This window comes from Phyllostomus discolor, chromosome 3 (assembly GCF_004126475.2).
Source record: "Phyllostomus discolor isolate MPI-MPIP mPhyDis1 chromosome 3, mPhyDis1.pri.v3, whole genome shotgun sequence".
NCBI classification, from domain to species: domain Eukaryota; kingdom Metazoa; phylum Chordata; class Mammalia; order Chiroptera; family Phyllostomidae; genus Phyllostomus; species Phyllostomus discolor.
In genome coordinates, this window is record NC_040905.2 from 139,679,228 (window position 1) to 139,823,406 (window position 144,179).

The window sequence follows — 144,179 nt, forward strand, 5'->3', positions numbered from 1 at the left end:
TTAAAGAGATTCTGTAATCACCAAGAATAAAAATGTGAGTGTATGAGAGGGAACTCAAAAAGAAAAAAATATATTTATAAAAAAATGAATATTTATTCTTAAATGTTTAAACTTCAATCAACTTCAAAGCACTCTTCATTTGATGAAATACACCTATCAAAATGTTTCTTCCACTACTCAAAACAGTTTTTGAACTTGTCGACTTTGATGCCTTTTAATGATTCTGTTGTTTTTTGTTTCACCTGTTTTACCGTTTCCTTTTGAGGACATTTCTTCATCCAGGGAAACAAACAAACACAAAAAGTCACTCAGGATGAGATCGGGTGAATAGGGAGGGTAGGGCACAGAGGTCATGCCATTTATGGTCAAAAACTGCTGAACACTCAGCACAGTGCAAGCAGGTGTGCTCGTAAATCAACGATCATGAAATGGGCAAACACATTGAAAGGGTAAAAAAATGTACTGAAGCTGAATGCAGACACTCACAACGCCAGGTGATACACTGATGCAGATGGGTTCCTAGAGCACTCACCTCGCAGGGGAAGCCTGGACCTGAAGAGGCCCACCCTCCAGAAGATTATTCTGGGGTATCTTTTTTGGATTCCCCTTTATATTTGCCAATGGGGGGAAAAACTGCTTCTGAAAGTAATGAAATGTATCTATAAATTTGTCAGTCTAAAGAATGGTAATATTTTTCAGTTGTCACTAAAAACTGAGAGTTCTAATTAAATTGGAAAACTATGTTTTTTATAATAAAAGGTGCAAAGTATTGCAATATATTTTGAAGGAAGTAAAACTGAAACTGGGTTATTCTAAATTTGGTTATGTCCAGGTGAGTTAAAAGGGCCAATTAAGAGGGACTAGGAAAGTTTCAAAGGGTTGTGTAAATTGAAGAAAGATCATGTAAATTGTAGAGGGTCTGTAAAAGTTGAGGGATTATGTAGAGAGTGGAAGCAAAAAGAGAAGAACTGAGGAAGTCAAAAAAGGTGAGAAAGTATTAAAGAACCTTATTTACCTACAGGAAGGAAGGACGTTTTGGAGAAGGTGTTTTCAACAAGGGAAATGGAAATGGGAAAAAAGAATAAGAAGAAAAGAAAGGGATACAAATAGATGGTAAAGCAAACTACTACTTCAGGTACAAGTAAAAAAGCCAAAACTCCCTTTGATTTTACAAAACCAATTGTTATTTCCCAACAGAAGCCCTAGGTACAACTGACAGTGTAGAACAGATTATTGATTTCTTAGTATGATGTATTTTCATTTTTAATTTTGATCATTTTCTTAATATGGTATTTAAAAAAGAAATTTCTTTGTCAATTACAGTTACCAGGTCTATATCTATCTCCATATATATGCATATATACATATATAAATTCGGTCATTTACTTAGAGACAGTCATTGTGACTCAAGGGGACTCAAGACTTGGAAAATTTTAGCTTAAGGTAAAATGTTATAAGTCTAGCAAGTAATATGTATGTTAAAGTTTTTGTTTCAGAAACTACAGATAACACCCATCTTGGCTCCTGAAAAAATAGCTGACTTCCTGGGACACTGCTAAAGATTACCACCTGGAGACAACTGGAGGCATTTGGGCCTTTGTGTTCCAGGGAAAGACAGATAACCACCCTCCCCTGGGAACAGCTAACTGCCCAGGACAGGAATGTTGCAGCTTCTAAATCTCAAAGACCTCACCGAAACTTGTTTATTCCCCCAGTTATAAAAAGTCTGGCATGAAAGAGAAGACAAGATGGTCTGTTAGGGAGGGTATGAACCCTCCATCTTCTCAGATCACTGGCCATCTGAATAAAGCATCCATAAAGATTTAATCACTGTCATTGCTTATTGGGTTTGGGCTTATTGTCTGTCAGGTGACAGGCAGCCCGAATGCCAGTGTCTTTTCCAGTTTCAGTTGTTTTACTCTAAGTCACTTGCAAAAATGTTACACTTTCTGACTTATTTTAAAATATGACTTTCTGAGAAGAAATTTTCAAATCTTACTTGGAAATAGGTGGGAATTTGTGGGGTTCTAGGGAATGATTGGGGCTGGCAGATAATCAGGATAAACAATAATTTATTGTGGAGCTAATGACCTGAAGATAATTATTGTTCTTGTGACTTTGTTTAAAATATTGCTGATTTTTTTAAAAAAAAACTTGTTTGTATTTATAGAGCAGTTTGGTGAATTGAAGCAATATTGAAGCATTTATATTTTTCTCCCTACCTGATCCATCCAGAATTTGAAAACTCTTAGAGTATTATTATTTTCATGGCAATGTATTTATTTGCATGAATCCAGTAGAAATCTGATTTCTTCCAGGTTCTAATTGTAGATTTATTAGCCAAGATTTGACTGGAATGCCATATCTGAAAGAGACATATGTAAACTCTGGATGTCAGCAAAAAGCTTTAAGGAATAAACTAGATAAAATAAAGCCATCTATGTATATTTTTTTCATATATTTATATATTTGTTTCTCATTGTCTGTCTCCCCTACTGGACTGTATAATCCTTGAAGATAAGACCTTGTCTGTCTTATTTATTGCCATAAACATAAAATCTACAAGTGTTCCTGGAACAAAAAACAATATAGAAGTAATGGACACCTCTCCACCTCTTGGTTTCATATAGCCTGGTTTTTTGACTCTCATTTCTGGAAACAGCCCTATTATTGGCTTAGCTGATAGAAAGGGCTTGGTTTTAGACCCACACATATCTCTGTCAATTCTGAACAGGCCACAGTCTACTGTATGTTCTTGGGCAAACACATGTGCTGGGCTTTCAGTCGCTACTGCTTAAATTAAGGAAAATAACACTGAAGAAATTTGTTGCCAACATTAACGTAACTCACCTTTAAACCCAGTCCTGAGCTTATGGTTTTTATTCAGTAAAATTGCATGGCCTTCCCTATCACCCTTCACCTCTACACCAAAATGCCTCTGCCCTGATCTCCTAGCTGTGCTCTGATGTTCCTGCCTCCAGAGATGTTCTCACTATCTGAAGACACCTACTTCCTACTCCATGTTCACAGTACATACAGCTCCATGTTTCATTCCTGATTCTTCTGACTGGAACCCATGGATAAACTATATGTATATACTTTTTAACTTTGCTTTTCCCTGAAGTTGTGTATTTCTACCTCTGTTTGATGACATGGAGAACACCATATACATTAAACTTGATGGAATGCTTTGGTTTATTATAATACTGATGGTTTCTTATTTCCTCAGTTGTTAACTTCTTCAAATAAAAACTATAAGATAATCAATTTATTAACCTCAGCAGCTTGTATTGTCATTTGTAACAGTTAAACACATCTAAAAGTAAACCCAATATTAAATTTGAAATTAGAATCTAAACAAATTATTCTTCTAAATTTAATATGCCCACTACTTTAGTTTCATGAGTAATTCAGGGTACTGGATATAATTTTTATACTTTGAAACTAACAAAATGGCTAGACCTGTAAAGGAAATTAAAATATATTACTTTTTTCATTTCTATTTCTACCCAATTTTTAAAAAATGCAATTTCATCATAAATTCAGAATCTCCAGACACATTGTGTCTTTTTCCTATAACATTCTTCCAGAAGGGTGGAGTGGCAGTTAATTTCTGGAGTTTGGAGAGGTTAGCTAACAAATGTGTTGAGTTGATCAGTGTGGGCCACTGGGTTTGGGGGGATAGCAGATACAGGGTTGGGAGGATACTTTGCCACATTACTCAGTTCCTAAGCCTACAGTTAGTATCAACAAGACATGACAAACATTATTTAATCAAACTATATGTGTACATTTATGCATTAAGAATATATACTGCTTAGTAATATATATATATATATTTATTGTGTGGTTTGCTCTGTGTGAATGGTATAGTCTCTAGAAATTGTGAAGAAAGAGGTGCAAAATATGATTTTTAAACACTTCTCTTAAGAGCAGTAATGTTGCAACTAGTTGCAGTAGTGTCAATATAAAAGAATATATAATATTCATATTTAAAATGAGGTACTCAAATGATAATTGAGGGTATAATAATATAAACTAATAAAGAGTGATTAGCCCTGGCTGGTGTGGCTCAGTGAATTGAGTGCCTACCTGTCATGCAAGGGATTGCTCGTTCGATTCCCAGTCAGGCACATGCCTGGGTTTCTGACCAGGTCCCCAGTAGGGGGCACATGAGAGGCAACCACACATTGATGTTTCTCTCCCTTTCTTTCTCCCTTTCTTCCCCTCTTAAAATGAATAAATAAAATCTTTCAAAAAAGAATGATTAGACAACTCACCGTGTTTTGGGAAAGGTCTTTAAAGTTCAACCTGAGATCCATAGGATAAAGATTATTTCAGACAAACAAAACTATCAGTCATGATACTGAGGTAAGAAAGAAATTTACAAAGAGAATAAAGTGAAAGAAGGCCAAAGTGATCAGAACATATGTGGAAGAACTAGTAGAATGAAATTCATAGGCCGGATTATATACTACTGGATAGACCATGATAGGGAATTTGCATTTGTAATTGGGTGGCATTATGCAATTATAAGGTATTGAAGGGTTTTTCCCTTGTTAAGGAGAATAACACTGTTCAATTCATAATCTAAAAGGATTACTCTGATTGCTATGTTTTAAAAGAGATTCAAATGATGGTAAGACTGAGGATAAGACAGGTTAGGATAAAAAAATATTAGATATAATTTAAGTAGTTTCAACTTAAATAGCCATAGAATAGATAGAGAAAAATGAATGAGCATGAGGCATATTTGGAAGGAAGAAACAGAAGGGATTGCAGATTGACTCACCTGATAGATTGAGAAATACACTAAAGTTTCCAGCTTGGGTTTCTTGGTGGTGGTGTTAATAATTACTGAAATGAGGAAATCCCAGGATACATTCAGGTTTGTTGAATAAAATCCAGAGTTTCTTCTGGGAAATAGTGTTTGATATATCTATGAAGTATCTATTTGGAAATGTCAAGTAGTCCAGTAACTATGTGAGTCTAAAGGTCAAGGGAGAACTGTACAGAAACAAAGATATTATGAGTTACTACTATAAACAGAAAGTGCATTCTCAGTTCTGACCATTCCTTACAGATAACCTTCATAAGCCAAGTCTAAAATGTATAAATTATTCATGTGTTCAGTGAAGAAAAGTCAAAAGGAAGTATGCATATCACTCCTCCTAAAAATCACAATGGATTTTCCTCTGGTATTATGCTGCAAGTTCTCAAGTTAGAAATGTGCTCCTAATATCTCAACACTCTCTGAAGTAACACTTGAATCCTTGGAATGAAATAACAGCAAATTCAAATAAGAAAAAACAACTCTGGTAGACATCTTTGTTTATTAGCTACATTAACTTTAAAATAATTTGAAGGCACATATAAGCCTAATCCTTAGGTTAATGCTTAACTACTGGGTTTAGTGACCTGCTTGAATATGTAAATATTATAGTGCATATTTATAGAAAGTACACCCCTTTCCTTTCAGCTGTCTTGCCACATGACTAAAAGTGAGATCCTGCTTCATAAGAAATTATTATAATATGTTTGAATCATCCAAATTTGTAGTATTGTTCTGATAGTTCTCTTATCAGTCATCATTCCACTTCCAGCAAGTCATCAGTATCAGACACGTCATTGTCAAATGAATGAATAAATAAGGAGTAGCAAAATTTCCAAGCCCTAAAACTAATAAGTTAAATCTACCAACTTTGTATTTTGAAAATTTGCTTTTTGTGTTTTTTTTCTTTTTTCTCTTTTAAACTGAATGAAAACTATTCTTATAAAGTTTTGCTTTTGTTTGCTTTTGCCAACAAAAATAATAGAAACATTACTATATATCAGACGTTGTTCTAATTACTTTAACTGTTGTTTTAACTCATAACTTCTTCTGCACTTCTCCAAGACAGTAATCTTATTATCTGCACCTTATGTCACACAAGTCATATATGTAATAAATCTAAAGCCAGAATAACAAGATTTCCAGTTTCTTCTTTCCTATAGTATTCTGCAGAGTTTTTAAATTTTTAACCGTAAGTCTCGTTTCTTAAGACTAATCCCTGTGTCTCCATAGTTTAATGTTTAACCAATGATTTTGGGATTTATTATGCTAAAAAATCTTTAACTTCTCCTTTCTGGTGATCAGTCTATGTGTTGGTTGGTGAGGGCATTAAAAAATCAGCCAATTCCCAAATATCCTTTTGTATTCACTTTTCACTTGATTCTATTGTGCAGTTTCCTCTGCAGTTGGGGATGCATCGAGTTTATTTAACCATTCTATGTCTCTCTTATTTCTGAAATATGATAAAGTTCTAGCTCAGCCACCAGTCACTGCAACCAGGAGGACAGTCTCGAGGCTATAAAAGATGATGTTTTCTTCCATTTGTTTCTTACTACATTGTGAGTATGTAATGCTCATACTGTGGTGGATACCGGCCAGCAGTATCCATCTCTGCTGTGGATGCTCATTGAAACATGAGAAAAACATACACAGAGACAACCAGGTCCTGTGGGGAAATAGGAATGGAATGGCCACTCTCTCTAGTGGAGAGTGCCTTGTCTCCATTCCCAAGCAGATTTTTATTGAGAAAACAAACTTAGTTTGTGGATTCACAGTCTGGCAGAAAAGATCAAAAGAAGTAGGTGACTTACAAAGGTGCAGACAGAACCCCCGCTGTGATTCTGGGCAGAGCTTGGAATTTTATCATTTGAAAGTTCTAACAGGGCTCAAAGGGCTAATTTTGGTTTTCTGTCTGTGCCTTCAAATTATAATCTAATAATACCCTCCAGCAAACAGATCTCATAGGATCTCGCATATTCAATGTCCCAGCCCTGATTACCCCGGGGGTCCGCCGTTTCTGGTCTGGGTTGCACGGCTCCTGTTATTTCCCCAGGCCTGAGTTAACAGCGAAGACAAAAGCAGCCAGGAGACTTGGATTTCTCACATCTAAGAACAAGGACTCAGGCTTTGACAAAGCCAAGGGGGCAAGGGTGATGTCCATCATCCCTTCATTTCCACAGCCCCGAATCTCCTCCCAGAAGCCTCTACATGATCATGCCTGTCTTAGGCAATTTCCTCCATGGGAAATCTTACCCGTCATTGGCTAACTGATCAAGCTTAGAAGGTCAGGCACAGAATAGTCAGTGTTCATGCCAGGGAAATAAGTTTTGTCTCCTTAGTGGCTCCTCGTCTGGAGGTCTCTCATTCAGCCTAAGTCATGGGGGGGTTACAGCTTCCTGAGGCCAGGCAGGGTGGTCCCCAACAATTCACCACTTCTACCTGCAAAGTTTTGTGTCATCATTCTACACAAATAGAGTCCACACCTGCTGGCAACAGAGTTCACTAAATTTATGCAGCAGGCCCTGAGCTGCTAAATTAACAATCCTCCACTCAGGGCTGGAGGAGGTAAGGAATAGAAAAGCATTAAGCAAAAAAGCTAAGGGCTCCCATTTTTTCTTCCCTGAAGCTACAGCAGTTTTTCAAGAATTAGTGATTGTCAGCTTCTCTTCTGCCTTTGATCAGTTTCCCAGAGCCTGGACTATTTTTTCGGAATTCTGTCTAGTATTATACTTGTCTGTGTGTGTGTAGAGGATCACCAACCTATTTATTCACTCTGCATATCTGCATAGATGGAAGTCCTACTGCAGTGTTTATTATTTTTAAAATGTACCTGAAACATCTAAATGGTATCTGTATATAAAGCATTCAGTGCATCTCCTCTCATAGTGCAAAGGCCTGCATTAGTATTTGTTTTCAAATCTCATTTCAAATGAGTAATAATTCTCTCAAGTGGAAAACACTGTATGCTTTGATCAATTTAGCAAAAACAAAACAGATTTGTCGTGTTTAAACTGTGTTTTTAGTTGCTCTTTTTAGTCAGTGCTGTTAAATATAGCTACTAAGTTATCTATATTGAGTTTCTTTTAGTTGTGAAATATTTGTCTGTCTCTCAGGTGGTAGGATTTAAAATAGCTAATTGTTCTTATGGAAAAAAATTATGTCATCATTTCAAATTATGTTCAAACATTATTAATGCCAATTCCACAAATTCTGTATTTATGACCAATTTAAGGCTAGCTGGCAATTAAAATGGATACTCAACTTAGCAAAGAATATTTTTAATTAGAAAGAAAATATTTTACTCCATAAAAGAATAGATTATTTCAGTCTCATGAATAACTTACCAACATCTAGTTACATATGCTTCACATGTCAATAGTAAATCATCTCCAATGATTCATTAAAGCTGATCTTCAGGCATTTTAATGGGTCACAATTTTTGCCCAAACTGATCACAAGAAGATATTTTATTATAGACTATACCTGCAAAAAAGATTTAGAAGATTCATTGTGAACACTTACAAAATATCTATAATAACTCAATCCCTGAGTTATCAAAACACTATATAAACTTGTAGCCAATTGGTGTTCAAAATTATCTTTATCTTAGCCTTTGGGGCTAAGTTTAGTACATATTCACCACATTCCCAAGATATCTACACATGCATCTCATGTGTAACTGTGCTAAACATGTAGAAAGCATTAGTAATTATTGAACAAATGAGTAAAATTATCTAAATTGTTTTTATCCAGACTATGGTATGCCACCCTAAACATGTCCAATCTTGTCTAAATTATTTTCTTCATTTTTAAAATAGACATAGCATCAGTCCGACTATTCAATACACTTACTTTGAGTAACTTGGTGTTGAAAGTAAGAAATTGAATGTGTTGTATATACACTGTGGGTTAGCCCTGGATTAGATGCTTTATATAAAATCTCATTAAATTTTAATACTGACCTTGTGAAATGTCTATTAATACCCCTTTTATATACTGAAAGATTACACATTTACCTTGGACACAGAGCTAATGCATACTAAAGCCAGATGTTTTAATCCATTTGCTAGACTCAATGTCTATGAACTTTATACAGTGTTTCCATTCTGTAAAACTGTAAGACAAATCACTTGGAAAAGTGAAGTTCTATATAAATATAATTTACTATTACTTGAAAATAATCACAGAATCCTATGAAACCTAATTTACCCAAAATGAGCCTACTGTATAATCATGATACCTTCCTTTAATAATTTTACTAGCTTGACACTTAGACACATGAATAAAGTGTTTACAAATGTTAATAAGATGTTGATGAAATGTGAGTTGAGAAATATTGTTAGGCAAATTAACAAGAGCCTTAGTAATCATATGTAATGTTGAATAAAACTTTAATGTCAACCGTGGGATAAATCTCCATTGGAACACCATAAAGTCACGGCCATGTCATTACCTTTCTATTATTTTTACCCTATGTATTTGATATGAACATGCAAGTATACTTATCATGTTTTCAGAAGAGAAATTATGTGGATAACTAATAATATACTGACAAAATCAAGATTTAATTTGATAGCAAGGAACTAAATTCCTAGACTAATATGAAGATAACAAAATATACACAAATTTTAAGCTCAATAATAAGTAACATAAGTTTATAGAGGAAGAAAAAATGCTTGATATGAGTTAATGTGAAAGTTATCTATGACCACAGGTCTCCCACTGAGCTAGAGGTGGGTGAGCTTCACTTATAATAGCGAGCCAATCTCAGGAGTTTAAATAAAGGGATAAATTCCCTTCAGTGAAACAGACCAAGTGTAACTCTGTACTACACAAACCAAAGATAAGGTATTATGTACAATTTATCATCATTTAAATATACTGACAAGCCATAGTAAATTAAGAGAAGAAGTGAGAAATTCAGTGAATGACCTGGAAACATCTCAAATAGGACCTAAGTGTAGAAACTTACATGTAGCTTAGAAAAAATTTAATGAAAGAAGAAACATGCAAGTTATTTTTTCAAACATCTGAAGAATTTTCTCATGAAAAGTAGCATAGCCTTATTCTGTGCAGCTTCTAAGAGAACTAGAACCAGAAGTGGAAACAAGAGAAACAGATTTTGAATGAACATAAAAAGAAGAGGCAAGTTAGAGCTGCATAAGAACACAGTGTACTGTCTTTAGAGGCAGAGACCTCTCTATTAAGATACCTCAGCAAAAGGAATGTGTATGGTAGGTGACAGATTGAGTTACCAAATGTAATTTCTTGGAATTTATAGCAATTACCACAATGGTAATGGGTTACCCTCTATTATTTTTAGAACTACTCTGATTTTCCAATATTTGAAATACATGCAAAATATTTCTGTAAATATATAATCAGAGGTGTATGAATAGCATGCTCAAGTCTCTTCCATGTAGTAGAAATCCCACTTTTGGGTCTTCTATCACCCTGTCATTTTTCTTCTATTCTGGGTCAATCTTCAAAAGCAGTTTAACCTCACTGACCTAGACACTTTCCATTTACTCCTATTGGGGTTAAGACCACCATAATTTCTATATGAATGCATTTCAGCTTTAATCATTCACTGTCTAGAATTCCCTATGTGCTTGGACTCTCTGAGACTAAGGCTATCCCTTGCCATTCAAATTCCTACTGGCCGAACTTAGCAACCAAATAGATTTAGATGGTGAAGGACAATTTTCCATGATTTTATCTGTAATCCTCTGACTCTTCATTACTTAATTTTTAAGCATTTACCCACCTCTATCTTTCTCTTTCCCTTTCCCCATTTTCCAGTCTTTTCCCTCATTTCCTTTATTTTCAAGACTTATTTTCATGGATTCAAGTACCACCTATGTAATAATAAGTGCCCAAACTATATTTTTAGTATTGGCCTTTCCACTGAGCTTCTGTCTTATATGTACATATCACTGCTTGCCTGACCCCTGGCATACCCCTGGAACTTCAAATTCAATTTATCCAACATTGAACATATCTACCTCTCTCCTTCAAATCTACTCTTGTGTTTTTTACCTTAGTCATGGGTCTCATTATTAACTTCACTATCCAGACTATAAAACTGCTTGTTATCCTAGCCTCCTCTCTTTCCCTCACATATAACTACTGACTGAGATTTGCTCAACATGAGCAGGTTCTAGTTTAAGCCTCATATTGATGATCACAAGCCTATAAATGTTTATGCCTGTTTCTTCCTCATTCCAACCTTTCTGAAAACCCCACCTTTATCTTCCCCCAGTTAAGCATGTCATGCCACAGATTAAAATATGTTAATATTCCTGTCTCATGTAGACAACCAACATCAAGAGTAGAGCTAACAAAGTCAAATGACTACTTGGATCAGATAAAAATAAAGCCAGATGGATGTAAGTGCATGTGAAGATCTGTGTGAAGGAAAGCCACAATGGCACAATAGAGAATGCATGCCCTGAGAAGCCTTGTCATCACCAGGGGATTATTGTCATGAAGAAATGAAGAATTGGTGCTACCCTAAAAGCATTGAGAAGTCAAAGATCTGATTTTAATATGAAGTCTTTAATTTTTAATATTGGTTCAATGTATACTACAAAGAAAAAGAGATTCTTTGTTGTAATTGGATTTTTTTTTTTCACATTTGATCTACAAAATCTCCTTGTCCAGTCTCCTTATCTCTGAATACAGGGTCTTTTATATCCTAATGTCAGTCAATGTCAATCCCTAACTCTCAAATCAGACTCTAGCAATAACCAACTTCTTTACTTTCTTTACACAAACTCCGCTGGTTCATGATTTTACAACTTTGCTCATGGTTCCACTATGGCATAGAAACACCAACCTTCTTCTACACTTGGTTAACTCCATAAAATCCTATCAAAACAAAGTGTTTGTTATATCCCCAGGAAATTTTCCTAAAGTCTTCAAATTGAAATAAATTCTATCCTCCATTTTCTATATCACATTGTTCTTACTTCTAATACAGACCTTATAGTGTGATTTTCAAAGTGTGTTTACCTGAGAGTCTACCTCACCGGAGGGTAATCTCCTTGAACACAGAATCAGTTTTTAGTCATATGGCACTCCCACCACCTGAAATATTGCAATTATAATAAATAAGGCATTATAAATATTATAATTATAACACATTATAAATATTATACTTATAATAAATAATATAAAGGGTAGGGACACCATAAATATTGTTCAAACGAGCCCACTATCATATCTTTTGATCTGCCCAAATTTCAACTGCTTTTCATAGTTTTTATTGAAAGAAGGTTCTGATATCCCATACTTGCTTTTTCTTTCCTCAGTAAAACTCCATAAGAATTAGAAGGTTGTATGTTCTAAGGTAATTTCAAAAATTCAAGGCAAATTTATTTCTCTTGTCAGCTCTGCACACACTGTATAATCAGTTCACCATTTGGCCTCTTAGTATGTTTTTTCTCTCATCTCTTCCTTCCCTCTCCCTCACTTTATTTTTAGGTATTTTATTGCTGGCTATGGTTAAACATGTCAAAAATTTTCCCTTGCTTCTCCATCTTCAAATAACTCCCCAAGTTTCAGCTTTTCAATTGAACTTTCTTTGAATCATCCCTGCATCCCTCCAAAGGTAAATGTGTATGATTCTCTGTTTAGACTTCCTCAGAGCTTTTGCCCTATATGTGTTCAAGTTCAATATCAATTGTAGCTTGATAGTGAAAAGACTAGGCCTAACTCATTTAGCAATAGCACATAGCATGTCACTAGCCCACAGTAAATGCTAAAAGTGATATTATTTACTTGCATCTTCCAGAAAGGAGAACCACACATATTATGTGAAGCCCAATCATTCTTCAATTATTATTGTATGTTTTAATGTCCATACATATTGAAAAGCTATTAGAATTGCTTTCTCATCTTCTTCTAGCTAGCTGTATTTTAACTGTATTATTAAAATTATTATTCCTAAAGCAGTTTAACTGAATTTTAGGAAAAGCATTGAATATTTCATTTATAGGGGGGCACCCCAAGAAGCCCAGAATTATCTTCTGGAAGGCAGGTCCCTTGTAGTATAGGCTTCCCTCTTTAGGTGGAACCCATCTGTATCAGTATACCAGCTGGTATTGTTGTGAGAGGCTGTGTTCAGTGTTAGTGAATGTTTTGGAAGACTCTTCCAACACATAGGCCCATTTCATGATGGGTGATTTACAAGCACTAAGTGATGAGCAGTTTTTGACAAAAAACAGCATTGCCCCCATGTCTCACCCTTCCTATTCACTGGATCTTGCCCAAGTGACTTTTCTTGTTTCCCTGGATGAAAAAAAGTTATCAAGGGAAACATTTTGCCAATGTGGAAGAGGCAAAACAAAAAATGGCAGAAGCTCTAAAAGGCATTAGAATTGACAAGTTCAAAAAGTGTTTTGAGCAGTGGGGGGAAAAACATCTCAGTAGGTGTATTGCATCAAATGGAGAGTACTTTGAAGGTAACTGAAGTTTTAACATTAAGAATAAATACACATTTCTTTATAAATAGTTTCTGTTTTGGGGGGTCTCCCTTCATAACTGTCCAAATGTACATTTCAAAGTTGTTTTGGTAGGTCAGTTAAGTAGGAGAAAAAGGAGATCAAGGTGACAGTTTCTACGGGTTTCCAGGTACTATGCTCTGCATCCTTACTTAATTGTGTACTAATGCTGAAAATTTGACAGTAACTTCTTTTATACCAAAATATAAAAGATGCTAAGAATGACTGACTAATTCACCCAAGGTTGTACTAGCAAATGGTCAAATCAGGATTCTAAATCAATGCTGTAATCACTACACTTGTATACTAAGCACATCTAAGGTACAAATGCTAGGGTACGGGGTACAGTAGTGAAGAAGAAGAATAACCACAAAGAAAAGAAGAGAAATCTGCACTGGAAGCAAATTCATAAGACATGACATTAAGTAGAACTGATCATACCTATGTGAACATACCAGTTGGACTACTTCAGATAGTTGTGCAACAGCAGATCAATTTAATTAAAGAAGCAGTGTGATTCTTTTCATCACTAAAAACTTACTTATAAATCAATCTATCAAAAAGATTGCATTTTTGTATGTAGAGACTAAAGATGTCATTAAATATACTATTAAAATTCTTTAATATTTTAAAGTATTCATTAAATTAAGGTATTAAAATATAAATATAAAAATAAATACTAATATAATCTTTTCATTTTAAATAAACACCATTTGTTTACAAAAATTGTATTTGGTGATAGACTGCCATCTTTGTAGAGACCTGAAAATATTAGTGGAATTTACGATGACTTATTTTTTAGAAGAATTCTGTTCCCCAAAGAATATGGTTCATTGTCTTACAAAATCACAGAAGATAACAAAATCACAAATAAGAAGATTGTACTTTGATGATTTCACCTACTTCTGGTAGTTTTATAGCAAATGCTGAGCCATCCTAATAATTTGCATACTGAAACATACATACAGAAGAAAATAGTTTATTTTTTAAAGAGAGATGAGACTGATAATATCTTAAGTAATACAGATATTTGCTACCAGGTAATGATTTTCTGAAATTACTACTGGGATGTATTTAAATGAACATTAATGATATCAAACTTGGTTTTAATTTCTAAATGGCAACAGTCTTAACTGTTGAAACAAATAAATGCCATGAAAAAGAATATTAGGAATGATACCTTTCTCTTGATTTGAAAAATATTTTCCTAACTTTTTCTATATATAATTAAAAAAGCAAACAAAACAAAAATATATGATGTTTACTCTTTATACATGTGAGTAGTTCAAATAACATATTTGTTTCATCTGCTAAAATTGTTAAATATATTTTAAATTATTAAAGTAATACCTTCTCATGGTGACTAGTGAACCAATGCAAAAAACAAAATATAATAATAATCTCTCCCCCATTTCCTTCCATATTCTAGGAGTAAGCAGTCATGAGCATATTGTGTGTCCTTCCACATAGAAATCTATCCAAGTTTGTTTAAAATAGAGACTGAGGGGAGGGCTGATGTGTTTGCTTTTACAAAAATCAGTTCATACTATCTGTGGTAATCTTCATTTGTTTTTTCTGTTGAATACCTCACAATATTATTAATGTATTGTAGAGTTCTTCCTTCCTAACCTTGCTTTATTTTAGAACTGTCAATATTAACGGTAAACAAAAACCAAAATTCATCAACTTTTCTGAAAATCTACTAAAATAAAATGTATCCCCCAAAATGTAGCCTCTTCACTGCTTCCACAAGGAGACACAAAGAAAAAATCACTTTAGAAAAATAATTTAGCATCCATACACTATCTAAATGAGTAACCTTTGTTATTACTATTATTTTCATCAACATTATTAGTATTAATTACTGAGTGCTTTGAATAAACCTCTCACAACACTTAGCCATTTACAGGTATAATCTAATTTAATTGTTCTTACAATAATTCTAACATTTAAAACCATTTTAATGTCCATTTTAAGGAGAGGTTAGTATTTTGTCTACATGGTCTCAAACTAGAATGCAACAAAGACCTATATCAAATTCATAATAATGTATCCCCACCTGCAAATATTCAAGTTAGAAATGACAAGAACTTAAAACTGTGGAAATAGGAAAAGTGAAAGAAGAAGAGAAAAAATCAAGGCTCATGATTTTTTATCATTCTCTATGTTATTGGGTTGGCCGAAAAGTCTGTATAGTTTGTTCAGTAAAATAAAAAACATATTTTTTATTTTCACCAATAGCTTTATTGATTTGGATATATTGAGTATGTCAGCTATCTCCCATGTGCTATAACATTGATTATTTTCAATTAATATCTTGATATGATTATTATCCACATTAACTTGTCTACCTGACCATGGAGCATCATCCAGTGAGAAATCTCTAGCAGGAAACTTTGCAAACCCCTTTGACATATTCACAACACAAATCTCCATACACTACACAAATTTTTTTAAAATTTTGGTTGGATTTTTACCTTTTTTGAAATAATAAAGGATAATATACCATCTTTAGTATTAAAATGGCTACACAAAAATTCACCAGTTTTTATGATTTTTTTAAATGCATGCTGATATGAGCCCTTCCACAATAGAATCTAACAAAATTGTTTTGAACACACTTAAAGACAATTAAGAACTACTACAGCTATCTTAGGGAATAAAAAAAAAACATTTTGGCCAATTCAATATTATATGCATTTGCTGATAAAAAATTATTTACAGCATTTACACATCTTGGTGTATTTAGAAACTCTGTCCCTCATTTTCTAGGTTATTATACCATAATTTTACTAGATATTTCTTTTTAGGGGTCTATGAAATTCATCTGTAAAACAATGTATCTCTTCACTGACTTCTACAATATTTAAACAACTGTCCAGTTAAACTGATAGTACTAACCCACAGTATGTTGAATGTGCATGAAGCAGGTAGGCTACCTTCAGATAGTAGCATCTTACTTTGTTAAGTTGAAGGCTGTGTGAACTGATAAAATATGAATAGAACCATCCTCTAAAAATTGGTCCTGGTCCCCAAAATATATTAATATTTGAGAGAATATTCACATATATTTAAGTGAAAATATGTAAGAAATGCTTGTGTTTAGTTTTACTGATTTCCTGCTTTAACAGATTTTTACTGATTAGTTGATCATATTGGTCAACTGTGTATTGATTACACTAGAGAAGGTGTCTAATATATATATATATATATATATATATATATATATATATATATATCTACCACAAAAGATAGTTGGCATCAAAGTAGATGGTTTTCTACATGGTGCTTCAAAGTACCTGATTTTTCATGTTTTAAAAATAATTTCATTTCTTTAACAGAAATCAGAAAAAATGAATGTAAGAACAGCAAGGACAACAACAATTGACCTAGAGATTCCATCAGCTAATGCTTGCCATCAACTTCTAGTTTTGATTTTTTTTTCTTGACCACAGGAGATAAGAATCTCTTTTAATGGTGCCAAAATACTCCTGGCTTTCTCACCACATCCTGGTTTTGGAATTGGATGTCATAAGCCATACATTCTTCTTTTGGCTCATTGATGACACCATAAAACCACTCAATTTCACAGGTATTCTAATTAATATTGTTTCAATAACACTCAAATGCTAGAAATAAGGCATAAACTAGTGTATCATTTTATACCTGCATCCTTTTTTCAATTTACTCCAGTGGAAATTTGTAGTAATTGTGCTGCAAAAAAAAAAAAAAACATGCCAGATGCCATCACCCAGAACCTGCAAGGAAACTCTTGAAGTCATTGGGCAAAAAGTTGCCCAATTATAGAAAACCATCCTGAGGACTTGCTTCTTAAGAAAATTTCTGCCTTTGTGGGGTTTCCAAATAAGCTGACCCTGAAAACTGCATTCAAGTACAATTAATTTATTTGGAATATAACTCCAGAGAATGCAGACAGGAGATAGGAGATTAAGATAGGAAGAAGACAGCCAGGAAGGCATGAGTATAATCAAGTTACCAGTCAGATAATAGGTCAACCCCCTGGTGTTGGTGTGCAAACTGGCTCCCATACACAGAGGGCAAGGAGACACCAATGAAAGGGGCAGGCCCGTCCAGCTTGGTAGGTAGCAGGTTTAATAAGCAAGGAAACTTATATATAAGGTTTATCACAGTTGCTGCAAAATAGTAGATCACACCTGCCTCCCAGAATCTTAAAGTTTATATAGAGGTGTTACCTGAGTTCAGTAGTCAAGAATACCATCCATGGCTTCAAGATCCACCATTATGTTCCTGAGGCTCTATGCTTGAAAACAGCTGCCACCATGGGAATTACTGTGGACAGGATGTACATTCCAAGAAGGAGGGGAGTTAGAAGTGTCCAATTACACAGGTCCAGCTCTCTGGTTAACCAGTGGCCACATCCTCTGAATTACATCCACCAACAACTGGGGAATTCCGGGAACCTCTAATCTGACACCTCCAGTTTGCCAGGTAGGCTAAAGGCTCCGATGCCCAAAGCCTTAAGGGGGGAAAAAAGGGTGCTAGCAGTTGAAAATCAGACCTCTGTGCATGGACATAGGAGGGGAATCGGGAAAACCTGCTCTAGTGTCCTCCATCCTCCAAGCTATTGACATTAAGTAGGAAGTTTTTCCCTATAACTAGCCATTTTAATTTATACATTTCCCCCTCAAAGTTACATATTCTAACCTATCTAATCATTTTCTTAAACATTGGAGTTTTTTAATATTATAAACCTTACTTTCAGCAGCAGGAAAATGAGCATCATGCTCATTAGTTTTACATATATTTTGTAAGAAATATGTTTTTATTTTTAATTATGCTCTTATATGAAGTGTTTTGTGTAATCTCATATGAATTTTGATTACATGATGTCTCATGAGACAGGCTAAAGGAAATATATCTGGAGAGGCATGCAGTACAATCAGATTACTTCATTAGCAAGGTAAATATGAAGGAATATGAAACACAGGAACTTCATTACCAAGAAAAAATAAGAACACTGGTAGTATCTACATGACTCAAATATTGTCTCTGGACTCCAGCTCACACGGAAAACAAATATACGTACCATATACTAGAACTAATAGTTAAGTTGAATGTTTGAATGTTTTAACCACTAAAACAATTGAAAAAAGTAATGAAAATCTTTTTATAAACAGAATGCTAAAACCCGTTTTTATCTATCTGTTTTATCTATGTGTTCTAAGAACAGATTAATCCAAGGTTATAGCAAATTTTCTAGAATACAGAAAAGAATCAAAATTATTCTAACGTATTTTATGGTGCTGCTATCCTAACCTTAAAAAAAAAACACAAAAGCAGATGGAGAAAGACAAAAGGGAAAATTCAACATATCTGCAAAATATACACTTATGACTGCAGATGAGAAAACACTAAACAAGATATTAGTAAACAAGATGTATCATTAAATCATCTCAATAGACACCAGAAAATATTTATCTCAAATACAGCACTGAAGCATCCTTCTTAGCAGCATAGCAATGGAAAGGAATACTTTAAACTGAGTAAGGGGATTTATGTAAAACCCACAGCAATCATTGCACTTAATGAGAAAAAGTTCATATTTCCTTTAAGAATAGAAGTAAAACAAAGATACCTGTTTTTGCTGCTATTTTTAAACATTATCCTGAAAGTCCTGGCAGGAAAAGAAAGACAAGGAAAGAAAATGGAAGGTGTTAGTGCTGGAAATAGAGGGAGAGAAATGAGTATTTGCAGAGAAAATAACCACTTGCATAGAAAATTGAAAATGGTCTATAAATAACAGTTAGGACTCATGATATTTTATAGTTTTCATTTTCTAAAATTATTTTAGTTACATTTCTATACACAAGCAATTAATATGTACTACATGTAATTAGGAAAAAACACATAATTACAGCAAAATTATAAGTATCCAGAAATAAATATAACTAGATATGCATAGAGGATGTGAAAAAATTAAAATTATTATATGAAAGACATTTTAAAATGAATAAATGGGAAATATACTATGTTCATGGAAATGTTAATACTGTTTAGATAGTAATACTATCTTCATTGTTCAATAACGAAATTAAATTCTAATCAAAATGCGAGCAGAGTTACATTCATTTTAGACTTGTTTGTTTGTTTTGTTTCAATCTTCATAAGAAAGAACAATACTTCGGTAGAGCCAGAATATGTCTGAAGAATAAAAACAAAATTGGGGCATTTTCCTATGAGTTAAATAAATTTTATTTTGAAGCTATTGTTAATAAGAATAATGAGATATGGTAACAGTGGAAATAGATTAAAAAAAACCCTGAATATGGAAACTTGACACTTTAGCCAAAATCAACTTCAGAATTTTACTTTTTTGCATATGAAAATTTATTACTACAGTGTTTTCATTAATAAAACTAATAATCTTGGTCTTTCCTTATTGCCTTTATATAATGCTAAAGGAGAGACATTGGCTACTTTGAGAACTTTACGGAGGACACCAGGAATGTCACCACCAGCATGACTTTGCAACCAACTTCATCAACCAAAACCTTATAATGTTCTTCAATAAAATCCACAACCATTATTGGATACATAAAGGCTGTTTTTATTTGTTTGTTTTTGCCATTTTTGATCAGCCAGACCCTGGCACACTTCCTGATGGCAGAATTTGACTGGATTCAATTCCTACTTTTCCCAGAACAATTCCTTTTGCATGGAAAGTACTTCTAAAGGGGTTGGCCTTCAAGGCTCTTTATCAGGTCACCAGTGATCTTATCTGTAGCCTTGTGCCCCACCCTTCCTATTCACGTGATCTTGTCCAAGCAACTTTTTTTGTTTCCCAGGATGAAAAATATCTGCAAAGGGAAAGGGTTTGCTGATGTGGAAGAGATGAAACAAAAAACAGCAGAAGCACTAAAAGACATCAAAATCGATGATTTCAAAAACAGTTTTGAGCAAAGGAAAAAATGTTTTGATAGGTATATTGCATCAAAGGGAGAGTATTTGAAGTTGACTGAAATTTAAGCATGTAAGAATAAAAACATAATTTTTTATAAATAAATTCCAGGTTTTGGGGGTTCTGTCTTGTATATGTGTAAAACATAACAACTACCTTTTAAAGCATAACTAAAATTATCTTCATCACACCCTCCCTAAAAATAAAAAAAAAAATTGGGGATGTCATCAAAATGAAGATAATACACATATTTTATTGATCATCCTATACAGCATATTTGATCATTTTGAGATACAAAAAAGAGTTATACATTTTGATTGGTTAATTTGTCTCTTAAGTCTTCTTTTTTAAGGTTTCTAAACATGTTTAACATTGATTTATTTATGCATTAAATGTATTGGAGTGACATTGGTATAAGGTTATATATGTTTTAAGTGTACAATTATGTGATATATAATCTGTGTATTGCATTGTGTGTCCACTACTCAAAGTCAAATCTTCTGTCACCATGTATTTGGCCCCATTTATACCCCCACACCCATTCCCTCTGGTAACCACCATATTGCTGTCTGTGTCTATGAGTTTCAGTTTTATATCATATATATGAGTGAAGTCATAGGGTTCTTAGTTTTCTTTTGACTGACTTATTTCACTTAGCATAATATTTTCAGGTCCATCCTTGTTGTCAAATATGGCAGTATTTCATCTTCTCTATGGCTGAGTAGTATTCATGTATCAAATCTTCATCCAATCATGTACTAAAGCATGCTTTAGTTGTTTGCATGTCTTGGCCACTGTAAATAGTGTTGCAATGAACTTAGAAGTGCATATGTCTTTGCGATTGTTTTCAATTTTGGGGAGTGATACCCAGCAGAGTGCTTTCCAGGTCATATGGTGACTCTATTCTTAATTATCTGAAGATCCTCCATTCTATTTTCCATAGTACTGTACCAGTTTACACTCCTAACAGCAATGAATAAGTGTTCCCATTTTCTCCACAACCTCTCAATCATTTCAATGACCTGTCTTATTGATAATAGCCATTCTAACAGGTGTGTGATGGCATCTTATTGTAGTTTTGATTTATATTTCCTTAAAAGCTAGTGAAGCTGAACATCTTTTCACATATCTGCTTTCCACTTGTAGTCTTTTTGGGATGGATGTCTGTTCATGTCCTATGCCCATTTTTAATTAGATTGCTGTTGAGTTGTACAAGTTCTCTATTTATTTTGGATGTGAACTCTTTGTCGATTTCGTTTGCGAATAACAGCTTTTAACTCTTTATTTTTCATAACTTTTTTCATTCTTCAAATACAGTTGTCTCCATTTTCCCCCACCATGCCACCCTACCCCAGCCATCCCCACTTCCCTCCCTTGATCCTACCCTCCTTTGTCTTTGTTCATGGGTCCTTTATATATGTTCCTGAAAACCCTTCCCCTTTCTCTAACCATTACTCCCTTCCACTTCCCCTGTAATTACTATCAGTTTGCTCTTAATTTCAATGTATCTGATTATATTTTACTTGCTTATTTGTTTTACTGATTAGGTTCCACTTATAGGTGAGATCATATGGTCTTTCACTGCCTGGCTGATTTCACTTAACATAATGCTCTCCAGTTCCATCCATGCTGTCACAAAGGATAGGAGCTCCTTCTTTCTTCCTACTGCATACTATTCCGTCATGTAAATGTACCGTAGTTTTTTGATCCACTCATTTACTGATGGGCACTTAGGTTGCTTCCAACACTTGGCTATTGTAAATTGTGCTGCTATGAATATTGGGGTGCATAGGTTCTTTTGAATTGGTGTTTCAGGGTTCTCACTCTGTTTTTTCTTTATAATTCATTATGAAAAAAAATCAGGGATTTGTTTAATTGGTTTTGTTTGGTTTTGTTTCTTGTCCTGTTGGTCTCCCATGGTCTGGATGTGCTGCTTTCTTTCCAGTGGCATCATTTAACATGTTCTTCTCTCTCCTGTATTTATTATCAGTTTGTTGTTAAATCTAGCATTTCTGGGGTTGTTTCACAGGAGGCACCTTACCTAATATCAACTGTGTCTCTTTGTAATGTCAGCAGTGGTCAGTGTATTGATCCCTATTTCATTAAAAATTGAAAAATGTTTAAGTTAAATTATCTTTGTTCATGTATAAAGTGGGATGTTTTTATAAAGATCTCCTTCCTCATATACTACTCTGTTTCCCTGAGGTACTTATTTTATAGGACCAAGAGAATAAATGTTTGTCTCTCTTTTTTAGACAAATTTTCAAAATGATTTAATTCCTTATGGTCTTCTCTAATCATGATCAACTGATTATGAGGTGTTCTTTTTTAAACAATCATAATAAATTTACAGATTTAAACACATTTGTTGTTCTTTGGTTTACTGCAGCTATTAATTCTACAGGTGCTCGGATTGCTCCATATTTTATCAGTAGGAACCTCCTTAAGTTGGTAGTTCAAAATTGGTTATAATGAGAATATTTACACCACAAAAGTTAACAAACTCAAATAAGGGCTTCCCCCAGAGCCCCCAAAACCAGTTATCAACATTTACCTCCTAATTGCTGGCATCCCATCCTACTCTGTATCTTTTATCATCATCAAATTTTACCTCTGTAGATAAATATACATTTACTGCCCTTTTGTAGTCTTAATATGATTAGTTCTTTAGTTATTTTGATTGCATCACTGGCATTCTATATGAAATCCAATCATGAAATGCCAGTGAGTCCTTGTGTATTTGTGATCTTTGTCTGTGGCCCTTATATTTGAACATTAGACTTTCTGGATATAAAATCCTTGGATGATTATCTGAATATCTTAAATAAGACATTGTTTTCTGGAATTCCAGGCTTTCCATGTTGTTTCCACTGTTATTGGGGTTGGGCAGTTGGGTGGAGGAGGGTTGTCCTTACCTTGTCCTTACTGCAGACAGGAGTGAAACACTGGTTCTCTCTCTATTCAGCCTTCTCTGACACCATTTGGTAGGTTTGGGGGATTCATGTGCTTGGTTCCAGCATTAAGATGCTAAATGTCTGGGCTTCACACTCAGTCTTGGCTGGTAAGGGTGTATGGCTTGAGTCACAGTTTTTTCTGTGGTGTTTGGTTAAAAAAAAGTAGTTGATATTTAAATGTTTTCTGTCTTCCTAGGTCCTCTTTTCTATTCCCTTTGCTAGGGATAACAGGATTTGTTAGTTTTTTTTTTTTCTTTCTCCTTCTGTTGATATTTCTAGGTTGTTGTCTTCTTCAGCTTCAAGTCAGGGATATCTAAAGAAAAAAAAACTGGGATTTCATGATCATGTCATTCTTTGGATCCTGAGTTCACAGCCTTCTGCATGTGTTTTCTCCATCTTTCAAAGTCTTCTAACGATTGCTTTATATAATATCCAGGGATTCTAGTTGTACTTAAAAGTAAGAGTATATATGAAGTGGATCTTTATCTTGCTGAAAGTTAGAACCATAAATGTCATTTTAACTCATTTTTAAAAATAATTTATGTGCCATGTTTGAGAATGTGTACCTATACCCTTGATCTTTGAATAAAAATTGTGTCATACAGGGGCTATTATTCTGTCATACAATTGTTTTATCACCTTATTTTTGAGTTCTTATTTCAAAGATTTTATTTCTATTTCATTGCATTGTATTGTAAGCGATTAGAGGACATTTCATCTCTAAAGTATCTCCTTCTGTATAAAAATATGCTTATGGCACAATTTTATCATTATTTTCCCTCTGAATCATACTGTTTCCTTATTTTTTATAATGCATAGCAGTCTGTCTATGGCATTCTTCAGCTCTCTTCTTATCTGAACTTTCCTTTATTTTTCCTTTGTTTTATTTCTGCTGTATTGATGATTCTATAACTTGAGGGAATTGTAAGATAAGAACTATAACTAAAATGATATAGCATCACCCCTTTTCAAAATCTGGGATACTGTCATTTTGCTATATGGCCTTACCAGAATTCACTACATCAGCAGGATGAATCCCATTTTCAGAGAAAGAGAAATACCCTCCTGATTGCTAATTTAGTGCCCTGCTTTGGAATCATTTTCACCAAAGAAACACTTACCTCCTAAAAATATTTACCTACTATTGATTGTTTCTCCATTTCATCCTGTTTTCTCAGGTAGCCATTTCCTTTACTGGTCCTCCTTCTGGAAAGAAAACAAAAATAAGGTCTACTCAATTTTCTTCTCTCAGTTACAACATTCAGGGCTCTGTTGACTTTTGGTTATAGTGACTACAGGAAAGATGGAGTGAGAATCAATCTATGTGATACCTTCCTCTCTATTTCATATTTTTCTTAATTTTTGGTTTTACACAAGAGCAATAGTTTTTATAGTTTATGGCATTATTCTATGTTCCTCACCTTGTGTTGTCAATTTTTTTTTCTCATTATTTTGGGGTATCTTTGGTTACTGTGCTGTTTTGTAAGTTACTTTTACACATTTTATTATTTTAGAGAAGGGAAAATCCAGGATGCTGTGTCAATCAGTTTACTTTCAATTGGGGAACAATTCCCATGAGCCTTATCTTAAATGGGAATATAGGAGTAATTTAATCAGGATTTACTTATGAGTCACAGTCATAAGACAGTGAAAACTGAGTAATAATATACTTCAACCTACGGATAGCACTTTTTTCCCGTTTTCATAAATTATATTTTATTTTATTTTTTTAAAGATTTAATTTACTTACTTTTAGAAGGGAAGGAGAGATAAAGAGAAGAAGCAAAATACCTATGTGTGGTTGCCTCTCACATGCCCCCAGGTGGGAACATATGCCCTGACTAGGAATCAAACCAGTGTCCCTTTTGTTTGCATGCTGGCATTCCACTGAGCCACATCAGCCACAGCTATATTTTAGTTTCAATGATCTCACTAGAGCACAACACAAATAAGGGCTACATTATATATTTGATAGTTTCACAACTATAATCCAAATTAAAATTTAGTCCAAATCATTTGCTTTTAAAAGGTCTTGTTTGAGACTTCTGGCTAAGATGGAGGCATACATAGATATACTATGCCTCCTCCCACAACCTAAAGAAAGACAGCAACAAATTTAAACACACACAAAAAACAACCAGAACTGCCAGAAAACTGAACTCTATGGAAGTCCAACAACAGAGGAGTTAAAAAAGAAACATTCATACAGACCGGTAGGAGGGGCAGAGATAGGAAGCCAGGCAGAGAGGATTCCTGGCAAGGCAGCAGCTGGAGGACCCAGGTGGGCAAGGCAGCTGCTGGTGGGGAAGGCAGTGGCTGGCAGACTGGGTAATCCCACATTCACATACAGATAAACCAGGAGGAATGACTGGTGAGTGAGACAGACCACAAAACCCAGGGTTCCAGCACAGGGAAATAAAGCCTCAAATCTCTGACTGAAACACCTGAGGGGTTTGAGGCAGCAATGGGAGAAACTCCCAGCCTATGGGAAAGTTTATTGGAAAGACCCATAAGGTCTTAAAATGTACAAAAACCCACCGATTGGGGAATCAGCACCAATTTGTTGGTGGGTGATGGGGGAAGTGACTGAAAACCAGCAGAGAGCAGAGCAAGCCCCACTGTTTCTTCTCAGAATCCTTCCCCATATACAGCATCACTATGCACAGATGTGGGTTACCCTGCCTGGTGAATACCTAAGGCTCCACCCCTCACTACATAACAGGTGCGTCAAGACAAAAAAAAAATGCCCTAAAGGAAAGAACAGATCAAACCTCCAGAAAAAACACAACCAAGTGGCAGAGAGATAGCCAACCAGTCAGATGCACAGTTCAAAACACTGGTAATCAGGATGCTCACAGAATTGGTTGACTATGCTCTCAAATCAGATGAAAAAAAAATGAAGGCTATGCCAAATGAAATAAAGGAAAATATACAGGGAACCAATAGTGATTGGAAGGAAAATGGGAGTCAAATCAATGGTGTGGACCAGAAGGAAGAAAGAAACATCCAACCAGAACACAGTGAAGAAACAAGAATTCAAAAAAATGAGGAGAGGCTTACGTACATCCAGGACATCTTTAAATGTTACAACATCCAAATCAGAAGGGTACCAGAAGGAGAAGAGGAAGAGCAACAAGTGGAAAACTTATTTGAACAAATAATGAAAGAGAACTTCCCCAATCTGGCAAAGGAAATAGACTTCCAGGAAGTCCAGGATGCTCAAAGAGTCCCAAAGAAGTTGGACCCAAAGAGGAACACACCAAGACACATCATAATTACATTAGCCAAGATTAAAGATGAGGAGATAATCTTAAAAGCAGCAAGAGAAAAGGAGACAGTTACCTACAAAGGAGTTCCCGTAAGACTGACAGCTGATTTCTCAAAAGAAACCTGACAGGCAAGAAGGGGTTAGATAGAAGCATTCCAAGTCATGAAAGGCAAGGACCTCCATCCAAGATTGCTCTATCCAGCAAAGCTTTCATTTAGAATGGAAGGGCAGATAAAGTGCTTCCCAGATAAGGTCAAGTTAAAGGAGTTCATCATTACCCAGCCCTTATTATATGAAATGTTAAAGGGACTTACCTAAGAAAAAAGAGATGGTCAAAAATATGAACAGTAAAATGACAACAAACAGTTATTAACATCCACACCTAAAACAAAAACAAAAACAAACTAAGCAAACAACTAGGAACAAAAGGAACAGAATCACAGAAATGGTGGGTTATGAGCAGGGGAGTGGGAAGGGGAGGGGGGAAAGTACACAGAATAAGCAGCATAATTGATAGGTAGAAAATAGGGTGAGGGAAGGAATAGTATAAGAAATCTAGAAGCCAAAGAACTTATATGTATGATTCATGGACGTGAACTAAAGGTCAGAATGTGGGTGGGAGGGGGTGTGCAGGGCAGAGGAGAATAAAGGGGGGAAACTGGATGATTGTAACAGCATAATCAATAAAATATATTTTATAAAATAGGTCTTATTTGAATTTAGATTTGAGATGGTACATGTTACTTCTTTGGGGATGACATAGATCATTCATAAAATTCACAGACATTCATAATTGGAAGAGATTCTAAAAGTCATTCAATCAAATCATTTTTGAAATTGTAGAATACTCTAGAACTTTTGCCAAGTGGTCACCTGAGTGTGGTCTAAACACTATACAAGCTCCTGAGGCAGCACATACTATCTTTTGTCTGATTTATATAAAGGTCCAATATAGTCATCTGAATTTTTACTCATATTGACTCACATTTTTTCATTCCACCTCTGGGAAACTTATATGCCTCCTCCACAGGAGAACAGTATCAATATTTTAGAAAAATGTTTGCATCTTCTCTTAGGCTTGAGTCATATGAAAAGTTTCAGTGTCTTCCCCATTCTAGTGACTCTGACTAGAACACATTTGGCAAGAATAAACCCTGGTAAAGTAAAGTCTTAAATATAAACACAGTACCTAAATTATGCCTTCACCTAAAAGGAACATCCTAGTTTCAGTCTAGATAAAAGGGCAGGTTTCTTTTTCCCCTGTTAATTTCCCCCTAATGACTGCAAAGCTCAGGTTGTCTAGCACTTTAGTGATCATTGCATACTGGTGACTAAAATTATAGTCACTAGTTACTGAAACTGCTGCTGAAAACCTTGTATTCTCCTCCTAAATTTTATGTATTTGGCTTCCTGTTCCCATTTGCTTTCTCACATCTAAACCATTGAATTTAATTTTTAAAGTTGCAATCTACTAGGATAGATTTGGAACCCTATTTTATTATCCCAAAACATTCTTTTGTACTAGATTTGAAGTATTTGTAATCATATATCAATCAAGTTCTTTTTAACAAGAGGAGGAATAGAGAGGAAAAAGAAAGAAACATGGTAAAGAAGAACAAAGGAATATAAGGGAAAAGAAAAATGAAAAAAAGAAAATGAAAGGAAGTAGCAAGTTGGCCAAGTATAAAGAGGCTGTACCCTTCATTCTCTTTTATGCAACCCAAATTCACAGAGATTTAGCTAATTTAAAGACAGGGAAGAGTGTTAGCTAATTAAAGTAATTGTGATCCTAACTCACATTCATTTCAGAGGAAGCTATAAAGTAAAAATAAATGTGTAAATATGTTCTTGCTTCTCTATGTATTTCACATACTTCCTCAAATTGTTCAAAGTGCTTATCACACATCTTATTTATTATCCTCACCCATATATGTATACCTGAAGAAGGAAACAATTCCTATATAGGTTATTTTTCTTAATGACATTCCTCAAATTCTTGATGTTTTGTTTTATTGAAGATGATATAATATGATAGAAAGATGGCTGGGTAATAAGAATAATTAAAATACTATATAAAGCTTGTTGACTGCAAGGCAGAGGTGAGCAGGAACCAGAGAGAAGATTTTAAGTATAAACAAGTAATATACTGGGAAGAGAGCTGTGATATAAATGTGATACTTGAATCTTTTGAAATTCTTTCAGAAACAATTAAGTAGAAAAGATAACTTAAAAAAAAACCAAAATATGTTGTTTAAGGATATGAACCTGGAACTAGAAAGTATAGCACTATAGTCTTATAACATAGTAATTATAGTTAACACAACTGTATTATAAACTTCAAGGTTAATAAGAGATGAAATCTTTTCTAATTTTTTTAAATATATACTCTTTATTATGTTTTTGCATTACCATTTAGTCCCCTTATACTCCCCTCCACCTAGCAATCCTCACTCTGCTGTCCATGTCCATAAGTCCTTTTCCCTTTTTGCTCAATCCCTCCATCATCTAACCACTTCCCCCACTGGCTGTCATCTGCTCTCCATCTTTGAGTCTGCCTCTGGTTTGCTTGTTAGTTCAGTTTGTTTGGTAGATTCCACATATAGGGAAACCATATGGTATTTGTCTTTCTCTGATTGGCTTATTTCACTTAGCATAATGTTCTCCAGGTCCATCTACACTGTTGCAAAGGGTAAAATTTTCTTCTTTTTTTATGGCAGAGTAATTGTTCCCACCACAAAAATAAAAAAAAAGAAAGAAAAAGAAATGATAACCAAGAAACACAATAAAGGTCTTAACTGAGCCCTGGCTGGCGTAGCTCAGTGGATTGAGCATCTCCCTCTCTCTCTCTCTCTCTCTCTCTCTCTCTCTCTCTCTCTCTCTCTCTCTCTCTCTCTCTCCCCCCCCCCCCTTCCCTCTCTAAAAATAAATAAATAAAATATTTTTTTTTAAAAAGAGGTCTTAACTGATGCTATTCTGGTAATCACATTACAATATGTAAATGTACCAAATCAGCATGCACAAGCCTTAAACTTACACCTGTTTTAGACAATTATATTTCAATAAAGAAATAACTCAAAAATAAAAGTAGATGAAGACAAACTAATAACAGCTAAACTATCTGCTTAATACCAGAACTATACTAGAGAAAGTAGAGGGAAAGTGAAGGGCCTCATGACAGACCTTAGATCCTAAGTACTCTAAATCAGTATCATGCACTCACTTCAAGCTCAAACACTAGGTTGAAGTCAGACTCAGAGTTTCCTGATGTAATACCCCACATGCCCATGTTTAGATAAAAAAAAATAGTTATAATAATAACACCTGGAAAAACTCTCAAACTAATTGAAAGAATAATCAATAGATGTCACCACTAAAATGTTAAAGTTATCTGACAAACTTTAAACCAGCCATTAGAAAATACTACAATAAGCAGTTACAAGCATGCATGGCATGAAGAACTGAACAGTCCTAGCCAAGAAATAGAAAGTGCCAGAGGGTAAATACAGGCATTAAGAAGAATAGAGTGGAAATTCAATACTTTAAAATACAATAACTAAAAAAAAATGGACTTAACAGAATGGAGGACACAGAGAACAAACCAATTAACTAGAAAAAAGAGCCTTAAAAATGACCCAATTCAAACAGCGGTCAGTAAATAAAATAGACTGATAAACAAGAAATGAGCAGAGTCTCAGGGACCTGCAGTACAATAACAAAAAATTTAAAAATCATGTTATCAGAGTCTCTGGGGGAAGAGAAATACAATGGACCTTAAATGGTATTCAAAAACATAAGTGCTGAAAAATCTCAAATTTGAAAATCATGTATATTTGCTTATTCAAAAAGCTTAACAAGCTCCAAGCACTAGGGTAAAATTGTATAGAACTTAATAAACACAAACAGATATAAACACACACAAAAGTAAGATTGGGGAACTCTGAATAATATAGATGGGTTGTAATAATGTGAATATCCTATTTGAGATATTGTACTAGAGTTTTGTAATGCTACCATTGGGGCAAACTGGGCATATGAGTCTACAACTATCTGTTAAAAATGTGTTATTGCAGTTCACTCCTGCTTTAGTTGTGTTCTCCTCTATTTTGTAAACTAAAGAACCAAGAAGGAAGTTCGGAAGAGGAGCACTTGATGTCTCTTACAATCTTGAAATCATACCACTACAGAAATGAAGAACAGATTATGGTGGCCGGAAGTTAAGAAGAGGGTGGGAGAAAATGGAAGCGGTTGTGGCTCTAAAACTGCAACATGGGGCGGACACTCTTCTGGTGTTAGAAACTTTCTATGTGTTGACTGCATCAATGATGTGATATTATATTGTGCTATCCTCCTGGAAGATGTTACCATTGGGGAAAATTTGGTAAAGTGTACATGGGATCACTCTGCATTATTCTTTATAACTGCATGTGAATCTGTTATTGTCTCAAATTTTAATGCTTAATTAAAAGTGAGTTCAGCCAATTAAAATAAATGTTTAAGAATTATATAAATGACCAGTAATGGGTATTGAATGATTAAAGGTAGAGATAATGTTAATTATGAAATAATTATGAGAATTATGATTTCAGATATTATAATTTGAGATAATGTAGAAATAAGTAAAACAAAACTTTAAAACTGCTGGGAGAGGTGGTGGGGAGATAGGTGGGAGCAGCATCCACTTTCCCCTGTAAATAGGTGGAACACCTGGCTGATCTTCTGAGGAACAGAGTGAATGGCCAATGGTACCCCAGCACATATGAAGATTGGAAACCAAAACTGTAGAGGACATTGAAAAAATCAGATGGTAAGGAGAGTGCTTCAGGAAAATAAGGTCTGGGGGGACCATGGCAGCTACAGCCCCAGGACCAGCACCCACTGGTTCTGCCGCAGGATTCTTGGGAGAGAGCCAGGTCAACAGCTCCCCGTCACCACCACTGCCAAACAAGGTTTGAGCAGCACCAGGAGGGGCCTGAATGCTTAAAGTTGCGGGGGGGGGGGGGGGGAAAAACAAAGTGACAAACACACAGGGCCAGTGTGTACCCACTGAGACTGTGGACACCACCTGGGAAGAGCTGGGCAGTGACAGACCTTGACTCAGGTAGTCCCCAGTCTCATTGGAGAGTTGGGCTGTGCAAGAGGCCAGACACTTGTTTGAAGAGGCAGGCTTGAATAGGAGGAATTTTTCAAAAAGAAAAAGAGAAAAAAGAGGTACTCTGTGGCTGTTTGGGGAATTCTCCTGTAGCATCCTCTCCTGCCTCCTACTCCCCTAAACATATCTGACAGTGGAAGCTGCACTCCCGCTGTGGCAGTGGAGGTCCCATACTCACACCCAAAGCACCAGGGACAGTGCTCACCTGACAATGCAGCCCACAGGCTGCCCGTCTCACTTCGGCAGTGAGGCTAAGTGCTCAGGCCCAACCCACAACCCTAGGACAGAGCGCTCCTGATACTACTGCCCAGAGGCACCTCCCACTTTGACCCCTGTGCCCAACGCCTTGCAGAGCTGACTAGCTTTCTGCGAGCAAGACAGACACCCCTCTGCAGAGGAGAGCTGCGGGGCTTAGGGAGTCAGAAATTCCCAGAAAGACTTAACTCAGTGGGTGGGATATGAACTACCCTGAAGGGACTTAGAGAGTCCCTAGCATCTAGGACAGCAAAGGCTAGAAGGTGGTATGTGAGTTGCCCCTAATTGGTGAACCTCAAGTATAGCACAACTGGTGTACTGAAGGCGTAGACTTGGCACAGAAGTGCACTAGGGGTCCGGCAGCAAACTGAGAAACTGGGCTGGAGACTGGGCAACTGTGAAGGATGCAGCTCACGCAGGGAGAAAAGTGAAACCAATCCCCCCTCAGCCTGCTGCAGCCAGGAAGACCAGCAGACCTGGCTTGGCCAGTTTGAAGCAAGCAGAAAGCTCTTTTTTAAACTTTTTTTTCTTCTAATTCCTTCTTCCTTTCTTTCCTTCTTTCTTTTCTTATTCCTTCTTCCTTTCTTTCATTTTTGTATTCCTTCTTCCTTCCTTCCTATTTTTTTCTTTCTTTTTAAAAACTTTTCACAAGTGAGAATAAAACATGGAACTGTGAAAGGACCAGAGTTGGATCCAAACAGGGGTCAACCCAACAACTGAGACAGTGGTACAAAATTTACTTTGCTACTCTAGAGAACGTTCAAGTTATTGTATATTTGTATTATTATTTTTTCATTATTCTTACATTTTTTATTTTATTAGCATTTTTGTCTTTCTCTTCCTTCTGCTTAGTTTTCTCCACTTGATTTGTTAAATTGCATTGTTTGACTGGTTTCCCTTGTTCACTCTTACAGTGTATTTTAATTTTTTTAATATATTTTATTGATTATGCTATTACAATCATCCCATTTTCCATCTTCACTCCCCTCCACTATGCACATGCCCTCCCACCCACATTCACCCCCTTTAGTTCATGTCCATAGGATGTACATATAAGTTCTTTGGCTTCTACATGTCCTATAGTATTCTTTCCCTCTCCCTGTCTATTTCCTATCTACCATACAAGCTACTTATTCTCTGTACCTTTTCCCCATCTCTTCACCTCCCACTTCCCTGTTGATAACCCTACATGTGATTTCCATTTCTGTGGTTCTGTTCCTTTTGTTCCTAGTTGTTTGCTTAGTTTATTTTTGTTTTTGTTTTAGGTGCGGATGTTAATAACTGTTTGTTGTCATTTTACTGTTCATATTTTTGACCATCTCTTTTTTCTTAGGTAAGTCCCTTTAACATTTCATATAATAAGGGCTGGGTAATGATGAACTCCTTTAACTTGACCTTATCTGGAAAGCACTTTATCTGCCCTTCCATTCTAAATGAAAGCTTTGCTGGATAGAGCAATCTTGGATGGAGGTCCTTGCCTTTCATGACTTGGAATGCTTCTATCTAACCCCTTCTTGCCTGTCAGGTTTCTTTTGAGAAATCAGCTGTCAGTCTTACGGGAACTCCTTTGTAGGTAACTGTCTCCTTTTCTCTTGCTGCTTTTAAGATTATCTCCTCATCTTTAATCTTGGCTAATATAATTATGATGTGTCTTGGTGTGTTCCTCCTTGGTCCAACTTCTTTGGGACTCTTTGAGCATCCTGGACTTCCTGGAAGTCTATTTCCTTTGCCAGATTGGGGAAGTTCTCCTTCATTATTTGTTCAAATAAGTTTTCCACTTGTTGCTCTTCCTCTTCTCCTTCTGGTACCCTTCTGATTTGGATGTTGTAACATTTAAAGATGTCCTGGATGTACGTAAGCCTCTCCTCATTTTTTTGAATTCTTGTTTCTTCACTGTGTTCTGGTTGGATGTTTCTTTCTTCCTTCTGGTCCACACCATTGATTTGACTCCCATTTTCCTTCCAATCACTATTGGTTCCCTGTATATTTTCCTTTATTTCATTTGGCATAGCCTTCATTTTTTTTTCATCTGATTTGAGAGCATAGTCAACCAATTCTGTGAGCATCCTGATTACCAGTGTTTTGAACTGTGCATCTGACTGGTTGGCTATCTCTCTGCCACTTGGTTGTGTTTTTTCTGGAGGTTTGATGTGTTCTTTCCTTTGGGGCATTTTTTTTTTGTCTTGACGCACCTGTTATGTAGTGAGGGGTGGAGCCTTAGGTATTCACCAGGCAGGGTAACCCACATCTGTGCATAGTGATGCTGTATATGGGGAAGGATTCTGAGAAGAAACAGTGGGGCTTGCTCTGCTCTCTCCTGGTTTTCAGTCACTTCCCCCACCACCCACCAGCAAAATTGGCCCTTTTAGTGCTGATTTGTGTACATTCTATGAACCTGGGATTCTCCAACGAACTTTCCTGTGAGGCTGGGAGTTTCTCCCAGTGCCTCCTCAACCCCCACAGGTGTTTACAATCAGAAATTTTAGGCTTTATTTCCCTGTGCTGGGGTCCTGGGTTGTGCAGACCATCCCACTCCCTAGTTGTTTCTCCTGGTTTATCTGTGTACAAATGTGGGACCACCCACTCCACCAGACTCTGCCTTGCTGGGTCCACCAGCTGCTGCCTTTCCGACTAGCTGAAGCCTTGTGTGCCCTGCTCCACAATCTGATGCCTTATTAGGTCCTCCACCTGTCGCCTTGCTATGAGTCCTCTCTGCCCAGCTGCCTGTCTCTGCCCATCCTACAGGTCCAGAGTCCAGATGAGTGTGTCTTCTTTAACTCCTTGGTTGTTGGACTTCCATACAGTTGGATTTTTGGTCAGTTCTGTTTTTTTGTTGTTTTTAAATTGTTGTTGTCCTTCATTTGGATGTGAAAGGATGGACAGCGTGTCTATCTACACCTTCATCTTGGCCAGAAGTACCTTTCATAATGTATTTTTAATTTTCTGTCTTTAACTTCACTTGTGTTCCATTAGCACTACTCTAGGTCCTATACTTCCTGTTCTTGTTATTCAAATCATATAGATTCTGTCATATGATTGTTGCTCCGTTACTATTATAAATAATTGCTATTCCATACAATTGTAAATACTACACAGCACCGCTCCTGGATCTTAGCTCACTTCACTGTTTTCTGAATTTTATTACTGTTGTGGTTAACTCTATTCTCTTGCACACTACACCTATTTTCTACCATTTACAATCAGTTTACCACATAATCTGACTTCTCACAAGATCACTGCTTACTAGATCCAACTCACAATCCTTCCTCCACTAACAACAGTCTTATCTTCTTTCCATACTTTCTAAAAAGTGCCTAGTTGGGTGAAATATTATCGTTAACACTATACATATCCAAAGTATCTCCTATCTCTTCTCTACAGGTTGATATTTTAAATACCATAGAATACATTCCTTCTGTCTTAAAACATTTTGCCTTCCACTTCCGACTGATCAATCACAAAAAAAGGGTAGTTGGGTACTATGAATACCAGGATACCCACTGGAAGAGGTAACCTACCAGTAAAGGAACCACCAACACATAACAACAGAAGAAGTTGAAGGATGGAGTAGAAGACACACTAACTTCCACCCAGGACCTATATAGAAATACAACTAAATGGTGGAGAAGTTACCCTCAACAAACAACTAAACAAGAGTGAGAGAGTAGTCTCAAAACCTCATACACACAAAAGAACCAGCTTCAACACAACTTGACCACACCTACACAAAGGAATACAAGATGTGGTGGATGGAGTGAACCTCATTTAACCAGTTGGAGGGAAGGACCCACCAAAGAAATACTCAACAAAAATCAAAATCCAAAGACATACAGAGAGCCAACATAAACGATAGCCCAAGACCAGTGAGCTCAAGAGAATAAGGAAACTGCACCACTGAATCTCAAAGATATTATACCATAGAAGTTCACACCATAAGCTCAGGGAGTCAGAACAGATCAATTTAAGAAGCACAGGCAAACAAGAAGAGTCTCACAAACAATTGGAAGACAAATAAACAATCCCCAAATGAAAAGAAAGGAGGAAGCCTCAGAGAGAATGCTAAATGAAATAGAAGCAATTGAACTACCAAATATTGAGTTCAAAGCAATGTTTATCTGGAAGTTCAATGAGATCACAGAGAATTACCAAAAGCCACAGGGAAACTACAATGAAATCACTGCAAACTATATCAACATGAAAAAGGAAAAATAAGTTTCTTAATAAATAAATAATTCAAAATTATCAACAAGGGCCAAGAGGAAATGAGGAATGCAATTTCTCAACTGAAGAACACAGTAGAAGGAATCAAAAGCAGGATTGATGAAGCAGAGGATCAGATCAGTGAGCTGGATAACAAGGTATAAAAAAAAAAATACCCAGAAAGAGTGAAAAAAGGTAAACAGACTCAGAAAAAAAATGAAGAGAGTTTATGGAAAGTGCAGGACAACATGAAATATAATAATATCCATATAATAGGGATACCAGGAGGAGGAGGAGAAGAGCAAGGGATAGAAAACCTGTTTGAGGGAGAAAAAGTCACACAAATCCAGGAAACACAGACAGTCCCAAACAAGAGGAACCCAAAGAGACCCACTTCAAAACACATCATAATTAAAATGGAAAAATTCTAAGACAAAAAGCAAATCTTAAAGGCAGCAAGGGAGAAACAGGAAATAACTTACAAAGGAGCCTGATAAGACTAGCCGCTGACTTCTCAATGGAAATGCTCCAAACCAGAAGAGACTGGAAAAATTTTTTCAAGTAATGAAAACATGAGGCCTGCAACCAAAACTGATTTATCCAGCAAGACTCTCAATTAAAATGGAAGGCCAAATAAGGAGTTTCCCAGACAAAAGAAGCCTCAAAGAATATACCTCCTCCAAACCATCTCCACAAGAGGTGCTAAAGTGTCTGTTCTAAGGACAGGAAGAAAAACAGTGAAAGAGAGAGAAAAAATGGTGATGAATAAATACCTGTCAATGATAACCATATGTGTAAATGGATTAAATTCCCCAATCAAAAGACACAGAATAGCTGAATACATAAGAAAACATGACCCACATATATGCTTCCTCCACAAGACCCACCTTAGAACAAAGAACAAAAGACCAACACAGACTGAAAGTGAAGGGATGGAAACAAATAATCCAAGGAAATGGACAGGAAAAATAAGCTGGAGTAGAAACACTCATACCAGACAAAATAGACTTCAAAAAAAGAGCCATAAAAAGAGACCCAGAAGGTCACTTCATAATACTCAAGGGAAGAATCCATCAAGAAGTCATAAACATTGTAAATATACATGCACCCAACATATGATCACCCAAATACATAAAGAAAATCTTAGAGGACTTCAAGAAAGATATTGATAGCAACACAATTATAGTACAGGATTTCAAAACCCCACTGTCAAAAATGGATAGATCTTCCAAACAAAATAACAAAGTTATTGTGGGATTGAACAATGCTCTAAATCAAATGGACTTAACTGATATATATAGAGCCTTTCATCCCAAAGAAGTAAAACACATATTCTTTTCAAATGTACATGGAACATTTTCTCTGACCAAAAGGGACTGAAACTGGAAATGAACCTCAAGGAAAAAACTCAAACACGCAAACTCATGGAGATTGAATAGCATCCTATTAAACAATGAATGGGTCAAGAATGAGACTAAGGAAGAAATCAAATAGTTCCTGGAAATAAATGAAAATGAACTCCAACAATCCAAAATTTATGGGACATATTGAAGGCAGTCCTGAGAAGGAAGTTCATAGCTATGCAGGCCCACCTATAAAAGATAGAAGCATTTCAAATAAACAACCTCACTCTACACCTACAAGAACTTGAAGAACAACAACAAAGACAGCCCAGAGCCAGTAGAATGCAGAAAATAAACAAGATCAGAGCAGAATTAAATGACACAGAGACTAAAACACAATTTAAGGGATCAATAAATCCAGGAGCTGGTTCTTTGAAAAGATAAAGGAAATTAACAAAACTTTAAGCAGAATCATCAAGAAAGAAAAGAGGACCCAAATAAACACAATCAGAAATGAAAGAGAAGAAATTACAATTGATAATACAGAAATAAAAAGGATTGTAAAAATAATACTACGAAGAACTATATGCCAAGAAATTTGAAAACCTAGGTGAAATGGACAAAATTCTAGAAAAATATAATCTTCCAAAATTCAATGAAGATAAGCAGAAAGCTTGAACAGACCAATACTAGCTAATGAAATTAAACTAGTAATCAAAACCCTTCCAACACACAAAAGCCCTAGACCAAATGGTTTCACAGGTGAATTTTACAAAGCATTTAAGGAAGAGCTAATCCCTTCACAAATTATTCCAAACAAATTCAAGAAGATGGAAGACTCCCAAACTCTTTTTATGACTCCAGCATCATCCTAATCCCAAAACCAGATAAAGACATAACAAAGAAAGAAAACTTCAAGCCAATATTGCTGCTGAACATAGATGCCAAAATCCTCAACAAAATATTGGCAAACCGCATGCTGCAATACATTAAAAAGATCATGCACCATGACCAAGTGGGATTCATCCCAGGGATGCAAAGATGGTACAATATTCACAAATCAATAAATGTAATACATCACATAAACAAAAGCAAAGACAAAAATCCATGATTATATCAATAGATGCAGAAAAAGCATTTGATGAGATACAGTGTTTTTATTTATAATATTTATAATAAAAACACTCAGCAAAGTGGGAATAGAGGGAGAATTCCTCAACATAATAAAGGCCACATGTGAGAGACCTACAGCCAACATCATACTCAATGGGCAAAAACTTAGAGCTTTCCCACTAAGATCAGGAACAAGAAAAGGATGCCCACTTTCACCACTCCTATTCCACATTGTATTGGACGTCACAGCCACAGCACTCAGATAAGAAAAAGAAATAAAAGGCATCCAAATTAGAAATGAGGGGGCAAAAACAGTCATTGTTTACAGATGACATGATAGTATACATAGAAAATCCTACAGGCTCCACCAAAAAACTACTCAACATAATAAATGAATTTGGCAAAATGGTGTGATACAAAGTCAATACTCAGAAAACAAAAGCATTTTGTACACCAACAATGAACTATCAGAAACAGAAATCAGGAAAAAAATCCGATTGGATATAGCAGCAAGAAAAATAAAGTACCTAGCAATAAACCTAACCAATGAGGTAAAAAGATCTATACTCAGACAAGCACAGAAAACTGAAGAAAGAAAGTAAGTAAGATACAAACAAATGGAAACATGTACCACGCTCATGGATTGGAAGAATTAACATCATCAAAATGCCCATACTACCCAAAGCAATTTAAGATTCAATGCAATACCTATTAAAGTATCAATAAAATATTTCACAGATATAGAACAAACATTTCAGAAATTTATATGGAACCATAAATGATCCCAAATAGCTCCAGCAATTCTGAGAAAGAAGAACAAAATAAGAGGGATGACAATACCTGATACCAAACTGTATTATAAGGCCACTGTAATCAAAACAGCCTGGTACAGGCATGAGAACAGACACATAGACCAACGGAAGAGAACAGAGAGCCCAGAAATAAAACTAAGTCTCTATGGTCAATTACTATTTGACAAAGCGGGGAGAAACATAGAATGGAATAAAAATAGCCTCTTGAACAAAGAGGTGTTGGGAGGACTGTACAGCTACACGCAAAAAAAAAATGAGACTTGATCACCAACTTACACCATACACAAAAATAAATTCCAGGTGGATAAAAGAATTAAATATAATCTGTGATACCAATAAAGTCCTAGATGAGAACACAGGTAGGAAAATCTCAGATATTCCATGCAGCAATATTTTCACTGATATGTCTCCCAGAGTAAGGGACATAAAGGAAAGAATAAACAAATGGGACCTCATCAAATTAAAAAGCTTCTGCATGGCTAAAGAAAATAGCATTAAAATGAAAAGAGAATCAACCATATGTGAAAACATATTTGCCAATGATACCTCAGACAAGAGTTTGATCTCCAAAATATGTGAAGAACTTACAGGAATCCAGTCTAAGAAGACAAGCAACCCAATTAAAAAATGGGCAAAGGACTTGAACAGACACTTCTCCAAGAAGAACATACAGAGGGCCCAAAAACATATGAAAAGATGCTCAGCATCACTAGCCATCAGGGAGATGCAAATTAAAACCACAGTGAGATACCACTTCACACCAGTCAGAATGGCCAGCATAAACAAATCAACAAACAAGTGTCAGAGAGGTTGTGGAGAAAAGGGAACCCTAGTGCACTGTTAGTGCAAATGCAAACTGGTGTAGCCACTATGGAAAACAGTATGGAATATCCTCAGAAAACTGAAAATTGATCTGCCTTTTGACCCAGCCATTCCACTGCTGGGATCATATCCTAAGAGCCCTGAAACACCAATTCAAAAGAAGCTATGCACCCCAATGTTCATAGCAGCACAATTTACAATAGCCAAGTGGTGGAAGCAACCTCAGTGCCCATCAGTAAATGAATGGACCAAAAACCTGTGGTACATTTACACATTGTAATTATGTAATGGAATTCTATGCAGCAGAAAGAAAGAAGGAGCTCCTACCCTGTGCAACAGCATGGATGGAACTAGAGAGCATTATGCTAAGTGGAATAAGCCAGCGGGTGAGGAACAAATACCATATGATCTCACCTTTAACTGGAACATAATCAACAAAAGAAGCAAACAAAATATAACCAGAAACATTGAAATTAATCACAATCTAACAATAGCCAGAGGGGAGGGGGGACAATGGGCAGGAAGGGTTCTCAGGAACTACTACAAAGGACACATGGTCAAAACCAAGGGGGAGGGTGGAAGCAAGGGAGGGAGGTGTGTTTGGCTGGGGTGGGGGCAAAATGCATACAAATGTAACCGAATAACAATAAAATAATTTAAAAATATATTTTTAAACTAATAGCTAAGGTCCTATTATTCCTGAACTGAAATAGGGTTCTGCTGCCCACTGCCACCCTGGGCAAATTACAGAAGTAGAGGTATGTTGAGAATGAAAGTAGTCTTTTATTCAAAAGCTACACAATTTTGGAACAATGGCAAGCCGCTGCCTCACAGCCCAATTCCTCTAAAACATGCAGAGGAGAACCTCCCTGCCAGACCAGCCCAGTGCTACTTCCAGAGTTCCTTCTCCAAATTTAGAATACCATCCTTCAGGAATCACAAGCAGCCAGTAAGTCATCCTCTAAACGGCTCAGCTTCTTACCTCATTACTTTCAGGCCTCAGGCTTCTTCCTGAAGTCTGTGTGCAGTGCCGGTATCACCAGCCACCACCACCACTTCCTGTGTCGAGGATGGGGACTTGCTGTCTGCTCACATGTCTTCCAGGGACCCCTGCTCTGCAGGTGCTTGGGCCCACCTGTCACAGTGACAGAACTCAGAGTAAAAGAAGGGTTGGTCTGGGAACATCAGCACAGCTGTGGAAGATGCTGCAGCATCGCACCGGTCACCACAGGGCCATGCATCCCAGGTGTGGCCCAAAACACACAGCTCGGCCTCATCACCAGCTGGCTCTAACATAGCAAGGAAGGGGAAGGAGTAACATGTTTCTCCCTTCCCTCTATTTTTGTCTCCTGGCCCCAAATTCCCACACACCAGAATGGTATAGCACACCAACCAGTCTCGTCCTTTCCCCAGGCTAAGACTGATGGGTCAGCACCTTCCCCTGCTGCCATGTACTGGAAGGGAATAAAAGGGCTGTTCACTAGTGGCCCACAGGCTTCTTGCAAGGCTTGCTCTTTCTGCATCTCTGCTGGAGGTAGGGAAATCTGTCATCATGTGCTGCCTTAGTAGCAAGACTTCACCCCTGCCTCCCCAGGTGTTTCCTGTGATCTCTCCCTCCCTTTGGGCTTGGCTATGTACCAATATCACTCTTTCAGAGAAAACAAATAATTTATCAATGTCACTTATTAAAATTATGCCATTATTATGTCAATAGTTTGTATTATATTCTTAACATTACAGATACCACTTAAGAAGAATATATCTTCCAGAGAGAAATTATTTGAGTTTCAAAAGTTTTACTTTAGATTATTTGTGTTGCATTACATTTAAATAAAATTAAATGTAACGTTGTTTAATAACCCAGTACTGTGTCTAATAGGACAATAATGTCCATGGACCCAGGAAGGAAGAATAAGGAGCTCTCACATGTAGTGGAAGAGTTGGTATACATCTTTGGAACTGTAAAGAAATGGATTTGCAGCTTTGATTTAGTATTTATTCGCTGAGCATTCTAAAGCAGATATTGAGTTTTTCTCAACCTTAATTTTACTTTTCCCTAATTAGGATAATTCTGCTCATTTGCAAGATTTTTATAAGGATTGAATGGGGAAATATAGGAACCATTTGGAACACAATACTTGACCCAATCTCTGCTCTCTGCATTGAAGGTAAACATACATTAATTTTTCAATCACTATTAATTAATTTCTTCCCTTATCATATTCCATTGTATTTTGTATGTGTTCATTAAGTTCACAGGGACTTGCACAGCATATTTAGAAAACTTCTATTTAAAGTGGTTAATTGTTAAGAAAAGAATAGTATTCCATTGTTATCTGCTGTCTAAAAATCTCTGAGACACTCAAGCACACAGACTTGACTGCTTATAAATTACCATTTTTTTCTTATTTGTGAAACTTCTCAGATTTACTGGGGACAGGTTTTCTTGATGAAAATCCCTGAGATGGGTAAACAAGAGATGAGTTTGGAAACAAAAGTGTCAGTGCTGACACAATGTATCAATTTGCTTACACTAGTGGACATTAGGCTGTTGGCAGGGACTAGACAAACAATTTATTTATATCTTAACTTCAGTCAAGCAACATCTGGTTTGCAAGGGAAGAATGAACATTTGTCTGCTTTTTTCTACCCCCAACTGTCCTCCCCATATGTACACACAGAAGTAAAGAAAACTTCTGAATCAAATTAACAAAATGACAGATCATTAGGCAAAATGTGGTACATTTTCTCTCATTAATCAGGGGTTAAAGAGCAAATAAATCTGTTCCCAGTACAAGTGATGATGCATGCAAAACAGCAGCCGTACAGGTTTGCTGACTGACTCTGAACCTTCACATAACTTCAGTTCAATGCTCTGCTTTTTCACTCCCTGAGGCAAACTAATAAACTTGTTCTGAATCTGGTGACTTGTTTTCTCAGCAGGGATCCTCCTGACATTATGAAAATGATCTAATCCACAGAACACTGTGGATAGACAGGTAGACAGGTAGTCACAGCACTACCAAGCACAGTCAGCATGTGAATCATCTGCCTTCTTCCAGAAAGTAACGGACAGATTCAGTACCTCCTCCTTAGCAACGAGATCTATACAACAGCTAACAGCTAGCAACTACTCCATACAAGGGTTGATTAGTTTACACCACAGGTGATACATCCCTTACTAATCACAATTCAGTGTGTTTTTATGAGATCATGACCCATATTCTTGAAATTGTATGAAAAAATTTGAGGATCCCCCATACTATTTTTCACAGTGGCTGCACCAATTTATAATTCTACCAAAAGTGCACAAGGATTCCCTTTTCTTTATTTCTTATATTTTTAATAATAGCCATTCTAACAGGTGTGAGGTGACATTTCATTGTGGGTTTGATTTAAATTCCCTAGGAATGAATGATTTTGAATATCTTTTCATGTGCCTTTTGACCATCTGTGTCTTTGGAAAAATGTTTATTCAGAGTATCTGCCCATTTTTAAAATTTGGATTATTTATTTCATTGTTGTTCACTTGTATGTATTCTTTATATATTTTGGATATTAATCCCTTATAGGAAATATTATTTGCAAATATCTTCTCCCATTTAATTGGTTGCCTTTGATTTTGTTTGATTTCTTTTGCTGTGCAGAAACTTTTGAGTTTGGTGTAGTCCCATATGTTTATTTTTGTTTTTGTTTTCCTTGCCATTGGAATCAAATCCACAGAATTGTTTCTAAGACCAATGTCTAGGAGTTTAGTACCTGTATTTCCTTCTGTGAATTTCATGGTATCAGCTCTTACATTCAAGTTTTAATCTATTTTGAGTGAATTTTTGTGTATAGTGTAGGTCAGTGGTATAGCTTTATTCTTTTTGTATGTGGCTGACTGGGTATTTATCTGAAGAACATGAAAACATTTATTCAGAAAGAAATGCACACCCCTATGCTCAATGAAGCATTATTTACTACAATATTGAAGCTATGGAAACTACCCAAGTGTGCATCAACCAATGAATGAATAAGCAAGGTTTATATATAAAAACATTAAATATTGACATTTGCTACACAGATTGGACCTTGAAGGTATTATGCCAAGTGGTATAATTCAGTCAGAAAAGTAAAAAAAATATATGATTTCATTCATGTGGAATATAAAACAAAGAAAGGAAACTAAAAACTCATAAACAACAGATTGGCAGTTACCAAAAGGGAAAGTGTAGGAGGAGTGGATAAAGGGGGTCAAATGTATTGTGATAGATGAAAACTAGACCTTTTGTTGTGAGCACACTATAATGCATGCAGATAACAAAATGCAATGTTGTGCATCTGAAACTTATATAATATTGTAAACCAGGTAGCTTAATTTTAAAAACATAGAAAATAAAAGGAAAAAAGTAAAAACTGATAAATCTTTAACATGTCTGAGGAAGACACAAATTAATACTATTAGAAATCAATGAGAGGGTATTATCACAAATTGTATAGAATTTTTAAAAGATAATGAGGCAAAATTGAAACAACCTTTGGCCAATAAATTCAACAAATTAGATAAAATAGACAAATTCCTTGGTAATAAAAACTTACAAACATGAATACTACAAGACATAAAAATTCTTTTAAAGAAATTGAATACAGCCCTGGCTGGTGTAGCTCAGTGGACTGAGTGCAGGCCTGCAAACCAAAGGGTTGCCAGTTCAATTCCCAGTCTAGGGCACATGCCTGGGTTGTGGGCCAGGTCCCGAGTAGGCAGCATGCAAGAGGTGACCACACATTGATGTTTCTTTCTCCTTCCCTTCCCCTCTCTGAAACTAAAAAAAAAAAATGTTTAAAAAAACTCATTTAAAAAAGAAATTGAATAATCCATAATTTTCCCACAAAGAAAATTCCTGTACAAAATTGTTTCACAGAAGAAATAATTACAACCACCTACAAACTTTCAGAAAATATGAGGAGGAATCACACAATTCATTTTATGGGGTCAAAAGAGTAGTGAAGAAAAAACTTAGGAAAAATTCACATAAAAATTATAAATAGATATTTCTCCATAAATAAAGGTATCATTAATAAAATATTAGCAATAAAATCTCACAATTTACAAAGCAAATAATTCACCACAATAAAATACAGTTATTCCAGGAATAAAAGGATAATTTAACATTTGAAAATCGAGTAATGCAGTCTCTCAATTAAGAAATTAAAAAGATTTTGTAATAAAATACATTTTAAAATAATAAACTAATCTTTGCCCCAGTTCCAACAACTTTTTGTAAGTAACCAGTAAATGACTTATGTGTATATACTATTAGTCTTTTTTTATACTTTTGGGTCCATATATAAGTAACACCAATTAATATATAGTGTTATGTGAGTTTTGAGATGAATGGAACAGCTTTTATAGGATTGGCCAGGGCAGTTTCTTTGGGGTTTTCTTGGATATGGGAACATTTAGGATCCTACTTTTACTCTTTTTATAAGCATATAAGCATTGTGCATTAAAATATAAATATTTACTAAGTATTAAATATTAATGTTTCTATGATAATCATAGGGCAAGAAAAAACCGTGTTTTTTTTAAACTTGGAGGCCATATATCTCTACTTTAAGCATTTTTAATTCTGTGCATATGTGAGCAATGTTTTGGTTGATAACCACTGATACAACTCAAATAGTGAAAAAGTGAATATTTAGAATTATTCTAATACATTCTATGCCAAATGTAAACTACTAATTAATACTATTTATAGTTCTATAATTCTGAAACTGATTTTTTTTCAAATTTTGATAATTCTGTATTCCAGATCTTTAAAACGTTGTTATGTATGTTAAATGTACTCACTGTCTTTTTTCTTTTCTTTTTTTTTATTTTTGTGTTAAAATAATGATGTTAATGGATTCACAAGCTATTGTATCCATGGTGAAATTTGTGTACTTGCACTATATAGCTAATTTATTTTGTTTTAACTTTTTGTCATAAAAAACATTAGCTACTTCCACCATATTTGGGATGTTTAAGGATGGCCTTTTACACTCACATTTTAAAGGATTTAGATGCCTTTCTGCAGTTAAATTTCTCTGAATTCTACTGGGAATGATGACAGCTTTCAGCTGTTTGGGTTTACTTCACATAAAAAGGTTAATCGCCATTCTAATCTCCTTTGTAATTATTTTGTCATTAACAGTTTTTTACAAGCTTTCCCTCTGACTCCCTCATACTTACCAATTTTATGCCTCCTCTAAACTTAGAAATTAAAAAAAATAATGAAAAACAAAGTGCACCAAACTCAGGAATGACATTGCTATTAAAAACAGAAGCTCTTCAATCCATCTACCTGCATCCAAATCCAAAATGTGTGACATACAAACTGTACGGACTTGGGTAAAGTTTTTATTTTCTAAATTCAGTTTTCTCATTTGTAAGAGGGAGATTATAAAATATCCACAATTATTTGATATATTTAAGTTATTCATGCAGAGCATACAACACAGTGTTTGACAATTAGTCGACATGAAATTTAGATGTTTTATTACAGTTGCAATCAAGAGACCATTTCTTTGAGGGCCCAATTTTCATGACATTTCACACTCTTCCCACATATTTGAAGAGCTAACAATTATTCAAGAATTATTAATTATCCAGTTTAACAAGCACATTATATTTTAAAATCTAATTTAATTTATAATTATACAACTACATAATTGAGATCTAATTTTAATAAAGTCAAAAATGTTTAATGTGTAATGTTCCTGCTGACTATTTTTAATTCTGATTTTAATTTGCCAGGATATTTTTATTTTATTATGTTTTTCTAAAATAAGCTTAAGAAAATAGTTATCATATTTCCTTTTTTGTATTTTCTAATGTAAGGTAATCATTTATACCTTTATCTTTGTTATTTCCTATTTTTCTGCCTTTGAGTAGGTATATTCTTTTCTAATTGAATTGAATGTTAAATTTGTTTAATTGAATGACAGAGTAAGCACTTCAGATATACAGAGCCCTGTCTTCTTTTTTCAGTTCTGATGTGTTTTCTTTAAGTATGACACTGATTTTGAATTCCCTTCTGGATGTTCTTATTCTTTATTCAGAATCCCCTGGAAATGATGGAATGGGTTAGCATTATGTGCATTCTGTGTTAATTACCTTCAGAAGAAATTTGAATTATTGGTCCCATATACTTTTCCCTTACTCACACCCTTAATCTTAACTTTATTGTTCCAGAGGCAGTGTATTTCTCTGCCCCTTGACATTTGGGTTCAGCCATGTGAATTTCTTGGACTACAGGTAATTAGCAAAAGTGATAAAATTAGGAGCCTGATATCTACTTATGCCAACAAGTTTTCACTTTTATGTTTCCACCATCTATTGAAAAAAATGTCTCGGATGGCCTACTGAACCAAGACCAACCTATTACAGTTGACAAATTCAGCCAAAATCTGTCAATCTTAGCTCACTCACAGATTCTGCAGCAAGAATATGTCGATGTTGTTTTAAACTACTGGGAATTTTGTGTAGCTTATTAGCCATCATTGTTATAGCAATAATTAATTAACTCATAAATTGATATCTAGAAATGAGGTCTTCTAGTAATCAAATTCTAAAATATGTGGCAATGGATTTGAAACCAGGTAGTAGACACTGAGAAAAAGTCGAACAGCTATAAAAATTGTGACATGTATTATGGTGTGAGAAAGTATTTAGTAAAAACTATTGCCTGTGATAAGGTGGAAGGGGATAAAATCTACCTAATTATTTCATAGGGTTGAGGGAAGTAATTTTAAGGAGATTTCAGTGGTGTGCACTGTTACTAGCTTTGTTTAATAAGCTACTAAAAGAATGAGCTCAGAAAAAAATTAACCAGTCTGCAAACAATTTGAAGAGAATATAATTAGACCAGAAATTTGAGAAATAGAAAAATAAAACCACTTCTCACCAAATCAGTTCGAGTAAAAGACCAAACTGGGGAAGAGGTGGTAGATGGAGGGATGGGAGGTCTATAGTTTCAGCAAGACATGGGCTCAGGGAAAAGACAAAACCAGGAGTATCACTTGAAAACTATTTTATAAGAACTCTGATAGGATTCATATGAGCATTTAAGAGATCTTAGTAGGCAAAGAAGCCTCTAGAATGGCTAAATGTGTGGATCCACAGAGCTCTGATGCACCTAGAGCCTCTGTAATTGATAAATAGAAAACCCACAAAGTTTATGATAATGCTGCCAGAGATACTATTTGAGATATACAAGCTCTCTGAGCCTCCAGCTTCCTCAGGACAAACAGCACTGTCTCTGAAAGCTGCCCAGGCACCAAAAAAAAGATGGTTTCCTTAGTTTTAGAGCAGAGGTAGACACATTATTTTTTCCTATAAAGGGATAAATAGTAAATATTTCAGGTTAACTGGCCACAGGCATGTATGGTCTCTTCACATCATCCTTTGCTTGTTTTCATTCTGTTTTTAACAACTCTTTCAAATGTAAAAACTTCCATAGCTCACAGATCATACAATAAGAGACAGTGACTGGATCTGGCTCAATGGGGCAATCTGTGCACCCCTACTCTAGGGTTTGTGGACCTGATACATTTGCCCAGGAGAATATCAGAACCCTAAATAAGCAGTGCATGCAATGCTAGACAAGGAAGACTTTATTCAAGGCTGTTGCTGTACAGGAGAAAGGCCAGAGCCCAGGCTGAACTCAATTCACTGAAAAGAAGTAGAGAAATGTTTATACTTGTGGCACAGGGAGTCCTAGGACATCTGTGTTTGCTAACTTCCAGACAAGAGGTAGTTTTATAATTTAGATCAGTGCCCACTGAAATTAGGCTCCAACTCTCCCAAGGAGACTGGAAAATAGTGCTCTGTCTTCCTTGATAATGATGGTACATTTCAAATGAATGGCTCTCAGGTGTTTGAGAAACACATTCCCAGGTTGTAAAACTGGCCAGAGGATTTTTTAAAAAGATTTACATTTCAACAAGGCAGAGACAAGTTTTACAATTATAAGTTCTCCTAAGTAAATGCTCTGAGATAAGGGAGGGTAGGGTTTTCTGTGTTGAGGGCATCTGGATTTTGTAAGACCTTGGGTAAGAGGGGAGAGGACAGTCAGAGGTCTAGAGGCAGGTAGAAGCCTGTCCAAAGTTTAGTCAAGCTGCAGGAAACATTGAGGCCATCTTGCTAAAAAAAACAACTTAGCATTACATTAAAAGTTAGACATGTACCTAATGTATAACCCACCAAATCTACTCCCAGCATGCACCCTAGAGATATTCTCACACATGTGCAAACATAACTCTTTTAAAGCATGGGGTAAAAGCATAAAGCAAAATTGTGCTTGTCTTCTTGCCCCTTTCATCTGGTACTTGGGGCTAGCTCATCCCCAGCCCTATGATTGAGACTTGGCCTGGCAGACCCTGTGAATTTCTGATTACTTTTAGACAATATAAAAGGTTCTCAGGTCATTTTAGGTCACACAACCCAGTCTCAATTTTGTCATTAAAATATCTTTCCCCATGTAATAATCAAAACTATAATATTGCTGTAAAGTTAAAACTTCCTCTTCCCCTCATTTGGGAGAGGACTTTTTAATTGGTCTTTTCTCTTTACTTGAAGAAAAAATATAAGGAGAAAGAGGAAAGTATTATGAGCTAATTTCCTCAGAGATGGGTGATGTGGAAATTTGACTTCAGTTCTTTCTGGAACTGACATATGTTTGAAGCTGTCTCTTTCTATTACAGATACTCATAGGCTTTGGGGGATCACCAGTGTCCCTGCTCCTTTTACCCTTCCATGTGGCAGCTAGATGCTCAGCCATTGAGCAGTACCCTCTCAGCTGAAGACAAGAACTTGTCAGAAAGATTTACTTGTTCCTCTAGAGTAGAGATACATATATTTATATGTGTGTGGTCTCTCTAGAATGTATCCAGCCATGTAATATGAAAAATAGAAGGATTTATTGAAGAAGATACAAGATACAAGACACATTGTACACAGGACAATGATGCCTCAATCCCCTTCAAAGTAGGCACCTTGGGACCTCACAAAGTTCTCCCAATTGCCATCAGCTGCCCATCGTATCTTCCTGAACCTCATCGATGGTCGGAAATCTCTTTCATTTCAAAGATGATTTCAGTTTTGGGAAAAGTCAGAAGTCACAGGGCACCAAATCTGGGCTGTAGAAGGACTGAGTCACCCGGGTGACGTGATGTTTCACCAAAAACAACTCTGCATGAGACATGATGCATGAGTAGTGTATTGTCATGATTAATCTGCCAGTCACCAGTTACCCATAGCTGTTACCTTCGGAATCATCTGAATAGTTTCCGTGAAGGAATGTTCATGCTTAATGCAAAATTTGATGCATAATCATTGCTGTACTCACTTGGTCATTTTGAATACAATGGCCACACAGTGCACATGTTCATTCAATGGCATCTACCACCCCACTAACTAGTATTATAAAGTCTTCATTGTTCATGCATGTGCATTCCAGTCCACTCTCCTTGGTTGCCAGGTTACATCAGTGTCACCCAAACCGAGTAATATATACTCGTTATATTAATATTGGCTGGACTTTTTCTGTACAGATTTTATATCTATATATCTCTATCATCTATAACTATATCTATCTATATCTATATCTAATCTCTCTCTCTCTCTCTATACACACACACACACACACACACACACATACTTCAGACTCTGGGACAATGAGGAAAAAAATAATAATGATATTTAATTTAGCTACATTCTATCTGATTAAATCCTTAAGAGAAAAGGCATGGCAGAAGAAAACAGTATGGAGGACATGCACAGAAAAATAAGACAATGAACACAAGACAGAGATAAATAGAAAGGAGATAAAGTTTTATCAGATCTTGTAGTACATGTTAATTATTTTTTAAGACACCCTCTGCTAGTTCTTTAGCTGTGAGTCACAGAATATTTAGCACTTCAAAACATTTCTCTTTGAAACTGCTAATCGGTCAATTAACTACTGTTCACAACTCTTTTGCTCCTAGCTACCTGCTAGAAAGTTATTTTCCCAGAAGAGCATCTATCTTTTCTGTTTGTCACTGAATTCTTATACCCACCACAATGTCTGGCACACAGTAGCCAGACATTTAAAATAACTGTTTTGAATTGATAAATGAATAAATGTACCCTCAGCCTCAAGGAAAGAAAGAATTACTTTCTGATCTCTATGATGAGCTACAATATTACCACCAAATGACATAATGAAAGGAAATATCTTACCCACAGACTAAAGGTATATTTATTTCTTTAATTCTCCATATAGGTATTGTGTGCTTAATAAATAAACATAAATTTCAAAATCCACCTTTGCCTTGGAGCAAAAACTAATATCACCATAATACTCCCCCAGGGTAAAGGAATACTGGTAATCTTAAAAAGCACAAGTCTAAAAAAAAAAAGTCAAAATGTGTTGCTTCTAATACCCCCTCTGTCACATGTTAAACAACCTTGGGCAAATTTAAAATGTCACCATCATTCTCATTGGTAAGATGGGAAAATAATTTTAGTACCTACATCATAAATTTTTGGTAAGATTAAATGTTTACAATTTAGCCTAGTGCCTAATATATATTTTATATTCCACATATGTCTATATTATTTCACTTTATTCTTTGCAGGATCCCTAGTGGTTGTTTCACATGTTTGCAAAAATACAATACTCACAAAGCACAATATGAAACCTAAACTTTTTTTCTGTATATTTTTTATTAGATTATAATTTAGGTTTTTATTGCCCCCCAAATGTCCTTGATGGTATCTACAATAATGCCATTACTGACTGCTAGTGTCTGCACCAAGGCTGCCAGTGTCTAATGTCCACTTATGTCAATATTAAGGGTGCTAATGACTCTCATGAGAGTCATTTATGAGGCCTGAACACTCATAATCATTGGATAAAGGTCTAGCACAGTTCCCTGTCAGAGTAGAAACCATCAGCATCAATGTTATTATTTCACTATCATTTTGTCCCAAAGAAATACAAATATAAGATACTTGATGTTGTTGTTCTCTTTTTACAGTCCTTTATCCTAGAGTCTCAGTATAAATTCATGATCTATGATCAAAGGATATTTGAGATATAATATTCTATGTTCAGTTACACCATGGATGGATTTCATCCATTGACTTTGAATCAAACTATGTTTCAATGATCTGTTCCCTCAGGAAGAGTTCCCCTATGCCCACAACTCCCCAAATACTGCTCAATAACTCCTGTGAATAACTTCTTCGAAAGCCCCACAACCATCACCAGCTTTTCAGGAATGGTAAAAAGGGCCGTAGGATAGGCATAGCTCAGTTTCTATAATGGATCAAAATAAAAAGAGCCACTGCCAGAGAGTAGCTGATGGGGTTGGGAACTAAAGATTTAGTTGAGAAAGGAGGGAGAAGTCTAAATGAACCCATCAGTGCTTTTTGAAGCTTTTAGGGGTCATATCAATACCTACAACATAAAGAGAAGAGAGAGAAAAAATAAAAAGAATCTGTTTTCTGTGGATGGCTGGTATTATTTAGTACTATGTCCTGAGAGTGCACCTGAAGCTCATAACATATAAACCACCTACATTTCAGAGAAAAGCAGTTATCAACCATGTGGTAAGGTGGGTTTCAACTCTCAGAAAGAATACATGTTCTAAGCTGAAACCTAGCCTACAAATTCCCCACATAAACTGCTCACCACATAATTGAGTTGATTTCTAAAAGATAGACAGATGTAAATGGATCTTAAAATACAGTTTTGTGACAGTAACCTAGATTGTGCACCTCTATTAAATTTTTCCAACTATCCCATAAAGGTCATATAAGGGTATCCAAGCTTGCTACAAAGAAATAAAATTTGACAAATCTTTCCATAAAACTGTATATCCAAATAAAATATTCATTCCCCGAAAAAGTAACCAGAACACAAATGCAATTTTTAGAAAATTGCTTGGAGTAGATATGGATATGAATTTATTATCCTGAGTAATATTTGTCTCTCTCATCTTTGAAACCGGTCATGATGCTGCATGTCAATAGTGTAAACTGTAAAGAAATTAAAAGACATGAATATTTATTATACATGATATCTTTGAGGAATGTTGTAATAATCCTGTGAAGGCTGTTTTCCTACCTAGAGTCCATTTATTTGTTTCCTTCATGAATCGATGCACTTATATAGCCTCAGGATTTACAACATTTACATCATTGGATTTAAAAAAAAATAGAAAATGTGGCATTAATGACAGCAACATATGGTGTAATTTTTAGATTTTAAAATAATCTATCGATTAAGAGACATCAATTTACAAACAGAAAATCTAACTCAAAGCAACTTAAAATAATCAAGGACATTGATTGGCTTTGATAATTAGAAGCAAAAAGAGACCAGCCTTTGGCATTAATGTGATTCAGGGGCAACAGATGTCATTAAAGACCTAGCTTTTCTTCATGCATCTGTTTTATCTTCAATGGTGTGCACCTCAGTCTCAGACTGTAGGAAAATGGATACCCCTTTAAGGGCTATCCACTTCTTCTTTTATATCTAGAAGGGAGAGACTCACTTGTAGGAAACTCCTGAAAGGTAGAAGCAGCTTCCTTTTCATTAGACTATAACCACCATTCTGCACAGTCTTATTGTATATACCTGAGTCAGAGATGACAAATCTATTCCATGTTTTCAGATTATTACCATAGAAAGAATTTCATACACTATTATGGTATATGTCCACTTTAACATCTTATATAAGAAAATAATGACTTCTAAGCATGAAGACAGCATTGATTATAGGGCAATAACATTTTTGCTATTCTTTCCTTTAAAGTGTCACGGCAGCCCTGACCAATGTGGATCAGTTGGGGTATTGTCTGTATAACAAAAGGTCACTAGTTCAGTCCTGGTCAGGGCACATGCCTGGGTTGCATGTGTAGTCACTCATATCAATCTTTCTCTCCTTTTCTTTCTCCCTCCCTGCCTTCCTCTCTAAAAATAAATCAGTACAATTTTAAAGAAAATGTCAGCACATAATTAGCTTTTAGGTTATAAAAAGCACATAGTATTTATCTCATATACTTTGATATATTTTTATATCTATAATGCATTGATCATACATTGATAAATATAATAACTTGTACAGAACTTAAATGTTAAAACTTTTAGGTAGCACAATGATTTAAAATCAATCTCCAAATATTGTTTTATTTAATTTTGTTTCCATGACCATAATAGCAAAGTATAAATAGTTCAACTTTATTTAAAAAAACAATAAGAAAATAATTCACATTTGCGGGTCCTTTGAAACATCATTATTAGCACTCAAAGGGGGCAAATTTTGATTTGTGGTTTGGATAATTTTTAATAAGTAAAATCATTAACTTTATCTCAGTTTTACAATAACTATTTAAAAAAAAACTATTTTGACCCAAAATATTATAAAATGTCATTGTTGCCAGAAAAATGAAATTGAAAATATTAGCAAATTGAACTAACATAAATCACTCATCCATGTGTTTTATCATTTTTAAAAAAGCCATAATTTTAGAAAAATACTTAAGAAAGATGTCTTATTTCCAAAAATTGTTCAGTCCAGCTTTGATCACTAGGCAAACCATACAACTTTCTGATCCTTAGGATCTTCATCTATAAAATAAGGGAATGAGATTAAATGCACTTTAACCTCTCTTCTAACCTACATATTTATGTAGCATAGTTATCTTTAGCAATCCTGTAAGGAATGAGGATTTAACCTCAAAGTATTTTCTAGATCTATAAAGCTCCCCATTAAGTTACAAAGCTTTGTTGGTTCTGGGTCCTAAAGAAAATTATGCTAAGTGAATTAAGCCAGTCAGTGAAAGAAAACCACCACATGATCTCACTTATATGTAGAATTTAATGAACACAGCAAACTAAGAAAAAAATAGTGACAGAAGCTTAGATACATTAAACAGACTGACAAAGGCCAGAAAAAAGGTGGAGGGGACTCGGTGAAAGATGGTGAAGGGATTAACCAAAGAACATTTATGCACAACCCATGGACACAGACAACAATACTGGGACTGGCTTGAGGAGGGGAAAGGGTGGAACTGGGAGGAGGTGGAGAAAGGGACAAAAAGTGGTAACTGTAACAAAAAAAACAATAAAAATAAAATTACAAAAAACATGTATCATTTCAGAAAAAAACTCACCTGTTACTCAACCAATTTTTAGCAGAAAGAAAGAAGGAGCTTCTACCCTTCACAACAGCATGGATGGAACTGGCGAACATTACGCTAAGTGAAATAAGCCAGGCAGTGAAAGACAAATACCATATGATCTCACCTATAAGTGGAACCTAATCCACAAAACAAACAAGCAAGCAAAATAGAACCAGAGACATGGCAATAAAGAACCAACTGACAGTAACCAGAAAGGAGAGGGGAGGGGATAACCGGGGAAGGAAGGGGAAGGAGCAGCAAGCAAAGGAACATAAATAGAGGACTCATGGCATGGACAATAAGGGGGTAGGATTGAGCATGGGAGGTGAGGATGAGTGGGGCGGGGGAAAGTGATGGTGGGAAAATGGAGGCCCCTGTACTTGAACAACAATTAAAAAAAGAGTAAAAAAATTGCAAAGCTTTTCTTTAACATTTACAATTAAGAGATTTTATATTTTCTCTCAGTCCAAAACAAATACGATATATGACTGGTATTACAATCTCCTAAATTTTTAGTTATTTTTCTCAAATGTGTAGCTGATGGATTTAATCAATACACATAGATTTCTGTGCTTTGGGTCCAATTTGCTACAACCTTAAAGAACTCTGAGTCTCAGAATGAGAATATCCACTTTTCCCCACCATTTCCCACTGTTCTGAGCACCAAAAGAGATATCATGCATCAAAGTATATAGAAACAACAAATCGCCTTGCCAATAGAGAAAAATATTGTTTTAACGTTTGTTATTTTTTCCTGATGAAAGTATCTGGATATTATATATAATATATCTTCTTTTAGAGAAGTTGTACATTTATCATTAAAATTCTTTAATTACGTGACTATTCTGTAGTCATTTTATTTCATTTACAACTTGTTGCTTTATCTTCTAATTGCATGGGGCCTGAAAGTTTGTTTCTACCAGAGTGTAGAAGTTTGACATTTTAACATGTGAAAAGGAAAACCTACAGACCTCTTTATTAATTTAGCAGATTCAATATCACCATTCATGTTCAAACACTGACTCCCTGAACTGGGAAAGGTGGGTTAGTTTTGGTTTTTTTGAGATTCTTGGCTCCAGCCCTAGAGATTCTGATTCAGTATGTCTGAGACAGAATACAAGAAAGCACTGGCATTAATCACAAACACATTCAGAAAAAAATATAGATTTCTATGGAGAACTACCTGTAACAAAGTTTTGCAAGAAAATTTTTAAATACTACATTAACAGCAAAAACAAGGCAATGTAAATGCTAAAAAGTGAGTGACTGCACCCTTATGAGGCAATTGTTTTCTACTTTATTTGTAGTTATACATTGTAAATAGAGACTATCTTATAACAGTTGTCATTACTAAATAAAATGTGGAAGATCTCCAAATAATAAAAAGCAGCATTATTGATAAAATCCTCATTAGACCTTAATGAAAAGTATAAAATAAACTGAATGATTGCCTGTAGGAATTTAAGATCTCCATGCCTTTGGAGCTTTACCAGAAATAAGACAAAAAGGTTAAATAAAACTACTATTGTTAAAAAATAAGTTAAATTAACTCCAAAAATGTGTGTTAAGTAGATGCAATTTCATCTTTTAGGGGGTTTAAAGAATATACAGATTATACATTCTATTCATTCTACATAAAATGGTTAATTATGGAAAGAAGATACAAAATGTTTGCTGCCAAGAATGAATGCCACCCCTTCCAACTATGTACAAAACCTACTTTTCTCCAGAGGTGTGTCCCAGATCTCTGCAGCCACTGCAGAATGTTTTCATGTTCTTTGGTGGTCTGCTGGGCACACACCTATCATGAGCCTTGCAGTTGGCACTGTCATGCTTCCAGGACACTGTTTTACACTGGGAAGTCTAATACAGTTAACTACAGCTATTCCCTATCATTCAAAGAGACATAGCTTCACTTTATCTAGAAATATGGGCAACCTATAACCCCAATTAGCCAGAGTGTGACTCCAAATACTGCCATGGGAGGGGGTGTGGATAGATATATGTATTTGAAAAATCTGCCACTTTTCTTCAGAGGAACATCATCTCCACATAACTCATATTTATCAAATTCTAATTACTCAATGTGACATGAACTGGAAAAGAGAGGTAAATTGCCTTTGTCAGGATGGAGTTTCATGGTTGTTTTTCATTGCATTCTCTCATATGGGGTTTCATTGCATATGAAACCCCATATGAGAGAGTTGGCTGGCATACAAAACCACTTGTATTGAATATTCTGGTGATTTTACATTTGGTTCAAGTTCTGTTTTGGGGGAGGTAATATAATACAAATCACACAGATTCTAGCAATTTCATAACCATATTTAATCATGTCATCTACCTTGCAATTTGGATTCAAGCTCCCAAAGCTTCTATTCCAAAGAGATGGAATTATTTTGCTTTGGCCATCATACACTAAAGAGTATCAGATTGAATAATATTCTAATTGAAATGCAATTTTTGTAGAAAGTATTGAGTATTCTGTCTGGTGATGGGAATCACCCCAAAGCTGTCCTTGTATTCATTCCTACTCTCAGCCATGCTGAGTCCCTTTGGTTTTTTCTACATCTTTGTCACTCTGACCATGAAAACATAAACAACATTATCTTCTTCTTCTTCATTTAAGAAAAAAATACCATATGATCTTATCTACCACTGGAACATAATCAACAAAGTAAAGCAAAATAGAACAAGACACATGGAGATAAAGAACAAACTGACAGGAGAGGGGATAATGGGAGAAAGAAGGGTAAGGGTCAAGTCAAGGAACATGTATAAAGGACCCATAGACAAAGACAACAGGGGGAAGATTGAATGTGGGAGGTGTGGGGTGGGCAGAGGAGGGGAGAATAATAGGGGGAAAATGGGGACAACTGTAATTGGAGAATAAAAATATATAAAAAATCAAAAAAAATCCTGAAGATTCAAATATACTAGCTCTGTAACAGTTAAGTTGATGGCATTCTGAGATTTTTCTGAAAACAGATATTTATGTTCACCAATCTGTCAACCCTAGAAGTGAAAGAGAAATGAAGTCTTCTGACCCTTCATGGATCCAAAGTTAACACTACATTACTACATTGGGTGGAGTGCTAGAAGGAGGAACCCTATGTGCTGAGGCCATCACTGGGCCAGGTGGACCTCTGAGATCCTTGCAGCTGCCATGCCATCCTGGAATTGAACCTGACACAGGAGCCTGGGTCACCAACATCTTCTCACTGCCCAACTTCGAGCTAATAATGTGTGCAGGAGAGGAGATTATGCTCAAATGTTTTGACCTAGGTCACATGTCTCTTTTTTAGAGTTGGAAGGAGTTTATCCTCTTTGAAAAATGAGATTTTAGCAGAGAGGACCCTAAAATGAAAACTAGGATTATTACCAAAATACAAGGGGATGAATGAGAGGCTAAAGCAATTTATGCCCCAAGAATTGGCTTATGATTGAACTGAATCAAGTAGGTTATAATCAGAAAACATTTCATTTTTCTTCTTCCAGTACCTGCAAACACTGTAGTATCTAGCTTACCTACCTCTAGAGAGCATCTTGGTCAGATCTCCATCTGCTCTGTTACTATATCCATGACACTCTAAGTCAAAACTTCACCTTCAAATCTGACTTGGTGCTCTTCCCTCCTGCTCTGCTCAGGCCTAACTCGTGGCTTGTAGACTTGTCTGCAGGAAAAAGAGGCATGAACTCAATTTTATTTTTGATTCAGTTAATTTCTACTCATTCCCTTAGCACCTTTCCGCTTCTGACAAGTGTGAGGTTGGGACCATGGGCAAAAAGATTAGGAGAAATAAGGGCAAAGCATTCTACATGTCAGGTATTTGTTTTTATGTAGCTCTTGGTGCCCACCCTCCCTCCACTCCCTGGCTATGGGCTCCATCCAAAAGTTGACTCTATTTTAAGGTCCTTTTGTGTGTTTTTTAGAATACCCTCCTTGCCTGTTCCTTTGCAAGGATATTCACATTTTCTTCTTCCCTCTTAGATGTATTCCCTGACTGGCCACTTAACACCCTCTTTGATGTGGACCCCAGTTTATGGGGTCTGTGTCATTATGGATGAAATGAGATATTCACAAGGATTACAAAATCTGGTGGAGGAAAACGTATGGCATAGCTTTTCTCTCAAGGGGAGCAAAAGCCTCAGCCCTTGCTCCAATGAGCTTTTATTGACTTACTGGGCACATTACAAGAAGGTCCTCATTAACTATGTGCAGGCTTGCTTTAGGTGGTTACCTTATACAGAAAACAGAGGAGAGGATGCTGGTAATCACATCACAGAAGACGGATATTTGCAAATGAAAAGACACAAGTAGTTGAATTGGTTACACTGGTCTTTGGAAGGTTTAGGATGGTTTTTAGGATGTTTCTTTGCAGTAAGTGTCCTCAATTCAGGATAAGGGAGTTTTAGCAAAAAGCAAGACTCATATCGGCCTAGGTACATTGCAGGCCTGATTCCCCACAGGAGAACCTATCTGTGGGCGTGGGTCCTGTGCATCTCCCAGTGGGAGCTGAGCCCATGCCACACAGAACAGTCTACTACACCTCTTCAATCTGTTATCCCCAAAAGAAAACACCTAGCCTCTTCCTCCTAAAGCTCCTCACCTTACTGGCCAGCCCTCTTGAGTGAGTTGCTTTTAAAAGTGCTTGGGCTCTAGGTAATACTTTCCCCTCATTTACTTTTCTTGCCTGATTCTGCCAAAATCAGGCAACTCCAACTAATCATCTACCTTAAAAATTATGGAAGCAAGAGATAGCTACTGACTTTGTGGCTGGTTTAAAATTTGTATAGTTGGGGAATAAGAACTTTTCTGCATTAATCTCCAGTAGAAGCATGGTAAGGATGGGAATTAGCAGTTTAAAAAGCATCCAATACAGAAATAGGATGGCTGTCTCACTTGTTGTGAGTGATTTTCTCAGGATTCCTTCATTTCTCCTTAGCTGGGGAGGGAGGGAGACACTTTCCCTCCCCAACCTGAAGGAAGGGAAAATCCCACAACTTCTTTCTCCAAATAGATTCTCCCAAAGAATGTTTTGTAAGTGAATCTCCAGTCTACTGCAAATGCTGCTTGGAGGTAAGTAGTGACAGCACCTGCACTGGGTGTAGTAGTTTTGAGAACACCTGCATTCATGCTACACATTCTGAGCTTAATTTTCAGGCTAGATTCTGAGACAACAGGAGTTTAAATAAAAAATAAAAAGTAGAATTAGGGATTTATTCTGCCACCCACTTAGTATTACAGAGAGCTTACTATTCTTTTCCCCACCATGCTCTTTATCTTTGACAGAGAAATAAAAATGTGGACTAAGGGGAGAGAGACTATAAGGAACAGGGAGTACTAAATATATAACTGCTTCTATTCAACTTTATTCCACCCCCTGAAATCCAGGACTCATGAAAGGTTCATGAGAGGTTAACCACATTCAGTGATAGCACTAAAGAGTACATGAGATTTCCCTCCATCTAAAAATAGAATTTTCAGAAGAATGTAAAACTATATTATTATTTTAATATTTAAGCTTGTGCTCAGTGAAATATGAAAACCCTGAAAGCCTTTTCTTCACAGAAAATATAAATCAAGGGACCATATTTAATACCACACAAAGATCCTACATACAAAATATCCTACACACACACACACACACACACACAGGGAGAGAAAGCACTCTTACAGATGTAGTGTGGCATTTACCATATATGCATGGCATTTGTCTTCAAAGAGAACCATCAAATAGGTGGAAACCATGGTTTAATAAACTTTGTTTTAAGCCACATCAGATAGGAGACACAAAGTAAATGTGCAACCTTATCAAACACAGAAAGGGAATTTGAGCCTATCCATTTCATCCACAGTAGAGGCACTGAAAACTCATAGAATGTAATCCTATTTTGATTATGTGCACAGATAAAATGACGCAAAGCTATTTTCAATTTATGCAGATAAAATAGGTTTTCTAAGTGAAACTCATTCCAATGTTAAAATAATGTAACAAAATAAAACAAGGAGGAAGATTTAAGTTGCTATACTGTCTGAACAGAGGAACTAAATGTAATATAGTAAATTAGTATTGATAAGAAACTGATAATTAAATTAAAAATCTACCCATTTAATTTTTTAAAACCAGATACACTTTTTAGATATTAGCTGCTTTTAAAATAGTGTGTGTCTCCTAGGAAAAATGCATTCAGAGATTTTTAATATTCTTTTTAAAAAATATTGACTATTATAATAAGAAAAACAATATGACTACAGTGTTTATGAAAATTAAAAATATACTGATTACTGGCAAAAAAGCTTTGTTTTTATGGAGAAATTCATTATCTCCCAATGCATCTGAAACGCAAACAGAAAAATCAACACAACTTTTTATTTTTAATTAATTAAATTAAAGGTTGGAATTAGTTTACTCTGCTCAATTTGTAGAAGTGGGATAAAGCTTTTAAATTAAATGTACCTAGAAATAGCAGAAGAGTTGAATTATCAGATAATCATAAAAACAAGCTCAAAAAAGAGATTGCAGTTAATAGCCTAATCATTTTGATGAAGAGCACACTCAATTCTTAACCACCATTCTATAGTGACGACAACTAATAGAAAAGCAATTACAGTGTTAGAATTACTCTTACACCTGCTGAGTTTGACCCTTTATGTTTCCATAGGGAATCCAATAGGTTTGTAATGAATTGAGAGGGGATATTACACTAAATTTCTTTGAGGCTAATTGTGTTGCCACATTTACTAGCAGCTAGCACAGTAATTATCTGACCAAGCATTCTTTGTTATGAGCAATATGCACAAAATGTGAGCAATCAATAATAACTAGAAAATTGAGCTGGCAAAAAGAAAGCATTATACAAGTTGGAGTTATACCCAATTGTGTAGTAAAGGATTCTTTTGCAAGACTTATGTTAGTTCCAAATTCTATACAAAATATGAAGTTGTGTTATAGTGATATTTCAGAAAATCAGAAGAAAGTGTATCATTAATGTTAAATAATAACACAACTGTCTATATGTGACAATATGAGCCTCAATTACATGTGGAATCAATTACTTTTTAACATTATGTAGGACATTTTCTGAGTAGTAACTGTTTCTGAACATATCTTTATAAAACAGGAAGTCAAAAATCAAATGATGGAAGAAAAAGACTTCTTCGTTCACTCTCTTCTTTTTCTGCATTTCTTGGAGTGGGGGGTGGGGGGCTTTGAATAGGGATAGGTGTACCTATCTATGAAACTTGAAAATGAAGAGAGAATTTTCCATAATCTGGGTCTATTAATATTAGAATAATAGATGGTGACTTTTGTGATAAAATAAAAGTAGGAAGAATCAAGTGATATTTTGTTAGCATAAGATCACAACCAGTCATGCCAACCAATGTCATCAGACAGTAGGAAAATATCATTCTTTGGGGGATATTTGGCCCTAAGAACAGACTGGTCTTTTATTATACTCCTTTATTCACAGGGATTCTAAAGTCTTCTGAGAACCATCTAAAAATAAGAAATAAAACGGAACAGAACAAAATGTTTGAATCTCGAAAGCCTGGAGGGCAGGAGGCAGATTCCAAACCAAGATACCTGGGGCAGCATGGGAAGGAGGGTGATTTGGGGGCAGCCCAACATTGCTAAACAGAAATCTGTCATTCCCACTGAGAAACAATTGGCATGAGAAATAGCACATATTCTCCATGATCTCCATATTTCCTTCCCAAAGTGGACTTTTTTAAAATTGCACAAAACAACTTGAAACTGAAATAATGAACAGGGAATGAATACTGAATAACAAAACAGAGTATTTTTCTAGAATTCATGTGTAATAGATACATTAAGAATTTTCATAATTAAAGGATTATTGTAATTTGAAACATAATTTACTTTTTCTCTGTTTCTGACCCTACAAAAACAACTCAAGATTGCTCTTGCTGAGACCTTAGAACCTCTGTGTGTGTGTGTGTGTGTGAGAGAGAGAGAGAGAGAGAGAGAGAGAAAAGAGAGGTGAGATGCCATCAATTATTATCAATTCATTTTGCATGAGCTATTCTCAGGTCATCTGTACTCTTCCAAATCCACTGTCTTGATATGATGTACACCCTCAAAAAATGTGATGGAAGTCATAATGCAAATTCATCAGGAGTGTCTAGCATCTGAACCAAAGCCTAGTGAAACATCTGGGAACTGAGATATTCATTTTTTTTATTTTCTAAGAAAGTTTGGCACATTTTCTTTCATTCTATCTGTCCAGCTTCGAATGGCATGTCAAATAGTATACTTTTGTTCATACTTCAGAGATTTTTGTGAGATTGCTGTATTAATTTTTTTGAATAATTCACGTATAATTAATTGGCATTTTCTGAATGGAGAAGGGAAAAATCCATGGCAAATGTTACCATATATATAACATAAATATATAAGTATGTGTATGGATATATTGGTGACTAGCTTTCTATTGTTGATGGCCTCATTTCTCCCCCTTTGCACCTCTTTACCCAGCCCCTGCCCCTGCCCTGGCCTTCATGACATTGTTATCTGTGTCCAAGGGCAATGCAAATGTTGCAGAAGTTGGGGTCAAGTAAACCTTAATTCAAGTTAAAGCTTCACCGTTACTTTAGTGTATAATGTTAGGTAAACTTTACATCTAATTTTTTTTATTGGAACACAACATAAGCATCATAAGGATGCTGTAAAATAGTCTTTCATTAATTACTCCAATAACATTTGCAAGGTCAACTATGCTCATTCCTGTTGACACTTAGCTTGAAACATTATAAACAGTAAATATTTTCTGAGAGTATATCAAAGGAGAGAAATTGTGTATGAATATGAGAGTTGGTGCTTTGCTCTTTAATATCTGTTTGTCTTACAAGTTTTTAAAATTATCTTTCTTCATTAAAATATTTTTATTTCTATGTCTTAAATTAATTTTATGAAATATATTGGGTTTACAATAGTTACTAAGATTATATAGATTTCAAGTGTACAGTTCTATGGTACATCACCTGTATATTATATTGTGTACCCACCACCCAAAGTCAAATCATCCTCCCTCATCATATATTTGACTCTCCATACTCTTGTCTAAAACTGTGGGAGTATGTTTTTCTTATCTGTTCATTTGTTATTTTCAGTTTTATATCCCATATGTGAGTAGAGTCATATGGTTCTTAACATTTTCTATCTGACTTATTCCTCTTAGCATGATATTCTCAAGACCCATCCATGTTGTCACAAATGGCAGTATTTCATCTTTTCTTATGGCTGAGTAGTATTCCACTGTACATATGTACCACATCTCCTTTATCCAGTCACCTATCAAAAGACACTTTTCTTAGAATTTCTGATCAATGCTTGGCACTCTTTGCTAGTACCTAGCTATTGATGTATTGCTTTTAGTTTTATGTTCCTCTTTTTTTGTGAAAATTTTGGACAAAGGAGGGAGATATTTTAGTGATAGTATTCTATCATGTTGAGCTAGAAATCTTAATTTATTTTCTAGTTAAGTCAACATATGTTTTTTCTCCAAATTTGAGTATGATTGTAACTTTAATTGTCCCCTGCCCTTGAAAGAGAAGGCTATCTAAGCTAGCAAACATGATGACAAGACTTCACTGAGAAGGCTCTTAAGTTTTATGACATTTACCCATCCTGCCAGAAATAAAATATGGGATTTTTTAAAAAGTGGCATGCATACATATGAATATATTTTAGCAGTTAAACTTCCAAAGGTAAAATATATATATTTGATTATTGAGTTGAATAATGGACATTCACTCTGAGAGTAGATTTACCAAGCAATGAACAAGTTTCCATAATATTAATAATTATTATTATTATCAATAGCCTTAGTATTTTTTCTCTTAGTGGTAAAGTGCTATCCTTTCAATTTATAGTATGTAACATGACAGTCCAAATCAGTTCAAATTTACATAAATATATTTAATGCCTCATATGTCCAAGGCATTGTACTAGACAGTATAAAGAATATAAAGAGGAAAAGCTGTAACTCTAGTGTGAATGGAATTTACAAAGTCAGAGAGCTGGATATACGTATATATTTTTCAAAGGAACAATGAACAAATACTGAATATATATTTATTTTATAGGCCAATGCTCTTTCTCTATTTTATTTAAGTGAATATAGGGAAAGAAATAAGTCAAGAAGTCATGAAAAATGGAACAAATTCAATAGGAAGAGATGCAAGACACAAAAGTGGGTACAGATATAAGCTGATATAGGAATTGAGCTGGGAATCTAAAAAACATTATACAAAAAGAGGGTCAGCTGCTGACTGTGGAGCCATCTGCTTTATCTTTTGGCTCTTTCTAACTTCTAACTTCCTTCCCCATGAAAATGAATGTGCATTCTTTATAAAATTAAACATTACACTTTCAGTATAGTATACATATGTAGCATTTGAGTGCTAAGAATAATACTCTAGTGAGCCATCTTATGCTGTAAGAGCAATAAATGTTTGGAACTTGACTCAAGACGTAAAAAGGCTCTCCAGAGAAATTTTTAAATGTTCTAAGTTAAGGACATATTTTTTCTATCTCTATATGTGAACAAAATCCCAAAAGAGAAAAACTAAAATGAATAAATCAATAGGAGGGTGTGAAAAATAGTGAACCAGCAAGGAAGATGGTACTAGGAACTTGACAGTTTGATAAATTCAATTTACTGAGCACACACAATACTGAGTGTAGACAAATGGAGCAGGTCAAGGAGAGCAAACTTCAAGAGCTATCATACAAAACATAATTTGAGGAATGTTTTATTACAAAGGTAATGGAGCATTTATTTTAAAGATTCTTCCCTTCTACTTTTCCCTTCCAGGGCCCCAGAAGGGGATCTAACAATGTGTTTATATGATCATATATCTTGAAAATTTTGCAAAAGTAAGTTTTTTTTAACCAAAGGTTGTTAAGATCACTCTTTCTTTTCTTTCCAGTTTGTTCTCTGTCCCAAACACCTTCCTATGAAGTTAGGCAGATTTGGAGTGGCTTCAGTACTTACTGGGATCCAACTGGGAGAAGGCTGAGTTACAGATTTTTTATTTTAGAAGGGCATCCATGATTTTCAGTTACTTCTTTGTAGAATAATTAGTTAATAATTAGTTAATTTCCAATCCTCTGGCTGAAGCAATTACAGCCAGTATATTCAATTACCTATTGTACCAACTCCATTTTGTATTCAATTTTGTATTTATAGTTTTATTTTATTTTGCTTAAAAAGTGTCCCTGGAATTGTATAAACTTAGTGACCCACAACACCCTGGATTAAACACAGTTTATGGAATGGCTAAATTGATAACTGAGTGGGAAATAAAAACCATCTCAAGAAATCAATATTGAATAAACACTGATATGACAAGAAAGTATTCATAACTCTGGGTTGGAAATAAGGAGACATAACTTCTTGTCCCAGAACTGTGTAACAGGTATAATAATCTAATGTAATTGGAATAATAATTTCATCTCTTTAGACTTCAGTTGTATTACCTGTTAAAATAAAAAGTTAAATCCAATTTATAATTCTTAAACATCAGTCCTTAAATGAGTACTCATTTACAATGACATTTTTAAACACTTTTTATTCATTCACACTAGAATGTTCCTTGGACATCTACTGTGTCAGCAGCTGCTCACCACCAGGGATGCATGGACTCTACCTTCCTACAGCTGGCAACCTAGTGGTTGCTTTTGTCATTGTTTTTTGTTGCGTGTGGGTCACCGGCCAGCAGTGACCACAGAACGCTGTGGATGGCTCGCTGAAAAACACGCGAGAAAAAACACATGCACAGAGACAAACTAGTTTCTGTGGGGAAGTAGGGACGAAATGGCCACCCCCCTTAGTGGGGAGCGTGCCAATTTACAGTCCATACCTGCTTTTATTGGGCTCATTTTGCATAATAATTCAGGTAAAGTACAGTACTTATCAGGGGGAGTAAGGAACTATAGAAAACAAGGAACTCTGCTGGTCTATTGAGTGGGGGTCAAAGAGCTGTAAGACTTTGAGGAAGAAACTTCCTCCTTGGACCCCTCTCATTCAACTGAGAGCATTCTAGACAAAGAAGGTTTCACAGTAATTTACATGTTCTTTCTTAGGCCTAATCACCCTGGGAATCCGCCCTTTTCAGCACAGAGCTGCACCACCCTGTCATTGTTTCAGGCTTAGGTGGAGCAAGGGAACTAAGGCCATAAGGAGATTTTCAGGCTATGTCAAAGCCGAGGAGTGAGGGTCCATCACCCCCTTTTGCTGCAGCCCCCCAAATCCTTCTTTTGGGGGCCTCCCAAAGTGATCGTGCCTGTCTTAGGTCATTCCCCCCGTGGGGAATCTTACCTGTCTTTGGCTAACCGACCAAGCTTTTGGGGGTTCAGTTATGAATAAAGCAGCAGAAGCAGCATTCCTGCCAGGGAGATAAGTTTTGTCTCCTTGCTAGCTTAGGGTTCCAAGGGCGTTCCCTTAGCCTTAGCCTAGGTGGGGGTTTCAGCTTCTGATACCAGTCAGGGTGGTTCCCAACAGTTTTTGCCATTGAATTTTTTTTAAGTATTAAATTTATTGAGCATTGGTAAATAAAATTATATAGGCTTCAAGCATACAATTCTTAAATACATCATCTGTATATTGCATTGTATGTTTACCACCCAAAGTCAAATCTTCTTCCATCACTGTATCTTTTGACTCCTTTCCTCTTATTTACCCCCTTATCCCCTTTCCTCCAGTAACCACCATACTGTTGTTTGTGTCTATGACCTTCTGTTTGTTTGTCTTGTTCAATCATTTGTTGCCTTCAGTTTTATATCCCACATATGAGTAAAATAATATGGTTCTTGACTTTTTCTGTTTGGCTCATCTCACTTAACATGATATTCTCAAGGGACATCCCTGTTATCACATATGGCAGGATTTTACCTTTTCTTATGGCTGAAAAGTAGTCACCATATATACAGGAGTTATTGAAAGTAGGTTTACAGTTGTCTGTGTGAACAATTATACAGTAATTAATAAATGATAATACAAGAATAAACTCTGTGTTTTGAGTACTTAAAACGTTATAAACTTACTTTGCCTGCCACTATATAATGCACATATGAGTGAAATTTTGTGGCTTTAACTTTTTCTGTATGACTTATTTCACTTACCATGATATTCTCAAGGTCCATCCATGTTGTCAAAAATGCCAGTATTTTATCTTTTCTTATGGTTGAGTAGTATGCCATTGTATATATGTATCACATCTTCTTTATCCAGTCCTCTATTGAAGTACGTTTTGGTTGTTTCCATGTCTTTGTCACCATGAATAATGCTGCAATAGTGGAAAAAACTAGCTTTTGGTTTTATGGGTTGTTTTATTTGATCTCTTTATTGTGGGGGAGGTGAGACATTAAACAAATAATCAGAGAAATCCATGCAGAATTACAGACTGTGTTTAAGTATTATGAAGATAAGGTAGAAAGAGCCACAGGAGAGTATAATAATTAACTTCTGAAGGAGATCAGACAAAGCTTCTCTAAAAAAGTGTCATTTAAACTGAGATAGGGATGAACAGGAGGTAAGTAATGATAGAGATTAAAGGAGGAGGCTGAAAGCTCTTTTAGGCAAGTGGTGAAAGATAAAAAAACATCCTGAAGTAGAAAGAAACACAGCTCATGAGAGCAGTGGTCTCCAATTTTATTTTGATCATGTACAACAATATAAAGTTTTAAAAATTGACTACTACAATATTTGTTTGTTTGTTTATGAACCTATTCATAAATAGCATACATACATCATTGTGTTGATATTGTATATATAATGTAAAAATATAAATGTTTAAATATTATATGAATAATACAGAAACTTTTCTTCCCTCTGTCTTTCACACGCATGCATAAACACAGACAAAATAGCACTGTTACTTGTGACTGATTTATGCTTCTTTATTTTTAAAAAAATTTAGTTTAGTATTTTGCGACACAATCTTTATTCTATGGCCAGTTTAGTTTGATTACTAATTTTTATGGCTATTACAGCTTTAAAATGTAATTGTCCACAAAAGAGCAAATCTAAATAAGAAAATTGCTTGATTAGCTAAACTTACCAAATTATTGCTTTTTTTTCAATCCATTTACCAAGTAAGCAACACTTTTCATTAAACATTTCTGAGTAGATTACCATTTCCTGGCAGCAGCTAGTTATCTAGCTAGCTCATCTTAGTGTTACAGAACAGACTGTGGAGGGGGGTTAGGAGTGAATGATATACTATTACCAAATGGACCCACCCTTGTGCTCCAGGCTCCCCCTGCACCCGTACTAGATTCACCTTGCCCACCACCAGGGAAAGACATCTCTCAATGCCAGAGATTGGTGAAAAGGAAAAGGATTATTTATTTAAAAACTTATACAGGCTTAGAGTAATGACTTAATGTCTTCACTAAAAATACTAAAGTCCTTTAGAATACCCACAAATGCACAGTCCTTCCTTTTCCCCTTTGCCCAGTCCAGGGTACCATATCTCAGGAAAAGAAGTAGAAGTCCATGGTTCAGGCAGCCCTCAGTTCTGGCACCCTCAGCTGTGTCGCTGCCATGATCTCCAGTTAATCCAAAAGCATGTGGTGTCTTCTCATGGCCCACCAGCAAGAATCCTTTCACCCATTTTCTTCCAGGCAAAGCTACTCCTGCTTCCTAAGCCATGTGACAAAAAGGGCACACTCTAAAGCTGCATGGTTCCAACTTTCACCATAGCTGTGTGGTCCCCAAAAGCCCCAACATGGCTACCACACCTGGCTTTTAAATCTCAGTGCCTATCTTCCTCTGCATCCCAATTTCTGATTCCTCCCACAATCCACTACACCTGCCAGCATTCCAGTGTTCTTCCAGCTTTACTGGGCTGCTGTAGTAAGTCTGGGCAGGTGTGGCCCCATGGCATAGAGCCAATCATCAGCAAGCTTTTATGCAGGTGCTATACCCAGAGGGAGTTGCCTCACAGTTACATCATGGGTTGAAGTCACTCCCATCCACCACCACCGCCCCCCCCCCACTCAAAGCATGGCCATAGCTATTTAACATACCTGTGAAATGAGTTAAAGATTATAGATATGTTAAATGACCATTCTAGTGGTTAGCGGAAAAGCTGTTGCTATGCAAAATAACTCTCAATGGCCCTGATCCATATGTCACATCCCCCAGCTCAGACTTGTGGAGATGATGACAAGCTATATATATTTTTTTCTAATAGTTCCTGGACACCCTGAGTTCTAGACCCCATTAGAAATCCCCACTTGGGGGCCCCCTTGGCTGCACCCTGTTACAATAGTGTCTTGTATTTCTTTTTACGTTTTTTAAAATTATATTTTATTGATTATGCTATTAGAGTTGTCCCGATTATTCTTCCTTTGCCCTCTCCACCCAGCACTCCCCTCTCCCTCAGGCAATGCCCCTACCCTTCCTGGTTCATGTCCATGAGTTGTATATATAAGTTCTTTGACTACTCTATTTCCTATACTGCACTTTAAATCCCCATGGCTATTCTGTAACTACGTATTTATAATTCTTTATCCCCTCACCTTTCACACAATCTCCCATACCCACCCTCCCATCTCTTTATCTTTAACCTTTGACATATTAACTATGATGTATCTTGGGATGGGCATCCTTGCATCCATCTTGTTTGAAATTCTCTTTGCTGCCCAGACCTGCACATCCACTTCCCTCACCAAACTAGGGAACCCTTCCCTCATCATTCCTTCAAATAGACTTCCAATTTCTTGCTCTTTCTCCTCCCCCTCCAGAATCCCCATGAAGTGAATTTTGGATTGCTTAAAGTTGTCGCACAGGCCACTTACACTATCCTCATTTTTTAAAATTCTATTCCCCTCCTGTTGTTCTGATTGTTTTTTGCTTCCTTATCTTCCAAACCATTGATTTAATTCTTGGCTTCATCCACCCTCCTGTTATTTCGCTATAAATTGTTCTTTATTTTAATTAGTGTATCCTTCATTTCTGACTAGATCTTTTTTATGCTGTTAAGGTCCTCACTAAGTTCCTTGAGCATCCTTATAACCAATATTTTGAACTCTGCATCTGATAGATTGCTTATCTCCATTTCATTTAGCTCCTTTTCTAAAATTTTGATCTGGTCCTTCATTTGGGCCATGTTTCCTTGTCTCCTCATTTTGGCAGCCTCCCTGTGTTTGTTTCTATGTATTAGATAGAGCTGCTTGGACTCCATGTCTTGTTAGTGTGGCCTAATATGGTAGGTGTTCTGTAGGGTCAAGAGGCACAGCCTCCCCTATCACCCAAGCTGGGTGCTCAAGATGTACCCTTCATGTGGGCTGAATATACCCTCTTCTTATAGTTGACGTTTGGTTGCTGTTGGCAGGTCTATGGGAGGGATTTACCCAGGGAAGTCAGCTGCAAGGATTGGCTTTGACCACTTACCATAATTCTCCATTCTTTATGGAGGATCAGCTGTGTGGGGGCAGGATGGTGGTGCTCCAGCACAGTCTGTAGCTGTCCAATAGGTATTCAGGCTTTTGGTTTTACTGGGTACTACAGGCCAAAGTCAGCCCCCTCATGTGTTCTGCCTCAGGCCACCATGCATGATGTATAAGCTATCTGAAATGGCTGCTACTTATTCTAGGTTTGGAGATTTCTAGGCAAAGCCAAGCTGTGAATCTAGCCTGCTAGTTATGGGCTTGGGGTTCACAGAGGCCAGCTGCCACTTATTTGATAGGGTTTAGGAAGTTGTGAAGCATGAGTCAAGACCATTCATATGGAAAAAGCAGCTTGGGTGGGCCCGTAAATTGGGTGAGGCAGAGTCTCTCAAAATCTCCAAAGTGGGTCAAACAGTGTTACCCAGGTTGATGGATTCTCAGATATGACACCCATTGCCAGCTGGGGGAAGGGTTTGGAGAAGGGACAATGGCCTCTGCTCATGCCAATGAGCAGATGCCTCAGTCTCCCCCTTCACATCACTGGTGCCTCTCAAGCCACCATTCTGTCATCAGATTGCAGAGGGAGTGAGTCTGAGTACACATGAGTCCAAACTGCTTGGGGCTCTAGTAGTTTCTTCCACAGACTTAATCCCTGCTGATTTTTGCAGCCAGAAATTGTGGGGGCTTATCTTCTTGGCACTGGAATCCAGGGCTGGAGCAGGGTGGGCAGGGCCTTGTATGGGGCTAAGACTCCTCGATCCTGAGATATCCTTCCTGAATTTTTATCCCCCACATGTGAATGTGGAACCAGCCCATCCCACATCTTTGCCCCTCCTACCAGTCTGGATGAATGTGGTTTCTTTAGTTCCATAGCTGTCAGACTTCTATTCAACTTGATTTCTGCTGGCTCTGAGGAACAGTTGTTCTATACTTTAGTTATAATTTTGTTGTGGTTGTTCAAAGTGGAGAGCCATGTCTGCCTACACTGTCTTCTTGACAGGAAGTCCAGAGTGTCTTGTGTTTTAACAAATGACTCTAAAAGCAACAAAAATCCTTAAAAAATCTAAAAGATTAGAAAACTTTGTATCCATGGTCATAAAGTGTGCAGAGATGAGAACTTCTATAGGTGATTCAATCATGTAACTTCAGCCTGTATATCATAGTGATGGAAAAACTTCCAAATATTTGCCTTCAAAAAAGCTCTTTAAAAAGGAAAAAATACTCATGGACATGGACAACAGTATGGTGATTGCTGGGGGGAGAGGGTATAAAGAAACTAAATGGTATTGGAAAAAATATATAATAAAGATTAAATTAAAAAAGAAAAAGCTCTATCCATAAGACTTTCTTTAAAAGCAAGTATCATTAGTCATTTCACTCATTAAAATATCAGTTACCTCAGTTAGATTAGGCATCTTTAATTAAAAAAAAAATAATAACTAGTAGGTTTGAAGTTGAAGGGAGCCATTTGCCAGAAAAGATCAGCACATTTTTTGAAAAGGAAAATTTAAGAATTCATATTTAAGTAAAATATTTTTTCTAGAAATTTTGCCATGCTTTAACTAACCAAATGTGGACATTACAGATTTTGATAGCCACTGCCCATCTTATTTCCAGAGGATTATAAACCTTCTATTTTCTAAAGGATTGTTTTTAAAGAAAACCTCAGTAAAACCTTAGTAAAAGAGTAAACTTAGTTTTCAAGGAATGCTTGTGTTGCAAGAATGGTAGAGTTTAAAATACTCTGTAAGAATGACTCTGTTCAGAAGCTCAGTTTTGCAAGTACCTACTCTTTCCCTGAGAGCTCCTCTACTCTCTAAGGTGACCCTCTGACAGAGGTACCACAGAAGTTGTACTCTTTATAATACTGTGGATGAATATTAAAATAAATCCTGATATTATTCATCACCTCAATATAATACTATCTTGTAACCCCTGTTGTCTTTCTGTACCTCATTCTGTAGACTATTGATTTAGAGGAACCAGAAGAAAGTCAGGGAGGTTGGAGGGCCTAAGGAAAGTGAGTGAGAGATGATGCTGGTTAAGAAGGCAGAGCTCAGATGGTGCTGAACCTTACAGGACACATGAAGGATTACTTCATGAAAAAAAGGAGTGGCAATGCCTATATGGTGAAACTTGTAGAAAGTTATGTTTACCAGATTATCATTTATTCTTTGGTTATATCATTAATATTAGTATTTAGTAATAAAATTTTTAAATAACTGATAATTATGGTATTTTCTTTTTAATTGTATAGTAATAAGAACACTTAAAATGAGATTTACTCTTTTAAATTTTTAAGTGTACAACACATTATTGTTCATTATAGGATAGCTTTGTATAAGAGATCTTTAGAGTTTCTTCATCTCACTGACTGAAACTTTGTGCCTATTGATTAATAACTCCCCATTTTCTCTTCCTCTCATCCCCTGGCAACCACAAGTCCACTCTTTGATGCTATGAAATTGGCTGTTTCAGATGCCTCAGTAAATGGAATCATGCAGTATTTGACTTTATGTAACTTGTTTATTTCATTCAGTGTCTTCAAAGCTCGTCCATGTTGTCACATATGGCAGGGATTTTTGGATTTTTAAAGGTTGAATGGTATTTCATTATATGGATACATCACATTTTCTTTATTTATTCATCTTCTTTCAAACATGTTTTATTCCATGAAAAACTGACCAATTGTTTTTTAACTTCCACCTCAATTGTTGTTGCTATGTTATTAAAATTTTAATAGTTTGTGTAGTCCAAATTTCTGAGGACCACTGGTCCACATAAAATTCATGGTCTCTTTAGTCTCTAAAATTTGGGGATTATATACTTGAAGAAAGAGATTAAAGTCCATTGTGACAACCATTTGATATATATTTTTTAATTAAGAATAGAAATAAACTGATAGACATTCATATCGTTGACATCCTTATATTGAATTTTTAATTTCAAAATATTTAACACAAAAGCAGAAATAAACTAAACAGTCTAAAAAAAGAATAGGAATATACTGCCCTTTTATAAAGCAGGGAATTAAAAATGCCACATAAAGTTATCTATGTCTTAAGGGTTTGGGCAGCCCACAGATTACACAGCTGTTTCTGGTCAGTTTCTTACCAGCTATCATACTGAATATATTATTATATGTCCTATATCAAGTGTGCCGACAATTGCTTGAAGCTTTTAGAAAAGCATAGAGTAACTATATAAAATACTCTAGAAAAATATGGAAACGTTACATTCATTTTTAAGGTTTCCCCAAAATTATTCTTTTAGAAGCAAAAAATACTAAGAAATGAGTGAAAGCTAGGTTGTATTTTTGCATACATATTGTCACATAGACATATCTTAAATGGTAATAATTCTATAAAGTATAAATATGTTTTTAGAACTTACTCTCTGGCATTATCCATGAGAATAACATCCCAAACTTACACAAAACTCATTTTTAAAAGCTGATAGTTGTCTAAATGTCAACAAAAGAAAAAAAACCTCTAATGTTGGGCAGGTTTTTATTTCAATAAATCCATAAACATGACACTCCTTAGAATAAGTTTAGATACTTTGTTCCATCTGGAAGGCAGAAAAGGTTTCATTTACACAAAACGGAAGTGAGTTCTCATGCTATTAAGACCTCATTGTTTTTACCAAGTTACCTGTGACATGAACTTCTCTAAATGATATCAGAGATAATTAAGGTAAACTCCTCTTGTCAAAAAAATCATTCAGGGTATGGTGTGTCCTAAAGTCATTTTTATTTTATAGAAACAATTACATAAAGCTATATAAATTGTCTCCATTTTTATCAGTGCTTATATTTTTTATTAAACTGTGACTTTCATGAAGCTTTTTACAGTTGCCATCAAAGATTATTCACAAACTGTGTCATAACTAAAATATAAGCCCTCAGAGTTTTAGAGGGAGCAAAAATTTGTAGTGCAGAGAAATTTCTTTAAAGCATAAAGGTATGGATTTTTATCAGCTAAAGCAATGTAACAGTGGAAAATTGTAATGGTGGGAAATGGTAACCCACCCCACATTTTTTTGACATTGTTTACATGCTGACTCTGACCAATATGTAGCTTATAGACAAATAGCATGATTGTATAAGAATCTTACGGACTAACTTCAAAAGATACAGACTTCAACCTTCAGGAATCCCAGCTCCAGGAAATTTGCTGACCTTCCACCATGGAACCAGGATGATGTGAAGCCAAGATGGCATGAATCAGGATGAGTAGACCAGGATGACGCACACTGGACCATCACTTGCCCTATGGGAATGGACTGTGCTGATCTGCATATAGAGAATATTACAATACCCTCCTTTCATCTCTTTGTTCTGCCCCTTCTTCCTCCTTATAAAAACCTTTTCCTCTACTGAAGGTGGAGATGAACTTTGAGACCTGAGTACCCTTTCTTCCCAGGGAGATGGGCTTTGTGACATGAGTTCTCCATCTTCCAGGTGACTGGCACCCAAAAATATACCACTTTCCTTTACATGAGCACCTGCCTCTTGAGTACTGGCTTTCCTGCATTTGCTTGCAGGGGTGTGCAACTTTTTGGCATCTTTGGGCCACACTGGAAGAAGAAGAGCTATCTTGGGCTACATGTTAAATACACAAGCACTAATGAAAACAAAAAAATCTCATAATGTTTTAAGTAAATTTATAATTTTGTGTTGGGCTGCATTCACAAAAAGGATCTAGAGAGAATAGCCATCCTGGACCACATGTAGCCTGTGGGCCACAGATTGTACATCCATGGTATAGTAATCAAGATGTGATAAGCCAAATCCAGACAAATACCCCAAAACCCAGAGTAAGATGTGGGCCTTCTCAGGCATTGCACTTCAACTTTCTTTTTTAAAGTTACAAAAGAGAGGACCCTGGCTGGGTAGTTCAGTTGGTTACAATGTCGCCCCTATATAGCAAGGTTGCCAGTTCCATCCTGTTCAGTGCACATGTATGAAGCAACAAATGAATGCATCAATAAGGGAAACAACAAATTGTTTACTCTCTCTCTCCCCCTTCCTCTCTCTCTAAAATCAATAAATAATAATAAAAAGTTACAAAAGAGATACTTTTGCCTTCTATCTAGTTATTGATTTAGAATTGTTCATTAATTTGTAGTAATAAAATGCTTTAAATTATAAATATAAAATAAAATTCCTTTAAAATACTTAGCATTTTAGAAGAATATGTGTTTAATTTGCATAGTTCATTTTTCAAAGCATACAGTTGGAAATCTTAAATTCTGTTGTAAAAAAGCCCTTAAATGTTCTATTTTTTTCCAATGGAGAAGTAAACAGAGTAGTATAAGCATCAGTTTTTGAAGAGAAAATGAATAAATTTTATTCATAACATTTTTAATGTGACTGAATTTAAATTATGCAATTCATAGACGATCCTCAGTGTTCAATGTCCCTTCTCACAGCAAGATGAACTATTAATCTACTCACTGGTGAACTCAATAGTTCTCTTCTACCTAAATTGACCTTTAAAATGGAATATTTCAAGATATTATAAATATGAGTATGTGGGTATGAATAAATATATCTATGAAAAATTAATGAGCATATCTCACAGTCTATTACATTCAAAATGTTACATTTTCAAAAATTTAGATCCACAATGGATCTGAATTTATAGTTATGGATTTTCTTACTGCTCTACTAAGTGGGACCAGCACTAATGGGAGGTTATGCAAATCAAGGAACAAAAGCATCTTCTATCAAGGAGAATAGACACTTAAGGACTGGGTTTTGAAGTAGTATTTAGTTTTAATACATCATTGACCTTGCCTTGGGATCATCATATTCCCCAAATTTTGGGGATCACTTTCCATATACTTCTAAATAATACTAAAATTGTCCTTCTATTAGGTCATATTGATCTTCATTACTTTGGAGTGTAATTATTTTGCAGTGTGATAAAATGTGCAATGCTGCTTGAGGACTAGACGTCTCTGTGCTGATAAATTAAGCCTTTTTCAAAGCCAAGGACATTTTAGTCATAAATAGGTTAAATTTCCATTTATGGTGATGCAAGAATTTGAACAAACCAATTTTGATTCCTGTAAATATAGTGTATTACCAGTAATTGTTAATTAAGTTGGACACGTAGGTTATATGATTTATAATATGATCTTGTAATTTGAACCCCATAGAGAAATGCTGATGGCACTTAAAGAGATATATGATACCCCTCTATTGAGTTTTGTCCATGTTTTAAAAAATAAATGTCAGCACTCACTTGTAATGACTTCCTGTCAATTTTCCTCTTTCTCTGTCTCTCTGAAGGCTCTGGCACTGTTTGTTGGTCATTTCCTCTTAAAACTCTCTTGGCTTCTGGAATATTACTGTCTTCCATTTCTTTACCTCTTTGATCACCTTTCTCACTTTCATTTATTATCTCCTTTTCCTGTATATTTTTATTGAGTTATATTTTCCCTATTTTTCCACTTTGGTTTCTTTTCGTCTAGTTCTTATGTTTTCTTTATGTGTGTACGTAAATTTTGGTAACTTTAAGTTACAACTACACATTTTATAGAATATACTAACTGAATGTATTATAGGCACTTCTAATTCAACAGAACCAAAACTTGCCATATTAGTTATCCTACTCAACTGCTCTGAGAATTGGTTAAAGACATCATCAAGCATCCAGCAGGTTCTCATTATCTTGTTCTAGTTTATTGCCTTCTCTGTCTCTTTTCCTCTCAGAGAATGTTATTCTCTGCAACCAGGGTAGTTTTTCTAGAATACAGATATGACTTTGCCACACATTTACTTAAAATATTTCAATTGGTCATCAAAATATAGAAGTGCTTTCTGAAATCTTTAGCAAGGACTTCAAGATTTTTCATAATGAATATCTACTTTCCATTTCATTAACCCATTCATTCATCATTATTGTTATGTATGTCAATATGTTAGGCACTAAGAAAATGAAATCATAGATTTTCCTTCATAGGTCTTTTAGCCTCCCCCACTTCTTGTTTTCTTTGTACCCATGCAGACCATTGTAGCTCTAAAATGTTCTGATTTTTCATACATTATGCCTTTGCCCCTGAAATTTTATCTCACTTGAGTTCCTTTTTATTTTTGTCCAACTAAAATTATCTTATTCATTCTTAAATCTGAGTGAAATTGCAGCATGTTTCAAGTTCTAAATAATTTCTCCTATTGAAGTTACAATGGAATATTCTTTAAACTGCATGTTAATTAACAAATTATTTAATATAATAGAATGCTAGTATATAAAATGACATTCATATTTAGTACTATATGTTTTAGGGATTAAAAGAAAGTCTTTGGAATTAGTAAAATTCAGTCTCAAATCCTGACTCCATCATTTATTTTCTGTGTGATTCATTGTAAAATAATTACTTAGTCTGAACTTTTCTTTCTTGGTATATTAAAAAACACATTAGATTTAGTTGTATATCTTGGCCTATATACCTAAATCTATGTCTCCATCTCTACAAACTCATTTCCTCTTTAATATGTCTTTGATTAGTGCATTTTATTTGAGAACAGGGATTCTGATACATGGATAATGTAAACAGTAAATTTAATGCATTTTATATAATGCGTACAAATATCCATGTAAGATTATATCCATGACCCTATCCCCACCATTATCCACTTTTATTTATTAAGATTTAGACATAAATAAGAATGATTGGACAAAGTAATTGGCAGTATTTATAATTAAAAAGAACATATGCTTATGTAACATTTAAAATATTGACTATACTATTAAACAAGTCATTTAGATATTCCTAACTTCAGTGTCATAATTTATAATATGAGAAAATAGTAATATAGTCCTTTCCAATTCTAAATTCTTATCTTGATTTTTAATTTCACTAATAGAACTATGTTTACAAAAGTCATACTATAATAATAATAATAACAGAAACTCTGATAGTACTTTATTTATTTTAATTATTTTATGATTTACCCATTTTATTACAACAGTTTGGTGAGATCAACACATTGTCACTATAATCCTCAAAAATGAGAAAAAACAATAATAATGCTTAAATGATACTGGTACATCAGATAGCTAGGTAAAATTTGTGTGGGAAACCGTTTTACATGTCGTGGAAATGTAGCTCAGCCCTCACGTGGAAAACCAGTGGGGTGCACGTCTGCACACAGGACCACACACATGGAGAGGTTTTCCCATGGGGAATCAGGCCTGCATTGTACCTAGGCCACTATGAAGCCTGCTTTTGCTAAAACTCCCTCACCCTGAATTGAGGCAGCAAGGGGTTACTACAACTTCCTAAAATCTGAGATAAACCTCCCAAGTATGGAGTGTTAACAGTCCAACCACTTTTCCCTTTACATTTGCAAATATCCTTCTCCTTTGATGTGATTAGCAACATCCTCTCTTTTGTTGTCTGTAAAAAGTAACCATCTAATGTGAACCTGTGCATAGTAAATGAGGACTACCTTCCATATAATGTACCCAGGAAAACAATAAAAGCCTGTCCAGGTTGGGGTCGGGACCCTCTCTCTCTGACTTAGAGAGTTGCCATATTATCCCTTTTTTTCCCCGCAGAATTCCTGTAGTCCATGTGTATTTATTCACGAGCAGCCACAACATACACAGATCCTGCCAGCCAGGATCCACCACAAATTTGTTGTGTTTTCCAGTGTTCTCTCTACTATGCTAGTAGTGTCCAATTAATGGATTCAGGACACCTTGGATATCTCAGGGCCCTAGAGTTAAATTTCAAAATCCTTAAAGAAGCATTCACACAAATTGCAGTAATGTTTATATGCAAGGGCAAGGGAATTTTTTAACACTTTGGTTTATTCAATTACAAAAGAAATCCATCATCTATCATTTATCTATCTCCCATTGAAATTTGATTTATACTCTTATGACAAGGGGCACAATGCAGTTTGATAGAAAAGTAACAGACCAAGCAATCAAGCACTTGAATTACCCTCTTCGTTCTTCCTCCTACTTACATAGTCTTACTTTCATCTGCATCAAATTCTGCAATCCCAAAGTCCTATTTGGATTTTAATTTCCATCTTCTAATTTTTTTCAATCCTTTTTTAAAGCTGCTTAAAGCTGTAAAGAGGCTATTACATTATGTGAATTATGGTTTTTGCAGATTCTGAAAGTGCCACAACCAGGCAAGGAACCTTAAAGAGAGAATCCACAACAGAAAATGGAGAAAACACAGGTGTTCTCATGAATAAGGTAACTTCTTTGAGGAAGAATCTGCTTTTAATACATTTTATGCCCATAATATTCCAATCAGGACACAGGGTAGGTATCTAATAAATATTTTGGAAAAGGGAAAAGGATATGGAATTCCAGCTCTGCTGTTTACACAAATTAACCTGAGCAAAATACTTTGCTGTGTCTATCACAGATGGGTACTAATCATAGTGCCTTCACATGATTATTTGAACTTTTAAATGTGCTTGACATTTACTTAAAGCTCAGGAAATGCTAATTTTCTTCCATTAATCTTAAGTGAACTAATAAATAATTGCTATTTTAGGCAGGATTTTGTTTTTAAGCAAAAGCCCTAATGTATTAGTGTTCACAGAATATTCTAGAAATAGCAAAAATAATTAAAAATGTCTATCGATGGAGGAAAATGGGCTGAAGATTAAACTACACAAAGTGTGGTGATGCTGTCAAAGTCCTTGAATTCCACACTCAGTAATTTCGATTTTTTCTTCTAGGAAATGTGAAAGTATGACAGTTGACTAGTACCACACTTAGATTTAGGACTGAGAAATAGTCTTTGGATAGCAGTTTAAAGTTTGATTTTAGGGGTGCTGGTCCTCATAGAGGCCCAACCAAGAGACAGGGGTTCTGGGTGGGTGCACTAGTAATGGGGGAGGAACAGTGGATGGATGGGAAGCAAATTGAGCTGGTATCTTTATGGGACTTGACAACAGATTAGATGCAGAGAATGTTAAAAATGAAGGACCTGAGTATGGTGCCAATATTTCAAGTTTGAAAAACTAGATAAATGTCTACTACTGACTTTCCCTAAGAGAGGAAAAATTTATATGACTATAAAACTTGAAGTTTCATTACAGAACATTAATAATTAAGTATTTAAATATAACAATCATCTAGTAAGCACCTAAACTGGCACATGTGTCATCTCATTTAATCTTCAGGCTGCTCCTTGGACATGGATGTCATTTCCATTTCACAGGTAAGAAAAATGGGGCTCAGAGATATTAAGTAACTTGTCCAACTTCACTGAGTTCAGTCACAACTTGAGTACATGTCTGACTCTAAGGATTATGTCCTTAAAATTATGCTACATTATGTGTTAATAACGATTTGGGAAATTAGCCTAATGAAGAAAAAAAGAAAGCATTTGGCCTTATTTAGCCCAGGGAAGAAAAGACATGTTAATAGCATGAATTTTATACATATATATGCATATATAGTGGATTATCTTTGTTATCAAAGACCAAAAAATCAATATAATGGAGGTAGGTTGAGATCAAAGAAATACAAGTTATTAAAAAGAAGTCACTAAGTCAAAGATATAAAGCATTAGAATTAAAATGAGAATTAAACAGAATGAAAATCACATCTTTGGGAAATGATGTATAAAAACATAAAAAGTGTCCTACTAGATTCACATTCTAATAAGAGCACAACTGTACTTGAACAACAATAAAAACTAAATTAATTAATTAAAAATAATTATAATAGTAATAATAGTATTCTGTGGGAAAATGTTAAAAAAATACATGGCTATTTCATTTTAGAACTTGTTTAATACTTTTCCCTTAAAAACATGCAACAGTGCTGGCTCCAGGTGGTTCATTTGTTTGAAGGTTGTCCCACAGGCCAAAATGTTTCAGGTTTCTTCCCTAGTCAGGGCATATACCGAGGCTGCAGGTTTGATCCTCAATCAGGGTTCATATAGGAGGCAACTAATTCACGTTTCTCTCTCACATTGATGTTTCTCTCTCTCAATCTCTCTGTCTCTCAAAATTAAAAAAAAAAAATCCTTGGGGGGATTTAACAAAAAATGCAACAGATTGCTGTCTTATTAGATAGGAATGGAGCAGCTCTTACACAGAGTAAAGAAATCATTTTAGCAGCAAAATAAGCCCAAATTCCTATGACCAAGCAAGGCACAAGGGAAAAAATTCAAATTGCCATTGCATATCTGATGAACAGATCCCTATTAGTCAAAGAAAAAATTTGAATCAATAATAACATAGCTGTTTATTAAATTTACAAATATATTGATGATAATATTGTCATCTAGGGTGAGGGAAAATAGCTCTGATGGAAATGTTAATTATAATTACAATAATAATAAACATTGTGAGAAAATCTTTCTGGTAAGTACTAATATGAATATTTATCATACTTTATATATTGAATTTTCACATTGATCATATGAAGTGGTTTTAAATTGTACAGAGGAAACCCAGCTACACACAATCAGCCTGTGTTCACACAGACAGACTGACTTTAGAGCCCGAATCCCACTTGGTCTCTCCAGAAGGCACATTCTGTTCAGAGGAGGCTTCACTAACTCATTAAATGTGCAAACCCTTTGACCCAGTAACTCAAGAATTTCTCTTAAAGAAGTGAGTTAAGCTTTGATAAAGATTTGTGTGCAAAAAAGTGTAACACTATATATAATAGCAAGAAATCAGTCCAGCAATTGAGAATTAATAGTTTTATATTAATACTGTTGGTGTGATATATATTATAATGCTTAGAAAAAAAGTATTTATTCACATGGGGGATGATTACAGTATGCTTAATTAGTAAGCAAGTTGAAGTAGAACATAATTTTATAAACACAAACCTACATAAATCTATATAAACACACACATTGGTGAAATACTGGGACATTTGTCCATGGAAATGTTAACATGTTTATCCCTTAGTGGTTGGGACACTGATGATATTTAATTGCTACTTTTTTCATAGTGAGTATGTTAAAATGGTCTTTTGCCACAATTATAACCTCAAGACACGTGGTCCTTTAAGACACATGAGAAATCTTGGAGCAAATTCAACAGAAACATCATGTGAAGGACAAAAGAAGCATAACTCAGGCAACTAGGTGAAAATCTCCATCTTTTTTAAATGTATTTTTATTTAAGTATAATTGGTATACAATCTTATATTAGTTACATTATTTTCAGGAGATTCAATATTTTTATACCTTACAATGTGATCACCCCACTAATTCTGGTAAACATCTGTCACCGTGTAAACTCATCACAATATTGCTGACTGTATTGCCCTTCCCCCTTTGCACCCATCCCCCCAGCCTCTCCTTCTGCTAACCATCCCTTTGGTTTATGTTTCTAGAATCTGTTTTTGTTGTGTTTGTTTGTTTTGTTTTGCTTTTAGACTCCACATTTGAGTGCAACCATATGGTCCTTGCCTTTCTCTGCCTGATTTATTTCACTTAGCAGAGAAAATATCCATACTTTAACAAACATCCAAAGTGTTATTCAAGGACGAAGGAGGTTTCCTCTAAGTTACACCAAAATGAGTAAACAGCAGAAAGGCTGCTATTTTCACGTCCCACTAATGCACCTGCCAACACCTGTTCTGAGTGATTCTGAGTCTCCTGCATGTGTGTCTTAAGTGATGGCAGTTTCACAACCTCCTGTGGTAGATAGATTGTTCTAAAAGCTCACAGTTTTAATAGTCAGAAAGCTCTTTCCTAAGAAACCATTCAAAAGGTTCCTCCTCATCTCCTCCTAGTCAGTCTTCCTTGTATTTGGTAATTATTGATTGTTTATAAATTCTGCAGACTGACTCATTCCTTTAGGTTTTTATGACAGCAACATGTATTCTCAGGTATTTTCTTTGTCATACAATTAATTTTGTATCCTTAGCTCTTTAGTTTCAACTTCTCTGAATTTCCTACAATTGGTTCATATGTATGTAGTTTTCCATAGTGCTTAAAGCTCCCATTCCTAAAATATCTTTTTAGGAAATGTATCAGACAATGATTTATACACTAGTAACTTTTTGGTCCTGAAAAAAGTTAGCTAAAATATGAACATAATAAGTTTCTGCTTCACTCTGTTTAGTAAAGAGAAATATGAGCAATTTATTTTCTATGGGTGATTAGAATGCTTTATTGAAAAGCTTATTGACCTTTTAAGCTGATGTTCTGCCAGACAATGTGACCTTCGGCCCAAGTCTATGATCCATGAGGTTTTCCCATAGGTTGGTGTAAAAAGAGGGTAAGGAATAGTGTGTTGATAGCACTAGGGAATAGTGTTGCTTGTCTCTGATCGACTAGGTGAAATCTGCCTTACTAGGAAATACACCACCCACTTTGTGACCGGACAAGCTTGAGTGTAAGGCTAAATCAGCCACTTACCAGCCAGAGGCGTGTTGCTCAAAGTCATCAAATCTTTGTTTCCTCACTTATAAAAAGAAGATACTTATATCTACCTTATAGTATTTCTGTGAAGCTTCAATAAAATGATAAAGTGCTTTTTATTGAGAAGATGCCCCATGACAATTTTTTGAATGAAAGGAAATATTTAATTTTTACTCTTTATACTTTTTCCAAAGGTATAAAGACAGCCATTGGGTACTGAATCAGATCTTCTGGATAAATATTGCAGTGATGATCAGTTTCCTCTTACAACTTCCCATGGTTTTCAACGTTCATTTCAATTCAAATAAACAATATTTCTCAAGCAGAAATGATATTAACTAATTTTTCATTTGTCATAATAATAATTAACACCCAATAATTATTACTGAGAAAATAATCTTTTATAAATGAAAATAGAACCGTAACTGAGGACTCAGTTATCCATCTTAGTAGGCATATGTCATCATATGTAGACCTGCTATTGATACTCACCCACTGTCTTTTAACACAGATGTGTCTGTTTGCCTTCATGATGCTGCCATTAATAATGTTAAATTGTACAAAAGTATGTCTTGACTGTACTTCATCACTGTTTCTAAACTTCCTTATTTAGACCATTTGGTAACAGTGTGCATTATTATCTACAAATTACACCCATGGCCTTTGTGTCAGGTAGATCCGTGACTTAGTGCTACAGTTATATCATATATATTGTGTCCCTGGGTAAGTTACTTATCCTAATTTACATTCTTCACCATTAGGAGGTCATAATAATCTTTAATTTAAGTGGTTATTTTAAGTATTAAATCCTTTATCTAATAAGTACTTAAAATAACCACTTAAATTAGAGATTATTATTAGATAAAGGATTTAGTACAAACCTTCCCACATTTTAAGTATTTAATGTAACTATTTTAATATTGTTAAAAATTCAATTTAAAAAGTCCTATTGCAGATATTTCATTTTTAGATATGATGCCAAAAGCGCAAGAAATCCTGCCACTTGCAACAACATAGGTGGACCTGCAGGAGATAATGGGAAGTGAATATTTAGCATAGCCAAACATAAAAACAGAAATACTATATGATGCCATGTATATGTGGAATCTAAAGTAGTCAAACTCATAGAAACAGAGGTGGGAGAGGTGATGATCAAAGGGTACAAAGTTTTAGTAAACCTAGATAAATAAGGCCTGAAGATCTGCTATACGGTATAGCGTTAACAGCTAATGATATGGTATTGTATGCTTAAACATTGTTTACTCATAGACCTCCCTAACAAAGCCTCAGCAGTGCTAAGGGAAGCTGCTAACTCTCCCAGTGTTTTTACCAACTCAAGTCCATTCTCAGCATTGTCGGCATCCTGGAGAGCACCTTGGACTCCCACATTGCCTCTTCTCTTTCTCCTTATCTGTAACACCAATTCCCAGGCCACTAGCATTCCCTCTTTCACTTTCTCCCATCTGTTCTGAGATTACAAAATTTTAGCCGCCACACTGTTTCATTGTTGTTAAACACGCACACGCACACACACACACACACACACACACACACACGAGCACGCGCGCACACGGAAAGTAACTTTATTCCCAATGCTCTATTCTAGATTTTCCACAGGCTTGGCAGCTGCTTCTTCAACTGTAAGTCAATCTCATCCCAGATTCTCATTTTTTATTTTCTTTTTCTCTTCACTTAACAAATAACCTGAATTTCGTGTGACAAAAGTGACAGTAGGTAGCTGATCCAAGAAGCATTTTTTCTTTACCTTGGATAGGTAGGTGTTGAGGGAACTGTGCATGTCCACTTATAAAAAAATTAATCCCCGGCATGTATACATTCATTCTCTTGTGGATGCTTCCCACTATCCTGTGATTATTCATTCAGTTCTACTGGATTCCATATAATTTCTTATGGAGGATCCAGCTCAATTCCTCCTTTCTCCTCAAGCTTCTTTTTTTCTCAAGCCCTCTCTTGCTTACTGATTCACAAATAATACATATTTAATACAATACCGCATTTTAACATCCCACTTTCAGCATACAATTAAATATATTTTAGAGTTTTCTATGACCTCAGAGAAAATGTGTTTCTTTAAATGTATGTTCTCAGTCTTAGCTTGAACAAAAAATACGACTGATAATAGAAAGAAAGAATAACAAGTGGTTAAATTTTTCCCCCTGAAAGTAATTTGGAGACAACTATTTTTATTATGTGTCTCCTCTATCCATTTCTAGTCTCCTCCAAATAAAGTATTCTTTTATTAAAGACTGATAATTAAAATACTATTATCACCATCTAGATATACCATTTTTAAAGTGGTATCTAGGTACTGAACTAAAAAAAGATGATCTTGATATAGGTGTGATTCTGAAGGAGATTTTAGCAAATGGTGAAATCGATGACACTGAGGGGAAACATCAGGTAAAATGAAGAGAAGGGAGAGAGGCAAGGAAATATATTTGGAAGAATTATACCTAGGAAAACTCTTAAAGGATGAGCATAAGTTTACAGGTTGTCTAGTTTTAGACTTGATCTAAGACTTATGTGCAAGTATTCTGTTTGGGATTTGATCCCAAACAACACGAGTAAGGGACAGGGGCAGCAAAATAGGAAAAGAGGGGAAACAAAATGAGTATGTTTATCAGTTCGTCACCAAGACATGAGGTTTGATTATGTGGAGCATCCTCAGCAAACTTAAATGTTCTCAAAACTACCCACCCAGAGTACAAACAGAGAAACAATTACTTATGTCCCCTTTTGGTCAAGAATGGCCCCACAGACAGCAGCTTTCTCCATACTCATGCTCAACTACCAGGGAAACCTCCAGAAGCATCTCAGACCACAGCATCAAAGAAACCCAGGCCAAGATAATGGAATGTACACACAGCCACACACCTATATGAAATTCCTTGAAGCTAGCATAAAACTATCCACACCCAGTGTCTGAAGTCAGAAGTGGGACCAAGAGGGTTTGAAATGACATGAGAAATATCTCATTTACAGGCCAAGGGAAGAAAGGTAGCACAGACACAATGAAAAGCAACACGGTATTATGCAGGCCAAGGGTCATGAAAAATGACATTGTGATGATCCTCATCTCAAGCAGGGTGTGGTGGCACAAGAGACTGGAGAGTAGATGGAGTTTTAAATGCCATGAGAAAAAATCTGAACTTAAGTTTATAGTTAATGAAAAATAAGTAATTTAAAGAAATGTAATCATTTGAAAGTTATCAATCTGTAATAAACCTGTTGTCAATAACCAGAATAAAAGATAATATATGCAAGCAATAAATGAAATGGGAGAAAGGAAAGAATTATTTGACAGGTGGGATTTTTTGCTTCAAAATATGATGTATGTGGTCAGTGGTCCTGAACTGGGGGCAATTTTGCCTCCCAAAGAACATTTTGCAATAATTAAACACATTTGGTTTGTCACAACAGGGAAAAACATGGATAGAAGACAATGTTGCTACTATATTTGCAACACTTAGAACAGCTTCTAATAACCAAGGATTATACAGATTCAATGTCAATAGTACCAATGTGGATAAACTGGAAATTTAACACTGTGGTTCAGCCAAAGGATATGCATATCCATATCCATATACTTTACTTATGTTTATACATATACATAATTTGAAGTTATTAAAGAAATAAACTAGTAAGGAATTATCAGAGCAATGTCCAGCAGCAGAAGGAGATCCAGAGGGGGTAGGGTTTTTATGGTAATAGTGTTGAAATACATTTGGTGAAGCATACATATTTTTTATTTTATTTTACTTTTATATTTTCAAAACTTAAAAAAATATTGTTAAATTACAGTTGCCATTCAGTATTATATTAGTTCCAAATGTACAGCATAGTGGTAAGACAATACTTGACAAAGCGTCCCCCTTCCTATTTCCAGTACCCACCTAGCACCATGCAACAGTATCACACATTATTTACTCTACTCCCTATGCTGTACTTTATAGCCTCATGGCTATTTTGTAACTCACAATTTATACTTCTTAACCCTTTTACCACTTTCACCCAATCCCTAATCCCTCTCCCATCTGACAAATACAAATTTGTTCTCTGGTTGTTTTTGGTTTTGTTTTGTTTCTGAGAATATACATCTTAATAATACTGTTTTCACCCACGAACATGATAAAACTGTACATATTTATGTCTTTTAAAATCTCTTATAGAAATTATTTGTAGTTTTCATTATAGAAGTATTTTCTATCTTTTAAAAAATCTTCCTATTTTATGTTTTATGAGGCTCATAATTATTTTATTTCATCTTCCAATTGTCTGTTATTAACATATAAGTAAAATGGACTTTTTTTGTATTGACTTTACTAAATTTACTTTTTAACTCTCTGGCTGAAGCTACTTTGAGGAATCTGTGTGGCATGGGGGGAGTAAAACCTTGTCTGCTTACCCAGCGTCCACCAGTGTGGCTTTCAGGGGGCCTCATCAGAGCCCCTGGAGCTCCCCAGAGCACAGCTGGAAAACTGACTCAGGCTCTGGGTTCCCACATTTATAGTCAGAATTTAAGATGCAGGCAATCATCATGTTTGTACATTTCTTGGATATAACTTTGCTTTTCAATTGAAAGGTTATGTGATCTAGCCAGAGAAAGAGAAGCATAACTATGTATATGGGGCTGACTATCTTGAAAACATATGAAAACACTTGTAAGGAAAGTAGAGCAACTTTCAGTAGAGGCAGCATTCAGACTTGGAATCAGAGATAGTTTATAACCCCTGAAAAAATCCAAATTTCAAATTAAAAGCATGAAAAAAAAGAACAGAATGCACACACACATACCTCTATCTCTTGAACCACAGAGTAGTTAGAAGCTTTTGAGTTCAATGGTAAAACTTTGAATCCTTGCTTTAATTTACTACTGTGTGACCTTAGACCCAAGCTCCTTAGATTCTCTAACCCTTAATTGGTTGATCTATAACATAAGCTTTATGAGTTTATGTAAGAAAAACACTTAATTGAAATCATAGTATCTAAAATCAGTAAAAGCTTACTTACTGGTTTCTTAGAAAGGAAATGCTTTGTCCCTCTGATTAAGGGCATTCTATATCAGGCCACCTTTCTAAAACCTGTACATGTATAAAATAAATGGCAATGGTGACCTTGCATAATTCGATTTTCAGAACTTATGGCATAATACCAAGAACATTTATGCCATATAAAAAATCAATTTCAGGTAGATTAAAAACCTGAATGTGAAAGGCAAAACCATAAAGCCTTGAAGAAACAATGTAGAATAATATATTAATAGCCTTGATAGAAAAGGATTTCTTAAATAAAACACCAAAAAAGCAGTAGCCATGGAGAAAATGATTAATAAATTCAACTATGTTAAAATTATTATTATACTTTTCCAAAAAATAACATTGATTTTTTAGAAAGTGAAGATCTGTAGAATAGAAGAAAGTATTTGCAACATATCTAGCTGATAAAGGACTTTTATTAAGATCATTTATGATAAGGAAGACAACTCCAAAAGAAAGTCAGACAATGCAATAGAAAAATAAATAAAGACTTAAAACATCATTTAACAAAAGAAGAGCTCAAAGTACTATACTGAACATATGCTGAAAGCACTAAACTTCAGAACTCAAGAGAATTCTAAAGAATATCATTTTTTTAAATATTAAAGTGTGTTAACTAGCACATAGAGCTACATGAATTCTTATATATGGCTGGAAAGTTTATAAATTGGTGAAACCTCTTTTGTGAACAATATACCATAATTTAGAATTATTGAACATGTATTCCTTTTTATTCAAAAATTTAACCCTTATGTATGGTCCATAGAAATAAAATACTTATTTGCAATATGTACAAGAAGGTTTAGAGCCTAACTGTTCATAATCATCAAGTATTGGAAATAATCCAAATGTCCAACAACATTAGAATGGGAAATAACATTGTGGTTATATAAATAGAGCAAACCACAGAAACATCAACATTTGTGTATCTAAAAGCCATCACTTTGAACAAAAGAAATCAAGTAACAAAGCATTTTAGAACCTGTGTTTACATAAAGTTCTAAGAAAGGCAAAACTAAACTATTTTAAAATGTGATGAAACCCAACATCCAGCCCTGCCCACCAAGAAAATGGAATCCCCTCACTTCAGAAGGCCACAGGAAGTTGGAGTGGGGAGTTTTCCAGCTTAGGAGCTGGGGTTCATGGGCAGAGAGCCCCGCTTCTTCCAGTTACACACCTATACACAAACACATGTAGACCAGTATCACAAGGATACACACTCATACTATTTCTGCCTCCACACTCACAGTACATGTGCACTATTCCATGTACAAGTACATGTGTGCCCAATAACATCTGGTACTGTAGGCTCCTGCTCATGTGTAACACAAATGTTTATTGTCAGCATATTTGCAATTGCACACTCCTCACACTCGCAAGCACTAGCAGGGTATTTCTCAAACTTTGTTAGCATTAAAAATAAGGGGGGGTAAATGTAATGTAAAAATACAATAAAAATAAACAAATTAATTCATTCATAAAAAAAGAAAATGAGGAGTGGGGGTAATAGCATGGCAGAAGGAAAGCTGGAGTCTGTTCAAGGGACAGAGGACAGACACCCTATCACAAGTCTTGGGTTCTCATCCTTCTGGCTTTAGAGTCCCAGTGCCAAGGGTTATTCTTAGAACAAACCTGGAGGGGAAAAAATTAAAACCACAATGAGATTATATTCATACCTACCAGCTGACATTAAAAAAGTTAACACTATCAGCCCTAGCCAGGTAGCTCAGTTGGTTGGACTGTTGTCCCAATATGCCAACTTTGTAGGCTCAGTCTTTGGCCAGGGCATCTACAATAAGTAACCAATGAATGTATAAGTGAAACAACAAATTATCTCTCTTCCTCAAAAAAAAAATAAATAAATGAACAAAATCAAGAAAAGCTAGGATGTGGAGCTACTAGAGGGATTGTAAATTGTCACAAGCACTTTGAAATGGATTGGTGTGACCCAGACATTCCACTCCTGGCTATGTACCAAGCAGAGAAACAGAGATACATCCATAAGTTCACCAAGAGACATGTATACGAATGTTCATAGAGACATGACATGTAATAGCTCTAAAATGGGAACAACCATAATGTCTAACTTAGTCTGTTTGGGCTGTTATAACAAAATACCATAGACTGGTTGGCTTATAAACAATTTATTTCTGACAAGTCTGGAGTCTGGGAAGCTTAAAATCAAGGTGCTGGCATATTCTATGTCTGAGCAGCTTCCTGGTTCAATTTCCATCAACAGAAGAATGCTTAAAGAAATTTGGCATATTCTTTTTTTTTTCTTGGTATGTTCTATGTCAATTTATTTTTTTGTTCCATTATTATTTCCTTTTATTAATTTTATTTAAATTGTTGCAGTGCAATTTTCTATCTTTTACTCCCATCCCAACCCACCCACACAGCCTTTCCCTCCTCCCTCCCATTTCCACCCACCACTAGTTTTTATCCATGTGTCCTTTATACTCGTTCCTGTAAACTCTTCCCATTTTCCTCTGAAATTCCCCTGAAACTCCCTCTCCTCTCCCCTCTGAACTCTGTCAGACTGTTCTTTATTTCAGTGTCTTTGGTTATATTTTGCTTGTTTCTTTGATTTGTTGTTTAGGTTCCTGTTAAAGGTGAGATCATATGGTATTTACCTTTCACTGCCTGGCTTATTTCACTTAGCATAATACTTTCCACTTGCATCCATGCTGTTGCAAAGGGTAGGAGCTCCTTCTTTCTTTCTGCTGCATAGACTTCCATTGTGTAAATGTACCATAGTTTTTTGATCCATTCATTTACTGATGGGCACCTAGGTTGCTTCCAACACTTGGCTATTGTAAATTGTGCTGCTATCAACATTGGGGTGCATAGGTCCTTTTGGATTGGTGTTTTAGGGTTCTTATGATATAATCCTAGCAGTGGAATTGCTAGGTCAAAACACAGATCCATTTTTAGTTTTCTGAAAAAATTCCATAGTGTTTGTACCAGTCTGCAATCCTACCAAAACTGTACTAGGGTCTCCTTTTCACCACAACCTCTCCAAACTTGTTGTTTGTTCCTTTGTTTATGATGGCCATTCTGACTGGTGTGAAGTGGTATCTCACTGTGGTTTTAATTTGCATCTCTCTGATAGCTAGTGATATTGAGCATCTTTTCATGTGTTTCTGGATCCTCTGTATGTCCTCCTTGGAGAAGTGTCTGTTCAAGTCTTTTGCCCATTTTTTTTGATTGGGTTGCTTGTCTTCTTAGAGTGGAGTCATATAAGTTCTTTATATATTTTGGAGATTAAACGCTTGTCTGAGGTATCATTGGCAAATATGTTTTCCCATACAGTTGGTTCTCTTTTTATTTTAATACTGTTTTCTTTAGCTGTACAGAAACTTTTTATTTTGATGAGATTCCATTTGTTTATTCTTTCCTTTATGTTGCTTGCTCTGGGGGACGTATCAGTAAAAATGTTGCTGTGTGAAATATCTCAGATTTTCCTGCCTATGTTTTCCTCTAGGACTTTAATGGTGACATGGCTTATATTTGTCTTTTATCCACCTTCAATTTATATTTGTGTATGGTGTAAGTTAGTGCTCGAGTTTCACTTTTTTGCATGTAGCTGTCCAGTTTTCCCAACACCATTTGTTGAAGAGACTGTTTGTACTCCATTTTATGTTTACTCCAATTTGCTGAGGCTTGTTTTGTGTCCTGTCATGTGGTCTATCTTTGAAAATATTCCATGTGCGTTTGAAAAGAATGTTTATTTTGCTTCTTTGGGATGAAGGGCTCTATATATATCAGTTAAGTCCATTTCCTCTAGGGCATTGTTCAATGCCACAATATCTTTTTTGATATTTTGTTTGGAAGAGCTGTCCATTTTTGACAGTGGGGTGTTAAAATCCCCTACTATAATTGTTTTGCTGTCAATATCCTTCTTAAAGTCCTCTAAGATTTTCTTTATGTATTTGGGTGCTCCTATGTTGAGTGTATATATATTTACAATGTTTATGTCTTCTTGGTGGATTCTTCCCTTGAGTATTATGAAGTGTCATTCTAGGTCTCTTTTTATGGCCCTTTTTTGGAAGTCTATTTTGTCTGATATGAGTATTGCTGCCTCGGCTTTTTTTTTCCTGTCCATTTGCTTGGAAAATTTGTTTACAGCCCTTCACTTTTAGTCTGTATAGATCTTTTGTCCTGAGGTCGGTCTCTTGTAGGCAACATATGTGTGGGTGATGCTTTCCTATCCATTAAGCTATTCTATGTCTTTTGATTGGAGCATTTAATTTATTTCCATTTAAAGTTATTACTGATAGGTACTTATTCATTACCATTTTGTATCTGTGTTTCTCTCTCCCTCTCTCTCTCCCTCTGTCTCTCCCTCTCTCTCTCTCTCTCTCTCTTCCTTTTCCTTAAAGCAGGCCCTTTAGCATCTCTTGTAGCACTGGTTTGGTGGAGGTGTATTCTTTTAGATTTCTTTTGTCTGGGAAGCTTCTTATTTGGTCTTCTATCTTGATTGAGAGCCTTGCTGGGTAAAGTTGCCTTGGTTGGAGACCTCTGGTTCTCATTACTGGGAATATTTCTTGCCAATCTCTTCTGATTTGGAGTTTTTCCATTGAGAAGTCAGCTACTAACCTTATTGGCTCTCCCTTGTATGTTGCTTCCTGTTTCTCCCTTGCTGCTTTTAAGATTCTCTTTGTCTTGAAATTTTGGCATTTCAATTATGATATGTCTTGACATGACCGTCTTTGGGTTCCTTTTGATTGCAACTCTCTGTGTTTCCTGGATTTGTGTGACTTTTAATCTCATCAAATTAGGGAAGTTTTCATCATTACTTTTTCAAATAGGTGTTCTATCCCTTGTTCTTCTTCTTCTCCTTCTGGTATCCCTATTATATAGATATTATTACATTTCATATTGCCTTTCATTTCTCTTAATCCCCCTTCATTCTTTCTGAGCCTCTTTTCCTTTTCTTGCATTTTCTGGGTAATTTCTTCTACTTTGTCCTCTAACTCACTGATCTGATCTTCTGCTTCATCAATCCTGCTTTCCATTCCTTCTACTGTGTTCTTCAGTTCAGAAACTGTATTCCTCATTTCCTCTTGGCCCTTGTTGATAGTTTCTATCTCCTTTTTCATGCTAATGTAGTTTTCATTGAGTTCATTGTAGCTTCCCTGTAGTTTCTGGTAGTTCATTGTGCTCATTGAGCTTCCTGACAATCATTGCTTTGAACTCACTATCTGATAGTTGAGTTGCCTCTATTTCATTTAGCATTTTTTCTGAGACTTTCTCCTTTCCTTTCAGTTGGGGATTATTTGTTTGTCTTCCCATTGTTTGTGAGACTCTTCTTGTTAGCCTCAGCTTCTTAAATTGATCTGTTCTGACTCCCTGGGTTTGTGGTGTAAACTTCTGTAGTAGAATAGCAGTCAGTTTCAGTGGTGCAGTTTCCTTGATCTCTCGAGCTCACTGGTCTTGGGCTGTCATTTAAGTTGGCTTTGTGTTTGCCTTTGGGTTTTGATTGTTGTTGGGTCTTTCTTTGGTGGTTACTTCCCACCAGCTGGTTAAATGAGGGTCACTCTGTCCACCACCTCCTGTATCTTGTTGTGCTGGTGAGGGCAGGTTTTGTTGAAGCTGGTTCTTCCATGTGTATAAGGTTTTAAGGATTCTTTCTTGCTCTTGTTGAATTGTTTGTATTAGGTACTGTCTCTGCTGTTTAGTTGTATTTCCAGATAGGTCCTGGGTAGGTTTGTGTGGTTACCACTCCCTCTTTCACCTTCTTTTGTTGTTATCTGTTAATGGTTCCTTTGTTGTTAGGTTTCACCTTCCAGTGGGTATTCTGGTGTTCACCACTTCCACCTACTCTTTTTTGTGATCAGTTGGAGAGGGAAGTCAAAATGGTTTAAGACAGCAACAGAGTATTCTATGATATTTACAGTAGCAGCAAGTAGAGAAGAGATAGGAGATCCTTTGGCTATGTTTAGTGTTAACTGTGATCTTCCACCCAGCTAGCTGATTTTTAGAGAGGATGGAAACAAGATAAGACTCTTGTTGGGGAAGGGAGGATTTTGAGTTGGATCTAGAAAGCAGTGAGGTTGTGGGAGGTCAGATTCTGAAGTAAGGTGAGAGTAAAGGATAGTAAATAGGTGTAGTGTGTGAGAGAATATAGTTAACCACTACAGTATTCGAGTTCAGGAAACCTTGAAATGGGCTAAGATCTGGGGGGGTGTTGTGAAGTACTTACAATTGTATGGAACAGCAATTATTTACAATAATATTAGGGCAACAATCATATGACAGAATCTATGAGATCTAGGTAACAAGAATAGAGAGTACAGAACCTTGAGCAGTGTGCTAATGGGACACAGGCAAGTTAAAGGACAGTGGATTAGCAATACACTATGAAAAGATATCAGGGGAAAGCTGTCAGGTCATACAATATAACCAGCCTAGCAAAGCAAGCACAGACTATACAAAAAGAAGAGGAATACAAAAATACTATTAAAAAAGATATTAGAATACTGGAAAAATAATAATAATACAAATATGCAATAACTTGCAGGTTCTCTGTAATAACAGAGTGAAATTTGTCTCACTGTCCCAGCTGTTGTAATGCTCCATCTTTGGGTTCAACTTTGGTCTTTTCACAGATCCAGGATTTTGTCTCACTTGTAGGTATTTAAAAAAATAAAAATAAAAAAGGCAGACAAAGGAAGGAAGAAGAAATAAAATTGGAGGAAAGGAAGGAGGAAGGAATAAAACAAGAAAGCAGAAGAGAGAAGAAAAAGAAATTAAAAGAGAATAAAATAATAAAAATTTAAAAACTAAGAATTGTTAAAAAATAGATAAAATTAAAAAGACTCTTGGTTTCAAAGTGGCCAAACCAGTTTTTCTGCTCTTACTGGCTGTGGCAGGCTGAGGGGTGATTGGTATGGCTTTTTTTCCTCAGTCAGTGGCTTGCACACTGTCTGGGAAGCTAACTTAGATCCTCAGCCCTGTGCCCTGGGTGTGGGAGTCAGGCTTTTCCCCAGGCTTACTGCTGTGGACTGGGGTGCGGGGATGCTCTCCCTGTGCGCTCATGCATGCCTGCACACCCTTGGCTGGGTGTCAAGGAGACTGGAGTGATTGATTACTTTAGGAGAATTCCCCAAACAGTATCTGTCTTTTCATTCCTTCCTCTTGAGAAATTCCTCCAATCAAGCCTGCCACTCCACACCTTGGCCTGGCTTCTCCCGCAGCCCAACTCTCCAGCCAGACCGGTGACTATGGGGATCAGGGCCTGCTTCGAGACCCAACCCCGCCGGTGTCCACAGCCTGCAAGGGTGTTCACAGCCCTTGTGTGTTTGCTAGCAACTGAGTTCCTCCCAGAGCCACTCAGACCTTGTTTGCCTGGAGAGGGAGCAGTTGTCCCGGCTCTCTCCCAAGGACTCTGTGGCAAACCCAGCAGCAGGTTCTGGGCCTGGGGCTGCAGCCCCTCCGACTCCGACCCTGTGCTTGTTCCTGGGACCCTACCATATTGCAGCACTCCTCTTAGGGTCCGGTTTTTCAGTTCTGCCACAATTCTTGGTCCCCTATTTTCACATATGCTGAAGTATGTTGGTTGCTTGCTCCTCTACTCCATAGATGGGCCAGGATTTTCTCCCCTGTGCTGAGGAAAGCCGAATATGTTCCTTCCTACTCCAACGCCATCTTAGAGTCCTGTTCCCCATGCCCACTAGACTCCATTCCACCAACATCATCCAGTCCTCCACCAGTGGCCACTTCCAGAAGATCTCTGACTTCAGAATGCCCACGTTGACCAGGTTTAAGCTTGTTTCCCTCTCTAGCTTCTCCCCCGCAAGCCTCACCCAGACAGGGTCCCCAAACCGACTACCAAATTTGGCATATTCTTGCAATGGAATACTAGACAGCAATAAAACTCAACAAAACAACTACATGTTAACAACATGGTTGATTCTCCTAAACATAATATTGAGCAAAAATTGTTAGTCACATCGAGTGTATATTATATGATTTAGTTTACATGAAGTTTGGGTACACACAATACTAAACTATGGAGGTTATACTTGCAAAAGATAATTACTTTATTTTTGCATCAGGGCATTGGTAATACAGGGTGTTCACTTTTTAAAAAGTGAAGTTGTACACTTAGGCCTTTTATACTTTTATGAATGTATGTATGTAGGTTATAGTTCAATTAAAATGTTTACTTAAAATGTATAAATGAGAAGAAAAATTATAAAGAAACTCAAGAAAATCATTGTGAGTTAAGATACTGGCTGCCTCTGGGGAGAAATTAGGGATCTCTGACTTGTAAAGTGTATTATATTGGTCAGGGTCCAAAACCGCTAAGACAAGGGGATAATTACAAGCATGGAACTAGAATTCTGATGATTGTCCAAGAGAGGTAGAGAAGAAAGGACAAACTTGGAAGGGAGTGACCCTCCTGAAAATTAGGGTTCAGACCTCATTAAGGAAGTGTAGTTGAAGCCCACAATATGGTGAGGGCAGTGAGTTGTCTAAGCCACAAAGGTTGTTCATAGTCACTGGGTAAGCAGGTAACATCTCTGGTGGGTGGGGGACGTGGGAAACAGAAAGGCAGAGATTATCTGGTAGGCACAGTGGGGGTTGGGATGCCACCAGACTAAGAATCCAGCATCAGCGAGGCAGTACAAATTTATAGACCACACATTAGGGGGGAGATGCCAAGGCAGCACCCAGGAGTCAGAAAGAGAAACCCCTTCTTCTTGCAAAGTCATTTCTAGCTCCATTTACTGACAGCACTTAATATCATGTTGGCAGCAAAGAAAAAATGCTTATAGCTCCATTGTTACAGACCAGACTAAAAAAAATAGGTGGGCTACAAGTTGGAAGGCAATCAATTGATAATATCTGGCACAAAAGAACAGCAAGAGACTCCTGTAACACTAGTAATGTTCTAATATTTCATGTGTGCGGTGGTTACACTAGTGTTTTCGGTTTATGTGTCTGTACATTTCACAATAAGATGTTGATTTTAAAAACCTAATGATCATGTATGTGATTAGCATTTATCTAACTTGAGTTGTACTAAATCTTCTGCTTACTAGCTACAAAATCTTGGCTAAGCCACTTAATTTCTTCTCGTCTTGAACCCATGGTAATATCTGCCCAGTTATGTCAAGTGATTCCCATTTTTTAACAAAAAGAAAAATAGAAGGAAAATAATAAGGTAATATATACAAAGGTGTTTTGAAGGACATGTAAAAATGTACAATCAAAAAGGGAATTATTAATCAGCCAACAGTTTTGAAAACTCCAGTTTTTGAAAAAATGCATATTAATTAGGGTTCTTGGGAGAAACAGAATCAATGGGTAAATATATAAATATATAAATTAAATGCTTGGCTCAAAGGATTATGGAGGCTGTGAATTCCTACAATCTACTATCTTCAAGCCGAATATTCAGAAAAGCTAGTGATTTAGTTCCAGTCCAAGTCTGAAGACCTGAATAGACATACCAACGTGTAAGTCCTAGTTCAAGGATAGGGGGAAAGAAATGTCCCAGATTGATATTGAGGCAGAGAAATTCTACCTCCCTGCACCTTTTGTTCTATTCATGCCCTCAACAGACTAGATGATGTCCACTGACATTGGTGACAATAGTCTGTTCTTTCCTTTTATAAATTTAAATGATAATTTCTTTCACAAACAGCTTCACAGACACACAAAGATATATATACCCAAGTATCTAAGCACCCCATGGCTCAGTCAAAATGTCACATGGAATTTATCATCATACAAAGCACATATTTATTTTTAAAGAGATATTGAATACCAAGACATACCAAGAGCTAAAGTATCTGCTACTACTTTTCTCCTAATTGAGAATCAAGAGTATGTACACAACCATTAACTCAAAAAGTAAATGTTTTCTTTTTTATTGTCTGAGGCATATATTTTTAAGCTTAAAGTGACATTGAAATTATCTAGTCCAATCTTTAATTTGTAAATATGAAAATAGTGAAGACAGAAATATTAATGTTTTCAGTTAGAAAATTACAAGGTCAGAATTGGAATCCAAATCTCCTGATATACAGTTCATGTTCATTCCTGGAAACTATACTTAGAATATTAACAAATCCCCTAAGGTTGCAGAAAATCTACAAGTATGACTGGAAGCAGCAGCTATGGTCTACTTTTTTTTCACTCATTTGGTTTCTGCCTTTCTGGAGTGGTTTTAAAGCTGAGATTTATCATCACTTGGTGGCCTCTGGCAGTGTGAGAGGAAGATGAGCCTGCCATAGTGGAATGAAAAATGAAAACTGTAATAACATGTAATGAAGTAAAATAAAAGCTCAATGCCCAAATAAAACTGTCTCTGTCTGGGTGCTGCAGCCTGTTGGGCGGTGCTCAGAAGGGAGCAAGTGAGACCAATGCATTGCTGAGTGATCATACTGTTAAGTTTCTGAAGTCATACATATCCATGAGTAGATGTAAAGAATGAATGGCAACACAATGTGCATCTCATTACCATATTTGATTTTGCTTAAAATAAGGTTAAAATAAATATTTGAAGCAATGTTTGCATCTGCCCTGTATTTACTTAGATATTTAAATAATACATTCCAAACAAAATCTCCTATAGAGTTCTTTAATAAGCTACAAAATCCACTCACAAACAATAATTACAATACTCTCCTTGAAAAAAATGAATGTAGGTTATTTGATGGGCTTGGATAGAAAAAACTTTTCTTACTTAAAATTCTTAAAATCAGAAATCCTAACTCCTCTGTTAAATTGTGACTTGTATAAGAGTTAAAATAGCTCAGACGTCACCCATTACCTGTACCTGTGGAATGCAAAGTGCAGCCATTCAGAGACTGGATGACATTGATAAAGTGCAAACTAATAGTGTTCACCCTCTGCACTAACCCTGATGTACCTGGCCTTTTCAAAACAGGGAGTCTAATGTCTAACAAGTCATGTAAAAGTCAGAGTGAATGAACCTTAAAGTAAATGCAACATAACATCCTTTGCATTTCAGCTTTCCTTGAAATATCATCACTTTAAGTTCAGTGTCAAAGCCAAAAGACAATGATTCTGGGTGAGTTTTGAATTGTGTGTTAACTTGAGCAGAAAACAACACAGTAAAAAGAAGGTTGAATCACTTGCTGTCATTTGGTAGTTTTAGCACTCAATTTTTATCTTGCTAATCTACGTGCTGGTACTGGATTCAAGATGCCTTCCTGAAATTAAAATTAAATTATTTTCAGCCAAAAGCTAAAATAACAATTTATGAAAATATAGATTAGTTTCATCACAGAAAATACTGGAAATGGGTGACTTACTTTTTAATTACCTACTTTGTACAAATGCTTTTGCATATGTTATATGAAAAATGAGTATATATAACTTTCTAAGTAAATATACTCATATGTTTTCTCATTTAACTGCCATGGCAACTAAAGCTCAGAAAACTAAAATAACTATTTAGAGTCATTAATTCAGTAAGCGGTATATACTATAATAAAACCACAGATTTGTTCATGACTTTTTGTTTTACATATATAACAGTTCCTGGTGAAAAATGAGCTATTTTGTCAATACCTGTATTTGAGCCGTGGCTGGCATAGCTCAGTGGATTGAGCATGGGCTGGGAACCAAAGTGTCCCAGGTTTGATTCCCAGCCAGGGTATATGCCTGGGTTGCAGGCCATAACCCCCAGCAACCACACATTGATGTTTCTCTCTCTCTCTCTCTCTCTCTCTCTCTCTCCCTCCCTCCCTCCCTCCCTTCCCTCTCTAAAAATAAATAAATAAAATCTTTAAAAAAAATAACTGTATTTGGAGGAGTAAAACAACAAGCTCAGTATTATTTGGTTGGCTTGTTGAAGCTGTGTGCATTTCCTCTATAATACATTACTGGATCCATATCAGATTGCTAAATCTATTAACAGGGGGTTGGGAGCAGCGTGGACAAGGAAATTAGAGATGATGTGCTAGAGAAGAAAGAGTAAATGGGAAAAAAGGTATGTAATTTTAGCAAACCAAAATTTAGGCATTCTGAGGCCTAAGGCTATGGAGAGCAGGAACAATAAGATGGCATTGGTCCAATCAAGATAGTGTAAAGTAAATAAAACAAAGTGGAGTTACTCATGTCAACAAAATGGCTGCCAGTCAGCCATGGCACTTTGGTTTAAGAGGGAAACTACCTAAATCAGAGCAGACACGTCTGGCAAAGAGACACAGCTAAGATGTCTGCACATGTGACCAGAATGGCCATGTCCACAGAGCAGGACAACCCATAGATAGGCTCCTGGGGAAATTCCCCACTTGCTAGCAGGGGTGTCAAGCAGAACAGCTGTGTACCACCCATCGGCTCCTGGGCCAATTCCCCACTTGGCAACAAGAGTGCCAAGAGAGTTATCAAAAGACCCAGCAGGGTAGAGAACACCAATTTCAAGGTATAACTGAAGCAGGTATACCTTGAGTTCCAGACCACTGCTGAGACAGCCAAGCTCCACACACCAGGGTGCTGCTCCATGCCATGCTGATCCTTGGTATTGGCCACTGGAGGCTCTTTCCTGCTGGACAGAAGACTTTGCCTATCCTGCTGCTACCTGGCTGCAGATCCTTTTTTGCAAGACCTTGACAACTCCCTTACCCACAGTGTTGTCTCCAGGACCTGCAAACTGAGACTCTGGGACTCAATTTCATTATCCCCCATTGATTGTTCTGTGTGTATGTGTGTTATATTTGTCTTGGATTGTTAGAATGTCAGTAGGATATTAATGTATGTTGATGTTCTCCTTTGAGTGAACCTGCATTCAATAAAAGCTGAGTGAATAGAATAGTTACTCAGTGTGACTCTCATCTATTCCTTGGCAATGGGCTGCTCAGCAGGCAGCTAACCAAACAGTTGCCCAGCTGACTTACAAGAGAGGCTACATTGCAAACATAAGCAGGTGACAAATGTACATCACTGTAAGAAAATAAAATCAATAGAAAAAACAAATACCACATGATCTCACCTTTAAGTGGAACCTAATCAACAAAACAAACAAGCAAGCAAAATATAACCAGATACATTGAAATTACAAACAAACTGACAGTAACCAGAGGGGAGGTGGGAAGGGATAATGGGGGGAAAGGGGAAGAGTTTTCCAGAACAAAAATAAAGGCCACATGGACAAAACCAAGGGGGACAGAATCAGGGAGGGAGGGAGGGATGGCTGAGGTGGGAAAAGGAGAGGAGGGGGGGAAACACAGACAACTGTACCTGAACAACAATAAAATAAAAAAATAAAATAAAATAATAAAATAAAATAAAATAAAATAAAAATTGAAATGGAGAAAGAGACTAGGACTTCAGAGAGAAAATAAAACATTTCTTCAGCCTTAAGGATTTATAGTTGTGATTTTTATCTCTCCACTTCGTTCTTTTAGAGACATCTTAAATATTTAAAGGCTTTGTGCATACTCATTTAAACAGAAACTTCAACAGAGAAAAGGCTAGGGCTTGATCTTTCAATAATTGTAAGTTACAGTTTGTGGTCAATATTTTTTTCAAGCTTTACTGACATACAATTGAAATATAAAAAGTATATATATTTAAGGTGTACAATGTCATGTTTTGATATATGTATACATTGTAAAATAATTACCATAATCAAGGTAATTAACATATCCATCATCTCACTCTTGTTTTCTTTCTTGGTGTGTAAGAACATGAAATTTAATCTCAGAGCAAATTTTAAGCATGCAATACAATATCATTAACTATAATCACCATGCTGTGCATTAAATCTCCAGGATACTCTATTCCCATAGGAAAGCCCATCACTGAATTGCCTAGAAGATGGTTTGATTTGTATGTGGTAAACCTTGAGGCTCCTAGTCTTAACAATGAGATTCAACTGATTAAACAAACAAAGCAAATGAAGCAAAACTAGTAATAAGAACTAAGAATGTAGTTGGTGTAATCTACAGTCATGTATCAGCAGTGACCAGCTAAGAGAGATCATATAAATTCAGAATATTGCTTTAAATTTAATTTTAGATTGAGAGATTCTTAAAAAGCTGCCTCCCTCTTGCTACTTCTCTAATACGAAAAACACAATTGTTTTCTCATTGTAACTAATTTGTACATTAAAATATGTAGTCTGAGTTCTATAAACATACCCTTCCCCTTGGGGACTCAATAACTTAAAATAAAATGTTTTTGTTACTTTTTGAATGTCACTGTTTGTGTGTTGTTGCTATTATTTTAATACAATGTTTGGATATTTTTAAATACACATATATCAATTTTTAACAGATACATTTTTATTGTTTTCAATGTTATACAGACATTTATTCAATCATTTTTCTTACAATTGTAGTGAATATTTTATTTTTTTTATCGTCATTCAAGTACAGTTATCTCCATTTTTCATTTTTTCCTCCAACAGTGCCTCCACCTGCCCCACTCATCCCTACTTCCCGGTCTTGATCTTACCTGCGTTTGACTTTGTCCATGTGTCTCTTATACATGCTCCTTGACCACCCATTCCCCTTTTTCCCTGTTACCCCCCTAGTCCCTACCCTGTGGTTATTGTCAGTTTGTTCTTTATTTCAACGTCTCTAGTTATATTTTGCTTGCTCCCTTGTTTTGTTGAATAGGTTCCACTTATAGGTGAGGTCATTTGATATTTGTCTTTTACCACCTGGCTTATTTCACTTAGCATTACGTTCTCCAGATCTATCATGCTGTCTCAAAGATTAGGAGCTCCATCTTTCTTTCTGCTGCACAATATTCCACTGCATAAATGTACCACAGTTTTTTGATCCACTCATGTATTGATTGGTACCTAGGCTGCTTCCAGCACTTGGCTATTGTCAATTGTGCTGCTATGAACATTGAGGTGCATAAGTTCTTTTGGAATGGCATTTCAGGATTCTTAGGGTATACTTCCAGCAGTGGAATTGCTGGGTCAAAGGCAGTTGCATTTTTAGTTGTTGTGTTTTTTTTTGAGGAAATTCCACACTGTTCTCCATATTAGATACACCAGTCTACACTCCACCAACAGTGTCCAAGGGTTTTCTTTTCTTCACAACCTCACCAGCACTTGTTATTTGTTGATTTATTCATGATTGCCATTCTGACCATTGTAAAGTGGTATTTCATTGTGGTTTTAATCTGCATCTCTCTGATGGCTAGTGATGCTGAACATCCTTTTTTATGTCTATGGGCCCTCTGTATGTTCTCCTTGGAAAAGTGTCTGTTCAGGTCCTTTGCCTATTTTGTAATTGGGTTGTCTGTCTTCCTGGAGTGGAGTCATGTGAGATCTTTATATAATTTGAAGATCAAACCCTTGTCTGAGATATCATTTGCAAATATATTTTATCTATGGTCGGTTCCCTTTTCATTTTGCTATAGTTTTCTTTAGTCACGCAGAAGCTTTTTATTTTGATGAAGTCCCGTTTGTTTCTTCTTTGCTTTGTGTCCCTTGCTCTAGGGGACATATTGATGAAAATATTGCTGCATATAATATCTGAGATTTTCCTGCCAATGTTCTCTTCTAGGACTTTTATGGTGGTTCAATATATAAGTTGAACCACTTATATTTAAATCTTTTATCCATCTGGAATTTATTTTTGTGTATGGTGTAAGTTGGTGGTCAAATTTTCTTTTTTTGCATGTAGCTCTACAGATCTAACACCATTTGTTGAAGAGGCTATTTTTACTACATTTTATGCTTCTGCCCCCTTTGTTGAGTATTAATTGATCATAGAGACTTGGGTTTATTCTGGGCTTCTATTCTGTTCCATTGATCTATCTGTCTATTCTTATGTCAGTGCCAGGCTGTTTTGATTACTACAGCCTTGTAATATATCTTTGATATCAGGAATTTTGATCCATCCTACTTTGTTCTTCTTTCTCAAAACTGCTGTGGCTATTTGGGTTTTTTTATGGTTCCGTACACATTTTTGAAATGTTTGTTCGAAATCTGTGAAATATGTCATTGACATTTTAATAGGAATTGCATTGAATCTATAAATTGCTTTGGGTAGTATAGACATTTTGATGATGTTAATTCTTCCAATCCAGGAACACAGCATATGCTTCCATTTGTTTTCATCTTTCTTAATTTCTTTCCTCAGTTTTCTGTACTTTTCTGAGTACTTTTACCTCCTAGGTTAGGTTTATACCTAGGTATTTTATTTTTCTTGTTGCTATAGCAAATGGATTTTTTTCCTTATTTCTGTTTCTGATATTTCACTGTTGGTGTACAAAAAGGCCTTAGATTTCTGAATATTGACTTTGTATTCTTCTGTTTTGCCAAATTCACTTATTAGGTAGAATAGTTTTTGGGTGGAGTTCATAGGGTTTTCTATGTACACTATCATGTCATGTGCAAACAATGACAGTTTTGCTTCCTCCTTTCCAATTTAGATACCTTTTTTTGTCTCTTTTTGTTGTCTGATTGCTATTACTGGGACTTCCAACAATATTCAACATATGGTGAATATGGTGAAAGCACACATCCTTGTCTTGTTCCTGATCTTAGTGGGAAAGGTTTTCATTTTTGCCCATTGAGTATGATGTTGGCTGTAAGTTTTTCATATATGGCCTTTGTTATGTTGAGGTATGTTCCCTCTATTCCCAATTTGCTGAGTGTTTTTATCATAAATGGGTGCTGTACCTTATCAAATGAGTTTTCTACATCTATTGATAGGATCATGTGATTTTTGTCTTTCCTTTTGTTTATGTGATATATTATTGTTGGGAACCACCCTGTTTGGTTTCAGAAGCTGTAACCCCCTGTGGCTAAGGCTGAATGAGAGACCTTGAGACCCTAAGCCACTAAGGAGACAAAGCTTATCTCCCTGGCAAGAGCACCACCTCTGTCCACTTCACTTCACCCTGCCTGGCCCCCAGTGCATGAACGGTTAGGCAATGATGGGTAAAATTCCTCAAGAGAAGGATGACCTAAGACAGGCATGGTCACAAGGGGGCCCTCAGGGAAGGACTTGGGGGGCTATGGAGAAAGGATGTGATGGACCCTTGCCCCTTGGGTTTGACATAGCCTGAGTCCTCATTCTGTCTGCAAGAAGTCTCCTAATCTCTTGCCTACCTTACTTCCCCTGCCTGACTTAAGCATGAAACAATGCCAGAGGTAGATATGGCCCTATTCTGGAAAGGGTGGGTTCCCTAGGGTTATCAGGCCTAAGAAAGGATGCATAACATCCTATGAAACCTACTGTGCTAATATCTTCAGTTTAAATGATAAGTGTCCAAGCATGAAGTGAGTTTGTTCCCCAAAGTTTTATGCCCTTTAACTATCTGACCCTGACTCAGAATAAGCCCTTGGAGTTCTTTGAATGTTATCTATTGTTTAATTATTTCTTCCTGACAATGATTGATGAACTTTATATATACACCCTGTATTCCTATGCAAATTAAACCCAATAAAATCCCCTAGAGGTACAATTTCCTGGTCCTTCTCCTTCCAAAGATCAGGCACCTTTCCTCCCCAAGCAGATCATGTCTTGGTAGTCTTATTCTTGTCTGAGACGGACAGGGGGCTCTATGGGCAAAACTCCCCCACATATTATGTTTATTGATTTGCAAATATTATACCATCCCTGCATCCCTGAGATGAATCCCATTTAATCGTGTTGTATGATCTTTTTAATATATTGCTGGATGCAGTTTGCCAATATTTTATTGAATATTTTAGCCTTTATGTTCATTAGCAATATTGGCCTGTGGTTTTCTTTCTTTGTTGTATCTTTTTCTGGTTTGGGGATTAGTATGATGCTGGCTTCATATGAAGAGTTTGGGAGTCTTACCTTCTTCTTGGCTTTTTAGAATAGTCTGAGAAAGATGGGGGTTAGCTCTTCCTTAAATGTTTTATAAAATTCTCCTGTGAAACCATCCATTCCAGGGCTTTTGTGTGCCAGAAGTTTTTTACTACTGCTTTGATTTCACCAGCTGTGTTCAGGCTTTCTGCTTCTTCTACATTCAGTTGTGGTAGATTATATGTATTTAGAAATTTGTCCATTTTGCCCAGGTTTTCAAATTTCTTGGCATATAGTACTTTGTAGTAATTTCTTAGTCATTTGTATTTCTTTTGTATCAATTGTAATCTCTCCACTTTCATTTCTGATTTTACTTACTTGGGTCATCTCTTTTTTTCTTCATAGTGTGCTTAAAGGCTTGTTGATTTTTTTTTTTGTCTTTTTGAAGAATCTGTTCCTGGACTTATTGATCCTTAGAATTGTTCTTTTAGTCTCTATTTCATTTAATTATGTTGTGATCTTGGTTATTTCCTTCCTTCTACTCACTCTGGGCTTTGCTTATTTCTGTTCTTCCTGTTCTTGTAGATGCCGAGTTAGGTTGTTTAGTTGAAATGTTTCTATCATTCTTAGGTAGGCTTGTATTGCTATGAACTTCCCTCTCAAGACTGCCTTCACTGTGTCCCATAAGTTTGAACTATTCTGTGTTCATTTTCATTTGTTTCTAGAAATTTTTCAATTCCTTCCTTTATATCATTATTAACCCATTAATATTTAATAGCATGTTATTTAATCTTCATGAATTTGAAAGTTTTTGAGTTTTTACCTTAAGGTTGGTTTCTCATTTCAGGCTGTTGTGGTCAGAGAAAATGCTTTATATTATTTCAATTTTCTTGGATTTGTTGAGGCTTGTTTTATGTCTTATCATGTGGTCTATCTTTGAAAATGTTCTTTGTACATTTGAAAAGAATGTGTGTTTTGCTTCTTTGGGATGAAAGTTTCTGTATATATATCAGTTAAGTCCATTTGTTCAATGCTGCAATATCCTCATTGATATATTGTTTGGAAGACCTATCCATTTTTGGAACTGAGGTGTTAAAATCTCCTAGTATAAGTATGTTACTGTCTATATCTTTCTTGAAGTCCTCCAAGATTTTCCTTATATATTTGGGTGCTCATAAGTTGCATGCATATATGTTTATAATGTTTGTGTCTCCTTTGTGGAGCCTTCCCTTGAGTATTATGAAGTGTCCTTCTGTGTCTTTTTTTATGGCCTTTGTTTTGCAGTCTATTTGGTCTGATATAAGTATTACTAACCCAGCTTTTTATTCCTGTCCATTTGCTTGTAATATGTTTTTCTGATCCTTAATTTTCACTCTGTGTAGTTGTTTTGTTTTGTGGTGGGTCTCTTGTAGGCAGCATATGTGTGGATCATGATTTCTTAACCATTCAGCTACCTTGTGTCTTTTGAATAGAACATTTAATCTATTTATGTTTAAGATTATTATTGATAGTTACTTATTTATTGCCATTCTACCTGCTTTGTACCATGTTTCTGTCTCTTTTTCTTCCTCTTCTTAAAGAAGTCCCTTTAGCATATCTTTCAGTGCTGGTTCAGTGTAGTGTATTCCTTCAGCTCTCTTTTGTCTGGAAAACTCCTTATTTTATCTTCCATTTTAATTAAGAGTCTTACTGGGTAGATTTATCTTGGTTGCAGACCTTTGCTTTTCATTACTCAAAGTATTTCTTGCCATTCCCTTCTGGCTTATAGTGTTTCTCTTGAGAAATTAGCTGCTAGCCTTATCGGAACTCCCTTTTATGTTACTCCATGTTTCTCCCTTGTTGCCTTTAAGATTCTCTCTTTGTCTTTAATATTTGGTATTTTAATTATGATATATCTTGGAGTGGAACTCTTTGGGTTCATTTTGGTTGGGATCCTCTGTGCTTCCTGAACTTGTGTGGCTTTTCCCCTCTCCTGGGTAGGGAAGTTTTCTGTCATTATTTTTCAAACACAGTTCTATTCCTTGCTCTTTTTCTCCTCCTTCTGGTATTCCTGTGATTTTAATGTTGTTTTATTTCATGTTGTTTTGCAGTTCCCTGAAGCTATCTTCATATTTTTTTTAGTCTTTTTTCATACAGGTGCGCTACCTGAGTATTTCTTTCTACCTGGTCTTCCAGCTCACTAATTCGGTCCTCTGCTTCATCCAGCCTGCTTATAATTCCTTCTACTATATTTTTTTATTTCAGATATTGTATTCTTCATTACTTCTTGGTTCTTGTTTATAGCCTCAATTTTCCATTTTTATACTGTTGTAGTTCCCACTCAGTTCTTTCTAGTTGACAGTGAGTTCCTTGAGCACTCTTATAACCATTCTTTCGAATTCTATATCTGATAGTTTGCTTGGCTCCATTTCATTTAGCTCTTTTAGTGAGGAATCCTCCATTCTTTTTGATTGTGAGTTCTTTCTTTGTCTTCCCATTTCAGGTGACTCTTTGCATTTGTTTCTGTGATTCCTGATGCTCTGCTTTGCCTGCTGTCTTCGTAAGGTGAACTTCTGTGGTAAAATTTCTCTGGGACTCAGTGGTGTGGTGTCTTCGATCTCCTTGTCTGAATGCTCTAGGGCTGCCCTCACTTCTGTTTGTGTGGGTTCCCTTGTTGTATTTGGGCTTTATGTACTGATGGCTCCTTTATTGATGGGTTCTAGTCTCCAGTGGGTTCTCTGGCATTTGCAACTCCCATCTTGTCTTCTATGCTGTTCAAAGTGAAATTTGCCTCAGCTGTTGGTGTTCACCTTCTGACTTCTTTCTGGATTTCAGAATATATAATTTTAGAAACAATTTTTATTGTTACATGTCACTCAAAATATCTTTATTTTCCATAAATTTGTTCCTATGCAAAGTAAAATGCAGATCAGGGGTGCAAATATCTATGAGTCATATGAACAGCATTTTTCTCTTAAGTGGACCACTAAGGAGGCTCAGATACTCCAGATCTGGATAACAAACTTATCCAGTTTAGTGATGGTAATAAACTAGCTTTTCCTGGAAAGTTTCAACATTTTCATAACATATTTTGTAATGTTTCCTAACACTTGGTCAATGCTTTTTTTTTTTTTTTTTTTACTTTTAGAATTACAAATACTGGTATGGAGGAAAGGTTTTTGTTTATATCATGATTCACAAGTACACATTCCAAGGTATTTTGGTTTTGGTGGGGTGTGTTTATATTGTTTAGTTTAGTTTAGTTATTTTTTGTTTTGTTTTTACTGGAGGAAAAGGCATCTGAGAAGATTCCATTCCAAAATTGCACAGGAAAAAAAGTCCAGAGATAAGAAGTGCCTGTCAAATGGAGGTTTGAGTGATCCAAGTGAATCATCAGTCACAGCTGAGTACGTTGTCTTCCACTTTGATGGGAATAGACAGAGTATTAGTGAAAAGGATTGCACAGTTACACCAGGCTTATTGATACCTCTTCAAGAAAGAAAAGCAAACAAATTATTTCTTTCTTCACTTAATCATTTTCAGTTTGATGTATATATAAGGTTTCAAACACATAGAAGTAGACTAGAAACTTATTTCTACAGATTATTTTCTAAAATTAGAAAGATCTTGAGTTCAGCCTCTTTTAGGTAGAAAATTATTCTTTCAAACTTTAAGACAAAACTAGCACAAAATTATTGCTATATAAACATTTTCTTGGAAGAAAATTATTTCTAAATATGCTTTTTATAACTGCCTGTAGAGAACATCAATCTTGTCAACTAAGAAGTTATGTTTAGAGCATGTGCAGTAGAATAATGACTCAGAGGAATAGTGCAACTTCTGGATCATGAGCAGTACAACATGGACCACAGCATGTGGTTACCCAAGGCAGTAACACCACTCTCTCAGAGCATGCAGAGTGGAGCAACATTGCTTATCTAGGTGTCATGAGACAACATGTGTTAATCCTTGTACAAGTATGTAAAAGCAAAGGCCTTCAAACACACAGCTTAGACAGCTAAAAGCAACATGCTGAACAACATGCTGCTGCTATGATTGACCCTGCTGTAGTTGACTTTGAAGGCACGACAACTCTGCCTTGCAAGACATCAGCCAGCTTCCTCCCACACCTGGACTCTGATCTGGACTCTTAGGACTTGGGTTTGTTATCCCCAATTCTCTTCTGTGATGTTGTAGCTGATTGTTTCTGACTGATTATTAGTTTTATTAGATTATTATAGATTTTAATTAAATCTGTGTTATTAAAAGCTAAGTGAGGCTGGGGTTGGGGAGTGGTGGGGGTAAATGTGGACAGCTGTAAACAATACTGTAAACTTGAACAACTGTAAACTTGAACAACAATAAAATAATTTTTAAAAAATGTTAAGTGAGTAACATAGTCATCTGTGTTGACTCACTGTTATTATTTAGTGCAGGCATTACCTATAGGGCCGGTGGCCATATAGGTGGCCTGGCACTCTTGGTTCTTAAGGCCAGATCAGACAACCCCAGCAGGGTGTTGAGAACTGACTTATAGGAAAGATTGCTGCATGTTGTTTTCACTAGATGCTAGGTGCCCTACATATATTACTTCATTTAATACTATGAACATAAAAACCTATAAGAAAGGCACTGTTATTACTATTATTATCCTGATATAATAGATGAGGAAACCAGGCATAGAAAAGTTAAATTACTTGTTCAATATCAAATAGCTCATAACTGAAGAGTTAGAATAAGAAACCAGGTCTACCTGACTCCTGAACTTGTACCCTCAGTGTCTGCATTCTACCATCTCTCAAGAAAGAAGCATGGCCATGGATGTCAGTATCAGAAAACAATCAGATGATATCTGAGAGCTAATGAATGCATTGGAGCAATAGTATAGTTATCTCTATTAATTAGTAGTGCCAGAGAAATTATAAAGGTTGCTAGGTGGCATTTGTAGGAAATAATGTCTATATTATTGTGTAAAATTTTGTGCTTTGTAAACAAGAAGGCAATTTTAAGTCCAAAACATATTCTCTTTTATTTATGTATTAAGACATTTTTTATCTCTTATAAAAAGCTGTAAGCTAGGCTAGAATCAATGATTCTTTATTTAAATTTATAGAGAAGTACATGGCATCTAACCAATTAAAGATGGTTACATCAGTTGCCATTAGAAACTTCTTTTGCTCTGGTTCTTTGGTACATCAAGCTTCTGGGTATTTTTATTTTTACCCTGGATTGTAGCAAAGAGAGTGTCTGCTCCTTTCTGTACTTACTGCCTGTGCCTCAGTTCCTGATTCTGTGTGAGAAACCCAGGGAACTAAAGTTAGATGTTACTCCTGCTTACAGACATCCCCATGGAAAACTGGACATTTCAGATTATCCATTTTTTTCAATATTAATAGTAGATAGCAGCTGAAAAATAATGTAAGTCCCCTTATATTAATAATAAGTTTTCAAATATTAAAGCAATAATAATTCATGTCCCTATCAGAGATCTTATATACACATGCCAGTGCTAGGACATGCCAATAAAGTTTCATTTAGATTTTCTAAAAAGCATAGAAAATTACCATGGGTGGACATATTACTTTTTATTTGTTCATTTGTCAAAAGACATTTGGGTTGTTTCCGTATCTTAGTTTTGTGAGTAATGCTGCAATAACATGAGGGTGGAAATATCTCTTCAAGATACTGATTTCACTTCCTTTGGCCATATACCCAGAAGGTGGGTTGCTGAATCTTAAGGCAGTCATATTTTTTTGATTTTTGAGGAACTTCCATATTTATTTCCATCACAGCTGTATTAATTTACTTTCCCACCTATAATATACAAGGGTTTTCTTTTCTCTGCATACTCATCAACACTTACCTCTTGTCTTTTGATTTTATCCATTCTAACAGGTATGAGGAAATAATGTGGTCTTGATTTGAATTTCCCTGATGATTACTGATATTGAGCACATTTTAATATCCCTGTTGGCCATTTGTATGCCTTTATTGGATAAATGTCCATAAAGGCCTTTTGGCTACTTTTTAATCATGTTACCAGATTTTCAGCTATCGAGTTGTATCAGTTTCTTATATATTTTGGACCATAAGCCCTGATAAAACATATAATCTACAAACATTTACCCCCTTTCCACAGGCTGACTTTTCATTATGTTGATCATTTTCTTTTTTGTATAGCAGGTTTATAGTTTGATGTAGTCCCACTTATATATTTTAGTTTTGGTTGCTTGCTTTTGGTGTCATACTCCAAAATTGTTGCCAAAACATCATTAAGGAGCTTTTCTCCTGTTTTCTTTAAAAAGTTCTATGGTTTTAGGTTTTGCATTTATGCATTTCACTTATTTCAAGTTAATTTTTTAAGTATGGGGTGAGATAAGGGTCCAATTTCATTATTTTGAATGTATCAGTTTTTCCAACACCATTTATTTTAAAAAACTATCCTTTCATTATTGTGTATTCTTGACAACCTTATCAAATATTGGTTGGCTCTGTATCTGTCTGGACTCTTTATTCTGTTCTATTGGTCTGTCTGTTTTATGCCAGTGCCATGCTGTTTTTATTGCCATAGCTTTGTAATGTAGTTTTAAACCATGAAGTACAGTGCTTCCAAGTTTGTTCGTTTTTTTCTCAAGAGATATTTGGATTTTCAGGGTCTTTTGTGGTTACATATGAATCTTAGAATTAATTTTTTCTATTTCTGTGAAAAGTTTCATTGGAATTTTTATAGGAATTGCATTGAATTTGTAGATTGCTATGTATAGTATGGATATTTTGACAATACCAATTCTTCCAATTCATGAACCTGGGACACATTTCCATTATTTTTTGTCTTCTTCCATTTCCTTCATCATTTTAATTCCCACCCATGGATAGGTTTATTAATTTTTAGAGAGAAATAGAGAGGAAGGCAAGGGGACAGAGAGACAGAAAGATCAGTGTAGGAGAGAAACATCAATTGGTTGCCTCCTGTATGCACCTGGACCAAGGATTAAACCCACAACTTAGGTATGTGCTCTGATCAGGGATCAAACCCACAACTTTTTTCATGTATGGGGCAATGTTCCACCCCACTTAGCCACCCAATGAGGACTTATTATTTTCATTGTATAGATTTTCTTCCTTGGTTAAATTTATTGCTAAGGATTTTATTCTTTGGGATGATGTTTTATTTGGGATATTTTTCTTAATTGATTTTTTGGATAGTTCATATTTACTGTATAAAAATGTCACTGATTTTGCATACTAATTTTGTATACTGAAACATTACTGAATTCATTTATTAGTTCTAATAGTTTTTGGTTGGCATATAGCCAGAGCAATTAAGCAATTAAAAGAAATAAAATGTATCCAATTCAGAAATGAATAAGTTAAATTGTCTCCTTGGATAACATGGTTACTTGCAAAACAAAATAAAAAACTTATAGGCCAGATTTTTCATGGTAACTCATTTCTATCTCTGTGGTCTCTCCCCTGTTATTATCCTATTTTTTTATTCCTTCCACCCAAAGAACTTGTAGGGATGGAAAAATTCATTTTTATCCCACCTAATAAGATTTTTGGCTAGACTAATAATCAAGTTAACATGAGACAGATTAACTGGAAAAAATACCCAAGTTTAGTACAAGTGTACATATGGGGAGGTTGCATAAGAATAAGTCTAATAAGCTATCCTGAGCTAAAGAGAAGAGAGGGCTATTCATAAGTTTGGGACTTCAAAGGTCAGGAAGGCAATTCACATGGATCTAGAAAAACAAATGCGTGGTACATAATATTCAATGGGCCATCTTTGAAGACAGAACACAAGACAGGACCTTAATCAAGTGGGTCTTGCTCAGTTCCTCTCTGTCAATCCCACATTAGTTCATATTAAGCTATAGTTACCTATGGTGATATCTCCAACCCTGGTGAAGGTCCTCTATTTAAGTTATTTTAGGTGTTTGGGGGAATATCAAAGGTTCTTTCTGAGTATTTCTTAACAATGAACAGATTAAAATAGCCAATATCTCAAAAGGCATATTTTGAGGTGGCAAACTGTCTCCCTTCCAAACTATCATTTGTATTCTGTGTTCATCATTCTCTTGCTATTTTATATAGGGTTTTTATATATATTTGCACAGAGTATCTCATCCTAGTTGTTTTAACTTTAATAAGGAGAGTATTGTGTTATATTTAATAATTTAGGATATTTACTTACTAAATAATATGCTAGTTTGCATTTACATACAGTGTTGCTATACTTTGTTCAATTTGATTATTGTTGCACATTTTGTTACATAGGTACACAATAATTCATCTACTGTCTAGTCAATTATTATGAGGTTTTTGTAGGGTTTTGCTGTTGTGTGCAGTAGTGTTATGAATAGCCTTTTGCATGTCTTTATATATGCATATATGATATGAGTTTCTCTTGAATTACATATATAGAATTAACACTACTGGTTCACAGCATATGTCAGTGTCTAATAACACCATCATGATTTTAGCATTTTGCACTCCACTAGCAGTGTATATGAGATATAAAGTGTATATTACTTCCACATGAGGATGCAGTCAAGCTATTTACAATGTTGCCAGTATAATGAGAGCACAATCATATCTTATAGTAGTTCTGAATTACATTGCCCTGACAATGGATGAAGTTTAAACACCTTCTAATATATTCACTAGCTTATGTATTTTCTCTGCTGTGAAATGCTTTCTCATGTTTTCCCCCCTTGCATATTTTCTTTTTTGAGTTGTTGATACTTTACCTACTACTTTGTAAGAGTTCTTTAGCTAGTGTTGATAAAAACAATTTTGTCTGTATTTAAGGTTGATAACTTTTTTCCATTTTTAACTTATGTTTTCAGATAGAATTACTTTTTGATGAGTCAATTTCTTAAGTTTGTATTGTTAAATATCATCAATAATGTTTGTGCCTAAAATATGGTCACCAGTATGTTTTACTAAGATGTTCACAGTTTGGTCTTTAATATTCATATCTTTAATTTCTCTGGAGATGATTTTATTTTTGTGGCTAGTCAGTTTTTCAATTTCATTTATTGAATTATCTCACCTTTCTTATTGATGAAACAGGGCATCTTTGATGGACCTTAAGTTCTCTGGATGCATGGGTCTAGTTCTTGGTTCTCATTTGATTTCACTGGCTTGTTTTCTATACCTGTGCCAGTTACATAATATCTTTGTAATTATAGTTTATGCAAAGTCTTGGTAATTGATATAAACAACCATACAATAAATTGCTTATTTATACAGTAGAATGAAACAATAGTCAAAATGAATTACTGCTATGTGCAGTAACATGCATGAACTCTAACAACATATTATTAGTGAAAAAGTGCTAAATTATTATGTATAGCATGGTATACTTGTTAATACAATTAAAAACAACTGTGAAACATAGCTTTTATGAATATGTATAGCAATGAAAATAAGTTAAATAAAACTGCTTTCTCACACTTATGATTACAAAATCCATAATTTTAATTTTCCACATTGATATTAAAAGAGAAAAACAATATGGTTACTACAATTAGGTACAGAAAAACCATTTGATAAAATTTAACTTAAATTCATGATTTAAAATTAAAAACCTTTTGGAAATTCATAAATAAATGAGAACTTATTAATCTGACACAGGTATTTTTGAGAACAAAGTCAGTGACTGTTGAGCTCCTGTTTATCTTCTATCAGCTACTCTGGACATAACACATGCAGGTATTGATAAAACAAGCTGGAACAACAGCCAATCTGGCCAAACAAGCTAAGCAATATTATGACATGGCAGCCTGCATGAAGTTTGTAACCGAGCGAGAAGGTGCATTTTCCAATGAGGAGAGTAGTCTTCTCTCAGTTACTTATAAAAAAATGTTGTAAGAAGTGGTGGGTCATTTTGGAGGTTCATCTCAAGTACTGAGCTAAAGACAGAAGGTGCTAAGCAAAAATGACAGATGACTCATTACTACAGAGAGAAAACTGAGAGCAAGATCAGAGCACATCTGCAATGATGTACTATCTCTTTGAAAAGTTCTTGGTGCCAATGTTTCACAAGCACAGATCAAAGTCTTCCATTTGAAAATAAAAGGAGACTACCATTATTACTTGCTGGGGTTGCTCTTGGTGATAAGGAAGGGGTTATGTGAGAATTCATCACAACAAACCACAACAAGCATACAATGAAGTTTTGAAATCAGGAAAGAAAAAAAAGCAATGGACTTACTTTAGCAAATTGGGCCTGGTCCTTAACTTCCCCATGTTTTATTATGAGATCTGTACTCCTCTAAGAAAGCCCGATCTCTTGCAAAGACAACTTATGACAAATGCAGTACCAAATCTGATGCATTAAGTAGAAAGTAATATTAAGACAGCACACTAATAATGTGCCCTGGACAGGTAGTTTAGTTGGTTGGAACATGTCCCCCATACACCAAAATGTTGTGGGTTAAATTTCTGGTCAGAGTACATATTTAGGTTGCAGGATGTGTGGGAGTGGAGGGAGGGTAAACAATTGATCTCTCTCTCTCTCTCTCTCTCTCTCTCTTTCTGTCTCCCTTCTTCTCTTTTTAAAAGCAGTGAAACAAATGTCCTATGCTGAAGATTAAAAACAAAGGCAGCACACTAATAGTGCAATGGTGGAGAGGCCATTGTAGACATCAGATACAGAAGAAATAGAGCTAAAACAGAAGAATGAGAGGGAAATTAACCAGCCCTCCAACATCTGTCTGCCTTATTTACACAGTTGACCATTTTACATTTAAGCTGTCCCACAGATAGGTTTTATTTATAATTTTCATAGGTTTGTGTTACTTCTTCTTTAATTTCTTTGTCATATGAGTTTTATGTTTAATATTAGAAGAGTAGAGCCAGCTAACATTTAGGGAGTTATCTATTTTCATTTTGAAGTAGTCAATATGGGAATGTAGACTTTCATATGTTATAATGACATATATGACAAAATGTTTGGCATAGTACTTTTGGTACTTTGTGGCTTCCCAAGGATCAGTGCTAAAACTGCTTTCATGTCTAAACAAAGAAAATGGCCTGGTGGGGGATAAAAGAGGTAATTGGTTCTAGTCAGAAGTATAGTTATTGTGGGCTCTTTAAGGCTTTGAGCTTGTAGCTGTAGTAAAAATTGCTATCACAATGGATAGTACCTACTGAACAAGTGTATCTCTGGAATAATACAATACAACTCAATTTGCACACATTTGACTACAGCTGCAGAAGTGTTCCTTTAGAGAAAGTTGTATCCCAGTTTGCTCTGGATAAGAGCAAAAAATAGTTCATATTCTATATTTTGTAAAGGTACCTGCTGTTTACTTTCATTATTTCTGATACACTTGTTTTTATCTAAAGGTGTTAGGAAACCTAATTACAAATGTACAAGATGCAATAAAAAGTTATTTTCTTATTTCCATTATGTGATAATGTGTCCATTACAACAATAAATCAAACAAAATATGTGGCTAACTTTTCTTAGCTATTTGTATTTTGTGCTCTACCTGCATGATTATAAAAATATTTTACAGAACAATAATGTAAGATGATGGATAGGTTTGTTTAAATTTTTATGTAATTTTCAAAACCAGTACAAGAATCATTGTTAAGAACATGTATATTAGTATAAGTGGAATAAAAATTTCATGAAATTAATGTTACATAAAATATTGCCACTATCATCCCTTAATTTATTTTTACTTGACATTATAGCCAACATATTAAGGTGAATATTTAGAGATATAAGGATTAGAAAAAGGGAATAAAACAGTTTCATTACAGATGATATTACCACTTACACAGAAAACTCAAAACAATTTAATTATTAAAAAGTAAAAAAATATTGTGAAGATTTTTTTAAAATTTATAAAAGTCAATTGCCTTTTTAGACATTTTCAACAAATAATGTAATTAAAGACTTTTTTTACAATAGTATTGGAAAATAGCTACTATCTTAGAGATCATTTTAGTAAGTCCAGGTAGGCCTTAACTATGAAAAGTTTGCAACAAGAAACAACAAAGAAGAGTCTATGAAAATGGAGAAATACTTCATATTCATTGATAGGAAGGAGACTGATCTGTAGGCTTAGTGCAACTTCAGTAAAAATTAGATTTTTTTCCAGAAGACTTGATATATTTATTCCAACATTTAGTTGGAAAAGTAAAGGTCCAAGAATAACCTCATCACTCAGATTTTCCCTGAGGATATTTACTGCTTTGTGAGACAAATATGATCTGGCTTTAGGCCAAACTCTAAACTGGATGAAGCCCTTTGAGTTCAAGAATAATGGAGATGGATGTGCCTGATGGTGAAAAGCCTCAGCACCAGAAAAACAACCAAAAGAGGTTTCAGGCAACCATGGCTTTTCCAACAACATTCAAGGATAAGCAGCTTTAGAAGTTACTTCTTAGAGTGCAATTTACCAGCCATGGAGATGAGGAAGGGTAGAAGTCAGGAAGGGACTTCTATAGGCTAAATAATCTTTACCTATTTTTCTCAGCTTCTTGTTTAGTCCTGAAGACATCTAAACCATTGCAGATATGTCACCAGATGAGGGATAGGCATTGAACGTCTCAAGTTAACTAATGGGGAAAAGTATCAGCAGAGTTCTTAGAACTCTTGCCTTGCTTTAACTTGCCACTGATAGCCCATGTTTCCTTCCTTCCCCAGGGTTTGAAAGACAAATAGACTAAGGCTTATTATGGGCATTTTAGAGATTCCTACTGTGAGAATGATCAACATTTTTCACTGTTTCTCTAACAGCAAATGACTAGAATGCAAAAAATTATGGGGACTTTCCAAGGTTGGAACTATTCCCCATAAATTTACCTGTAACTCTACTACTTCCATAACGGGGATCCTGACAGATCACTGTAGGGAGGGAAGAAACCCAAGGTGGCATGCAAGAGCATGCCTTCCTCAGAGTGAGGGAGGAATTGCAGGAAACCTCAAGGGAGTGGACTGAAGACGCTGCCAGCGCATGGCCAATCTCCTCACTCCCAGGTGGTGGTAAACAAATAGTGCAGCTTGTGACACAAACCAAGGAAGCTTGCACAGAATCTGTGTAGGCTGAAAAGGTCACAACACATGTGTATCATGGAGGTGGACATGGTGACCCCACTTCAGGCAGAGACGCTGTGCCCTGTGCATGGCTAAAAAACCTCCCACCCACTTTTGGATCATGGCAGTAGGAAGAGAGGCAGAGGCACTGTGGGCTGACAAGCCTGGTGGATGTTACCAAGAATAGGCTGACAAGTTGGACACTCCCATAAAGTGTAGGATTTTGAGACAGAAGAATTAAAAAGAGAGCATGGAGTTTCAGCCTATTTTTTAATTTTATTATTTATTCTTTATTTTTTTATATTTTCGCATTTCTTTCATCCACCCAGTTGGGGAGAACTGGAGTGTTCATGGGACTGGGTGGATGCCAAGCCCTGCTCGTGGGTCTTTCCTTGCCTTGCCTTTGCTCATGTGGTTGGAAGCAATCACAAGGGATACATGACTTACCAGCACGGGTCCCACACCACTCCCATTCTCTCACTATAAGAGCAGCACACAGACCCATGGGCCAGGAATGTTTGCTGGCCCCAGGGCTCAAGCAGCCTGAATGCCGGGACCCCTTGGACTAAGTCTCTTGCATGACCAGCTGCAGTGATCTGGTGGTGCACCCCAGAAGAGGGAGGAAGCAGCAGCAAGACAATGGCAATGCTGGCCCCACAAGTGCATAATCCAGGAAGAGCCAGCCTGTAGTTGGAGAGACAGAGATTCAATTTGAGTAACAGCCTTGGGCTCCCAGAGGACAGATAAAATGGGGGGGATATCTGGACATCGATTGTGGCCCTGGCGGTGGTTGGCTTCTTTCTGTGTTGTGCAGGGAAAAATGGCTTGGAGCCAAGGAATCCCAGCTTTCCCAGATTGGTCAACCTTTTAATAAAGACCTTTTTCCCTCCCCCACCAATTATTGTGTTAAGCTTGTGTATGGTGGCAGGCATCTGAATCCCACTTTGTTCAGTAAAACTTCCTTTCCAATAGGCTGGCCGATCAAAATACAGGAGAAAGTGAAGATATTTAGAGGATATTCTTCCCTCTATTGTATATTTTAAAAATAAATCATACACAAAAAAAATTACTTTAACTATTACTGTAATCATGTCAAAATTTACATACAAAAACTCAGATATGAGAAAATTTTATTTTAATAATTGGTCTCATCTTTACTCTGGAACTCTCTCTGTAAAAAGGAAATTTAAACTTTCATTTAGGGTAACAATCTCTACCAGTTCTATTTAAATGTATTTTCACTTTAATTTACCCACAGTAAGAAATATTTTTTCCTATTGTGATTTATACAACAGAAGTAAGAATATGTATGTGTTGTTCAGGTATAGATATATAGAGAAATATAAAGAGAGATTTGGCTGTTGATATAGAATTGAACCTCAAATTTCACTAAACAGTTCTTAGAAATATGTGGAATACTCTTGTATTTTCTATTTTATGCTACTTTTAACCCACAAATTGATTTTAAGATGCACTCAAACCTTATGATGAACAGTTTAAAACACTAGTGTAAAAACTGACCTATAAGCCCTGGCTGACATAGCTCAGTGGATTAAGTGTGGGCTGTGAACCAAAGCATCGCAGGTTTGATTCCCAGTCAGGGCACATGCCTGGGTTGCAGACCATGGCCCCCAGCAACCGCACATTGATGTTTCTCTCTCTCTCTTTCTCCTTCCCTCTCTAAAAATAAATAAATATTTAAAAAAAAATGCATACACTTAATCTTTTAAAAAAACTGACCTATAGTAATGTATTTCAATTTCAATTAACTCTGGATTTTATCTCTCCTTTAGTCTTACCTTTTTTTTTCCTCCTGTAATAAATTTAACTTATCAAGAAGTATCAACAGGAAGAGGTATGTGTTGAGCCTCATTATAATGTTACTAGCTATATATGAGTAGTAAGTTATCATCCCTAAACTTACCCATTTGTTCTACCCCTTCCTCTCCAAATTTAACCCTAAGGAAGGGTAGAGGATTTTAGGTAAAATATAAGAAAACCCTTGACATCTCCCTCTCATGCTCATTCCATCTCCTCCAATTTCCTCACCGAGCACAAAAGGACATTCTATTTCCCCATTTTATTTTTCTGGTAGAAATTGCTCTTAGGTCTTATTTTTTATAACATCTTAGTAGTATATTTTCTTCCCATTGCCAAGGCAACAAGTCCCAATTTACAAAATGTCATCATGACAGAAGAAAATCATCAATAAGGGAAAAGCTTGTACTATGAAAATGTTATCCCACTACTTAGGGAACAAATTTCTAGTGATACATTTTATAACAGCTTATTATATTCCACTATGCAGAAACCTTATGGCTGAAAATCACTAAACAAGCCCAACACCTTCATTTTCTAATGAGTTCATTGGGATCCTGAGATAGAGTGGGACCTGAGATTTTCCCGACTCCTCCCATTGATTTTTTATTGCCCCTTCTCCCCTGTTTAGCATTCCAGGTTCCCAAGAGGTGTATCCAGACATGTGTTTTCATAATTAGAGACAAAATAGTAAATAGATAAAATAAAATATAAATATGACCAGTGTTCCCATTCCATACTCTCCTTGTCCCTTCTCCTGCTTTTTCCACCTCTACCAGTGACCTATGCCCCCAATCTCCAACAAACACACTGCTTCTCATCAAATTACCTTTAAAACTTTAAACTATAGTTAATTTGATCTTATAATATTATATATCACTTCCTCAAACTAGAATAGTTTTTGTTAACACCCATATCCTGAAAATTCAAAAGCAGTGCTACAATAGCTCATTGAGGCATATAGATTCCTGAAACAGTTTCCTAGTCAAACTTACTTCTCTAACATGATATATTAGTACTGAGATTCACCATAGCCAATTCTAATACAAGAGATTTCATTATATATTTAATTATATTACTTAAATTTATACTGTCCCCATTAAAATATTATTCTTGAAATATGAGAAAAGTTCATTTAGATAAATATATCTGGTTTTGAGATAATAGGAAGTATTACAAAGCTTATAAATTATTTTAATTAATATATCTGTAAACAACAAGTTAAGTGGACCTGATTTTACCATAATTACACTAATGATAAAGTATCTCTCTTCTCCTAAACAGCTACATGTTTAGGAAATGTTTTGTGAAGGACTGTGTGCTAATTAGGGAATCAGAGCGCAATACCTAGTGCCTTATAAACATATGTTTCAAATTCTTCTTTTCCCACTTTGTCATGTCAATGTTGATACAATAATAACCAGAAATAGTCACATAAAAAACTGAGTCTAATTGCCAAAGTAGTTAGTTTAAATCAATCAATATATCCTATTTAAAAAAAATCTGATTTATGCTGCCTTGTATTTAAACATATGAGTTAAAAAAATACTTGTCAATTGCTTTTTCATCTATTGCCTTTCTCTTCCCATCATTATAAATCAGGGCTAGTTACTGTGGTTTCCTGATTGCTCTTGTTAAGGTTGCAAGGGATAAAAGCGCTTGACCTACATTTTCCTTTAGGTTCTTCCTTCTTTAACCTGAAAGAAAAAAATCAGAGTTCACAGTGAGAACAATAATCTTTCCTATACCACCTACACCTTTATTCTCAGGTGCAATCAACTGTGACAGCATTTGAAGATGATAATCAGTCAGACTCTGAAATTATTGATCCCGGAGAAAAGTGCATGAATGGTTTTCTTTCCATTTCTTCAAATCTGTGGTTAGCTCCAAATAGAAAACTCAATAATATTAATGACTCAAAACCTCCTACAAACATATATTTAGTCATAGTACATTAAAAAAGTGAAATGTATGATGACATTTGTGTGAGGCTATTAACATTTTCATGTTTGGCTTGAGGAGAGGTTCTGGTTCAAGGCAGCGATGCACAACTCCTCTTTCCTATGAAAAACTAAGGAGCTGAGGGGTGAAGGGGATTGGGCTACAAACACTCCCATGGTTCTCTTCTGGTTAGACCTTTGGATATGTCATAGCTTAAGCCCGAATAGTACTGACTAGTCTTTAGATCTACAGAGGAAACAAGGATTCATGTTTGATCATGTATACGAGGACAATGTAGATATATTAGTATAAGATATACAGAATCCAGATAACTGAACTGAACATACGTTGAGTGTAAAAGCTGACTGAAAAAAACAGGGGCACTCTCACCTGCTATTGAATCACAAAGAGTTAAAGTTTATTTATTATAAAATGCCATCCAATAAATGAAATTAAACTTCTAAAACTCAATGTAAAAATTCTTGACTCAAATATCCTCCATAAAGTCAGAGTAATTATATTTTTTTTAGATACCTGGAAATAAATAAAAGAACTAGGCCTTATTTTATGTAAAATAATAATAAGCAACATCTAAGACTAAAGTCTAAAGTAGAAAGAAAACCTCATAGAAATTCATAAAGTCCACCATTTTAAGGCAATTTATTTCTGCTTCAACATTTTCTGTGCACGAATCTGTATTCCAGTTGGTTGGGCTGTTACCTATCCTTATGGCAGGAACTTAGTGGTGTCCTTAAAAGAAAGTTTATTTCTAGGCACACTGAGAGCTTGGCTTGAAAGGTGGTTGACTGAACAATAAGAGTCTAGTGAATTACATTGACAATGCGTTCAGCCATATAAATTTTTTCATCTTCAGAGAGGAAAAATAAATGTTTTCAGAATAGCTTTTCAAAAAGTTGCTTTCTCCAACCTAGCATAATTTTTACCCCAACACAGTTCTGAAGTCAAAGTTTAGATGGAGATTTTAGAATTTTCCTTATAGGGTCCTTTAGAGTTAAGATAGTATCTCAACTCTCTGTTTTTTTTTTTTTTTTTTTCATAAAAATGAAAAGGTAATATTTCCTTTAGATAGTTTTTTCTACTCCTGTGGTAGATATGAAGTTGCACCATCACAACCCCCTTTCAAAGTAACTGATTTTCTAGATATGGAGAATGTAGCTGGAAGATGGCTTCTAATTATCAGCTACTTCAGGGTCTACTTTGGCTGCAGTGAACCACTTCAGTCAGATGTGGAACAACTCAGACAGCCACTATTCACTCCAGAGCTCTTCACAGGAATAGCCAAGGCTTTTGCAGGCCCCTGTCACAACTTCTCCCTCTGTCCAATACAGTTACTTCCTTCTTTTCCTCCCTTTCCTTCATTTCACACATATTAACAATAAATTTGAGTCCTAAAGAGTGTCCTAAAGATCATCCACTTCAAAGGTACCCAAACTGAGATAGTAGATACTAGAATCCATCTAACAATGTGGGCAATAAAATGGAGTTTTAAATTACCTATTGTCTTGTTAGATGAGGACCCCATCACTAGTAGTAGTGAGAGGCAGAGAACATAAATTGTCCTTGACACATGGTGATAGTCCAATTGTTACAACTTTTACCATGAATGAGCTGGTATAGCAGTCATACAAAGGGGTACACTACTGAGTTTGAGTTTTGTATGATTATTTCCAAGGGTCACTGATACTGTACAGAAGGGTAGAGAACAGGTGAGGATAAATAACAGTCAACTGAAAAATAATTGTGAAAACCTGATGATTTCTTTGGTTGCATTAAAAAAGCTCTCATCTCACTTCTGGCCAAGATGGAGCAAAGGTAGATAACACTGCTTCCTCATACAATCAAAAGAAGGACAACAAATTTAAAAACAAAAAATAACCAGAATTGCCATAAAATTGAACTGTACAGAAGTCCAACAACCAAGGAGTTAAAGAAAAAACATTCAGTCAAATTGGTAGGAGGGGTGGAGACAGGCAGCCGGGGCAGAAAGGACATGTGGCAAGGTGGCGGCTGGGGAACCGGCCAGTCCTACATTCATGTGTGGGTAAACTTGGAGGAAAAACTGGGGAGACAGGCAGACAGTGCAGCCCAGGCTTCCAGCACAGGGAAATGAAGCCTCAAAAGCTCTCATGGTAAACACCTGCTGGCATTGCAATGGTGAGAGAACCTCCCAGCTTCAAAGGAGAGTTCATTGGAGAAATCCATTGGGTGCTACAATGTACATAAACCCACCCACCTGGTGTAGGGAACTGTTTCACATGGTGTAGGGATGTAGCTCAGCCTCCATGTGGAAAACAAGTGGGGAGAAAGTGGCACACAGGACCATGCCCATGGAGAGGTTTTCTTGTGGGGAATCAGATCTGCATTGTACCTAGGCTGCTATGAGACTTGCTTTTGCTAAAATTCCCTCACCCTGAATTGAGGCAGCAAGGCTTACTGTAACTTCCCAAAGTCTGTCCTAAACCTTCCAAGTATGGAATGTCACTGGTTCAACCATTTTTCCCCTTGGTCTGCAACATTTTGCTCTTTGTAATAATTAGCAACATTCTCTTCTTTGTTATCTGTAAAAGGCAATCCCCTGTAGTGAACCTGTGCATGATAAATGAGGACCATCCTCAATATAATGTACCCAGAAAAGCAATAATAGCCTGTTCAGGCAGAGATTGGGGCCCTCTCTCACTTAGAGAGTGGCCATGCCATCCCTTTTCTCCACAGGACTTCTGTAGTCCATGTGTATTTGTTCATAGCAGCCACAACACACCTGAATCCTGATGGATCCACATTAACCTGGGAATCAGCACCAGAAGGGCCCAATTTGCTTGTGCGTAGTTGAGGAAGTGACTGAAAGCCAGCTGAGAGCTGAACAAGCAGCATTTTCCCTTCTCTGACCCCTCCCCCACATATGGCACCACAACGTACCAAAGTGGGTTGCCCTGCCCTGGTAAATACCTAAGGCTCTTTCCCTTACAATATAACAGATACTCTGAGACAAAGAAATGTGGCCCAAATGAAAGAATAGATCAAAGCTCTAGAAAAAAAAATGCAACTAAGTGATGAAGTGATACCCAACCTATCAGATGCAGGGTTCAAAACACTGATAATCAGGATCTTCACAGAAATGGTTGAGTATGGTTGCAAAATAGAGGAAAAAGTGAAGGCTGTGAAAAGTGACATAATGAAAAATACATAGGGAACCAACAATAAAGGGAAGGAAACTGGGATCAAATCAATGATTTGAAGGAGAAGGAAGAAATAAACATTCAACAAGAACAGAATGAAAAAACAAGAATTCAAGAAAAATGAGGAGAGGCTTAGGGACCTCAAGGACAACTTTAAATGTTCCACCATCTGAATCATAGGGATGCCAGAAGGAGAAGAGGAAGAGCAAGAAATTGAAAACCTATTTGAAAAAATAATGGAGAACTTCCCTAATCTGGCAAAGGAAATAGATTTCCAGGAAGTCCAGGAAACTCAGAGAGCCCCAAAAAAGTTGGATCCAAGGAAACACACAGCAAGGCACATCATAATTATATTACTAAGATGAAACATAAGGAGAGAATCTTAAAAGCAGCAAGAGAAAAGGAGACACTTACCTACACAGGAGTTTCTATGAGACTGTCTGCTGATTCCTCAAAACAAAACTTGAAGGCAAGAATGGACTGGAAAGAAGCGTTCCAAGTCATAAAAGGCAAGGACCTACATCCAAGATTACTCTGTCAAGCATAGTTATCATTTAGAATTAAATGGCAGGTAAAGTGCTTCCCTGATAAGATCAAGTTAAAGGAGTTCATCATCACCAAGCCCTTATTATGTGAAATGTTAAAGGGCTTATATAAGAAAAAGAAGATGATCAAAAATATGAATAGCAAAATACCACAAACTTGCAACTATCAGTAACTGAACCTAATAAAAACAAACACAAAAGCAAACTAAGCAAGCAGCTAGAACAAGAACAGATTCACAGAAATTGAGATCACATGGAGGGTTATTTATGGGGAGGGGCAGAGGGAGGAGGAGAATTTGGGAAAAAGTACAGGGAATAAAAAGCATAAATAGTAGGTACAAAATAGACAAGGGTAGGTTAACAGTAGACTGGGAAACAGAGAAGCCAAAGAACTTATATGTATAACCTATGGACATGAACTAATGGTGGGGATGGTTGTGAGAGGGAGGGTGCAGGGTGGAGGGGAATAAAAGGTAGAAAAAAATGGAACAACTGTAATAACATAGTCAATAAAATGTATTTTCAAAAAAGCTCTCATCTCCTATAGCAGGACAGAAGTTTCAGATTAATCCGATGATTTAATTGTTTGAGTAATTGAACTACAAAAGAAATTAAATGCCACACCAAGGTATGTCTTTCTGATAGAACATTGGAATGACTATGAACCTACAGATGAAGCACCAGCTCAGGGGCATCATTTTGCATGGATGGCATACCTTCTTCCAGAATGCATGGGAAGAATGAATGTTATGTGACATGGTGTCACCAAGTTGGCTGAATATGTAAGTCCAGGTATCTAGTGGTAGGTGTGGAAATTGCCTCTTTTACCTTTACTTCTGATAACCCACTAAGGGACTTTGTGCTTTCTGAACCTATAATTTGTGCTCTGAAGGGTTAAAGGTCCTGCTCTACAAAGGGAACTCACTTTCATGAACAACTATGTACGGCAAGAGCCCTAGTTAATTATAAGCTATAAATATTTTGATTTGGCCAACGCATTTGTTTCTATCCCAGTCTGAAGAGGAACACACATTTTGAGCTCTCTGTTTCCAAGTACCTCTACTCACAGAAATCCTGGAGGATGTGCTCTCTAGATGTGTATCGAAAAGTGGAACTGAGTAGCTCCAGTGAGGACTATGGTAGACACGGAGATGAACTACCCAAACCTATTTTCAAGGAAGTATTTGCTGTCCTGCTGTAGGGAATGAAGTCAGTACATGGCCTCCAGCTTTCATCTCCTTCAGGGTCCTTCTCAACTACAGGGAGTCACCTGAGGTCACACTGTTTTTCTGAGTAGCCATCTTGGCAACTGAGCATATATATAAAGGCCTAGCATATATAAAGGCCTGGCAGTTCTGACTCAACACAGAACAATTTTGAACACACTGCCCAGAGTTTTGTGTCAGTTTGGCCAAGGCTTTGAAAGGTCTGGTTCACAATTCAGCTACTTACTTTGTCCATTTCTACTTCCTCTCTCTTATTTCACAGATGTTGATACCTGATAAACACTTAGCACCTCAAATTTGGCCTCAGCTTCTGCTTACTGAGATTTAACCTTCAAACCTTCCCTACCTAAATCATATATTTTTGATTCTTCATGTTTTTATTTCCCTACTTCCTAACTCAGCATTTCCCAGAGTATCATCCTAGGAAACAAGATATCAATTTTTATTCTACCATAGTAGAAATCAAATAACTTGATAAGTCCTGGGTAGTGCTCAGGTAGGTGAACTTTCATACTGTAGGACCACACCATATAACCTGCAAATAAACTTATCACTATATATAAAATATGTATACACACACACACACACCCACACACACACCATTTTTTTTCCCTTGCGAATCCCTAAGACATCAATTCTCTACCCATTGCCAGTGATAGTCTCTCTGGAAAATGAATAGTCATGTGGTAATTTTTTTTCTTATATTTTTCCATGAGTGGAAATGAGATTTTGTAAATAGCAGACATAAAATTTTGTTCATACCATAAGTCATCAAACACAAAATTAAAAACACAGTTTATAACAAAAAGTTACACAGAGCTACTTATATCAGTTCTGATTTTTACTCTTTGTAAACTGAACAGAGAGAATCAATGATCTAAAGCATAAAGGAAACTTGAAGGAGACTTACATGTTTAGTTTTTCATAATGTTTTTTATCTCATCTATACTCACAATATATTACTAGATAATTTTTAAAAGATACTGTTATATATGCAATCAAATCTAATTCAATCAAAGCTTTTAAAATCACATCTTGTTTTAGAATAGGAGTTACAATAATTTTTAAGTGAAAGATTACTACTTCGCATACATCCTTTTAAATGATTGAGGCTAGATATTAATGCATGATATTTTTGTACAAGTGAAACCTTTTCCTTAGCTTTGAAAAAACTTATAGATGAAAATTTTTATACTTTTCCAAATATGTTGAGACCTATATTTACATTTTGTTACCATCATAGTCTTTGGCTGACTAAATGATTAGTCTAAGCCAATCATATTTTCCTTGCCACTCTACATTTAGAAAAGGACATGTAACCTAATGTGGGACAATGAGACATGAGAAAAGTTTTCTTTGAGACTTCTGGGAAATAGGTCCTTGCTGCTGAGAAGAAGACGTGAGGAAAGATGGACACTTTCTTCCAATGGACACTGACAACTCTAGGCTTAACAATAACAATTCCTGGAAGTTCTAGAGTTGTCTTTCTACCAGCCTAAGTATGAGGCCAAGATTAGGGAAGAGACAAGAGAAGCTGAGCTGCAGTCTCCATATTCCATACCTTGATTCCATCTTCCACCTAGATTGTTTCTTGTGTGAGATAAAAATTATACTTATTAAGGTAGTTTGCACTGTGGTTTTCAGTTATATGAAATGTAAACTGTTCTTGCTTATAGAAGATTTCCAATTCCTCTAGAAAAAAAAAAAAACCTTAATAACCATATCAGTTAACTTTCTATTATTAAAACTTGTATTTTCTATTATATAAATAGAATTGCTGAATTGTGAGGTAAATATAAACACAAATGAATGATTAATAAGTACAACTTTCTATAAATGGTAGGTAGGAAATAGACAGGGGTAGGTTAAGAGTACTGTAGAAATGTAGAAGCCAAAAAACTTATATGTATGACCCATGAACATGATCTAAGGTGGGGGGATTCAAATGGGAGAGGGTGTGCAGGGTTGAGGGGAATAAAGGGGGAAAGATGGGATAATTGTAATAGCATAATCAATAAAATATATTAAAAAATAGAAAAAGAAGTATAGCTTTCCTAAGAAGTAATCAAACTTGAATAAGTTGCCACTGTTGTTTCCCCCTACAGAAAAATATATGTATATTAATTTTTAAAAGATAGCAAATTTGGGATGTTTGCATTTTTAAGAAGTTCTTGGTGAGATCCTAAAACACACTATTGTTTTATTTTATTTATTTTTAGCTGTTAAGGTATACTTGTCCCATTAACTAATCTAGTCTCTTGACAAATTGTGGATAATTGGAAATAGTGGTTTTTATTGAAATTCATGGAAAAATAGGAGTTTCAGAGTCATCAAAAGCACTACCCCTAATTGAAGCCAGCTAGCTTTTTAACATGTTTATATTCCATTCCTGATCCCCAGATCTTGATTCTAATTCAATAATATTTTTAAGAAAGAAAAGGCGTGATGAAAGAGAAAACAAGGATATACAGAAAGTACTTCTCCAAATGGAAGAGTGTGACTTAGTGTTACACTGGAATCCATTTAACTTAGCCTCTGAATAATAGATCTGAACAAAGAGTGTAGATGTTGAAATTTTCAAATTAGTAGATGGTAGCATCTTCTTTGAGTAGTGAAATGTCAGACTTCCTAATAAAAGTTCTCAAGGGGCCGTATGGGTAGCTAGAGCATAGTAGATAAACTGCACTGCAGTAGAGATAGTTCAAGGTAGTGCGTTAAAATAAAAGTAATCCGAAATATACTTAGGATAAAAGGGCCATGGTTTATCTGTTAAAACACAGGAAATAGATTCTACTGCTGTGATTTGGCAATGTTCCCTGAAGAGTAGGTAGACTGAAGAGCCTCAGAAATCACTGATGCTGAGATGGATTTAATAGCCTAAAGCCTCAGTGAAAAAACTACTGGACTCAGTTCAATAGTCAATTAAAATGAGCTTTGTAAAGAAGTCAATGAGACCTTCAAATCAGACATCTCCCAAATCATCCTGATGGGCACAGATGCATTGAAGATAGTTCTACACATTCAGCTGCTTTGTGAAGACAAGAATGTTCCCTATGAGTTTGTGTGCTCCAAATAGACTGTGAGGTGAGCCTGTGACATATCTAGCACAATCAGAGCATGCTCTGTTACCATCAATAAAGAATACAGTGGGTCATAAGGCAGTTCTACCCAGAAATTTCACTTCTGGGCATATAGTCCAAGAAAATCAAAATACTAAGTAAAAAGAATATATAGATACCCCTATGTCACTGCAGTGTTATTTACAATAGCCAAGAAATTGAAGCAACAAAAGAGCCCATCAGTAGATGAATGAATAAAAAGCTATGGTACATATATATGATGGAATATTACTTGGCCATAAAAAGGATGCAATCTCTATGTTAAGTGAAATAAGCCAGGTGGTGAACGACAAATACAATATAAACTCACCTATAAGGGCAATCTAATCAACAAAACTAACAAGCAAGCAAAATATAACCAGAAACATTGAAATTAAGAACAAACTGACAGTAACCAGAGGGGAGGTGGGAGAGGAAAAGGAGAAAGGGTTTTCAGGAACATATACAAAGGACACATGGATAAAACCAAAGTGGGGTAGGATCAATGGTGGGACTGGGGATGGTTGGGGTTGAGGGAAGTGGTAGGGGGAAAATAGAGACAACTGTACTTGAACAACAGTAAAAACATGTGAAAAAAGGATGAAATCTTACCATTTGTGACAGCATGGATGGACCTAAAGGGTATTATGCTAAGTGAAATAATTCAGACAGAGAAAAACAAATACCATGTTATTTCACTTATATGTAAAATCTAAAGGACAACATAAATGAACAAGCAAAACAGAAACAGACTCATAGATAATGGAAAACAGACAGACGGTTGTCAGAGGTTGGTTGTGGGGCTGTGTGAAAGAGGTGAAGGAAATCAAAAGTACAAGCTGATAGTTAAAAAATAACCATAGGGATTTAAAATACAGCAGAGGGAATATAATCAATAATATTATAATAACTATGTATAGTGCCAGCTGGGTAATTGAAATACCTGGGGAATCACTTTGTAAATCATATGATTGCTTAACCATTATAATGTACACCTGAAACTAATACAAAATAATATCAAATGTGAACTATAATTTAAAAATGCTAAAAAAATTAAAGACTGCAGCTGACTCAACAGACCTACTACATTATCAGTTCACTAAGGAGTCTTTGGTCTAAAACTGTGGTCTTCACTAAATTTTTTTCGCATGACCCTATCCTCTGGAGGGGTGGCATGTGTGTATGTGTTTAAGTAATCTTTGAATTAGCATATTGTGTTCAACTAATTATCCTTGTTAGAAATATCAGTACTGAATCTAGTTTCTTGATGTTTACATTACATTTTTGTCTCTTTTCATCTTCTCCTTTGAATATGAGCAGAGTGTGGTGACCGCATTCAAAGTTAAAGAAGAGCCAGGAGAATAAAGAAATTCTCCATGCTGTTATCAGCCAACTCTGTCCACCTGCCTGGAGAAGTACATTGTGCAAAAGTACATGAGGGCATACCTTATTATTTCTTAACCTGTGTACTCCATCTAAAATGTAAGTCCCATGAAAGTAAACACCCTCAGCTGTGTATCCCACATCCCTAGGATATAGAGGTATTCTATCAATGCAGAAATTAGTGGGGTTGTCCTTTGCTCTCTAGACCACTTCAGGAAGAAGCTTAAAAACATACAGAAATAAGTTCTACAAAGTTAACACATACATGTCCAGGTATCCAGCTACCAATAAATATCCTTTTTGTTTTCCTACATAAATGTAATTTCATTCTTTCCTCACACTTCACTTCTGAGGATAGAGGCAGGTACACAGAACAAATGTGTGGCAGGATTTCAGAGGAGGGTGAGGCTGGTAAGACACAGAAACGGTTGATCTGGATCCTAAAGGAAGGGTGGGATCTAGACAGCAGAAAAAGGGGCAAAGGCCTTTATTTAGGTCTCTGTGAAGGTGCCAGTGTTCTAGAAAATGCATGGAGAAACAGCTGGAGACCTAAAAAATGACTAAATCTGAAGAAAGAAGTATCTTCTATGTGAGGATTTTCTTCATTGGGTATTTTTGTACAGAGAACTTCATTTCCTGCTCTACCATGTCATTCATTTTTTGTGAGCAACCTAATAAATATATATTCATATAACAATTTAAAAGAGTACAGGGAATAAAAATTTATATTCTATTTTTCCAAAATTAGGATTCACTTGCACTTAGAATAATGTATTAAATTCAGATAATTGAATCTCTAAAATGACTAACACTTACTATAAGAACATTCTTCTTCATATTGAGTAAAATCTTGTCTACTTATGACTGTCAGCCACTAATTCTTATTCTGTTCTCTAAAGGTACATTGAAAAAAAACTCAACAATTTTCCACATGACAACTTTCCAACTTTTAAAAAATATTCTTCACATTTATCCTTGATCTCTTTGGGCTGAACATATACAATTCACCATTTTTCTTGCCTCCTTTATCTTAGCCTCATGAGAGTCTTTTCAAACTGTAAACAGAATTAAAGGTACTACAGAAGCCTTTTCTAACTGGTACTTATATAAAAGAGAATATTATCTCTCAGAATCAAAATGTATTTTTATTTTAATTTATTCTAATGTTGCTACATTTCAGGTGTATACTTATATGGATACTTCTTTAAATCTGACAGCATAAATATTTTCTAATATTTTAAATAAATTAACATTTAATAGATTTATGATACCATATTTTAGACAAGTATTCTTGGAAATTTTTAATTTTGAAGGATAATAAAATACATAATCATTTCACATTACATATTTTGCTGTCACTTTTTGTTACTATTTGGGGAACCCAATTGAGCCCTTCTTAAAAACTTGGAAATGTTATGGTCAACAATATATATTTGGTTAGAACAGAAATATACAAATTCACTTAAAACACACAATTCTCTGAGATTAAGCTGAAATGTGATTAAACTATATTTGCAAACAATGTGTTGGTCAAAAGAGGATTGGACAACCATATAATGCCAGTGCGACTCCCATGAAAGAGAGACACAAGAAATATATTTGTAGGAAAATCCTTCGATGGGCATGTAGTTCTAAGAAAGCTTTGGCCAAGCCATGGGGAGAGTTCAGAGAAGTCCTTCATCTCACAGAACTTGCCCTACCATCCTCCACACTGGTTCACTAACTACTTAAAGTTGCTTGATATGAACCAGGTGATAGAATCAGACTGCAGCAGCTATAGGGTCATCAGTCAATTATAGCACCCTAAATGAGAGATCTAAAATGTGCACTTTCATGGTCACCATGCCAAATCATGCCAACTTTAAATATATATTATATATATGCACACGTGCACACATGCATGTGCATGTGAGCACACATGTGTGCACACATAGGTATATGTGTATTTGTGTGCGTGAATATGTGTTAATACCCATAAATGTGTGCATGTGTACATATATGCATATGTGTGTGCATATACATATATGCATATGTGCATATACACACCATATATACATATCCATGTGCATATGTATATGTGTGTGTATATGTATGTATATATAAAATATTTGTTTTTCAACTTAAATGGGCACATTGGTATCCTTAAGTTAATACAGAGGAAGAAAACTTTTCAGTAATATTGTTTATTTTATATTTATCAATTTAATTAGTTACTCTGGTTTTATATATGTCATTTGCACTTATTAATGTGATAGCACTTTTAAAACATCCATTCTAGCTGTACTGACAAAATATAGTATCTGGGTTTGAAAAGCTAAGAATTAGATTGTGCATAATTTATCAAAATTTACCAAGCTTATTATTAACACTGTGTCAGGTCTCCTGGAAGAGGTTCTGATGACCTTTTCATGGTACAGACCTTGGTTGTGAAGTTTGTCCAAATGTAAGGATGCTTTGTTTTTCTTATTAGAATTTCTATACCCCAGATATTGACCACAGAATCATCCCATCAACTTTAGAAAGAGCCAAATATACCATTTGGCCTGGCCTCCTACCTATAAGGGTATGATCTAGAGAATATCATGAAGTTAATCAAACATACAGTGAGGATTAGAAATGTTACTAAGTCGCAAGACTCCTATTTCTTGGTCTAACACTATTTCTGGTACAGACATTTTAGAAATTCCTTTATGATTCCAATCATCTTTCTCAAGATTATGAGTTTTGAATAGTTACTTCATAATTCTTATACTTTGTTCTTTGTGGATGCATTCATTTAACTTTTTAAACTTTTATTTATTAATTTCAGAAAGAGGAGAAAGGAAGAGAGAGAGAGAGAGAGAGAGAGATCAACTTATTTTTCCACTTATTTATGCATTCATTGGTTGATTCTTGTATGTGCCCTGACTGGGGATGAACCTGCAACCTTGGGGAAATGGGATGGTGCTCTAACCAACTGAGCTAACTGGCCAGGGCTAACAAGCTTTTCAATGAGCAATTTCTATAAGCCTTCGTTGCCTAATGTGGCAGCCACTAGCTACATGTGGCTATTATACACTTGAAAATGTGGCTAATTCAAATTAAGATGTGCTCTAAGTGCAAAGTGTTCAAGTGAAGACTTAGCACCCCAAAATTTAAAATATGGCAAAAAATCTTTACCTTAAAATTATTCAGTGATCATATTTTTGATATTTTGGATGTCTTACTAAAATTAAGTTCACTTGCTACCTTTTATTTTTATTGTGGCTACTAGACTCTATATGCATGTGTGTGTGTGTGTGTGTGTTTGATTCACATATTTTTACTGGACAGATCTGTTATAGAAAATTTCTGTGGGTCACTTATTCATCAATTCAATGCATATTTATTATAGCCCTACAAGTTTTAAAGCACTATACATACACACACACAAATATTTTTTTTTATCTAAAAGTGGTGCTTTCTTTTTTTTAAGGAAAGATGATTTAAATATTCTAAAATGAGAAAATATTACTCCCATTATCATTAGTTACACTTAGTTTAGATAAGTTTGGAACCTGAAGGCATATTATCTTGGAGCTAAAGCTTTCTGAGGAATACATAACAGATCTGTAAACAGATCAGGTTTACATAATAACATTGAATTTACTTTTTTTTTCCTTTTGAGCAAAGCGTAAGTCAGCTAGGTTTAAAAATCTTGACCTTTTATTTGTGGACCGAAAACAGTTATATTATTTCTCTGGTACAAAATCAAACTACTAATAAAGCTACTTATAAAATACATATATTAGTATCAAGCTGCCAATTTATATATATATAATTTTAAAGATTTTATTTATTCATTTTTTAGAGAAAAGAAAAGGGAGGGAGAATGAGAGGGAGAGAAACATGGATGTGAGAGAGACACATCGATCAACTGCCTTCCATAAGTACTCTGACCAGTGACCAAACTTTCATCCCAGTCATGTGCCCTGACTGGAAAGGACCAACAACGTTTTGCTTGTGGCACAATGCCCAACTAACTGAGCCACTCCAGTCAAGGCTACTGCAGATTGCCACCTCATTTGGGTCTGCTTTGTCATTCCTCATTCTTTTCTTTCTTTTTACTTGAGCTTCCCCCCTTCAAGAGGCAACAATTTTAGGAACCAGACTAAAGTAAAGAAAAGTAGGTTTTCCAAATACATAAAATAATAGAAAATTGTTACTCTACTATCATTTTATCACCCAAATTCTTCCATAACTTTGTTTTATGGTAGAGTATATAAAACTGGAGGCATACAGTTATCCTTAGGAAGACATTAAACAAAACTTTAAGAAGAGTAAATCAAAGAAATTGCCTGATGTAGAAATTCATAATAAACTATGAGTTATTGAAAGCAAGCTCTTTGCAAAGAGAGAAAATGTTGAGGAAAAAATAAAGAATATATAATGCAATTCTCTCCATAAAATTAGAGAACAGACTATTAAATTTTAAAACTGAATTTTATTTCTATCTTTATTGTATTTTTCCATTACCATTTAGTCCCCTTACACCCCCCATCCTCCCAGAAATTACCACACTGTTGTTCATGTCCATGAGTCCTTTTTCCTTTTCACTCAGTCCTTCCACCCTCGAACCTCCCCCCTTCCCACTATCTGTCATCTGTTCTCCATCTATGAGTCTGTCTTTGTTTTGCTTGTTATAAAAATGAATTTTAAAAATTGCCACTTCAGAAAGAAAAGGTTCTAAATAGAAGCTCTTCTTATCTTTTTTGAATGTATGACAAGCTTATAAATACTCAGTAGATGACATGATAAAGTACTCTACTTATTTTTGTTCTTACAGAAATGGCCTTGGAAGAAGAATCTAAAATCTTTGTGCTCATAAATATTATGTTATAACATAAAATAACCTAGATTTCAAAAATGAATATTAAGGAAATAACAGAATACCTTGCTTATCTTTGTGACACTGAATAATCTTATTGTTGTAACAATGGGTTAATTGAGTTTATCTCCATTATGTGAGCTTCCTAATACATTTAACTCACCACTATATAAAAAAACAAAATTCATATGTCTCTTAAGGTAAGTTCCATGGCTATTCATTTATGTAGCTTAAGGAATCAGAAATACTTCTCTGTGATAGCTTTACACTTTGCAATTTTTAAAAAGAGGGGCAAAATGAAAAAGTGTGCTGCTAGTTTTGTTATCATAGTGATATAAATCATTCAAGTTTTTTTTTCTCTTTGTAAAGTTACTTAAAATATCACTTTACTTGTGGGCTAGTCTATCTTATTGCTAGTAGTTTGTCTTACAGAAGCCAAAATGATAGTTTGTTCACTTTATGTTATTAAAGCTATGTTTTTAGGTTTATGACAATTAAGATCATCTCTTCTTGTCTTATCTATGCTGCTAAGAATAACCTAAACCAATGGTCCCCAACCTTTTTGGCACCAGGGACTGGTTTGAGGAAGACAAGAGTGGTGCAAGGATTGGTCCCCTGCCCTAAACATCTGAATGAATCATTATCATCAGAGATGCTGCCAGCTAGTTCTTGGAGTTTGCACTGAAAAAGGTACCACTTCAACAAATGGTGCTGGAAAAACTGGTCATCAATATACTAAAAAAAATAAATAAAATATAGATATATATTTTATACCTTTCACAAAAAATAGCTCAAAATGAATCACAGATCTAGCCCTTGCTAGTGTGGCTAAGTGGATTGAGCACTGGACTACAAACCAGAGGGTCACTGGTTTGATTCCCAGTCAGGGCACAGGCTTAGGTTGCTGGCCAGGACCCCAGTAGGGGGCACTCAAGAGGCAACCACACATTGATGTTTCTCTCCCTTTCTTCTCCTCTCTAAAAATAAATAAATAAAACCTTTAAAAAAATGAATCATAGATCTAAATGTGTAATGCAAAACTATAAAATTCCTAGAAGTTAATGGCAATGGAAAATAATATAATGAAGATTAAATTAAAAAATAAAAAGTAAAATAAAATAAAATTATTAGAAAGTAACATAAGAGAAAAACTAGACAACCATGTTACTGCTTTTTAGACACAGAACCAAGGACATGATCCATGAAACAAATAATTGATAAACTTGTCTTGAAATTAAAAACTTCTGTCCTGCAAAAGACAGTATTAGACTCCAATAAAATAATTGAAAAGTACATAACAGATAAAGGACTGCTTTTCAAAATACATAGTGTACTCTTAAAACTCAGTAATATGAATACAAACAACCTGAATAAAAAATGGACCAAAACTTAAACAGACACCTCACCTAAGAAAATATACGGGTGACAGGTACACATATGAAATGATGTTTCACATCATGTCACCAGGGGAATGTAAATGAAAACAGGAATGAGATACCACTATACTTCTATTAGAATGGCTGCAATCTGGAACACTAACACCACCAAATGTTGACGAAGATCTGAAGCAAAAAGAACTCTCATACATTGCTTCTGGGAATGGTATAACCCCTTTGGAAGATAGTTTGGATGTTTTGTATAAAACTAAACACACTCTTTTAAAAATAGTTTATTTGTTTATTTTTATAGAGGGGGAAGAGAGAGAAAAAGAAAGAAACATTTGTTGTGCCCTGACTGGGACTGAACCCACAACCCAGGCATATGACCTGACCAGGAATCGCACCTGTAGCTCTTTGCTTTTGTGAGACATCACTCAAGAAACTGAGCCACACCGATAAGGGCAAAACTAAACATACTCTTACCATACAACCCAGCAATCATGCTGCATGATATTTACGCATAGGAGTTAAACTATCACCATACAAAAACTGGCACAAAGATATTTATAACACTTTTATTTATAATTGCCAAAACTTGGAAGCAACCAAGGAGTCCTATTGTAGACAAAGGGGTAAACTGGGATACATCCAGAAAATGGAATATTATTCAGAGCTAAAAAGCTAATAATAGTATGAAGTCATAAAAGAAAACTTACCTGCATATTACTCCCTGGCCAGTGTGGCTCAGTGACTTGGAGCATGATCCCATAGACAAAAAAGCTGTGTGTTCCATTCTGGTCAGGGTGCATACTGACGCTATGGATTTGGTCCCTGCTCAGGGAACATACAATATGAAACCAATTGATATTTCCTTCTCACATTGATGTTTTTCTCCCTCTCTCTCTTTCCCTTCCCCTCTCTCTAACATCAATAAGCATGTCCTCATGTGATGATAAAAAATGCATATTACTAAGTGAAGGAAGACAATATATTAAAAGTACAAACACTGTGATTCCAACTATGTAACATTCTGAAAAGGCAAAACTATAGAGACAATAAAGAGACCAGTAGTTGTTGGGGGTGGGGGGGAGTAGAAGCCTAAGAGGGAGAGATAAACAAGTGGAACACAGGATTTTTAAGGCAATGAAAATATTCTGCATGACATTATAATAAGGGATATAAGTCATCATACAATTGTCTAAACTCATAGAATGTGCAACACCAAGAGTGAACCTTAAGGTAAACTGTGGACTGTGGATGTTTTAAAAGAAAAAGGGAAAAAGTACCATTTGGCAAATAGATAATAGGGAAGGTTCTGTATGTGTTGAGGCAGAGAGTATTTGGGAAATCTCTCTGCCTCTTTCTCAGTTTTATTATATACCTAAAACTGCTTTGAAAGATACAGGGATGGGCAAAATTAGGTTTACAGTGGTTCATCTGGAAAATAATACAATAATTAATAAATAAAAATACAAGAATAAATTCTGTGTTTTGTGTACTCATGACTGAAAACTTACTTTTGCCCATCCTAGCATAGTCTTTTAAAACATAATAATTAGATAAGTTAATCAATAAATAATTAAATAAATTTTATCATTAAAGGCCTAAAGTCCAATTTTCACATTTAACCCAATCTCCAATACCCAACCCATTACAGAAACTAATAATAAAGATACAGATCTCTCACCGTTCAACTTTCTTTCAGGAGATTGAAAGATGGCGGTGAGGTAGGTGGGAGCAGAGCCCAGTTCTCCCTATGCCCAGCTGGAACACCTAGCTGATCTTCTGAGGAACAAAGTTAAGAGCCAACAGAATCCTAGCTTATAGGAAATTTGCAGGCTTAAATTTGCAAAGGACAATGAAAACCAGATCGTGAGGAGATTGCACTGAGATGGTAAGGTCCCTGTGATCTGCACAGGCACCAAGGCTACTGTGTCCCCTGGAGAGGCACTTGCTGCAGGATACAGGGAGGAGAGTTAGATCACCAGCTGCCTCCCCTGCCAGAGCTGGAAGGGAAGCCCAGCACTAGTAGGGACCTGGATGCTGGAAGTTGCTGGGGGGAATAGAAATGAAATGGGAGGCACACAGAGGCAGTACACATCTGCTGGGGCTGTGGACACTGGCACCAGAGAAACTGGGATGCCAAGTGATACCTGGAGAAGGGAGGAGTTGGGCCATGTCAGACCCTGACTTGGATAGTCTCCAGGCTGGTGGAAAAGTTGGGCTGTATGAAAAGCTGTGTGCTTGTTAATAAGGCGGGTGGCTGCTTTGTAAGGAACTCTCCACCAGCAGCTGACTCACTGCAAGGCTGATTTCACTTGCACCCCCACAGAGGTTGAGTGACTGAGTACAACAGAGTTCCCCAGATTGACTCACGCTGTGAGCAGCTGAGTGGCTGATTTGAGCCTGGCAGCTTCTGGAGAACCTGGGCCGGAGGCTCAGAAACTGAATATTATGACCCAGACCTGGTCCCCATCCTCTCAAAACCATAGGAAGGAGAAAAACAAAGCCCAGCTCCCCTCTTATGGTGGTATCTAGGAAGACTAGCAGAACTCACTAAACAGGTTTAAAGTTAGCAGGAGGCTTTTTTTTTTCTTTTTGGATCCTATCTCTTTTTTTTCCCCTTTTTTTTCTTCCCCCAAGTGAGACACTAAGACATGGAGTTACAAAGTGTCCAGAGACAGATCAGAAGTGGGAGCATAAGGCTAACCCCCAGAACTGAGAAACTGACAAATATCACTTTGCTATACCATAGAGCTGGCATTTTATTATGTATATTATTATTTTTTACTATTTTTACCACTTTTATTTTATTAGTATTTATTTTATGTCTCTTCCTTATGTTTAGTTTTCCTCATTTTATTTATCTGTTTAATTGCATTATTTGACTGGTTTTCCTTATTCTCACTTTATTATATTATAATTGTCCTTCTCTCACTTCACCTGTATTTCAATAACAGGTGTATTTTCTATTCTGGTTGTCCAAATCATATATTTCTTGTCATATTATTGTTGTTCCATACAATTGTACATGCTACACAGCAACCATTCCTGATCTTAGTCCACTTCACTTCAATCCTGAGCATTATTATTATTGTGGTTAACTTTATTTTCTATATCCTCCTCCCCTCTAACAAGAGTCTTATATCTCTTTCATCTGTTATAAAAAGTAGCTAGTTGGGCAAAATATCACAGTTAACACTATGCTTATCCAAAGAATCTCCTATCTCTTCTCTACTTGCTGGTACTTTAAATCCCATAAAATACTCTCATTCTGTCTTAATCCACTTTTCTTACCCCCTGATACCAATAACATACAAGTATAGGTGAGAGCTGTGAACATCAGTATACCTGCCAGAGGAGAAAAACCATCAATAAAGAAATCACCAAAAGGTAAAAACCCAAGTACAACAAGAGAGCCCACACAAACAGAAGAAAGAGCAACCTGGAACATCCAGACAAGAAGGTCAAAGAGACCACACCACTGAACCCTATAGAATTCCTACCATAGAAGTTTACCCTACAAAGAAAACTAGCAAAGGAAAACATTAGGAAGAGCAGAAATGAACAAAAAGACTCACCTAAAATGAGGAGACAAGAAAAGAACATGAAATCAAAAGGAATGGAAGACTCCCCACTAAAAGAGCTAAATTAAATGGAGGTAACCAAACTATTAGATACAGAATTCAAAATCATGACTATAATGATGCTCAAGGATCTCACAGATAACTACAAG